Here is a 144,179-nt window from a genome sequence, read left to right on the forward strand (position 1 = left end):
AGTGTATTGGTTTAGCATCGGGTCATTGTCACACTATAGTACCAAACTAGGCAAAATGAATTTTACGACCGACATTTTGTAAATGTAATCATTTTTCGGTGCTATTGAGTAGTATATGCATCAATGTGCTTTTGTACTTACGAACCGTTATTTAAAAAAGAAATATGCCACGGTGCACCATGTTCTATTAGGCATTGATGCATATCTGTATAGTAAAGCACCGGTACGTTTGTGTATTTTAGACACACCGTTAAAAAACCATTCGCTAAAACATATATCTGCCGAACTTCGCCAGTGACCTCCGCTATAAATAGATTTTTGGGTTATTTTTATAGGGGCTTTTGCAAAAACCTCTACTAGAAGGTCTTTTCCTTGTAGTGTTCCATCCTCCATTTATCCTTTTCTTAATTTTATAATTCCACTTGAGCTTGTAAGGATATCGATTCCAAGATATTTCTATGAAGGAACTTCCTCCAAGTTGTTGTAATATTTGAATTATTATATGAGATTTTTTAATATTGCAATCATACCTATCTAAAATCATAAATCTTGGACGATTCTTAGTTGCTTGCCAAGATCATAATGAATCCTCACCAAAGGAAAAATAGCATCAACATAAAGGAGAAAAGTTATGACTATACTAGTAAGTATGGGGCCAACACAACTTGCATCTTCCGAACATTCTTCTAGTTTATCAATGTATATGCCAAAGAGGGTAGGGGACAAGGGGCACCCTTGCTTGACTTCGATATTGCAATTATTTTCTTTTAACCAATACTCATTATTCCTAGACTTGGAAATAACATTCTCATGCAACCTTATCACAACGACCCTCAACTCACAAGGAAGCATTATCTTTTCCATCCTCTTCCATTCAGTTTGTCCTAGGTACAGTGTCAAAATCTTTTCTAAAGTCAATGAAACAACATAAGGGACCAATTATATTATTGCAACACTCCTCTACAATGATCCTGAGAGTAACAAGGTGGTTCATAATTGAATGATATCTACTAAATACAAATTGGCCTTTAGCTATTTTATCATGACTCTTTAGCCATAGGTTAATTTTCCTTTGCAAAATAATTCTATATAACTTTAGCTGAAATGTAGCTAATCATAATGATACTCTAATTAGAGGGAATGGTTTTATCCTCGATTTTTAAGCTAAGAATCATGAATTAAAATAATACTTTATTTTTTTCTTAACCCCACTTAGCATACCAGCATACTTAAAAAAGCTATATTTATATCATTTAATTTAGAGATAATAATACATCATCAGACGGTTATGATAAACTAATAGTGGACCTGGATAAGGCATGCAAGCCTATGATGAGAGATATCATATTCTGATCACAAAAAATACAGAACCTCAACTAGATATAGTAGTATATAATAGAGGCATTTGTATGTAAACGCACTAGTAAGCAGGATGAGAAAACTTCAATTGTTGTGCAGAATAGGAAAATATAAACGGGGTACTTGATACATACCAGAGATGAAGAAAATTGATAAATAGATTAAGTACCCGACAGAATGAAGTCCTAAATATGGTGCCAAACATCTCCCACTGATATGCTATATTCTTTGCTTAAGAAAATTATTATATATATTTAGATCTAATGTTATTTAAGGTCTTTTGTTTTATTATTCCATTATTAAATTAATAGGAAAGAAAGATAAACCATGTTAACATTTGAAGAAATAACACCCAAGTATTGGATCTATTTTACAACTTAGCATTTAGGTGCCATGTCAAATATCGGTTCATTAAGGACTTCATGTCTTATTAGTTCGTTATTTAGGTAGATAAGACGCACAACAAATATGACCCGTATTCAAATTTCTGGAGGCATTACCCATACACCCGTAGTGTAAATAGATACAAGCAATATGAAAGCAAGTCTCATTATCAAACTCCAACCTATAAAATTTTAGTGTTTGAAATTAATTTGCAAATAATCCCATAAGTATTCACGTATTCTCACTTCATGTTACTCTTCCTTCTTGTCTAAATTAAATGAGGGATGATGAATCAATGTGAAAAAACAAGATTGAAAAAGACAATTTATCCCAACATAGTTTCATTAAATCTCCATAAAATAATAAAGAGATCTTCGATTCACTTAATGATAATTATACCCTTTCAAATATAATCATGCAATACATTAGTTCATTATACCTTTGCATTTCATTCCTAATATGTGCTTTTTGAAAAGAGAAAATATGATATATACATTTATTCCCCTTACTAACCCAAAACTATAAGAAAGGTCAAATGTCATGTCCCTTTGTACGACAACAAATTATTAATTAGATGCAACAAATTACTAATTAGAAATTAGATGCAGGGTTTATTTTCTTTGCTAATTAGTAATTGGACAAATTTAAAGTGCACACTAAAGTTATGATAAACAATATTTTTAAATAAATATATCATTTGTTCTTTTGCCCATGGAATAATTGCGCAATCATTGAGATTAACCTGAATGGTACCATCTATGTCCAAACATGTTACTAGATATGTAATTTTTCAATCATGGGTTCAAGACTGCAAATTAACAAATTTATATTCATAATAATATTTCTCAAGTCCCATCTTGTCAATGAAACTACAAGCAAATATTTTAAAAACAAAATAGAATATCTCTTCCGTTAAGATGATTTGAGAAGAATAAAATTAAAAGGATATTTAAATTACTCTACGTGGCAGTAATGAAATAAATTTTAGGCTATGGGCTTGTGGAATAGCAAGCACATGGTCGCCATCATAGCTTTACTGAAATTGGGTGCATGTGCCTCAACTCACTCCAATTTTGACTAATTTTTGTCCCTTTAACCACCCCTGCCCCCAATAATGAGAACTATGAGCATGCAGAATTAATGGGTGGACTAAGACAATTCGGCAGAGCGAAATTGTTTGTTTGCGAAGGTATTTACGTTATTTTTTTTAAGCGGTTACGTTGATTAGCTCACCTTACGTTTTAAGATACATTAGTGTGAGTAAAACTAGGCTAGGAGATTTTGTAGAGAGTAAGTTAATAATTTTTTTATATTTAAATTAAATTAAAAAAAAATGTATGGATAACATTTTATTTTGTATCTCAAAAATTGAAATTGTTTGTTTAATTATTCATTCAATTTTTTTATTTATATATATATATATATGAAATTTGTAGTTTATATTAATTTAATTGGAAAATAGGCTAGTGTGATTACATTCAGATTTATTTATTTATTTATTTTTTCCAACATTCAAAAATTATAAGAAAATAGTCTATTTCTACCATGTTTTTTTCTTGCTATAGTTCGAACTACCTTTATTTTATAGAGCTTTTAGAAAATTCCATTATATTTCACAAACTTACAAAACATATTAAACAAAACGGTTATGGCTAATTGTTGTCTTCCTTCTCATCTAGTGGGCTTCCATCTTGTCTATTATATTTTGCATCCATTTGTTGCGGGAGCATCGAAGCCAAAGTCTAATCCATACGTTCTTCAAGCTGAGGAGCGATCCGCACACTAGGAGAAGAGATTTTGGGGATCCCAAACACTTCTTTAAGAACAACCACAATGGTCGATTTTGCTTTAATTTCAATACCTTCCACTTTTAAGTTCAAATTATCCACCTTGACTGCCAAATTGTCCACTGATAACTAAAGGTGTTTCACATCCTCGAACAACTCTTCCAACTGCCTTGTTATCAGAGAAAAATGGGAGCGAGCTTCCAAAGCTACCTGATCACCAAGCTTGGCTACGAGGGTCGAAAGGTCTGCCAATTTTGCCACCATGCTAGATTCTTCGTAAGCGTCCTTGCTTAATGATGACATACTACAATGCGCTCGAGCTCTAACACAAACCAATGAGAATTCCATGACCACTAAACTCCACTTATATTCCTTGACATGAACTCTTCCCACTCCAACATTAATCTCGTCACCTTGAATGATATTGCTCATCACATTGAATGATATTGCCCCGTCCCTGCACACTCTTATCACTAATTTCCCTCGTTGTATCCTTTGCCCTACTTCCAAGCTCATACAAGTTTAACTGCTCCATAGCTAGTGGAGTACCAGCCTACATTCCCTTGATGTGAAGTATAAATTCCCTTGGAATTATGCTCCACCTATCCTCGAACATGACATTTCTCACTACGCTCTCACAGTTGGATGCTCTTCCACCGTGGCCCAACTTGAAAGGATGTCGTTCAACAGGAACCTTCACTATCATGGGATTAGAACTTTCATTAAGAGGCCTGACAGACCTTGTATCCCATTTAATCATACCCCCGAAGGAGATCAATTGGGGCATGATGATCCCATTCATAAATATATTAAAATTCATGGGATATGAGATAGATATAGATCTCCTTGATCATAGATTATTATCCCTTGCTCTAGATTTGCCCCCCTATTAGCTTGCTCATCAACTCTTTGGTTATTTTCCCTTTTAATGTGAAAGAAGGCAATAGTTTTGAACTTTTGAATTTACAACCAAATTCTGAGAAACATTGGAGGCCAATCATTTTCTATATAATCTTTGACTTTGTGAAATTTTAAAATAATTATCATTGAATCACCAAAAATATTTATTTATCAAATCCCCTTAATTAAACAATCTTAAAAACATTTATATTATTAATGTAAAAGAATCATTTTTTTTTAATTTGCTATCATAAATATTTTACTATGAATGTTATCTATCAACCAAAAGAAACCCGCAACACAATTATGATGATGTTTTATAAAATATATTTAAAAGCATATTGATTTGATTAGATTCTTTAAGTAATTATGATGATGTCTTTAGAATATATTTAAAAGTATCTTGATTTGATTAATTTCTTTTAACTTTATCATTGTTATGCTAGTTTGAAAAAAATTCAATGTTACAGATTTAACACTTTTACAATTTACTTTCATCCCGTATACGGTTGGATTTTCTTTGACCAACTAAAAATATAAATTAATTATCCAACATCTCTTTCACAACGTATATATAAATAAATTGCATATACAAACACGCTTAATTCCCTGGTTTAAATAAAGAAAACATTGTTTAATTTTTTAATTGAAGATGTAGATATGTATTTAATGTTATGGAATATTTTTAAATATAAATATAAGTGTGTTTATTTTGGAATAGAATTTTATAATAATGAACCATAAAATTTTTAATAAATTAGTAAAGTCTTGTGCCAAATATAAAAAACCAATTGATTAGAAATAAAGAAATATAATCTCATCAACCTGCCATTAAAATATAGTTAGTAAGTTTTTTATTTTAGAATTTGTTTTTTAGGGAAGTATTTATGTTAAGGGAACGTTAAACTAAGACCTTAGCTAACTTGCCATAACACAAAATAATTTTAGATAAGATGCTGATTTTAATTTTGAGTTGGATTTCAAGTGATTAAAAAAGTAGATAATGCTACTACTAACAATAATCTGATTTTAAGGCTTTTAGTTTTTTTAAGGAACGATTATGTATTGCATTGTAAAAGTTTGGTTTGAAGGTCAGGGCCTTGTACATCATAATCCAGACATTCTATTGTTGTCCAAAAACTCTATATAAAACTATCACAATTTATCCCTGAGCTACAAATTATTACTAAGAACTGATTTTCTCCATACATTCTCCAAAACCGCCAATACAAACTATATATTTGCATAACATAACAAAAAACTAGAAATTGGATGAGACACTGCATATCCTCCATAGCAAAAGTGACATGGGCTTCGTTTTCTCCCATTTCGAGTTGAGAGGGGGTGGCTTCCTGATTGTCAGCAAGATCAAGGCTACTCTCCTCCTATTGTTTAGAATTCCCGAGCTAATCCGTGTTGTCTTCGGCTACCCTATCACGAACCACAACGACATTCCCTACCTCAGCCTATGCCAAATTTTCCACTCGAAATTCCAGCATTTCATTTGCCAACTGAAGGCGACCCATCTTGATTTCCAGAAGTCCCAGTCTTTGAGTTAGCAGTTTCTTCTGGGCTCGACATTCGACCAAAATCATATCTGCATGCCTAGATATCAAAGAAATGGCGTACTCTAGAGCACCTGCCATTTTGGCAAGCATAAGGTTGAGCTCTTCCTCTATGTCCCCAAAATTACACTCCATAATTTTAAAATTGCACCAAACTTGTTGACAGAGTTGACAAATTAAGTCTCTAATCGCAAATTCTTTGTTTCCATGATCTCATTAATGATCTATAAATACTATCAAACCCAACTTTCTTGAAATGATCCAGCTACATTTTCCATTAATGCCGACTCTGTTCACAGATACCAAATGTGCATAGGCCATAATGGAAAGGTTGCAATCAAAGGCGAATTTCAATGTGAGCATGGAATGCACACATGCAAACTGAATTTCAAATGAAAGGATGAGAACCTCACACATTCGAATGGCTTTAAAAATCACATTGCTCCTTCTCCATCTGTCATTTGCCCAACAAAGTATGATGTTCACTACCAATGGCCACATAAGAACAGCTCTCTAGGATAGCCATAGGCCGCCACAATCTTACAATTAATGAGGTTTCGTGGTATTGTAGTGCCAATTCAAATGATAAGACCTGACTCCTTATTGTATGTATAATGTGCATGAATATCAAAGGCACAAGAAATTTAATTCAAATCACCATCGTATTGCTTTTGTTATTGAACCTCCATTGTCAATCTTTAGCGATCCTTGTTCTAGAAGCACTCCTTGGTTAGCTAAAGAATCAACCACCATGTTAAGATTTCTTTTGACATGAAAAAATTCAATCATATCAAATTTATCCACTACTAATTTGATTTGATGCAATATAGATGTAGGGATATGCTCATCTTCTCCTCTAGTTTTAATTATTTGTTGGATCACAATCTTCTAGTCATCCAAGACCATCAATTAATGAAGTCCCCTAGAGTAAGCCAATTCCAGGCCCTGCCATAACGCATATATTCAGCCTAATTATTTGTTGATATTCCTAATCCCTAGGAAAATTGAATCTCCCTTTCTTTGTTGAGACGAAAGATAACCCCTCCCACTCCTACCTCCCCAATCTAATTTTAAGGTTATTATTAAGTCATACCAAATTGGTTTATGTGACCATTTTGTTTGTGGAACAAGGGATTCCCTCTATGAAATTGGTGAATGAGAACACCTTATTTATGGGATAAGGGACCCTGTTTTGTGTAATTGGTGTATGACACCTCCTTGTTTGTGAGACAAGGGACATGCTTTGCATAGTTGGTGTATGAGACCTCTTGTTTATGGAACAAGGACCCCCTTAGAGCAATTAGTGCATGGGAACCCTTTTTTGTTGGACAAGGGACCCCCTTATTTGCGGACAAGGGACCTTCTTGTTTATGGACAAGGGACATGCTTTGCATAGGTGTGCATGAGACCCCTTATTTATGGAACAAGGAACCCCTTAGTGCAATTAGCATATGGGAACTCTTGTTTGTGAGACAAGGGACATGCTTTGTGTAGTTGGTGCATGGGACCCCTTGTTTATGGAACAAGGAACCCCTAAGTGCAATTAGTGTATGAGAACCCTTATTTATTGGACAAGGGATCTCCTTGTTTGTAAGACAAGGGACATGTTTTGCATAATTGTTTTATGAGACCCTTTGTTTATGGAACAAGGAACCCCTCAATGCAATGAATGTATGGGAACCTTTGTTTGTTGGACAAGGGACCTCCTTGTTTGTGAGACAAGGGACATGATTTGCATGGTTGGTGTATGAGACCCATTTTTTATGGAACAAGGAACCCCTCAGTGCAATTAGTGTATGAGAACCATTGTTTGTTGGACAATGGAACTCCTTGTTTGTGAGATAAAAGGCATGCTTTACATAGTTGGTGTATGAGACCCCTTGTTTATGGAACAAAGAATCCCTTAGTGCAAGTAGTGTATGGGAAACCTTGTTTGTTGGACAAGAAACCTCCTTTGCACAAGAATTTGACTACTAAAGTATACGAAGGTGTACATACTCTACCCCTCTCTGGATTTGAACTTCTAAGCTTTTAAGATGAAACAAATGTTTTTAACGAGCAAACCCTTTTAACCAACAACTAATAAACTTATACCAATTACTTATAAATTATTAAAAGAATTCCTCATTCTACAATCGAGTATGAGGGCAATGTGTGATTTCATCTATGCTCAATGTGAAGTTGACATGTGCCCCCCCCAAAAAAAACAATGTAGAAACAAAATGAATTATTTACCATTTGAAATAAATATTTAATAATTTAAGATTACGAAAATAAAATTTAAAATAATTATTTAATTTTTAATAATTTATTTTCTATAATTAACCATTTGAAATTTACATGATTTTAATTCTTTAAAAACAAGATTATTTTTATTTTATCTTCTATTAGTATTTAATATCCATACTTGTTATGGATCTTAGGCTAGAATATGATCCCTAATTCATGTTATTATTAATCAAATAACATTATCATTAAAAGTTCAAACAATTAACGTTATTATTATTATTATTAATTAAAAATTAATTAAGTAATAATTATTAATTATTAATGTTATTAATAACACTAATTAAGAAAAATAGTTATTATCAAATATTAATTAATTTATAGTAATTAATTACTATTTAATTTATTGTAAATAATTAAAATAAATATTTATTTAATAATATTATTATAAATTATTTAATTTATTACGCATAAGGAGAATGTGATTTGATTCCTTTGTACTTATAATTGTTACACATTATTTCGTTGCATCCAGGCAAACGATGTCAAATTCAGATTTTTTGTTCTGTGAAGAACTATTGTCATCAAACCCTAAAGAAGATGGAAGAGATACCTCTCCATAAAAGATAAGAATCATGGATTACATACCTTAAAAGCCCTCTTTTTGGAGACCATTGCAGGTTGCAACATTTTAACCTGCGACATTGCACCTTGCATAGCTAATTACTGTTTTGCCATCACAATCTTCTTCATCAAAAAGTGTGTCGATCTTTTTACGTGGGTGAAAAAGTCACAAATCTTTCTTTTTGGAAGCCTCGTGAAGGTATCTTATCTATTATGTGTGGATCTATTCCATATGGATATGAACTCACATTTCCGATCCCATCCCTACCATGATGGATCTAATCCCTACCATAATGGATGTCATCCTACATAAATGGATCTCTAGCTTCCATCCTCGGCCTATAAATACAACACGCTCAAAAGGAAAAAGCCATTGGCTTTTAAACTCTTGAAGTATACTTTCACTCTACTAAAGTATCCATTGAAGGCTTTTGAACACAAGGTTTGAATCAAGGACCATTGTGAGGAAGATATTAACATCAAAGCAATGGTTGTAATTGTCTCTTTTCCTTATTAATACAAAATATATTTATTTCCCACATATGTTGTCTCATTGTATGAATGTTCGTAATGGAACTCCTTCATCACCCATTTAGAATATGTTGAGTAATTTATGTATCAAATGCTTTGATTAGTTGTTTGTTAGTGACACTGCGCTTTGGGGATCAAAGGAAAAAAAAGAGCTACAACAAACAAAGGACGAGTGAGGACAAACTTTAGAATACCAGGTATGTCCATGCTTACATTTTTAACAGTGTTCTAGAGAAAGCTTGTATATTTTTGTGCATTTTATTCTAGTATTTGGTTTCTGAACTTAAGGAAATCATTCTTGTCCACACAAGCGATTAGTCCATCAACAATAATAAATACAAGATTAAATAAATCTAGGCTAATAATAACATACAAAAATTAAAAATTAACCAAATCTATAATACTTTTGAGCATATTAACTTAAAAATATTATCCACATATTTTTGGTGTAGATTAGAATGTAATATTTTTGGTGCAAATTAGAATCTAATTATTATTTAGAAGTAATAGTTAAAGAAGTATTCACGAGGCTTAAATCCTTTTTGTAAATTGCAAAACATTTATAGGTTTAAAACTAAAATGCTATGCATAATGGAAATTCCTTAATTTGGTTAGTCACATTATCAATAACTTACTTGATCTAAATGTTCCTTCACCTCCCTTCGAGGAAGGAGAAAGTTGCAATGGTGGTGTCTCCAACGCATAGGCCTAGTGTCTATTATGCAATTTAAATGTTCAAGGATCTTAAAAGGCATGTAACCTTGGTAGTAAGTTGGTTTTGGGTTCTGTTAAAACTCAAGCAACACAAATAAGATATGATATTTGTAGCTTGAAAAATCTTTTAGTAAATCTTTTTGGCGTTCTCAAACATGAATTTCTTATTAAAAAAATTGCTATATTATAATTAAAATAAAAGTTGTTAATATAATAAATTTAGTGTTCTTTAACATAATAAAATTTACATTAACAAAACAATTTAAATTATTAGAAAAACAAAAATTAAGTAAATATATGTAAAGTTAATTTAAATTATTAGAAAAACAAAAATTAAGTAAATATATGTAAAATTAATTTTATCTTTATAAAAAATTAATTATATTAAATAAATAAAATTTATATTTAATAAAATAAGATAACTTATTTTATAAATATTTTTTTCTCGATTTTTTTAAAATAATTTTTTTCGTAAGTTTAGCAAGATTATATCTTCATCATGTTCAATATATCATCTAGTTCAAGGCGGGGAATTGAACCAGTGAATTCACATCAAGGAGTGCCTTAACAAAATATATGATCACCATCTATTAAAGACCCCATAGACTTCAATTAAAACTCTTTATTAATAAAGAGAATTATCATTAAATAGATGTAAAATCTTTCACAAATTTCCAGTATTAAAAAAAACACAATATATATCAGCTATGGGACTTGAAATCAGGGCACAAGCCAATTTATTTATGTTTCTCTTGTATTGGAAATAAACAATTAGAGTAAAAAATTCAGCATATCCAACGGAATCTCCCACAAGGCTAAATTCTTTTGACCCTAGAAAATTGTAATACCTTTAAAATAACGCTAGAGAGGCTCTTCGAGAAGGAGAAAATTACAATTCACAACCTTCATAGTCATGACTTAACACATTTAATTCAATGCGCACTTGCAAAGTGCAAAAGAGAAAAAATTAAGAAGTCTGAAACAAATTGCTTTCCGGTTAATGCTTGGTTTGACGAGGAATGCAAAAGGCAAGGAGAATGTGGAAAGAGTCAAACAATGATAACATAAAGCTCAAAGCTTACAAGCAGTTATTAAGCAAGAAATGTCGATTTCATGGTTTCAAGGAGGGAAGAAGTAATCTTCCTTGGGAAAAAGAATCCCAAATTATTTTGGAAGGAGCTCCAACCGAAAAAGATACAAATTGGAAATAATATTACAGCTTCTAAATGGTTTGACTATGCAAGACAATTCTATGAGCAGGTTCCCAAATTTGACCCTCCCCCCTTGGTCAACACTGATACTAATCTCTTCACGGTACAAGAGGTAGAGATGGGTATCAAGAAGTTGGGTGTTGGAGAAGTAAAAGACTTAGTTGAACTCTAAGCAGAATATCTAAAGTGGGGCTCAAAGATTCTTGCACCTCACATTACAAAAATCCTCAACAACATCATACAACAAGGGCTCCCCACAGATTGGACAACTAGTCTGGCAATACCTCTTTTCAAGAGCGGTGATGTCAATAATCCCTCCAATTATAGGACCATCATGATAAACCCTTTATTTGCAAAGCTATTTGGAAGCATACTGGGAAACAAAATTAGAAAGTGGGCAGAAGAAAGAGATAAGTGTGCTAAAGGGCAAGCAGGTTTTAGACCTAAACATTCCATAGTTGATCATTGTATAACTTTAAGGCACATCATTGAAAAAGTTTGGGAGAAAAAGGAAGAAGTCTTTTGTTGCTTTGTTGACTTCAGAAAAGTGTTTGACTTGGTTCCCAGGGATAAGCTTTGGCACAGAATGGAGGAACTTGGGGTTCCTAAACATTTGAGAGCAAATGTGTGTAGGCTGTATAAAGAGGTGAAAGTCAAAATTAGAACTTTAACAGGCATTTTTGAAAGTTTTAGAAGCGATATCTGTGTCAAGCAAGGTTGCCCACTGTCTCCTACCCTTTTTGGTTTATATATCAACAAGGTTGAGGAGTGATTAAATTCGCAAGGGGGTGATGGTATCTATTTGGGCAAGTTTGTTATAAGGTTCCTTTTGTATGCAGATGACCTTATTCTGATTGCTAAATCAACTCTTGGTTTGCAAGAGCACTTACTATCCCTTGAGCATTTTTGTAGAAGTGTGGGGATGCAAGTCATTATCAACAAAATTAAAGTAGTGGTATTCTCTAAGAAAAGAAAACATAACCAACATACATTCTACTTTCAAGGCAACATTATGGAAGAAGTTGTGGATTACAAATACCTTGAAATTGACTTCAACAAAAATCTAAGTTGGAATGGTTGTAGAAAGAAAAGAACTTTGGGGGGTTGGAAAGCATTTTATGCCTTTCAAAATAGGTGTAGAGAGGCAGAGTTATGGGACTGGAAAACCACTCAAACTCTTTTTGGGCTTCTAGTGATTTCGGTGATTCTCTATGGTTGTGAACTATGGGCCAGTGGCACATCCGATATGCAGTGGAGACAAATTGAGAAAATTCAGAAGCATTTGATTACAAACAAATTTAAGATTAAAAAAATCTTAGCATTTGATATTTGTAGCTTGAAAAATCTTTTAGTAAATATTTTTGGCGTTCTCAAACATGAATTTCTTATAAAAAAAAATTGCTATATTATAATTAAAATAAAAATTGTTAATATAATAAATTTAGTCTTTTTTAACCTAATAAAATTTACATTAACAAAACAATTTAAATTATTAGAAAAACAAAAATTAAGTAAATATATGTAAAATTAATTTTATCTTTATAAAAAATTAATTATATTATATAAATAAAATTTATATTTATTAAAATAAGACAACTTATTTTTTAAATATTTTTTTCTCGATTTTTTTCAAATAATTTTTTTTCGTAAGCTTAGCAAGATTATATCTTCATCATGTTCAATATATCATCTAGTTCAAGGCGGGGAATTGAACCAGTGAATTCACATCAAGGAGTGCCTTAACAAAATTTCTGATCACCATCTATTCAAGGCCCCATAGACTTCAATTAAAACTCTTTATTAATAAAGAAAATTACCATTAAATAGATGTAAAATCTTTCACGAATTTCCAGTATTAAAAAACACAATATATATCAGCTATGGGACTTGAAATCAGGTCACAAGCCAATTTATTTATGTTTCTCTTGGATTGGAAATAAACAATTAGAGTAAAAAATTCAACATATCCAACAAAATCTCCCACAAGGCAGAATTCTTTTGACCCTAGAAAATTGTAATACCTTTAAAATAACGCTAGAGAGGCTCTTTGAGAAGGAGACAATTACAATTCACAACCTTCATAGTCATGACTTAACACATTTAATTCATTGCGCACTCGCAAAGTGCAAAAGAGCAAAAATTAAGAAGTCTGAAACAAATTGCTTTCCGGTTAATGCTTGGTTTGACGAGGAATGCAAAAAGGCAAGGAGAATGTGGAAAGATTCAAACAATGATAACATAAAGCTCAAAGCTTACAAGCAGTTATTAAGCAAGAAAAATGCCGATTTCATGGTTTCAGGAAGAAGTAATCTTCCTTGGGAAAAAGAATCCCAAATTATTTTGGAAAGAGCTCGAACCGAAAAAGATACAAATTGGAAATAATATTACAGCTTCTAAATGGTTTGACTATGCAAGACAACTCTATGAGCAGGTTCCCAAATTTGACCCTCCTCCCTTGGTCAACACTGATACTAATCTCTTCACGGTACAAGAGGTAGAGATGGGTATCAAGAAGTTGGGTGTTGGAAAAGCAAAAGACTTAGTTGAACTCCAAGCAAAATATCTAAAGTGGGGCTCAAAAATTCTTGCACCTCACATTACAAAAATCTTCAACAACATCATACAACAATGGCTCCCCACATATTGGACAACTAGTCTAGCAATACCTCTTTTCAAGAGTTGTGACGTCAATAATCCCTCCAATTATAGGACCATCATGATAAACCCTTTATTTGCAAATTTATTTGGAAGCATACTGGGAAACAAAATTAGAAAGTGGGTAGAAGAAAGAGATAAGCGTGCTAAAGGGCAAGCAGGTTTTAGACCTAAACATTCCATAGTTGATCATTGTATAACTTTAAGGCACATCATTGAAAAAGTTTGGGAGAAAAAGGAAGAAGTTTTTTTTTGCTTTGTTGACTTCAGAAAAGTGTTTGACTCGGTTCCTAGGGATAAGCTTTGGCACAGAATGGAGGAACTTGGGGTTCCTAAACATTTGAGAGCAAATGTGTGTAGGCTGTATGAAGAGGTGAAAGTCAAAATTAGAACTTTAACAGGCATTTTTGAAAGTTTTAGAAGCGATATATGTGTCAAGCAAGGTTGCCCACTGTCTCCTACCCTTTTTGGTTTATATATCGACAAGGTTGAGGAGTGATTAAATTCGCAAGGGGGTGATGGTATCTATTTGGGCAAGTTTGTTATAAGGCTTCTTTTGTATGCAGATGACCTTATTCTGATTGCTAAATCAACTCTTGGTTTGCAAGAGCGCTTACTATCCCTTGAGCATTTTTGTAGAAGTGTGGGGATGCAAATCAATATCAACAAAATGAAAGTAGTGGTCTTATCTAAGAAAAGAAAACATAACCAACATAAATTCTACTTTGAAGGTAACATTATGGAAGAAGTTGTGGATTACAAATACCTCGAAATTGACTTCAACGAAAATCTAAGTTGGAATGGTTGTAGAAAGAAAAGAACTTTGGGGGGTTGGAAAGCATTTTATGCTTTTCAAAATAGGTGTAGAGAGGCAGAGTTATGGGACTAGAAAACCACTCAAACTCTTTTTGGGCTTCTAGTGATTTCGGTGATTCTCTATGGTTGTGAACTATGGGCCAGTGGTACATTCGATATGCAATGGAGACAAATTGAGAAAATTCAGAAGCGTTTGATTACAAACAAATTTAAGATTAAAAGCGCAATTCCGTATGATATCTTGTTAAGTGAAACAGGGACTGCTCCTATTGAAGCAATTTCTATGGTGCGAGTCATAAGGTCTTTAAAAAAAATTGAGCAAATGGAAGAGGGTAGATGGCCTAAGGTTGTCTTTAATGATAGATTGTGCAAGAGCAAAAAAACTTGGATGCAACAAAATAACAAGTGGTTTAGTAAATGGGGTATTTGCTTGAACGCGTGTCCCATAAACAACAAAGAGATAAAAGCTTTTGTTATGAAAAAGTTCCACAAGCGTACTTGGGATAAGGAGCTAGGATGAAAGAAAAATGACTATATTGAAGTGTTTAATCCCACTCATAGTCATCAACCAAAAGCATACATAGAGGCCAATATCTATTGGAGAGCCAAAATTCTTATTGCTCAGTTAAGGACTAATTCTCATCAACTCTGTTGTGAAACAGGGCGCTGGAAAAGGCCAAAGGAAGTGTGGGAGGAAAGAGTATGCATTTTTTGTTCTTTCGGAAAAGTGGAAACAGAAAAACATTTCATTTTAGAATGTGAGGCCTTCAAAGACAACATGGAAAGTTATGTAGATATGCTAGCAACGAGCTCTTGGGATAATCTATTTAGCAAGGGGTTTGTCGAAAAGTTGGGAGCATTTATTTTGAAGCTTCACGGAAAAAAGGCCTAATACATCAAGCACATGAAGAAGCAATCTGTCCTATAGGCTATCTTTAACCTCATCAAAGGCCAAAGGAAGTGTGGGAGGAAAGAGTATGCATTTTTTGTTCTTCCGGAAAAGGGGAAACAAAAAACATTTCATTTTAGAATGCGAGGCCTTCAAAGACAACATGGAAAGTTATGCAGATATGTTGGAAACTAGCTATTGGGATAATCTATTTAGCGAGGGGTTTGTCCAAAAGCGTTTGACTCGGTTCCTAGGGATAAGCTTTGGCACATAATGGAGGAACTTGGGGTTCCTAAACATTTGAGAGCAAATGTGCGTAGGTTGTATGAAGAGGTGAAAGTCAAAATTAGGACTTCAACAGGCATTTCTGAAAGTTTTAGAAGCGATATCGGTGTCAAGCAAGGTTTCCCACTGTCTCCTACCCTTTTTGGTTTATATATCGACAAGGTTGAGGAGTGGTTAAATTCACAAGGGGGTGATGGTATCTATTTGGGCAAGTTTGTTATAAGGCTTCTATTGTATGCATATGACCTTATTCTGATTGCTAAATCAACTCTTGGTTTGCAAGAGCACTTACTATCCCTTGAGCATTTTTGTAGAAGTGTGGGGATGCAAGTCAATATCAACAAAACGAAAGTAGTGGTCTTCTCTAAGAAAAGAAAACATAACCAGCATAAATTCTACTTTGAAGGCAACATTCTGGAAGAAGTTGCGGATTACAAATACCTCGGAATTGACTTCAACAAAAATTTAAGTTGGAATGGTTGTAGAAAGAAAAGAACTTTGGGGGGTTGGAAAGCATTTTATGCTTTTCAAAATAGGTGTAGAGAGGCAGAGTTATGGGATTGGAAAACCACTCAAACTCTTTTTGGGCTTCTAGTGATTTCGGTGATTTTCTATGGTTGTGAACTATGGGCCAGTAGTACATTCGATATGCAGTGGAGACAAATTGAGAAAATTCAGAAGCATTTGATTACAAACAAATTTAAGATTAAAAGTGTAGTTCCTTATGATATCTTGTTAAGTGAAACAGGGACTACTCCTATTGAAGCAATTGCTATGGAGTAGTCATAAGGTATTTAAAAAAAATTGAGCAAATGGAAGAGGGTAGATGGCCTAACGTTGTCTTTAATGATAGATTGTGCAAGAGCAAAAAAACATGGATGCAACAAAATAACAAATGGTTTAGTAAATGGGGTATTTGCTTGAACGCGTGTCCCATAAACAACAAAGAGATAAAAGCTTTTGTTATGGAAAAGTTCCACAAACGTACTTGGGATAAGGAGCTAGGATGAAAGAAAAATTACTATATTGAAGTGTTTAATCCCACTCATAGTCATCAACCAAAAGCATACATAGAGGCCAATATCTCTTGGAGAGCCAAAATTCTTATTGCTCAGTTAAGGACTAATTCTCATCAACTCCGTTGTGAAACAGGGCGCTGGAAAACGCCAAAGGAAGTGTGGGAGGAAAGCATATGCATTTTTTGTTCTTTCGGAAAAGTGGAAACAGAAAAACATTTCATTTTAGAATGTGAGGCCTTCAAAGACAACAGGGAAAGTTATGCAGATATGCTGGCAACTAGCTCTTGGGATAATCTATTTAGCGATGGGTTTGTCCAAAAGTTGAGAGCATTTATTTTGAAGCTTCACAGAAAAAAAGCCGAATACATCAAGCACATGAAAAAGCAATCTGTCCTATAGACTATCTTTACCCTCATAAATGTTAAAATAATTTCTTTCTATATTTTTAAGTACTTCACTATAAAACCACCTTTATTCTAATAATAAAAAATATTTTTAATTACTTTACTCACATATCTATAAAAATTTATTCTACTAATAAAAAAATATTTCCAATCAATTTTACAAAATCTCTCGATTACAGCTTACTGTCACAAAATTTCTTCGTTCATCGAAAAATGTATCTTTAAGTTGCTTACCTTAATTTTTATTTTATAAAATATTAAAAAATATATTAACAAATATCAGTGTCTTTTATATGGAACATTTACAAATAAGTTTATTTTCAACACTATCCTTTATATGGGAAATTTATAGTAAAACACTGAGTTTATTTTCGTCACCGACTTTAGAGACACAGATTTCAATTTTCATAGCCAAGGTCATGTTTTGATATGCAGTATTTAAATAATTAAAAGTAGGAGGAATATTATTATTTTTTAAATAAATTATTTTTAATAAGTAGTCTGATTTATATATGAAATAGTTTTTTATCGGTATTTTGAAATATAATTTTAAGTAAGATTGTTATTTTTTGTTTAAAATGTATTTTTGAATGTAAAATTGGATTTAATACCTTGAAAAATGGTGAGACATTCTATTTTTACAAATTAAACAATTTAAATTTAAATTTAAAATTTTAAAAATATCTAGGTAATTTTAACTAAAATTAACCATAAAAAAATAATTCCATCTATGAATTTAATTTTCAAAATCATTAATAATAACTATTTAATTAAAAATAAAATTAATATTAACAATTTTTTAAAATAAACTATTCTTAAATTATCATGGTGTTAGATACGATAAAACCTTATATTCTTCTTTAGCCTTCTAGGCAGCTGTGGTACAACTTGGACAGTGAGATGCCGTGCAGCGATCTTGGTAACAACTAAATCCGCTCTCCTCGCATTGGGAGATGTAATACCCCACAATATTAAAAAGAAAGAATCTCTTATTTTATTTTATTACCGTGAAAGAAACAAGTACACCAGAATAATTTGCTAATGGTTAATTAAAATAAAAAAATATTTTTTTTCAACTAATCCGGAGCAATGAGAGCAACCTTTATAATGGAGACTTCTTTTAATATCCACCACATGCTTGCCCATCACAACTTTATTAAATCTCGATGCATGTGCCGAAATTCACGCCGAGCTCGATGAACAATGAACACTGAATGGTTGTGATGAGTAGGAAGAATTAAAGGCAGAATTTAAAAGTGACAAAAACCAATAATTCGACCCTAAAAATAGGGAGTATTTATTTGCACATTTTTACTGTTATTACACCGGTTGCTTTGCTCAGCCCATGTTAAGTTTCCGGATATAAATAATTTAATGTGCAAATTAAACTAAGATATTATCATAGCAATTTCTAAAAATCTGAATGTTTTTTTTTTCACAGTCAAAAATTAAGTGAAGTGTTTCGGAAAATACTATTTTTTTTGGGCCAAATTAATCTAAACCTAATCCAGAAAACGTCTAAGGAAATTAAATTTATAACTTCCCAATAAAAAAATGCTTTAGCATGAGAGTGATTTCTTTTATGTCAGGGATATAATTTTTTCTTTTCTACTTTTTATTTATAGTTTTTAATATTATTTTTAAATAAAATTTAGAAATATTTTTAATATTTTAAGTATTTTAAATGTTATTTTGTAAAATAAAAATTTACTGTTTTATATTTTAAAAATAATTTATTAAATAAGTGATAAATCTAAATAGATATTATGATTGAAAACTACCAATTTCGATATGACTCACCATGATTTTTCTAGGTCAATCTATAAATAAAAATTAGATGGCACTTAGGTGGCATCAACAGCACCAACAAATGCGCCACATCAGATTATCTCTAACTTCCAACAAAAATTAAAGACTTTATGCTAAAACTCTAACAAAACGGTATGGTAACGGCCATGTTATGTAACAAAACTTTATATTCTCTTAATATAATCCATGATGTTTTTCTCTCTGAAAAAAAACTTGTAATACATTTTGACTACAAATTGGCATGGCTATGAACTTCCACTTTATTCTAAATCTAGTAAGTAGAATCTATGTTGATGAGATTCATAAAATGCCATCTCATTTATCTTTTACCATGGGGGTGTGAGTTTCGCTGCCTAGAGTATTATGAGAGATCTCAATGTAGAATTTGGTGAAGGGATCTTTGGGTTCCAAGAGGTTTTGTCACCATTTAAGTGTGATATTTTCCAGATGCATAGTTATATGTTGGTTAATTTTTATATAAATTTAATATTTAATGATAAAGATTATAAAAAAAATTGACTATTAAATATATTTCACAATTCAATCGAGGAACTTTATAATATATATATATATATATATATAAATTAATTTTCACATAAATTTAACATTAAACGATTAAAATTAAAAAAAATAATTACTAAATACATCTTATATATAGATATATAATTTATTAATTTTTTGAATTAATTAAATTAACCATTTAAATTTATATTCTTATTTTAATTATTATTAAATATAATTCCCTTTTCAATTTTTATTATTAAAAATATTTAAAATTAAATCTCATTAAAAATATATATTTTAAAATTCTCATATTATTATTCAATTATCTCATCTCCCATAAACTATATACATATGTTATTTAAAGGTAACATAAATTAAATTAAAATGATACTCTTCGTTTTTTTCTATGTATTAAGAAATATTAACATTTATTTTTACTAGGTAGGTAATTTGTTTATTTAAAATAATAATTATATAAAATAAGTTAATAAATAAATAATTTTATTAAAAATATACAAAGATCAAATAATTAAATTAAAAAAATAAATAATCAAAGTTAAAAAAACATTTTAGAAAACAAATTAACTAAACAAATTTAATTTATCTTTTCTTAATATTTATCATTATTATATATTTAAAAAATGATTATATATATATATATATATATATTTATAATTATATATTTAAAAAACATGATTATTTATATATATAGTTTGTTAAGTTGTGTGAGTTTTTAGATCTAAGTTGTCAAAGTCATTTGGGGATTGCATTCTACTTTGACCACACCAACCCTTGACATGCTAGATTTTTGTCCATTGTGTCTCAAACCAATAACTTTCACGTCACTCATCACCACTGATTGACTTTATAGTAGGCCCCATCACCTTCTATTCTAGGCCAGATACATGCTATTTAAATGTTTTTGTTTTATTACATTGTTTAAATATATGACATAAAGTAAAATGGAATTTAATTATTAGATATTTTATTTTTTACTATAATTTAATTTTAATTTTTTTTTGGTAAGATTGTGAATTTTTATTATTTAAAATATATTTTTGAATATTGAAAAGATTTAGCCTTCTCAAAAACTCTTGAAATCTCTAGATTATAAAAAATTTAAAATTCCAAAAAATCTCTTAAAAATAAAAACAAAAAAAAATATAATCATAAGCTTTGTTGGTGTTTTAAGGCTGGTTTTTTTTTTTTTTTTTTGCCCAAAATCGCTGGATGGATTCATGTCACTACAACACTTCACTTTATAAGTGTGGTTTCCTTTGTGGCATGGATCCTCGGATGGTTTTATATTTAGCCAATATATGGTTATGTTTCAATTAGTGATGTTAAGTTTGCTCATGGCGTATATGGATAGCCAATATATGGTTATGTTTCAATTAGTGATGTTAAGTTTGCTCATGGCTATATGGATTGGTTAAGTCATTATTTGTTGGTGTGAGTACCGTTCAAATTGCTTTTTATGCATGATAAAATTCTTGGCCTTTTTGCTTATTGGTTGGGGTTAGCACGATTCAAATTGCCTTCTATGAGTGATAAAGTTATGGGCTTAGAAGTTTTGCTGAATAAGGTACTTTGGATGTGTTGTTCTGTTTTATTTCTATGCGCAGAATGGTTAAGTATTGTATGTGAGGAATATTGGAAGTTATGATGTACTAGAGGTGCCTCTTGTTCTTGGATATGAGGGATATGGACATAACTACCATATTTTCATTTTGGTGCTATCTCATATGGTTGGAAAATTACTGGTGAAGAAACTATATTATTATATTTTACTATCTTGAGAAGCATATTATTGCTCTATCTCTTTATTTTCTATAGATTATCAAGATTGTATTGGAAGATTTGGATATACACATAACGACTATGCAACTTTTTTTTCCTGCTAATAAATATAAAGTATTCCAATTAAAAAATAAAAATAAAATAAAATAATTCAAACCAACACTAACACTCACATTGATCTCTTAATGTGTTTTTGCTTGGCTAAGAACTCGTCTTTCTCAGACTCAAGGAAACAAGTTAATGGCACAAGACCTAGAGACATCTGGCACTAATGAAACCCTATGGGTCATCAAGATTGTATTGGAAGATTTGGATATACACATAACAAATATGCGACTTATAAATATAAAGTATTCCAATTAAAAAATAATAATTCAAACCAACACTAACACTCACATTCACCTTTTAAGGTATTTTTGCTTGGCTAAGAACTCGTTTTCCTTAAACATAAGGAAAAAAGTTAATGACCCAAGACCCAAAAATATTTAACACAAATAAAACCTTACACTTACAAACCACCAAATAATTATTATGATAATTTTTCCATTGTAAAAAAAACAAAAAACCAAACAAAAATTTCAAAAAAAAAAAAAAAAAACAAAATTTCACTTCTGTAAATTCATTGAATACTCCTCAACTAATATTCAAACCAACACTAAAACTTATATTCACTCCAAATATAAGTTCATTGAATGCTACTCGATATCCCTTGTGAGCTCATTCAATAGTATTCAAGATCCCTGGTCAGTGCATTAAATTGACTTATTCTTTTTCCCCTCTTCACTGTTCGGCCAGAAAGAAACGAAAAATAAGAACTTTTAATATTTAAATAAACGTTCGGAATTTTTGTTTTTTTTTTTACATACCATTTTCTATTAATGTAAATCCATTAAATATCATTCCAAATTTATTTTATTAATTTATTATTTTAATATAAATTTATTAAATAAAAAACATAATTCTTATTGAAATTCTTAATAAGTTTATAATTATAATTCTATTAGAATATATATAAATATAAATATATATATATATTTTTCTTTTAAATACAATATAAGAATTTTGGTTATCAAAGTAGTATTGGAACAATTATTATTGGTTATTATTTGTAAATATAAGTTGATTCATCACTTTTATTCAAAGAAACTGTCATAGAATTAACCGTTGGCAATTCATAAAAGACATTCTTTCACTTATTTTAGATGTCTCTGGATTTTGGACCATTAAGATGTTTCCTTATATCCAAGAAATACTAACTCTTACCCAAACAAACATGCTTTCACTCCTCTTAGATGTTTCTAGATGTATGAGAAACACTATCTCTTACCCAAACAAAAACAATTTTAAAACATACCCAGACCTAATCTTTACCATCTTGTTTTATAAATTTATCCATTTCACTTTAATATTTATCTATATTTTTTACTAGTCTTTCATCATCTTTTCTCGTAAATTTGTCCATTTCCCTTTAATATCTATCTATATTTTTTAATAAAATATCTATATATCACATATAATATTTTATTAATTTAAAAATATTTTCCATAATTTTAGCCTAATTTGAGTTTTTTAAATTCAGATTTATCCCCTATTCCATAGTCAACACTTATTTTGTTGTCATATAATAAATACTAAATTGGTCGAAAGATAAAAACATAATAGACATAGGAGACAGGTGAGAAGTACAAACATAATAGACATATGAAGTATACAAGGATAATGAGCCCGACACAGATATTTCTGCTTATCCAAAAATCTAGAGTAAAGCGATAGTTCACCTAAAATAACTTAATGGGGTGGTGGAAAATGTTCCCTTCGTCATGGAGATTAATACCAAATTAAACCACTGCGGAAGCGGGGCAGCATGTGGAATGCGTTGTGGAAAAATCCAAAGAAAATGAATTATAGGATTCGCACATGGGAACTTGGAAGGGGTAGGGGAGCGCACATGGACTTCTCATCACTCAAATTCCGGTCGCCGGTTTCAACGGTATCCGGGCTTCGTCGCCGTTATTTTTACGCGACGGCGGGCTGTTCACCGTTCCACGGTAGTCGGCACTTGGCGTCTACCCTCCGCGCTCCGTTCAGCGGCTAGTCGCGGAGGGCTTTAGAATCCACATGGCTGTCCAGCTTTAATTAAACAGGCAGGCCCACACATTCCAGGGGAGCCACAGAGCAATGGTGTCTGAATATAGGCAGGAAGCACGTGATGTTGATCGGCCATGGGCCCGACCCGTCGTTTGTAGGTGTAAGTACTCTCTAGTGTGCAGGGTAGTGTGAGGTTTGAATGCTTAGCTGGACGAAACCAGCCATCCAGCTGTGCGCCTTGGTGGAAAATCTGGCCGACATTACGGCAGGCAGGCCACTTAGGACTCACTCATAACGTCAGCTCCGCTACTGGACTGGTGTTCGAGGTCGAATCTGCTTGAGCTTGAATAATGAATAATGATGCTGGTAAAGCTTGACCGACGATGAAGCAGGCAGTAAAAGAAGCGTTATGCTGAAATTTTGCTTCATTAATGTTCGCTGAAATAATTTTTGCGGAACGTGTGGTGTTCCATTCTTGCCGAGTACAAGCATTATGAGGAAGAAAATGGGAATGAGGCTAAATATATTTGTGGCTCAAATGTCTGACAAGGCCCGCATTTGGCCATTTAACCTGGCGACCAGCGGGACGGGAGGGTCGAGTCTCTGTACTTCACGCGCTTTCGTTAGGGCCGGTAACTTGTAGCAGCTGTGGATAATTGTTCACTCTTTGCAAACGGAACGCTATTCAGAACAAGAGAAAGGAAGGTTAGGTGTCTAGATATTAAGGAATATTGGTAAGCTTGGAGAGTAGAGAGCTGGATCTGACGAGCAATGGAGTCGAGAATGGAACAGTATGAGATAATGGAACAGATTGGCCGTGGGGCATTCGGTGCAGCGATTCTTGTTCATCACAAAACGGAGAAAAAGAAGTAAGGATTTGTGGCCTTTAAAGATCCCTCGAATTCGAGGAATTTTAGGATTTAATGCTCCAAAGTTTCTATCAATGCACGCTGTGTAGTCTGTTACACTAAAGTTTTGTAGTCATTTGAAGGTGCATGGACATAAGCTTGGAATGTAAGAAGTTCTGGGGCTTAATTCCGCAAAAAAAACTATCTGGCCGTGCTCGGTAGTTGACACACTAAAATCTTTTAGATTTTTCAGGATTCTCGACTTTCGCCTTCTAGAACTTGCCCGTGCTGAAGGAACAGAGGTGTAATTTAGTAAAAACTGAAAAATGAACTTCCAACAGCAGCTAAATTGTTTTCGTCTTGATTTTCAGGTATGTTTTAAAGAAGATCCGTCTTGCTCGACAGACTGACAGATGCCGACGCTCGGCGCATCAGGAGGTATTTTATCTTTACTCCTCTTAGTTGCTTTTCTTGAATATCGACACCGATCCTTCACGCCTGGTCATGTTGAGTCTTTGCCGGTAGATACATTGATCAATTTTAATTTATATTCTATGCATACCGTCCATCTGCAGCATTAATGGAATTCGATAAATTTTGTGTTCGGCATTTTTCTAACCTAGTAAAATCAATTGATCTTCACCGTTGGCTCCAAACTTTGACGCAAATTTGATTTTCTTTCCACTCTGCTATTAGGTGTCCGTTTACTGTCATTACGGTCCAGTATTAGGTGTTCGTTTTCTGTTATTACGGTCCAGTATTCAGTGTTCGTTTTCTGTTATTACTCTCCGGTATTCTCTGTGAATTATCCACATTAATTCATGAATTCGCAGTACGAGCTTGACATTTCAAAAACTTTCCCGATAAATTTTTGATTCAAACATCGTTTCAGGTATTTTCTTACCAAGATAATGCATTGTAATGTCTCCAGATGGCTTTAATTGCGCGTATTAAACATCCTTATATTGTGGAGTATAAAGAAGCTTGGGTGGAAAAGGTGGGTGTGCCTAAACTTCGAATCGAGCTTGTCCACATCAGTAGTGTGCTTCAACAAATATTTTATAGTATCAGTAAATCCCAACTACTTGTGTCTTCATAAAGCTTCTCAACAACTGAATTTTATTTTCCTCTTCTCTGTACTTGCAATGCTATCTGTACTTGCAGTGCTATCTGTGAGAAACTTTATTTGCAAGAATTTATTGTTTTATTATTTGCAAGAATACGGTCCCAACTACTTGTGTCTTCATAGGAAGCTTCTCAACAACTGAATTTTAAGTTCCTCTTCTCTATACTTGGAATGCTTTCTGTGCACACATTTATTGTGTTATTTGCAAGAATCTATTATTTTATCAGTTGCAAGAATACAGTCTTTTGTTTTCCTGCCTTTTTAGCTTGCTTAACACTTGATATTTGCTTGAGCTATATTGCTTGCTCAATTTTTAGTTTAGAATTACCTGTTGCAATTATTTCTGTAATCTCCTTTTGTTTTGTATATTGTTTCAGGGATGCTATGTCTGCATTGTAACGGGATATTGTGAAGGTGGAGACATGTAAGCAAACTTATTATTTTGATTTTAATGCAGCCTGTTCTTGTGATTGTTTTAGGAAATCTGGATGCAGTGCAATCTTATGTCTCCTAACATGCTTTGTAACAAACTTTTACTACCATGCTTGCAAGTGCAGGGCTGAGATGATTAAGAAATCAAATGGGACATTATTTCCGGAGGAGGTTGGTTTTCTCCCAATTAGATTACTCAGGTGTGTTTGTACTTTCCCAGTGTGATGCTGACTGTTATTCTTTGTTGCCTTGTCAGAAACTGTTGAAATGGTTTACACAGATGCTGTTGGCTGTGGAATATCTGCACTCAAATTATGTTCTTCACAGAGATGTGAAGGTGAGCGAATTGTGCTCATGTCATTCCTGATATCTTGTTCACTAAATGTTGTTTTCATTTATGGTTATGCTTTCCTAGCCATCTTAAGTTTTCAAAATGTATAACCTGTACCATCTTACACTGTTTTTTGTAAATATTTTCTCGTTTATGACTAGTTATTGAGGGTTGGTCTGATTTAAATACATTTTGTTTGGTCCAGTGTTCTAACATATTTTTAACCAAGGAGCATGATGTTCGACTTGGTAAGTTGCATATACAAAGATTGCTAGTTTTCTATAACAATCACTCTACACTATCGTGAAGCAACATATACAGCCAGCAGTGCCTGTTTTTTATTTTTTGGATTTCCCTGCATCTTTTTGTAAAGGGATGCAGCTTTCAATTTCCTTTTTGCAATTGAAAAATGAAAGGATATAGTGAACAGTGCTTGTGCTCCTATTATCGTTTAGAGTGAGATGCATCTATGTTGATCTAGCTTTTGAAACGACAACTTTCTTATTACTCAAAAAAGCATATGCAGGTGATTTTGGAGTGGCAAAAACACTCAAGGAAGATGATCTAGCTTCTTCTGTAAGTGATGCATTCCAAATTTCTCGACTTAGATATTCTACTCACCCATTTCAGTTCTTTTGTAGAGAAAATGAAAGCTACACGGAAAATATTACTTTCTGTCTCTCCTGATTTATTAGATTTCTTGTTATTTTGTTCTACCTGAGATGGAACAACTGCAGACAAAGCAGTGCAAGTGTATTATCATTTAAGTAAAAATTGATGCCAATTTGATTTCTGTTATAAGTCCATTCCTGTATCATTTTATCTGTCTTTGCCATTGTCTATTGAGTTGTAGGCAAAGAAACAATAATAGACAAGACAATAATGCTGATATAACTCCTGTTCTGAAATTAAAGTGCATAAATGGCTGCAGCCTCTTTTATTACAATCTCTATCCATTTCCATTTAAAAAATAAAAATAAAGTGCATAAATGGCTGCAGCCTCTTTTATTACAATCTCTATCCATTTCCATTTAACAAATAAAAATAAAGTGCATAAAACCCAGTATTCCCAGGAACAAAAGCATTTGCAAACCTGCTGGCATTCTAATGTAGAAGACGAACAGAAGCATGTAAATCACATATTGGGAGTCCAGCGATAGATATTGCAAGGTTGCTGTTTGGTTGCAATTTGCTGAGAGTGTCTTTTATGACAGTGGAAGGCTAGCAAAGGATGTCAGGTGTGTATGTCATATATAAAAGTTTATTGCTACAAAAGTAATGTGAAGGAATTAGAAAATCACAAAATGCTTCCATCCTTTGGCTATACAGATGTCCAAGGGCTCTCCTGTGAAAGGATCATTTGAAGCCTTTTACAATTTTAATCCAGAGACTTGCATATAGTTTGTACATTTGAATGTTCGCTGGACATTGATTGCTTAACTATCTAGGAAGCCAGAAGCTCCATTCCACCAACAAGATTCCAGAATAATCTGTTATTTCTGTGTGAATATTTATAGCCAGTCTATGGAAGTCACATGCTGGGCAGCTGGCATTTTTAAAATCTTCCATCAGTTTGACATTTGGATCACAGCAGTACTGGTATCTTTGTTTTGATGATTAACTTGTTAACTGTTATGAGTAAATTGCACATGATATGAAGCATAACATTAAGAAGAAGCAGTGTTTAAAAATAAATTCTTTTGAAATGGCTGAACTATACTGCCATTGTAGCTGACGCTGCGGATATTTTATCTCGGATTGGAACCAAAAGCAATAATGAAGGATATGTGGAACATGGACATATTTGCAAGGATGCTTGAATCAAGTTCATGTGGCTTTTTATTCATACTCATATCTCCCTCTTCCCCTGTTATTCGCACTCTCTCTGCCATCTCAAATTAACATGTGCTATAAATGTCCTCCTCCAGGGCAACTGTTAATGTTCCTCATACTTCTTATATTCCTGACTATGTCAATGCCCCTTTCTCTACCCTAGTCTTCCTGTCATCCCCCATGCAACTTTTATTCTTGATGTATCCATCCCTTCACTGTATAAATCCTTATATATACTTCCTCATCAGCATCCTTGTTTTCTTCCCACCCAATTCTTTACCTTACTAATCTGTTACTAACCAGCTGTGGAACTTTTTCTTTCTTGTTACCTCCTTTCCACTCAGCCTGGCTGCCTACCATAACCGAGACATGCTATATTTTCCCCAGCATTTTTCCATTTCTGGTATTCACCACATTTGCATGATTGCCTTATATCTGTCTCCTTATGCTTGTATCATTCTCCTTAATGCCCTAGAAAAACATTTGATCTACTATCACCGTCTTCTCTGGTGGTCTATTTGTCTGTTTTCCTTGCCATGCAGGCATTCTATTTATGTGACCATTCTCCTCTCTCTCTATTCACCCTTTCAGATCTCTTAATTCTGTTTTGGATATATTATTTGATTCTTCATTATTCCCTTCTATTTTTCTTTGCTGTTCCTCTATGGGATTCATATACAAGTCTTCATATCTAGCGCACAGCAGTTGTAAATACGGCCAACATTTTGATTTGTATTCACTAGCATCTATTGTGTTTTGCAATGGTATACCTCTTTCAAAGGCAATGAGTATTGGAAAACAATTTTTTCTTGTTATTAGATGGTTTGTTAGTGACTGAAGGGTTAAAGTTATTGAAGTCAATTATACATAGCAAGGGATATAATTGTGTTCTAAGTTGTCTCCTTTCAATTATTCTTGTACCTAGGGTGTAGAGGCAATTTTCATGGTAAATAAGTTGATATAGAGAGCTAAGTTGAAGATGTTAACTGAGATGTAAATGAGTGTGGTTATAAGCTTTGTTTACTGTTAGATTTTACCTGGTTTAGCTCAGAAAGTCTTCTCCACTGCACCAGGGTGCACACGATCAGCAGGTACAGCAGTAGGAGAAAGAGCGCATTCAGTGCAGGTCCCTGCAGCAGCTGTTTGTGTAGGTTCTTGTGCGCAGCAGCATGAAGGAGGCACAGTTATGTAGGGGAGCAGAGTGTGAGCATGCATACACCAATCTTAGTGTATTTCTAGTTTTTCTGCCGTCAGTTAAACTCAGTTCATCGCTCTTTGAAGGTCTACAATTGCTTTGTAGACTTCCGAAGAGCATTTGACACAATTCCAAGGGAGGCCTTGTTCCAAAGGCTCTGCGACATTGGCAGCCATTATGAGACTGTATGAGTCAGTCTTGGGATGGCTCAAGATGGCAAATGGCCTTTCTGATTTCATCCAAAGTACCATCAGAGTCAAACATGGTTACCCCCTCTTGCCGACCCTCTTCGGGATTTATATTGTCTTCTACACCAAGTGCTGATTTTGCTCCTTTTTGTCGATGACTTGGTCTTGTTGGCTTCTTCTCCTGAGGGATTACAAAGACAGTTCAATGCATTACCTAGATATTGTGATCTTCAATAATTGACAGTCAACTTGGGTAAAACCAAGGTTCTGGTCTTTAATGCATCGAAGAAATCTCTTATAGACTTACATTTCTACTATCGGGGCGTTGATTGAGATCACCATTGCTTACACCTACTTGGGGGTACAATTCACATGACCTTGTTTTGGTATGCGACAGGCACTCCAGCCTCGGCTTAGCAAAGGATATGATTCCCTAGCCTTTAGTGAGAGAGTGTTTTTAAAGTCAGTTTCAAGATATTTCATCCAAACTTATTAGACCCAAAGATTTTTATGGCTTGTAAGTCTAGGGATCGAGCTTGTTGTAGATAGATTGAGGTAGCCCGGAGAGAGTGCAAACCCTGCTTTTTAGATGCATCATCCGTTGTAAGTAGACAATTTCATAAACCATTATTCAGGTAGAGTTCGATATCCACCCATTTCGCCTTGAGATCATTTTCCGTTTGGTTTATTTCCTTCATAGAGTTTTGTCTGTCTCTCAGACATCGGGAGAGAGAAGTACCCCTATCTTGCTCTTTGCTTAACAGAGGCTCTTGCCTCAAATCTCCCCCCTCGTCAGGACAGGCTTGAGGTTGGTTCTCATAGGCTTCTCAACTTCTAGTTGTTGACTATCTCCTTAGAGTGCCTACCCCCATTCAGTTTCTCCCTCGATGTGTTGAGCCACCCCTTACTGACTCAACAGGTACTAAAGCAGGCCATTAGATAGGATATTTACAGATTGTACATTTAGGTCACTTGGACCTCACCTCGAATGAGTTTGAGCTCGAAGATGTCCTTCTACCTAGAGCACTTTATGGAGTTATAGGATGGTATCATAGTCTGCCCCCCTTACACATGTCGACATTGGATGCATTCACTTAGGATCCTGTTGGGACAATTTCGTGTTCGTTCTCATAGACTCCAGATCATAGTTATTAGAACCGGACCAATCATTGAACCGATAGACCCTCGGATTGGGAATCGGTCGGGCTTGTATGGAAATTGGTTAACCAAAAACACATAAAATATTCAAATTTTAAAGAAAAACATATATATTCATGTGCATCCATATGAATCCAAACCAGTGTTGCGAAAATCGTGATAATATCGAAAAATCGCGGTTTTTTGAAAATGGCAATATTATCGCTTGATTATTACGTGATTTTCTTTTTCCGCAAAAAATCGCAAAATAATCGTGATAACTTGAAATTATCACGATTATTACTAAAAAATTGCTATTTTTTGGGAAAAAATCTTGGATTTTTTATTTTATTTTTTTTGTGTGTGTGTGTAATTTTGCCGATTTTTTGATGATGAGGAGGAGGAGGTGACACAACCTACCTAGGCTACCCTTGTCACTAGTAGAGGACGTGGTCTACCTCTTGTAGCTCCTAGTTCTTCAGCTTCTAGGGCACAACTGAGTCCACTGCCAACTCCATTGGCATCTACATCTAGAGGGAAAGCTTTTGCATTTTCTCGCAAGAAGGGTAGAGGAAATCAATGGTATTAGTTATTTGGTTCATTTCATTGTATATGACATTATGACTCATGATATGAGATACATTATTATATTTTTTGTTGATATTTTGAGGCTAAGTTGGGACTCAGGAGTTAGGATTGACTATTCAGGACATGATTCACTGTTATGTGTGATGTAGCACTGGAAATGATATTACACATCTTATATATTAGTTCTTTTATCATATTTATGTGTCAATGTATTTATTTTATGTTGTAGATGCTTTAGATATTAAAAAAATTGAAAAAAATGAATATTTTTGTATTTTACGATTTTTTCCCGATTATTTTCCGATTTTTCCGAATTTTTTTGTTTGTTTGTTTGTTTTAATTTCTCCGATTTTTTCCCTCGCTGATATTACGCCAGTAACGATTACTACAACATTGATCCAAACCATTTATACACAAATAAGCAAAAGTTCTCATTTATATAACATGTAAGGGTGCATATAACCAAAATAGCACCGAGTCCAATCAATATCTAAACCAAAAATACATCAGCAAACAAACTCCACATGGCCTTTCGCATCCAAAAAAATATTACGCTACAACAAATACCTACATATTATCAAAATCATTTCCTATATTGGGATCTTCGTCATCAATATCACCCTCTAAGCGTTAAAATAAGATAGAAAAATCATAGCATGTCAAGTCAAAATTTTGTTTGTGATGGGTTTTTTTTTAGTATGCTCATGAGTCATTACTGAGGAGTTTGACAACCAATGACACTAACATCAAGGTACATAGAGGACTTGGTGCTCTTGATTAAATACTAGTTCCATACCCTCGTACACGAGAAAATTCAATGTAGCGTTGCAATCCCCCCAATCCTCAAATATTGGAAAAGTGTTAAGTCTACTGGATTTTGAGTGAGATCTAAAATTCTATTTTCTCCATATGAAATCCAATGAGGTCAAAACCACTGTCAAATGTCCTGAGTCATTTCATGGTAATGTTAAAAATTTAAGTAAAAGTGACATTCTTCGCTTTTACTTTAAGAATTTAACATTACCACAAAATGCATATTAGACACCTATTCTGGGCTAGTGCCCAACTAGACAAACATTAAAAGGAAAAAAGCTAAGTTATCAGGATCTGGATCCGAATACTGATTCGGATTCGGATACAGATTCGCCAGTTTTTTGAAAAGCCAGGATCTGGACACAACAAGTATAAACAATATAAAATATTTTATAATTTTAAAAATTAAATTTATTTGGAAAAAATATATATTAATTTTTAAATATATAGTTTTTATACATAATACTTATAGAAATATTTGTTAGATGATTAATATCAGAATTAATATATTATTGATAAATATTAATTAACTTTATATAAAATAAAAAATTGTATTTAAAATTTTAAATATAAAACTTCTATATAAATCTTTTAAAATAATTATTAATTTAATAATATTAAAAATAAATTAATAATGTATCATAATATTCAAACATTAATTACTATTGAATTGATTATCACCGATGAGATATACACAACCTGGAGAGAGATCTGACGGGGAATGGAGCTAGGGTTTAGAACAGGGAGCAACAGGAGTGAGCTGGTAACAATGGAGGGGCTAGGAGGAGGGAGTTCCACTCCCTCCTACAGTAACGTCGTATCAAATAGAAGCAGGGAAACGAGTTTGAATGGATTTAGGAAACCCTTGGAGGCCGGAAAAAAGAAGACAGACTCAAAAGAACCGGAAAGCAGCAAAGCTGATGAATAGGAAGAAACTCACGAGGCGGTCAGAAGGGAGGAGAGACCAGAGACGACAGTCAGAAAAATGTGTACAAATCTGCAGCAGGACCCTGTAAGCCCAAGTCAACCATCAAACCCCGGGTGGTTCTGAATGATCCTGCACTGCAGGTGCACAGAGATCACATGGTGACGTATGCTATTATATGCAAGTTTATGGGTATATGGCCCACAGAGAAGAATCTGTACACATGGATAAGAAACAACTGGAAACCAAAGGGAGATATAACTCTGCATCTAGGGTCCAAGGGTTTCTTCACAATGGTTTTCACTAGCCTAGAGGACAAAGACAGAGTGTTTGAAGGAGGACCCTATTTCTATGCTGCAGGACTATATATGCGACCCTGGGTAATGAACTTTGTCCCGGAGCGAGAAACGTTCACATCGGTCCCGGTATGGATAAGACTTTACTCCCTACCTCTAGATTATTGGCTGCCTGAATCCTTAAAAGCTATAGGAAATAAATTAGGACATTTTCTAAAAATATCAGAGGCAACTCTGCGAGGTAAATATACCTCCTTCGCACGAATATGTGTGGAAATGGATCTATCGGGAGCACTCTCGGATGAAGTTGTCATAGAAGTTTATGATGAGGAATGGGTACAGGCGGTGGACTATGAACATGTCCCTTTTAGATGTTGGAAATGTCATGAACATGGGCACCTATTTAGAGACTGCCCACAAAACAAAAGGGAGGATAATCCGAGAACCAACACAGGCAAAGATCCTGAAGGATTCACCAAGATGGGAGGCAGAGGGAAAGGAGGGGGAAGAAAGTACCAGAAGAAACATAGTGAAAACAAGCTATCAAGTCGCAACAGTTTTGAAATTTTAGAAGAAGAAGGGGGGGGATTGGAAAGGTCGTTACAGTAGACAACCATCCTAAAGAGAAGAAAAAGGAGGACAACATGGAAATAATACAGGAAAACAACGAACAACAAGAAACCATACCAAGCAACATGGAACTAAGTAGGGACCAGGAGATGACCCCAAGTGAAGTTGGGACAGAGGACCAAGAACTACATGAGATTCTTGAGAGGGAGAATCTTGATCTAGAAAAATTCTTAAACCAGGGAACCAACAAAGGGATAGACTCCCTACCACAAGAGGAGTTTGACAGAGTACAACAGCTCTTCCTCTGGAGATCTCAGACAAAAGCCTCAGGAATCAAAAGAAGCCATGAAAGCCAAGACCATAGAGGGGTCAAATCAATGGAGGAAATATCAGGACACTCGGCCAAAAACCCAGGCAGGAAAAGAGGAAGAAAAAGACAAAATGAGCTGCTAACAGAGTGTGGAAAGCTCATGATCAACTCAGGTAAGATGAAAGATCTCACCAGTTACTTATTCAAAAACCCATCATTATGATGCTCACAACTTGGAATATCAGGGGTCTAGGAAGTAAAAGGAAACAGAGGAATCTTAGCAACAGATTAAAAGAAGAAAACCCAGATATGGTGTTCATACAGGAAACAAAATGTTCCATAGATAAAGTCCGGAAGATACATAACAAATGGCTTAGTAAATATGAGCACCTAGAAGTCAAAGCCAATAACACAACGGGTGGGATTCTTACTCTTTGGACTCCTTAAAAATTTGGCATTTTGGATACGGAAGCATCTAGGAACTACCTTTCAATGGTTATCCAACCTTTTTGGGTGACAAGGAAATCTATATGGCCACAAATGTCTATGGTCTTCAAAAACCTGAAGACAAACTCAAGCTTCTCACCTCACTAGAGGAGCTAAGGGAGAGACACCCAATAATGCCCTGGATTCTGGGTGGAGATTTCAACATGATCAAATCTCTCACGGAAAAAAAGGAGGAACTAGAGTAATAGGAAGAGACTCTATTGCTTTCCAGAACTTCCTAATCAACTTGAGGCTAGTGGACTTAGAAACAGCAAATGGAACCTTCGCATGGAAAAATAAGAGGGAAGGAGCTTCCCAAGTTGCCTCAAAACTAGATAGATTCATCATCTCGGAGAACCTCTTCCTCTCTGGACCTAACTTGAATGCTTTTATCCTTCCTTTTGGAGGGTCGGACCACTGGCCGATTCAGCTAGAAGCTTCTTTTATTGGCACTCCGAGGAACAGACCTTTTAGGTTTGAAAATGTTTGGCTCACTCACCTTGACTTCATCTCCAATATTGATAAATGGTGGAAGGAAGATTTACCTGTTCAAGGCACGAAAATGTTCCTTCTGCAACAGAGACTTGAACACATTAAGGTCAAACTCAAAGATTGGAACAAAAGTGAGTTTGGCAACATTTTTAAAGCCAAAAGAGAAGTGGAACAAAAGTTACAGAAAATTAACCAAATTCTTATCAAGGAAGGCTTTACTAAGGATAGGAAATTGCAAGCTGACTCTCTCCAACAGGAATGGGACATCAGATGTCAGTAAGAAGAAATCTTCTGGAAGCAGAAATCAAGAGTGCAATGGCTTAAAGAAGGAGAAAGAAATACAACGTTTTTCCACAAATCAACCATGGAACATTGAGCTCATAATTGAATCACAAAGCTCATAGATCCTCAAGGGAAAGAGCTAAGCACACACAAAGATATGGAATCCATTCTGGTACAACATTTTCAAAATATAGCAGAGGAGCCTATCTTAGACATATTGCTAGCTATTAAAAGATTTACGCAACAGACCAGTGACAGAAGAGGAGGTAAAAGAAGTAATAAATGAGATGCACAATGGGAAATCTCCTGGACTGGATGGTTTCAACGTTGACTTCTTCAAGGCAGGCTAGGAAATATTCAAATAGGACATACTGGAGGTGGTGGAGGATTCAAGAATTTCAAGAACAATCCTAAAAGTGCTAAATGCCTCCTTCATAGCCCTAATTCCTAAACTGGATAAAGCAATGACTCCAGATCGATTTAGACCCATAACCCTCTGTAATGTAATATACAAAATCATCTCCAAAGTTATTGCAAACATACTCAAGCCCCTTCTTCCAACTCTCATGTCGGAGGAGCAAACTGGATATGTGGAAGGCAAATTCTCAATAACATCATTCAAGCTCATGAAATAGTGCACACTCTCAAGAATAATAAGCACGCAGGGATGATCATACAACTGGACGTAGCGAAAGCTTATGACAAGCTAAGTTGGTTATACATCAAAGAAGTTCTAAAAGCATATGGCTTTGACCAGAATTGGATAAGATGGGTTATGGCTTTGGTAACATCTGCTAGCTTTTCTATCCTTCTCAATGGTTCTCCTTCCAGATCCTTTCGGCCCTCGAGAGGTCTCAGGTAAGGAGATCCGCTCTCTCCCTTTCTCTTTATCCTTATGATGGAAGGATTAGGCAAAGCGATCATTTCTGCCAAAAGGGAAGGCACAATCCAAGGTCTCAAGCTCACCCAGGAAGGAGACTCTCTGACTCATCAGCAATTTGTAGATGACACCATGTTACAGGGCATACCAACGGTCAAAGAAGCCAAAGCTTACAAACAAATTTTGCAAGATTTTGCTTTGGCAGCTGGTACAAAGGTAAGTCTCACAAAATCAAAAGTATTTTTTTTCAATACAAATATTGCCATTCAGAGAAACCTCTCCAGAATTCTCTACTTTTAGAGAGACCATCTTCCCTCCAAATATCTGGGAATACCTCAATGACAAACCTCTGAGCAAGGAAGTTTGGGAGCCGTTGACTAATAAACTGAAGGACAAAATCAGCAAATGGAAAATTAGATCTTTAAATCTAGCTGGCAGGCTCGTTCTCATAAAGGCGGTCCTGTAATCTATTCCAATCTACATGTTTTCGGCTCTTCCTGTCCCTAGAGGAGTAGCTCAACAAATCAGGAACATGCAAAGAGATTTTCTTTGGGGAAAAGGGGAGGAAAAAAAGAAATGGGCTCTGGTAGCTTGGGACAAACTGTGCAAACCCAAACCTCATGGGGGTCTAGGTCTCCATGACTCGGAAACTCTCAAAAAATTTTTGGGGGCCAAACTTTGGTGGACATGGCTGAAGGAATCAAGCAACCCATGGGCCAAGCTCTGGAAACAGAAATATGCAAAGGACTGGTAAGAATGGGACCTGATCAGAATGACTGGGCATATTCAGGGCTCCCATATTTGGAACAATGCTTGGGAGAACAGAGCTTTAGTTCAGAAACATAGCTTCTGGGAGATTGGAAATGGGAACCTTGCCTGGTTTTGGGAGGATAACTGGCAGTAGGAACCCAACTTAAGTAGAGAAGGATTGGATATTCTCAAAGAGGACACTGTCAACAAAGGACTAAAAAAGGTCAGTGACTTTTGGGATAAGACAAGGAACAATGATAAATGGAGAACATGGAAAGTACCAGTTTATAGTGAAGAGACTCCTCTGAAGACCCAGGCTGAAGCTCTTGCTACAATCCTGGAAAAGAGGAAAATTTTGATCTCTACTTTCACAGATCAACTTAGATGGGGAAGAAGCAGTGAGGGCAACTTCAACCTCAAAGAAGCCAAAGAAATTGCCACTGGTTACAATTTTTCAAACCCGGATAAAATTTGGAAGGACCTATGGAAGCACCCTCACTAGATGAAAATCAAGCTGTTTATGTGGATGGTTCATCACAAAAAGATTCTGACTTGGGAAAATCTTAGAAAGAAAGGTTTTGCGGGACCATCTAGATGCCAGTTATGTGGTATCCAGGAAGAAACGAGGGATCACCTTCTCAACCTCTGTACCTTCACCTCAACCTTATGGAACTGGGTTGCCTCTATTTTCAGGCAAACTGACAAGGATGAAAATGACATCTCCAAAACTTTAAAGAATTGGAGGCAAAAAATTTCTGAGAATGAGACGGTCAACATAGCCTGGACATTGATACTAGGCTTTTTAATCTGGAATGTCTGGAAAGAACGCAATAACAGAATTTTCAATGATAAATCTGGCTCACCCCAAAACATAATAGCTCAGCTCCTAAGGCAACTCAAAGAAACTATAAATACCATTCAGAAGCAACCTCCTGAGAATCCTCCATCACACCAGGAGGCTCGCATTCTTCTGCTTTTGGGCCTACAGAAGCTTGTCCCCCAGGGCACAATCCGGATTGCAACACACTCTACAATGAGGCAGGATTACTGGCAACCACCCCCCCTGGCTACTTGAAATTCAATACAGTGGAGCCTCAAAAGGAAACCCAGGGGTTGCGGGTTATGGAGGAGCTATAAGAGATGACAAGGGGAATATAATAGTCATCTTCCACAGTCATTTAGGGAATGCTACCAACAACATGGCGAAACTAATGGCCATAGAGCAGTTCTTAGAGATTCTAAGAGATCTCAATATGATGAACACTATAATAGAAGCTGACTCTGAATTAACAATTAATTCAATAAAAAAAATAGCAAATGGCTCTGCACCAGAGAAAGTCTCAAACCACTGGCGACTTTTGTAGGTCTATCATCGTATTCAATCACATCTAAGAATCCTGAGAACCCTAAGTTTTGTACATGTGCGCAGAAATGCCAACAGATTAGCGGACCGACTGGCAAATGAAGGGGTGCTCTGTAAAAATGATCACAGTATATACAGGTGGGAGCTAACACCTGCAGGGAATTTGTGAGAGGAATGCCATAGTTCGGCGTGTGCAAACAATGAGCATTATCACAATATGAAGGAGACGCAGCAATTGGGCAATTAAGCGAATGGAGGACCTCAAGCAGAAGACCTCAGCATCGGCGCGACGAAAGATTTCTAATGGACGGAAGGATGCAGAGAAAGAGCGGTTTCCTTTCTCAAAGAAAACAGAGGTCAAGTGGTTTAGTGGTTTATCGGGCGTCCCCAAGATCCCAAGCGATTTTTTATGGTTTGCCTCTGATGCCATTCATCAATCACCACGTGGCGGCGGGCAGAGAGAGAAAACCGCCTATATCGGGCGGGTTTTCCTCGAGCTTCTTCTCCGCCCGATATTCTCCTCAACTGTCGGATTCGGTGGGTGAAGATCTATAGCCACAGTTCATCGAGCTTGTTGGATGCGTTATCCTCCGAGCTTATCGTGATCATTATGGTGGCTCTTGGGTTTCGGATGTCAAAGTAGCACGGGATTTATCTCCCTAGACAGACCCGATTGAACCCTTGAATTGGGTTTAATTTCCTTTCAAGTCTGTGGTTTTTGTCAATTTGTAGGCATTTTGAGTTGCCGTTTTCACCCCCCAACCGTGTGTTCTTCAGATTCAGATCCTACGGCCGTAGGTGTTCACAGAGTTTTGTGGGACTGAGGCCTGATTTTTGAGGCTTGGCGGTCACCAGCTGCTCCCGTTGACTTTTGTGCTGGGACTTGTAACATAGTTTTGTAACTTTTTAGCCATTGAATGAGAAGGAAACACTCTTGCTTTAGCAAAAAAAAAAAGAACATTAATTACTATTATTATATTTAAATTAAATGACCATTAAAGTTATTTTATATTTAAATTAAATGACCATTAACCATTATTATATTTAAATTAAATGATGTTAAATTTGGACAACTAGGTCCAAACTCCATGTTCTGATGCTCAGATTAAGAGGCTAATATTTTTGTTGGATTCCTCTTTCTGAGAGGTGTAAAATCCATATAAAAATAGTCTTAATCCGATGAGCAAAACTTATATTTTGAATTTATTATTCTTAATAAATTATATGTGCAAGGTCAGCCAGTTTTGTAATGTAGGCTCACATGCCCAACAGATGTGTCACACACCCTCATTGATGGATATATATACAGGAAAAGTTGGTGAGAATTTGAACACAACTCAACTCACATCTTCCTCTCTCATCTACTGGTTGGAGGGTTGTTGTGACACATGCTGGGCTGGCTGACCAAAGGAGACTTTGCTGGTTAAAGCATCCTGTTGACCGCCGAAACGAACACATACATTTTTCTTGTTTCTGATTTGTCTTCTGTAAGATCCGCTTATATGTTCTATCTGCATTTTGCTTATCTACATATATGATTGATGTGAGAAAAGTGAAATTGCTCTTAGCATAGAACATCTACAAAACTTTACATGGTATCAGAGCTGAGGTGAAGACAAACTCTATCTATAGCAATCAAGGAACCAACGAAGTCTCTCATGTGAGATATGTGGTCGACAGTTGTCTCTAATACGCTCGAGGAGCAAAGGATTGCGTAGATCGAGGCTTAGAGAACGGACTGAAGACGAGATTCGAGTAAGCAGTTTGGGTATATGATAACGTAGGTTATATGAGCGTTTGAACGCTCGGATAACAGCGCCAGGAGGTTATATATCCTCGGTCAGGTATCTTGGTAATCAGAGTTCGGGCAGCAACTGAACATATATGGTTGCAAAGGTTTATATGAGCGCTGAAGCTCTCGGATAAACGCGCAGGAGGTTACGTATATGCAGCCGGCTGTCGGACGGATTAAACAGGAGGATTGTCACGGTTGAGTTTCGGAATTCGAGCAACAGTCTCGGTGTGTGAATGCGCAGGTTTACAAGGGTATATCGGGCAATACATGCAGGTGCCCGCTCTTGGGTAAACGTGCAGGAAAGCATACGGGGTTCTGAGTTCCGGTAGCAGCGAACGTATAATCGTGGAGAAATATCAGAAGCGTTAAGATAGCCCGTAGGGGTATCAGCTCTCGATAGAGTCTCAAAGATTATACACAGTCGAATCGACTTATTGATTGAGCGGTTTGCTGAAGGTCTGTCACGTAGACAGAATGATATGGTAAGTGCAGATTGGATTGCACAGATATATCAGATTGCTGGCACGTGGACAGTAGCATACGTAATCGTGCAGAACCGAATTGGAAGTCCAAAGAGGATAGCACGTGGACGTAAAAGCGCAGGTTTATGGGTGTTTGGGTGCTCAGGTAATAGCGCTGAGATCTATATGTATTTGGCAAGTTGTCCCGGTCGAAGGAGGCTGTATATGAATGTAGATTATACGGCTGTTCATATCTGAAGCGGGGAGCATGCACAGTCGGTAAAACATCTCACGGGTTGTGGGATGCAGGTCTCGGTGGATAAGCTCAGAATCGGGACAGTAGTTCGATAACCTCAGTGCGTGGACCTGTCGGAGTGGCTGGACTGCACAGGGGTTTTCCAGACTGTTACGTGGCAGCTGGAATATAGGACAGCGGTCGATGTGCCATTGCGCAAGTTTATGAAAGCGTGGAACGCTTGAATAAACGGCGCGAAGATTATATAGCAGATTATCGAAGGATTGTCACGTGGACGGAGGTCTGCAATACAACGCAGAGTTATCAAACGGACTGTCACGTGGACAGAGAACTTCAGAACAACACTGAAGTTTACATACGCAGTGAGCAGTCGGGTTTTGGTAGTGACACGTGGTCAGAGATCTATTGCACAGGTTGCTGGTGGTCTGACGCGTGGGCAGTTATATATATACACGCAGGTTTATATACATACGCTGGGCAGCAACTCATAGAAATGAATACACGCGTTTAGGGTTACGCAAGGCATAAGATATATATGCTGGACATGACGTTGTTCATGGTGAAGCCGCAGATAGAAGGAACCCTGCCATAGTTATATGCAAGGCATAAAGACTCCTCATCTATACACAGGTCATGAGGATGAGACCTTACGTAGAAGATATAGGTAACATTGTTCTGGAAGATACAACACAATCAATGGAGCTATCCAAGACCTCGCTGTTCTTGAAGACTCCTTACCCGTGAAGACACGTACACGCAGTTCTTATACGCTCTCGGATGAAGGAATGGAAGATACGCATTACTATGAGCTAGGGTATCCGCTAACAGCAACTCAAATTCTTTCGTGTGGATATTAGCAGATCCGCACTATATGAAGGTTCATATTAACATGATGGGAGCCGCAGTGAATTAACATAGTGGAACCCACTGAAGCACGCAGGCATGAAAGCACACTCGGCCGCTGTCATATAATAGAGCCGAAATTTCAAGATCCTGTGCACTGGCCGAAATGTATTTATGGACAGAAATATGATGTCTATCACAGGTATGTGCTTGTCTTTTCTAATGATGAATTTGCCAGATATTATGGTCCAGATTAAACAAGTTTGCAATTCTGGTATAATGGGTTGTATGAAGATGCTTGGTAAAGCTCCAAGTATAGTCCCTTGAGAAGGACAACAAGGGCTGTTAAGAGGCAGATGATTTGGAATCATAAAAAAATAAAATAAAAAAAATGGATATATGGAAGAGCTTAAGGGTAGACCTCATCTTCTGTACATATGACAGTGAAATATGGCAATATGACAAAGTTTTTTGACAGTGATCTTCTGCGCTTATTGTAGTGTCACTTACTCTTATGAAAGTTATGCATAGTAGTGATATTGTTCTCTTGACAAGTGATGAATGGAGATAATATATGTCAAAGATATTTGTTCCTATGACAATAATGTTTGGGTAACGACTTTAGTGATATTTGGACAATGTGTCTTGATGTGCTATGAAATGTTGAAAAGAATATCTCTGTATCCTACAACATGATGAATGAGATCATGTGCATAATGATCAAGGGCAACGTGATAATGAACCAGATTATGGTCATGGACAGCATCATGATGGATGTAATAATAAGTAAAGGGCAGCATGATTGGCAATGAGACTACATGCTGATGTATGAGGGCAGCATGATGATGGATAAGATCATGGACATGAGCAACGTGATTAGTGAAGTATGGTGCAGTATGAGTGGTACAGCAAGAGAACCAGATGCAGTGAGACTTCTAAGGCATATAGAGTCTATGTACCTGGTCAAAGGGAAGTAGAGATAAGCCATGATGTCACTTTTGACGAAGATGCTTCCTTGAAGAAAGTAGTAGATCTTCCTAGATCTGAAGAAAACCATGAAGAAAGACCTGGAAATCTGGAAGAACCCCAGGATGAGACTATGCCTGATGTTGAAGGGCCAATGGACCCTATTGATCCTTCCCCTTCTCTAGGAAAGAGGCCATCATGGCTCAGGGACACCCTCGAAGATGCTGAGGGTCATGCTGCCCCAAGGGGAACATTCCGAGAAAGCAAGAAGCCGTGTAGATACCAAGGGTATCTAGCTGCCATGAGTACTATTATACAATCTGAACCTGGATCTTTTGAGGAAGCCATCAAGCATCAAGTCTGGAAGGATGCCATGCATGAAGAATATGAGGCTATTATGAAGAATGATGTCTGGGATGTGGTCCCGAGACCGAAGGACAAATCTGTTGTCACCGCTAAATGGCTCTACAAGATTAAACATGGATCTGATGGGAGTGCTGAAAAGTTTAAGGCAAGATTTGTTGCCCGTGGCTTCTCTCAAAAGGAAGGAATTGACTATGACGATATATTTGCACCTGTGGCTCGATATACCACCATCCGATCCATCATAGCCCTTGCTGCTACGCAAGGGTGGAGTCTTCATCAGATGGATGTCAAGACCGCTTTTCTGCATGGTGCAATAAAGGAAGAGGTGTATGTAGAACAACCTCTGGGATTTGAAGTTCAAGATCGAGACACTTATGTTTGCAGGTTGAAGAAAGCCTATGGGTTAAAGCAAGCACCCAGAGCATGGTATGAGAGGATGGATAGTTACTTGATGAAGCTGGGCTCCACTCGAAGCAATGCTGATCCAAACCTTTACTTTAAGGTTGAGGAAGGAAAGCCTCTCATTCTAGTGCTGTATGTGGACGACCTCTTCCTGACAGGTGATGACCCTCTCATTCATCAATGTAAGAGGGAGCTTGCTGCTGGGTTCGAGATGAAAGACCTAGGACTGATGCACTATTTCCTAGGCCTGGAGGTCTGGCAGAGACCTGGAGAGATTTTCCTTTCTCAAGGAAAGTATATTGTGAAGCTTTTGGAAAGATTTGGGATGGTGGACTGTAAGTCCGTGTCGACACCAATGGAACTCAACTTTAAGAAGTTGAGTGGCAGCGCTGCAGGGCCTATCTTGGCCAATCCTATTGAGTATCGTCAACTCATAGGAGCTTTGATGTTCTTAGTGAACACCCGTCCGGACATATGTTTTGCAGTGAATACTTTGAGTCAACAGATGGTTGAGCCTCATCATTTTCACTGGGTTGGTGCCAAGAATCTTTTGAGATATCTTCGGGGCACGATAAACCATGGGCTGAGATACACTGCCGGGAGTGTGATACTCCGGGGATATACTGATGCCGATTGGGCTGGCAGTGTGGTGGATCGTAAGAGCACATCTGGATGCTGTTTCAATCTTGGTTCTGCTTCGATCTCATGGATGAGCAGGAAGCAGAAGTCGGTGGCTTTGAGCACCGCGGAGGCCGAATACATTGCTGCTAGTATGGCCTGTTGTGAAGCAGTTTGGTTGAGGAAGCTCTTTAGTGAGCTGTTCCAACATGTGCTAGATACCACTGTAATACTCTGTGATAATCAGAGTGGGATTCGTATGACTGAGAATCCTGTGTTCCACTACCGATCCAAGCATATTGATATCAGGTACCACTTTATCCGGGATATGGTACAGCGAGGCGCCGTAAGGCTCGATCATATAGGAACTGATGAGCAGGTCGCGGATATTCTCACTAAGCCCCTGGGGAAGGTCAAGTTCCTAACCTTCCGTGAGAGTCTTGGTGTCGTGGAAAGACCCTATGATGTGGGTCCTGTTGGACGATGAGCTCTGGGAGCTCTGGGGGGCTTTGGGGATAGCTTCTCGGAGCTATAAGCACTCATAATGCTTCTGCCCCATCCTTGTGATTATTGAGCTGGTTCGCCACTCATTTAATCTGTGCCCCGTATGCATCCTACCCATTGAGTTCAGGGCTCATGGGAAGTACCTCTCATTTGGCCAATGAGGTGTGGAAAAGCTAGAGACTATTAGCAAAGACTGATGGACGCATCAGAGATTGCCGTACTCTCTATCTAGGATGGCATGGTCCAACCACTTGATCTGGGATCAAGATTTGTGAGGTCTGGGACCTCTGGACTGATTATGTCAGTCGGGGAATGATGTCTTTGTGACTGACCCACTTCTGTTCTGAAATAAAGAAGCCAGCAAAGCAAGTTTCGGCGGGATGACTCACGATGTTAATTGCACTAATAGATGGAGTTCTCCCTAGTTGAGAGGGAGTGTTAAATTTGGACAACTAGGTCCAAACTCCATGTTCTGATGCTCAGATTAAGAGGCTAATATTTTTGTTGGATTCCTCTTTCTGAGAGGTGTAAAATCCATATAAAAATAGTCTTAATCCGATGAGCAGAACTTATATTTTGAATTTATTATTCTTAATAAATTATATGTGCAAGGTCAGCCAGTTTTGTAATGTAGGCTCACATGCCCAACAGATGTGTCACACACCCTCATTGATGGATATATATATAGGAAAAGTTGGTGAGAATTTGAACACAACTCAACTCACATCTTCCTCTCTCATCTACTGGTTGGAGGGTTGTTGTGACCAGTGTTGCAGGAAGCGCCCCCCCACCCCCGGATCCTAGGCCGGAATCGCGTCCCGTACGGAAGCGTTCCGGAAGCGCCCTAGGAAGCGCGATTCCATTTTTTCCGAAGCGCGATTCCAAAATTTTAATGCGCTTCCTGGTTTTTTTTAACGCCCTGTGACATGATACTAGCCTATTCTCTATGTGAACCTCCTATAGCATTTCATGAACTACCTGTGAGCTCTATGGCAAGGTATCCAAGGAAATCGAAGGGTAAATAAATGAAGACAACCTTCATTCTCCATCTCTTCTAAAACCTTATCTAAGTTCGAATCCTATACTACTCATTAGATCCGAAGAACAAAGTTCAGAGGCTCTAAGGTATGCCCCTTATCCAAATTATTCAGAGAACCTTGCTTGCCTGTGGTCCGAGAAGATCGGAGACTGATATCTGTAATTCGTGCCTTCTCATTCAAAATGATCCAAGTCAGATACCAGGGCTGTTAAAAAGTATACTTCGAAGTTGCCAGATGTTACAGTGAGTATGCTGCTGTAAGATCTGATTTGTTCTGAGGTGACAAATGCTACAATTGCTTGATCCATGCGTTACACAGTTTATATGATCCTGTGACAAAGGTATGTCATATGGAGTGCTCAAATTGCAAAGAGTATATATCGTGTATAGCATGTACAACATAGTATGTATGTGATGCAAGTGGTATGTATATAATCCAAGCCATCTCCCAAGGTATGACTGTATATGATGTGAAGTATGCTGGAGTATGTATGTGAGTATCTTGTAGCACTGTACATGATCTAAAGTTGCTATAACAATTGCTATGTAATGATGCGAGTATATGTACACCCTTATAGTAGGCATGTCATTAATTGTGATTCGTATAGAAGACATGGCAGACAATATATATATATATATGACATGACAGACAACCTTGGCATGCATGACATGGTAAATAGTATGTATGACATAGCAGACAATATGTATGGCATGGCAGACAGTAATATAACTGTGACCTGAGTTTTACCATGTCAACATCCGAGTTTTACCATGTCAACATCCGAGTTTTGAGTATAAATGCAAAAAAATATAAAAAAATATATATATATAGCAGACGCTTCCGCGGACGCTTCGCTTCCTAGATTTTTGGAAAATGACGCTTCCGCGCTCCGCGCTTCCGCTTCGCGCTTCCGCTTCGCGCTTCCGCTTCGCTCCCGCTTCGTGTAACATTGGTTGTGACACATGCTGGGCTGGCTGACCAAAGGAGACTTTGCTGGTTAAAGCATCCTGTTGACCGCCGAAACGAACACATACATTTTTCTTGTTTCTGATTTGTCTTCTGTAAGATCCGCTTATATGTTCTATCTGCATTTTGCTTATCTACATATATGATTGCTGTGAGAAAAGTGAAATTGCTCTTAGCATAGAACATCTACAAAACTTTACAAATGATCATTAAAGTTACTTTATGGAACTTACTTTATGAAACTCACTTTTTTTACACTTTAAATAAAAGTAGAACTTAATTAGAATATCTAAACGGTCATAGCTTATAATTTATAATATGGTCAACCAAAGAAAAAATTAATGAACTATCGCAACCAACTCCCTTGTTAATTATTCGCTACGCTGGTTTTTCCATTATCACGTGATTTGTACGCTGACCTGGAATTTTCTGCTGACGTCGAACAATTTTAGACATGGACAAATGCTGGGCGGATCTAGGCGGATCCGAATCCGAATCCGTCTCCAATACTGGGATCCGTGGATCCAGCCATTGGGGCTGACGGATTCGGTAACATAGAAAAAAAGTAAAACAGGCCCCACTAGCCATGTTCTACAACATTTTATCTTACCGAACCAGACAAAAACAATTGAAGTCACTGGTTCAAACCAGTTTTTGCCTCAAAACGATCGGACTGTTTGAACCGACCGATCCGATTCGGTCCTTATAACACTGCTTTGGATAGAGATGTATCACCATATACCATGATAGGATAGGATTTGCCAACTATGTCATCCGCAGGAGCCAGAGACAGAGACACACCTCATTTTTAAGTTCCCCTTATGCCATGAGATTAGAGGATGCTATCACTATCAATATCGGGATTTAGGAGGCTCCTTCTCTACCTTCTTCAGGTACCAAGACCAATGATCCTTAACTCTCTTCATCAGGGAGATTTTCAGCCACATATCTCAACACCTACACACCATGCCCTACCCTAAGATTACGAGGACAATCACTTTATACTTTCATTTGGATTCGTCAAACTAGGGCCGTAAGCGATAGACAAAGGTTTAGAGCGCTCCAGACAATAAAAGGGGGAGATCCCGGGTCTCTTCTCAACCCTCCCTCGGGGTGATCAATCGATACCATTGAGACCAATATGATAATGTTGAACCGTACATTAGTTCACAGGTTTTTAGAGCACCAGAGAGACTAGCTCCAGACAACTCAAGAGCAGGGTGCCCATGGCACATCCGACTACCTCCCAGTGCTATAGGAGTGGGCAGAGACCTATTAAGAGTTTCTTCTTTCCAAACTTGGATGCTAGGAGTATCCCTCACTCATACACCCCCCTAGGATCATATGGTCGGACCCATTGCTAGCCCTTGGGGACTTTGACAACGAACTTGTACCCAGTTCGCCTCCATTGCCATCAGTCATTAGGCTCAAAAGTCCTTGACATCTCTAGCTCCATTGTGATACCTTACCATCTCATTCACTCATTCCTTTTTAGCAGGCCATTATTATTTTGTATTGTGATGTAGACTATTGAGTATTTTGTATTATACCACCATCTCTTATATGTGTCGTGGCAGCACTACCACTGATTTCTTTCTCTCTATATGTTATTTTTAACATTTTTTTTAGGAGATGCACTTGCACTCCCACATTGTAGTCATATTGACTGTACTCTTCTTCAGTCCCATTGACCTACTATTGTGGTCATCAGTTGGACATTAGTAAATTTACTTACTTAATGCTGTTTCAGATTTCACAAGTTCCAGTTTCAGTCCAGTCCAGTTTCTGTTTCAGTTCTAATTCAGTTCAGTTCAGGTTAGAGTGCATTCATGATCTATTCATGGTCATGGGGCAGATTCCAAAGCTACCTGAGGCACTTGCATGAGAGCTGTCTTTTACGGGACAAGGGTGCATTTTATCTAAGAGGCACCAGTGATTTGCTTGATGTGGTTATCTCCAGAAAGAGGCACACTTCTCTAGGCACTGTTATTCATGCACCCAGGGCACACTAGGTGTTGATGTTAAGGTTAGAGTTTAACAATCATTTCTAATGCTTCTTTCATGTGTCCAGATAGATTGTATCTTCCCTGGTCTCTTATTTATAAAAGAGGTGAAGGGCACACCATTGGGTTGGTTAGCAAGTTAAAGATTTGAGCCTTTTGCTTTGCGATTTTTTTTTTTGCAATTAGGAGAATATAGATGCTCACCCAGGATGAACTCGCAAAACAGCACAACAGGAGTAGGTTTCAGTGACATTGAGTTCAGCAGAGGTGGAGTACATGGTAGCCAACACTGCTAGCTGTGAAACTATTTGGCTTTGCAAGTTGATAGCAGAGTTAACATGTGAGGTGTTGGAGCCTATTGTGGTCTACTATGACATCAGACTTGTATCAAACTCCTTTAGAATCTAGTATTTCCATGACTGCTCCAAGTACATTGACATTAGGGACCACTTTGTCTAGGACACAGTTTAGAAGTTTGTAGTGGATCATGAGTATGTCTAGACAGATTAGCAGGTTGCTAATACCTTGACTAATCCTATGGCAAAGGGGAAGTTTGAGATATTCAGAAAGAGATTGGGATTGGTTGGAGAACACTTTCCTTACCAAGAGGATTTGTTAGATTTTACCCGGTTTAACTCTGACAGTCTTATCCACAGCACCAGGGTGCACACAGTCCACAGTTACAGTAGCAGGTCCATACAATATTACGAGGAAGAGCACATTTAGTGCAGGTCCATACAAGTACAACAATGATTATGGCAGAAGTGTGCCTACCTTCTTGAATGCGACAAAATGTGAGGTAGTTGCAATTATATAGGGGAGTAGAAGGTGCATGCACAGCTTCAGCACTTGCACTAATTTGAGTATGTTTCCAATTTCGCCAGTCAGTTAAAGCTCAGTTCAGTGCTGTTCCAGATTTGGCAAGTTCCAATTTCAGTTTAGTTTCTATTTCGGTTCTAGTTTGGTCTAGATTACATGCACGATCTTTTTGTAGACAGGGTGCAGATTCCAAGGCTATCTGAGGTGCTTGCATAAGAGCTGTCTATTACAGGATGAGGGCACAGATCTCTATGAGGCACCAACAGTTTTTTGCATGATGCAGTTATCTCTAGGAGGAGGTATACCTCTCTACGCACTCCTATCCATGCAGTTAGGTGCATTAGGTGTTCAAATTAGGGTTAGGGTTAGGAGCTGTGCTTGCACTCTAACATTGTATTCATACTGGTTGTATTCTTCAGTCTCATCGACCTACTTTTGTGGTCATTTGTTGAACATTAATAAAATTGTTAATTTATCTTGCATGTGTCTAGATACATTGTATCTTCCCATGCCTCTTCGTTTATAAAACAGACATAGGGTCACATCACTGGGTTCATAAGCCAGTTAGAGATTTTAGCCTTTTGCATTATGATTTTATTCTTTAGAATTAGTAGAATACAGATGCTATTTTGAGAGTTTGGATCTGTGCGTTTGCTGTTCATATTATGAGCAGTATTTGTTTGTAGGCTAACATGGTCAATAGCTGTTATCTTGATTGGTATGTTCAGTTTTAAGGTATCTTGGATTTAGGTTAAATTCCTGATGCACAATCTGCTTACCGTGGTCTGATTTTTGAGAGTGATAAAGCTTGAAACGAATTCTTGTTTACCTAAATTTCTTGGCAGTGCTAGTCTCATGTAAATGTTTTCATTTAATAGTTTGTTTGTGATTGTAGGATTAAAGAATTGAGGTTCAATCATGATTATGCATACAAGGATTAAATGATCTCGTTTCAAGCTAAACCTCCGTTTAACCATCCGTGTTTCCTAGGTCATAGAGGTAAACCTGGTAATGATGGGAACAACACATCTTACTTGGAGATTGAAACAATAATTGAGGAGCAGTGAAATGTAGATAATAGTGAAAGATCCATACAGTTAGATGCAAACAGCTATGGCTAATTTGTTTTGCTGGTAAACCATGGTTAAGGTATTGTTTGTTAGATAAAATTGGCTGTGTTACTGGCCCTTTATGCAAACTCTGAATTTGTGTGAGAAATTATCTTATTTTTTGAAAATCTTTGTTTGCTGTCTTGCCTCCAAATATAGAAGCTCTGCATATAGTTATGTAGATATTGTTGATGAAAATAATTCAATGATAGAAGATTTGTGATCTATAGAAGCATTGAAATCAAATCTGTTTAGGATTTTATTAACCACTGACACTTGGTTAACATGTGCAGGTTGTGGGCACTCCAAACTACATGTGTCCAGAACTTCTAGCAGATATCCCTTATGGTTTCAAATCAGATATCTGGTCCTTAGGTGATAAATTTTAACTTACCATTCCTGAACTTTATGTTTGCTTTTTCCCTATATTTTCAGCAAGCATTAGACAGTCTTGTTGACTGTAATTTTGCAATGTATGAACAGGATGTTGCATGTATGAAATAGCTGCTCATCGATCTGCATTCAAAGCTTTTGTAAGAATTTCTTTGTATTTATTATGTTCAAAGCAACTCTTTATTGGTAGTTAACAGAGATGTACAATATATAGTTCGATTCTGGTATAAAGCCTACTTTAGGATGGGTGAACATGCATACTTGAGGCACATTTTTTCATGTTCATGTTTTAAAGCTTTACAAAAGTATTGAATGCAAAGAGTGTTTGTCCCTCTTAATTAGCTCTAAACACAACCTTTTATTTATAAAACTTTAGCTTATTAAAGGCACCTCATGTTGAAGTTCAAAGCTAGTGCTTTACATCTGTACATATTTGATATTCTTTTCTCAGAGTTCGCTATATTTGTGGTAGCCTTTGTTTACTTGCCCTATTTAGTAGTGACTTACTAAGATGTTCTTCAATATTTTACCTTCATCAACATTTCAAATATTTTTGTTGAAAATAGATTCCATTATCTCAATATAACAGAAGGCTACATTGAACAAGCAAACCAAAGCAAACCAAAGCAAACCACACTAAACCAAGAAAACCATGGAAGTCAAATGTATCTCATGGCATATTAACCTTAATGCTTGCTGCACCTGGTAACAAGCTTCCTTAAACTAACACAAAATAACTCGTTAGGCTTACTGTATATGGAGCACTTGCAGGTCTTACAACTAGAAAACAAGACTGTGAACTTAAAACAAACAAGAGAAAGAGACCCATTAAACCTTTGTTACCAAAGACAACCATAGTCAACATGTTGATGAGGGTCGAGTCTTGACCATGAAAGATAGTAGTACACCCATAATGTAAATTGTATGGTCTGTTCTCTCTCTTGAGTGTGCCCAATATCTAGGGTTAATTTCAAAAACCTTGCAAAAGTAGGGTCTGTATGTAGCCTTTTGATTGACAAGCTTGCATCTACAAAAATGAGAAGCACAAAAGAGTTGAAGAAGATAAGGATAGGATTAGGAGACACGTTCTTCCACTACCTTTGCCTTACAACTAAGTGCCCTCTCTAAATGAAGGCTTTAGGCAAAATGAAGCTCTCATTAGCTGACAAAGTTGCAATCCTAAATGGGTAAGGTGCACCACTACAAATGATTTAGCATGGACTGAAGAGTAAATCCTAATTGCCACCTTAAGGAGGCTCCACAAATTTTGCTCATGGAATCCTATACAGAGTAAAATTTTAGTGTCAAGTTATTTTCCTAAGGCATCAAAACTCACATGAGGTCCCCGCTGTTTCAGATTGTGGAACACTCACACCTTCTCTTGAGGAGGACCTATTACTGCTTGCATTTTGCCTCCCTACATTAGCATGGAAGAAAATCATTGTCTAGGGCTTCCGGTAGCAAGAACCTATTAGAGGCTTGAGACGTAGTTCTTGGACTTTGTTGTACCCACTCTAATTAACACTTTTATAATCAATAATAGCTTTCATTGATTACAAATAATATGCAATAATTACATGCTATAGTTGTCAGACACCACCCATCATAGTTGTCAACCTATGTTGCACGAAATTTCTAGGAACCCGACGTTTCGGGCCGTATCTATACCCAAAACTCGGAAACTCGGTTGAAACTCGACCATCATGTAATCATGTATGAGAGTTAATATAGACTTGGTTTTCCTTCTAAATTGTCATCTATGGGTCTTATTCCCTTTTTTCTTGCAAGATAATGTGTTATTCACTTATTTATAACCCTTTTTTATATATATCTAGACATATATGGCGTTTCAACCAGTGTTTTCAGAAACGGCCGGCTCGGAACCGAATCGGTTGAGTTGCTCTGAGCCAGAGCCTCCCCGAGCAACCCGGCCTATGAAACAGTTTGGCTGGTCGGGTTGTCTAACAACTCTGCCGGCTCGGTATTAACCCGGCCGGCTCGATCGAGTCTGAGCCTACTCGGCCGGATTGGAAACTGCGGCCTGTTAACATCAAGTGTTTCAAAGAGGCCAAAATTTCTGATGGAAGACAACAATTGTTGTAATTTATAAATGAAGAACAATCATCATACCATTCTTAAGTTTTAGCACATACTGCATCGATGTACTCTAAGTTCATATCTTGACTCTTGAGATCGCATTTCAAATCACTGTACCACCCTCGGATTATGTATGTTCTCGAACAAGATTATGTATGTTCTGATCAATAGAGGAATTATCTTCCTAAATATGGTCTTATTTATGAGATTTATGAATTTATATGACTTATGTCAATGATTGTAGTAAAGACAACAGGTCCTTCAGGTTGTCATCTTTGCTTTTTGCATTTCATTACTTCTCCAAGTCCCAACTTAATGTGCTATTAGTTCATAATTCAATCTTCAACCAGACTTTGACTCTTGTTCTCTTGAGTGAATATATGACCAAAATCTTTTGCATATGGAGCTTTAGTATGTTCCTTGATAGACTCATTACCTCATGCCAATAGATGTTATAGGCTATAGCTACCTTCATGTTTGGAAACATGAATGAAAATCTTTAAAATTATGTTTTTTTATAAAAAAGTTAAATATTTAATGTATTTTTTACAATGACCAAGTCATTCAAATCGAGTCGACTGAGTTGATACAGAGACGAAGTCGGAGTCGGAGTCTACCCTCGACCAAGTCGGAGTCGGAGTCGACCCTCAGCCAAGTCGGAATCGGAGTCGGAGTCGGAGTTTTAAAACATTGGTTTCAACTGACGTTTCGGCCGATGTTTCCATTTTTGGGAGGTGACATTTCTAAACGTCCCTGTTTTGGAAACTGTGAAACATTTCGGCGTTTCGTGCAACTTAGTTGTCAAACAAGATCAATAAGTTTAATAGTGAAATGCACCACCTAAGTGCATAGATATCAAAATTGGTGCATTAAAAATCCAAATACTTGTGGTGAAATCCTAGTCATGATTATCGGGACTACAACCATGTTTAGTGTATCCGTTGGGGATTGGGAGATTCCAATCATTGACCTCCATCTTATATTCTAGCCAACCGAAGTGATATGATTGGGTTCACAATAGGGTACTTGTTTTTCGACATGTCTTTCTCAGCCACACTTTGGCTTCTTTGTCTTGGCGTGTACAGGTGGTAAGATCTATTGAGTGTGCCTCATCTCATAGCCTACACACTGCCACTGGGTTGTGGTAAGACTGGTTTCACTTCTTTCCCCTTGTACACACAAAGGCTTTCTGTAGTGACATTTTGCTCATTGTACAAGGCACGTTGCCTCATGGTAATAAGGTTGCACTAGTTCTCTAATTTCATTGCCATTCAATGGGCTTGGATTTGCATCTCCGTGGTAGAATTGGACAAAAAGATGAAAATACTAGTGAGAGAGAGAGACTATCAAATATGGAAACATCCATTTATAGCATGACTTTGTTCCCTCCCCAATAAATATATAGTTTCATTTCTTAACTCTGCCATGTAGTATAGAAATCAGAGAGAAGGGCATAATCTTCTTTAGCTTTATATCAGCAAACAACGGCTATTTCATTTGGGAGTGCACAAATTCTCCACCAACTGCCATGACGCTTTGACTTCTGTAAAAAAGAAAGAACGATGGAAAATTATTTTGTTGTCCTTATTACAAAAAGAAACACAGAGGGAACATTGCCAATCTTGGCTAGTTGAGATTTAGTGGCCAATTCTTGAAAGCTAAGAAAATAATGACTTTCTTGTGCTGGACAGCGGCTTTCCAAAATTTATAAAGTCCAACACACTAAGTAGACAAATTAGAGTTGGTATTCAATTTCTTATTTATGTTCATTGTGGCCCTTGATTGAGGTTGGCATAATCAGACACATCTATAGGTAGCAGAGGGAGAGAATCTTGTGACAGGTGTGGACCAATTCCAACACTGATCTTTCTGTCAATTGGCTTCGAGCTCAAAACATGTTAGGAGCTAGAATATTTTGTTAGAAAAAATATGGAAAGCTATTCATTGCTAATTGCAAAAGGTACAGGGAAGAAGAATGTAGGTGCAGAGATGGCACAAACACACCAACACTATCTCTAATGTGGTTCAGTTTTAGTAGACTAGAAATTGTGGTGGAGTATTTTGGTGGTAGGGTCAATTGGGCATTGGAGCTGACATGATACAGTCTATTCATGTGGAAGTGATTGCGAGACAAAGATTGACTTGGTAAAAAAGACCTTGTCAACTTTGATCACTCATCAGTTGGGTCAGTGCTAGATTTCATGGAGAGGGTATGGAAGATTTGGTCAAACTCGATCACTCCAGAAACAACTTTTTTTTCCATGGAAAAATTTATAATTTATATTCAAGGGTGAGAATGGAAATGACATTCTTTATGTGCTCTAGGCATGTATCGAAAAGAATGTGGAAGTAAAAGGCTCTCTTCTTTACCCACAAAACACATGGATCAAAAGATCATAGCTCGAAGTAATAAGCCCCCCGAACATTCTATTGTGGATATTATCCTCAAAAAATAGACCTTTTAAAGTAAATCTCACGACAGTCTTGAGACAATTACATATTGATTTGAAAATACAAAATAACAAAGATAGAGAGAATGATTCCTCATAACTAGTCTTCAAATCATAATGCTGGGGATCTTGACTGTGTCAAGGTTCCAAAGATGGATTCTTCCAAAGTAGATAGTCTACCTTCAACCTGCCGTCCTTTTGAAACGGTATCAACGAACAAATTGTGTTCATGATATACATGAGTGTATGGTATAGACTCAAACAAGGATGATACCTCTTTTAATTGATTTTCCAAATCTTCCAACTGAACGTAGTGAATTTGAATCTCTCTTTTCAACCATTAGATAACCAAGGAGGAATCCCCATGTATCTACAGTTTCTACAAGCTCCCAACCCCTTTGTACATGGCTATCTTAAAAAAGAAAGATGAAGGGTCATCATTTCAACATAATTGTTTGATGCAGTTCCTAGCCCAGACTTGATCTAATTAAATGCACGTTAGAGAGAAATAAAACATCTCCTACATTGCTAATGTTATCTTGGCTTTGTCTAGCACCATCAAAGAAACCCTAAACAGAGGTTTTTGTTGATACATAAGTGTTAAAGATGGGAAGCTAGGGAAGAATGCCCTAGCCCATTTGATCCAGCATCTAATGGAACAAAATTGGACAAAGAATTATTTCTGGACAAAAGAAATATCAAATTCATCAAGGTCGGCTTCTTGGAGGGAAAATGAAATATTTTAATTTGAATTATTAAAAGTGAAATTTAAGATTGGGTCAAAATTAATGGGTCGGCTCCTATGTCGGATACCCACCTCAAGGGACATGTCCCTTGGCTCTCATCACTATAAATAAGCATCAATTTGTCCTCCAAATGAGAATTCGGTCAAGCACATCTGAGGCCTATCTCTGAGGCTTAGTAACCCGAGTTCTGAGACAAATTATCTGAGATAGGAGGGTCTGGATTTCTGTGAATATCTGAGGCTTCTAAGGATGAATGTTCTGGGCATAACTGAGGCACAACTAATGTGACGTCTGAGGCTAAAAGGAGCCAGCATCTGAGGCTTATGAATACAAGTTTAAGGCTACAGGAGTCCGAGTTGAGGGTCCAAATGACTGAGGAAAAAAGCCACAGGTCTGAAGAGACTAGGCCGTAGGTCTGTGGAGACCTAGGCTGCAAGACTGAAGAGACTAGGCCGCAGGTCTGTGGAGACCTAGGCTGCAGGTCCAGGCTAGACAAAACTGCAGGTCTGAGGTTGCTCAAACTTGAGGAAGATAAGGAGGCCACTATCTGAGGCTTGACCAAGACCAAGGTAAGGCTACAGGCAGAAGACTGAAGGGATGGGTTCTGAGTGCTTTTGTGAGACAGCATGACAATTCCTCTTGTGACAGTTGTGATAACTGCCTTTGTGACTACTCTTGTATGACAGCATATCAGTACCATTATAACAGCTTGTATGACAGCATGTCCATGACTGTATAAAGATGGCAGTAACACTTGTGACAGTATATTGATGATAGTATGATAGTACCTACATGGCTGTTCTGGCATCATGACTTTGACAGTTTGATTATGACAGTGACTTGGCCCAGTGACAGCAGAGTGATATTGATTAGGCTTGCTGGGCAAGCATATGCTGTTAGCCCTAGGTGGCTTGATGTTCTACATCTTATTGTATCTCTTTCTGCTGGACTCTTGATATTAAATAAGAAGAATTGATTTTGGGTTTTCCCCCTTGTGGGGTTTTGCCCTGCTCTCCGATCTAAATACTGGTGTCCTTATTGTATCTGTTTTTCTTCTATGGGTCCTTTCTGTTATACTGCACTATTGTTATATGTTGCTAATAATGATGAAATGGTATTGCTAAATATTCTGTAATGAAGAGAATTTCAAAATGTCTACACCAAACACCATAATTGAATTTGAGACTATCCTTACATTCTTCCCATTGCCAACCTTCCATGTAAGAAAGTTTCCAATGACAAGAATGGTCAGTAACATGGTCTTCTACTGACTTGAAACATTCTGAATGCTTTTCTTAATCCCTATCCAGTCCAGTTAAGAAGTAGGGGCTATGTACTTTTGAAGTATGGTAACTTTCCAAAGACTTTCCTTTATAAAGAGATTCGAAAGACTCTTTACTATTAGAGCCTACCCCAATACGGTATCTACTTCAAATCCCATCCTCCCTTGCTTTTTGGAAGAGCTATGGTCTGCCAACAGGAATACCTCCCCCACCCCCCCCACACACACCATCTTCACCTTTACCACTCCATAATTGTAACAAAGCTTTTGAAATTTTCAAGCATTCGCTTCAGAACCGAAGTTAGTAAATGCCAGTACACTAGTATGGCTTCCAGTACAGCCTTGTCAAGGGTTAATCTGTCCCTCTTGAGAGCCACCCGTTACACCAGAAATGAATCATTTTGTCTATTTTATTTGGCAAACATCCTCAGTCACTTCCTTTGCATCCATTTGGCTTGAGGTTGGAACCTAGGTATTTGAAACCTTCTCATATATCAAAGTGTTTAAAAGGAAACAATACATTCGGGAGTGCTTCAGTCTCTATATTGAAACTGATAACTGACCTTTGAACATTCACCTCCCTACCTATAGCTACACAGTAGAGATTGAGGAGTTCCTGTTTTTTCAGGCTTTCCTCTCTAAACCATTGGAGAACAACAATATATCATTCACTGATAATTAATGTGTCAGAAACACAGAATTACCAATCTTTACCCCTCTTAAGTATTCCAATCATTTTGCTTCCGATATTGCTCAACTGAGCCCTACTGCAACCAGCAAAAATAGAATGTGAAAGTGGACAACCTTGTCTCATATTCCGTATAGGTTTGAAGAATGAGAAGGCCACTCCATTGATGGGAACAACATAAAAGACAGATGTGACACATCCCGTAATGCACATGACCACATGATAACTGAACCCTATGTGTAGTGACATCATTATGAGATATAACTAGTTTGTTTTACATTTTACATGTAAAACAAAACAACATTAGAGCTTCTAAATGGTTCGACTATGCAAAACAACTTTATGAACAAGATCCCAAGGTTGACCCTCCTCCCTTGGTCAACATTGATACAACTCTTCACGGTGCAAGAGGTAGAGATGGGTATCAAGAAGTTGGCTGTTGGAAAAGCAACAGACTTAGCTGAACTCCAAGTAGAGTATTTAAAGTGGGGCCTAAAAATTCTTGCACCTCACATCACAAAAATTTTCAACATCATACAACAGGGGTTCCCCACAAATTAGACAACTAGTCTGGCAATACCTCTTTTCAAGAGTGGTGACGTCAATAATCCCTCCAATTATAGGACCATAATGATAAACCCCTTGTTTGCAAAGTTATTTGGAAGCATGTTAGAAAATAAAATCAGCAAGTGGGCAGAAGAAAGAGATAAACGTGCTAAAGGGCAAGCAGGTTTTAGACCTAAACATTCCATAGTTGATCATGGTATAACTTTAAGGCACATCATTGAAAAAGTTTGGGAGAAAAAGGAAGAATCCTTTTGTTGCTTTGTTGATTTCAGAAAAGCCTTTGACACGGTTCCTAGGGATAAGCTTTGGCACAAAATGGAGGAACTCGGGGTTCCTAGGCATTTGAGAGCAGTTGTGCATAGGCTGTATGAAGAGGTGAAAGTCAAAATTAGAACTTCAACAGACATTTTTGAAAGTTTTAGAAGCGATATCGGGGTCAAGCAAGGTTGCCCATTGTCTCCTACCCTTTTTGGTTTATATATCGAGTCTTGACAAGCTTGAAGAGTGCCTAATTTTTCAAGGGGGTGACGGTATCCATTTAGGAATCTTCGTTATAACGCTTCTTTTGTATGCAGATAACCTTATTCTGATTGCTAAATCTGCTCTTGCTTTGCAAAAGCACTTACTTTGTTATGCAACCAACTCACAAAATAGAAGAAAGAGATAGATCAACAACTTAAAACGTAGCCTCTTCGAGGGGGAAACCTCCTTTACATTACACAAATGAACAATTCTTGGATGATACAAATGACAAGACCTCCTTTCTATATATAGGGGTCTAAGCGTCACAATATAATCAGAGTCGACATAACAATAATAATGTAAGGCACAACAATAACAATATTGGGCTTCTATGGGGCACAAAAATAACAATATGGGGACCACATGGGCACAACAATAACAATAAGGGGTACAATGACAATAATAATAAGGGAATACACTAGTATTATAGGGACCTAACATGCCCCTCTCCTTCAAAAAAGTGTTGTCCTCAACGCTTGAGTAGTTTTGGATGCTTCTGTATAAAATTCTCATCCTCCCATGTAGAATCTTCAGCGGGTAAGTTCTTCCACTTGATGAGATACTCTGAAATTGATCGATTTCGCAACTGTCGAGTTCTTGTTTCTGTGACTGCTTCAGGTTCCAATATGATTTTTCCTTCCTTGTCAAGCTCTGGCAATATTGTTTGAACTGGGAGCTTGTCACCTATAACCTTCTTTAAGAATGAAACATGGAAAACTGGGTGCACTCGGGAAGATGCAGGGAGTTCCAATTTGTATGCCATAGTACCAATCTTTTGCAACACCTTGTACGAACCATAATACTTCGGTGATAATTTATTATCCTTCTTAGCTTGCTTGAGGGACATTTGTTTGTATGGTTGTAGCCGTAGAAATACCTAGTCACCTACATCAAAACGTCTTTCGCTACGATGTTGATCTGCTTGTTGTTTCATTCTATTTTGCACCAAAGTGAGGTTATCCTTTAAGAGTTGGAGAACTTTTTGTTGATGCTCGATGTGATCTTCCACTACTTGAACCTTGGAATTTTCTCTTAAATATGATGTGATGGAGGGTGGATGATATCCATAAAGCGCCATAAATGGGGTCATTTTTGCTGCAGTATGGAATAAAGTGTTATACCACCATTCAGTGAGAGGCAACCATTTGACCCATTGTGTCTGTTTATCAGATACAAAGCAACGGAGATATCCTTCCAAACGTTTGTTCACTATCTCAGTTTGCTCATCAGATTGAGGATGATAAGATGAGCTATGAGCTAATTGAGTACACAGAGAAGAAAATAATTTTGTCCAAAAATTTCCACTGAAAATAGTATCTCTGTTACTTACAATAATCTTTGGGTTTCCATGTAACTTTTGAATTGGTTCCATAAATGCAGTAGAAACTGTATTGGCTTTAAATGGATGAGATAATGTGCAAAAGTGTGCATACTTGGTAAGTCTATCAACTACCACTATGATGACACTCTTTCCTTCGGACTTGGGTAAATCTGTGATAAAATCCATTGAAACCTCCTCCCAACATTGACTTGGAATGGATAAAGGTTGTAATATACCTAGGGTCTTAATTGTCTCAACTTTATTTTGTTGGCAAACCAAACATTCCGCCACAAACTTTTGAATATCGGATTTAATGCCACCCAAAAAAATTCCTTCTTAACCCTGTGGTAAGTTTTTAAAAATCCTGAATGCCCTCTTAAGGGAGATGTGTGCAATTCCCTAGGAATATTTTGTTTGAATTGGGAATTCTTACAGAGGTATAAGCGATCTTTGTACTTTAATGAATCATTTTTCTAGCTAAATGTATCAGATGTACTAGGATCTTGCTGCAACTTTTGAATGAGTGCCCTCACTTCTTCGTCATTCTTCCATTCATCCCTTGCTTCGTTTATCCAATCTGGTTGGATAAGAAATGGCACAAAGCAATGCTTCCACATCTTCATTCTTTCTTGAAAGTGCATCTGCAACAACATTTTGCTTTCCTTTTTTGTAGATGATTTCAAAGTCATAACCCAACATCTTTGTGATCCATTTTTGCTGCTCTTTTGAAGATAATCTTTGTTCTAAAGAGTATTTAATACTATCATGATCTGTTTTTACCTTGAAGTGTTTTCCCATTAGGTAAGGTCGCCATTTCTTAAGTGCATGTAGTATTGCCAACATTTCCTTCTCATAAATAGCTTTGTGTAAATATTTTCCTTTGATTGGACGACTTTTGAAAGCAATGGGTCTTTCTTCTTGCATTAAAACAACACCAATTCCATTTCCCGAGGCATCACATTCCACAATAAAGGTTTTTGTGAAGTCTGGCATAGCTAAGATCGGTGCTTGGCACATTGCCTCTTTAAGATGTTCAAAGGCCTTCGTTGCTTCTGGAGTCCAAGAAAATGAACCTTTCTTCATTAATGTTGTTAGAGGTGCTGCTATTCTCCAATAATTCTTAGCAAACTTGCGATAATAACCTGTCAACCCGAGAAATCCTCGCAGATGCTTTATGGATGTTGGGATTTTCCATTCCTTAATGGCTTTAATTTTTCTAGGGTCTACCTTAACACCTTCATGAGCTACAATATGACCCAAATATTCCACCTCTCGTACTCCAAAGAAACATTTGGAGGTTTTTGCATATAATTGTTTCTCCTCCAATAGTTTGAGCACGCTGTCAACATGTTGAACATGATCCTTCCAAGACTTGCTATAGATTAGTATATCATCAAAAAATACTAACACAAATTTTCTAAGGAAGGGTTTGAAAATGGAATTCATCGAACCTTGAAATGTAGAAGGTGCATTGGTAAGGCCAAAAGGCATGACCAAAAATTCATAATGATCCTCGTGAGTTCTAAACGCTGTTTTCAGAATGTCTCTAGTCTTCATTCTGATTTGATGATATCTTGAACGAAGGTCTAACCTGGTGAAGTAAATTGCTCCATGCAATTCATCCAATAATTCATCAATGACAGGAATGGGGAATTTATCTTTAATAGTGAGCTTGTTGAGCTCCCTATAATCTGGACACATGCGCCATGATCCATCCTTTTTGTGCACCAGTACTACTGGAGCAGAGAACGAACTTTGACTAGGTTGAATTATACCAGCCTCTAGCATTTCTGCAACCATTCGTTCAATTTCACTCTTTTGGGCATAGGGATATCTGTAAGGCCTGATGTTTGGAGGAACACTTCCTAGAATCAAATAAATAACATGATCATGATCACGAATAGGTGGGAGGTCTTTGGGAGTCTCAAATACCCTGGAATGATTGTCGAAGACTTTTTGGAGATATGGAGTAATAGGTGATTCCAATGTGGGAACATCTAGCGAACATAATTGTGCAATTATGCCTTGTTGTTCTTTTTTTAGAAGCTTTGTCATGCCGTTAGTGCTGATTATATTCCCCAGTTTCCCTGTGATACCCCTTAATTCAACTTCCTTTCCTTCTGAAACAAATTTCAAGAAAAGTTCTTGAAAATTAAAAGTTATCATACCCAAAGATTGTAGCCATTAGACTCCTAGTACAACATCAACACCACCCATTGGAATGGAAAGCATTGGACTATTCAACACATATTCTCCCATGGATAGCTTGATATTATGGCACTTTCCAGAGCAATTTATGGTTCTTGCATTTGCAACCATCACTTGACACTTTAGTGCTGGATATAGGAAGAAATTCAATTCCTTGGCTATCTTACAATGAATAAAATTATGGGTACTGCCCAAATCAATCAACACTATTACCTTTTTCTTCTTGATATGTCTTTCTTATCTTGATAGTTTGAGTTGTAATTCCGGCCAATGCATTACAATCTATGGTTGGATTCATTTCTTCTTTCTTTAGGGTATGTTCCTGGTGTGTATCCTCTTCTTTTGATGTTTCTTGTTCCTTTTCTTCCTCTTCTTCACAATCTATGTAAAATAATTTCTTCTCAGCACACTTATGACCTTCAGTGTATTTGCTATCACAACTGGAACAAAGCCCTTTTGCTATTTTTTCTTCCAATTGTTGTGGTGTCAACCTTATAGGTTGTGGAAGGTTAGGGGCAACAACACTTCCATCTTTATAGTTGTGAGTGGTAGGCTTCCTTGTTGCCATAATTTTGCTTTCAAATTTTCTTTCCAACCTGAATGTCGTCTCCAATGAATCAGGTTCCCAAAGGCGAACCTCATGTTGGATGTTATCGTTTAAAGTCCCTATGAACACATCAATCTTATGCTCCTCTGGAATATCTTTTACCCTTATATTCAATTTTTGGAAGTTATCAATATGCTCCACCATTGAACCCTTTTGTTTGAGATTTATCAATTGGCTAAAAAAGGTGTTGCTTTTTGTATCTTCATAAAGTGCTATAATTTCTTCCATAAAAATTTCCGAAGTGACAATTTGTTTACGAGAGCAAAGCCATCGATACCATACAAACTGATTGGGTTCCAAATATAAAGCTTCAATACGTACCTTTTTTGTGCTTTGCATATTATGGAGATTGAAATATTGCTCCATCTGTAGTATCCATGTTACAGGATCCTTGCCATCAAACTTCCTCATATCAATCTTTGGAACATGGTGGTTCTTCAATCCAACGTTAGAGTCTATGAAATCATGACTAACATTTCTTTTGTTCTCATCACGAGTTTCTTCTACTACCCTTCGCCATTAGTAAGCATTTCTTGTAGCAACTTTGTCAAATCCTCCATGTTGCCTTTAAGCTTTTTTTCTATACCATCCATCTTAGATTCCATTCCATTCTTTAAACCATCCATCTTAGCTTTAGTTACTTTTTGTGAGAGCGAAATTTTTGCATTTGGTCTCGTAATTTTGATATATCATGTTGCATTTCTTCCTCTTCTTCATGTGTCATAGTAGAGATTTCAGGTTGCTTACTAGGTGTTTCCATTTTCTTTCTTCGGGTCATCAATGAATGATAATTATGCTTCACAATGCCCTTTGAATCACTTCAAACTACTTTCTCAAACAAGGCTTATGCAAATTAAAAAAAAAAAACTACACACATTTTTTTTTTTTTTTTTGTTTGTTTGTTGTTGTTGTTGTTTTTTTTTTTTTTTTTGTTTTCCGCTTTGTATGAGCTCGATATTGAAATGCCTGTAACTCTGTAATTTCAGATCTCCAAGTTCTGAAATTTTGGCCTGTGATAGCCCTCTGAGTCTTCTTTCCAACCCCACAAGTTTGATCACAATTGGATTCCCGAAGAAAGAGTTATGCCCAATCTCCTGCGATGACCTAATTATAGACTGGTTCAGTAGAGCGAACTTGTACAACATGCCACGTGTCACTGTTTCGACCTTAGGTTTTGAAAATGATACCCAACAAACTACAATCCGTCTGCTTTTTGTCACTTTTTACGAAATTTGAATCAGATGCTTAGAGAGAAAGTTATGACGATTTTCCCAAGGTGACTTGTTTGAGATCTAATTTGGGAGCCTGCAAAAACCCTAACTTCCTCAGTTCATATCTCCGAAAATATAGTGAGACAAGATTTGAAATTCAGTGATGCGATTCATCACGATTTCGTCTCAAATGAGTTTTAATTTCAACTTCTCAAGCTAAGTAGAAAAAAAGTTATAGCGAAAACGCCACGATGACCTGTTTGAAGCAACGAAACCCTATAATCCAAAGTTCTGATACCAATTGTTATGCAACCAACTCACAAAATAGAAGAAAGAGGTAGATCAACGACTTCAAACGTAGCGTCTTCGAAGGGGAAACCTCCTTTACATTACACAAATGAACAATTCTTCGATGATAGAAATGACAAGACCTCCTTTCTATATATAGGGGTCTAAGGATCACAATGTAATCAGAGATGACATAACAATAATAATGTAAGGGTGCAACAATAACAAAAGTGGGCTTCTATGGGGCACAATAATAACAATATGGGGACCACGTGGGCACAACAATAACAATAAGAGGTACAATGACAATAATAATAAGGGAATACACTAGTATTATAGGGACCTAACATACTTTTCCTTGAGCATTTTTGTAGAAGGGTGAGGATGCAAGTCAATATTAGCAAAACGAAAGTAGTGGTTTTCTCTAACAAAAGAAGCATAACCAACATAAGTTCTACTTTGAAGGCAACGTTATGGAAGAAGTCGTGGATTACAAATACCTTGAGTTGATTTCAACAAAAATCTAAGCTGGGATGGCAGTAGAAAGTAAAGAACTTTGGGGGTTGGAAAGAATTTTATGCTTTCCAAAACCGGTGTAGAGAGGCAAAGTTATGGGACTAGAAAACCACTCTAATTCTTTTTGGGCTTTTAGTGATTCTAGTGATTCTCTACGGTTGTGAACTGTGGGCCAGCAGTACATCCGAGATGCAGTGGAAACAAATTGAGAAAATTCAGAAGCGTTTGATTACAAACAAATTCAAAATTAAAAGTGCAATTCCTTATGCTATCTTGTTAAGTGAAATAGGGGCTTCTCCTATTGAAGCAATTGCTATGGTGCGAGTCATAAGGTATTTAAAAATATTGAGCAAATGGAAGAGGGCAAATGGCCTAAGGTTGTGTTTAATGACATATTGTGCAAAAGAAAGAAGACTTGGATGTGACAAAATAACAAATGGTTTAGTAAATGGGGTATTTGCTTGAGCATGTGTCTCACAAACAGTAAAGAGATAAAAACTTTTGTTATGCATAAGTTCCACAAATGTACTTGGGAGGAGTTATGGAGAAAGAAGAAGTACTATATTGAAGAGTTTAATCCCACTCATGATCATCAACAAAAAGTGTACATAGGGGCCAATATTTCTTGGAGAGCCATAATTCTTATTGCTCAATTAAGGACTAATTCTCATCAACTTTGTTGTGCAACAGGGCGCTGGAAAAGGCCAAAAGAAGTGTGGGAGGAAAGAGTACAAATTTTTTTGCTCTTCCGGAAAAGTAGAAACAAAAAAAAAAGCATTTCATTTTAGAATGCGAGGCCTTCAAAGACAGCAGGGAAAGTTATGCAGATATTCTGGGAGCTAGCTCTTGGGATAATGTATTCAGCGAGGGGTTTGTCGAGAAGCTGGGAGCGTTTATTGTGAGTCTTCACATGAAAATGGCCGAATACAAGAATCATATGGAGAAGCAATCTGTCCCATAGGCTATCTTTAGCCTCGTGGACGTTAAAATAATTTCATTTCATCAATGTTGTTACTATTTAAAGGTCTGTTTCTAAAACATTTTTTTCACAGACTTCAAGAGTTATCTAGAAGAAGATTGGGCACCAAACTCCTGAGCCTGTCATTATTGCTGTGTTTAACATCATTTCCTGAAAACATATCGATGCCATAAAGGTCACAATTACTAAGTCTTAAAGGAGCTTTAAATCACCTTAAAACTACGCTTGCTGGAATAATTTTAGGATGAAATGGAATTCTAAATTGTATCTATGGAAACTCATGCAAAGTTTAGAATCCAGATTTGAATTTCATTTCTAGTTGAAGCAACTAATTGAATGGTAAGAAGTTGTAATTGAAATAAACTCACGGCAAATATCTCATTTTTATTTGTTCTGCAGAGAACATTTGACATTGTGTTGATAACAGGATTGAATATATTGAATTGATTGCCAACAGCACCTTAAGTTCCCTTGATCGAATACATTGGCACAGCATAGTCTGGAAATATACACAGTTACAATTGAAATACACAAATTTGGTTGATGACATAATTGCTGGTTACTATGAAGAATTTATGGTATCTCTTGGTTACCCTATTTGCTTAATAGACTGCAGATATGGACAGTTTTGTGGACCTTTTATTCACAGCAGAACAACTCAGATATAAGATTGATACATCTTGTGGATATGAGCTGATTGCTTATTCACAAGTCTAAGTAGCATCCTGTGAATCAAATGAAATGGTCAGATCCAAAATGAGTTTACACATTTTTTTATTGCAGTAATCTATCCATAGCAACACTGATATCATACTCCAAATCTTTCTATGGTGTCAATATTAAGTATTAGATCAGCAGGTACAAGCATTCTTGAAAATCCATCTTAAGCTAACAATCTGGACTAATCGCAACATGTAAATTCATGTTGACCTAAAATAACTTGGGATCTCATTCAATTTTTCCTTGTGAGAGTGCTTTGAATTATCATAGTTCATAATCAATAAACCATAACGATTGGCTGTCCTGAGTACATTATGGCAATATGCAGGGTTATGATACTCTTTCATGAATAAGATATGGGGGTTATTTTAAGTAACTAATCTGCCACAGACAGAGTCACAGACACACACACTCTCATTGGGAGCAAGATATCTTTTGACTTTGAATCTTGATCGAATGTATGGTTATGAATTCATGTCAACGCATTTGATACATATAATTCGGTGTTTCTGGATAACTTACTATGACATTCAGACAGCCCTTTGATTCAGCATTATTTTGTCTCTAAATTGTGAGCAAACCCTTTGACATATTTAACATCATTTGGATACTGCATTAGCTGAAGACATATTCACATTTCCTTCTGGGATTGGTCCAGTAACTCATCTATATGGGTGAGTTGATCTGGTAAAGTAATCAATCTGAGCTAATTTATCTCCCACTCCAACTACAAAAGTTGGCTAGATTGAACTATAGGGATTCCCCCCTAGACTAGGGTAGCTTAGTTTCCTTAGTCTGAAGTGTGGGGCAAGGCTACCGAGGTGACAGTGGGTAGCTTGCCTATGGTGTCTCTAGTCTTTCTCATTGAGGTTAGGACTTTTCCTACTAGGGTAGGGTTTGAGTGATAACACGAAGGTAGAACTAATGATGAAGGTAGGTCAGTTTGGTTCTATCTTGTTCTCTTGTTAGGTGGGAAGAAATATGTATGCATTCGTTTAAGGATTCCCCAAAGTAGATGTCTTAGCATACTTGCTTTAATTTCTGCTTTAATAGAGCTGAAAGGATATCAGATGCTATTGCATATACCTTTCTGCTTTTGTTTTCAGCTTTCTAAATATTTCTATGTTAATATAAAAGGTATTTAAAAAAAGCAATCTCTGTTTCTTTTACAAAAGAAGATTAATCAGGACAGTTGGGAAAGCAACAAAATTATATGGGAAGCAATGCTGGGAACCTTAAAAAACTGAAGCCTTCAAGCTTTCTATGCAGGAAAGGCCTTACACCATGGTTTACAGAATATAAAACAAATGTTTAAAACTGCTTGCTATTGAGGCACACTTATGTCTATTTTTGCTTGTCAACCAAGTCTGACTTCTCCTTTAGATGATACCGACGTGCTGCAACAACACTTTGAGCTTAGCTGACTTCGTAAATTTTCATGTTTGATCTATCAAAGAACTCGGAGATGAAATTATTATGTCCACTTATAGAATTTCCAAACTCTAGAATCTGAGAAATACTAAGCATTTCTTAAGACAATAAAGTGAAGGAACAATAAGCAGTATTTGGTGAGATTTCCCTGGAGATACAGCATTGCCTTAAATCCAATAGTTTTGAAATAAGATGATACCAGCATAGCAGTTCAGATCATTGGAATCCTGTTCTAGAGATAAAATATTGTTTGCCATTGGCAGAACTGATGTTAGTCTTGCTGGGAATCATCTGTTTGGAGCTTCCAAATATGGTATTAAGTGTGAAATATTTCCAAGTTCTATAAGCAGGCATTGTTGTGAGAGGTTAAAGATTTTAAGTAGTGAGGATAATAATTTTTCCTTATTGAAACTTGCTATGAAGTTTCCTAAAGGTAGAAGCCAAATTCTAGTGTAGAACTTATTGACCTGAAAACTCAAGTAGTGGGCCTGTGAAAATACATCTTGACAACTTCAAAGCATTTCAGTTAGTAGCTATCCAAATGCTTCAATGTATATTGCAGTTTACAAAAGGTTATTGCATATGTTATGCTTATGCTGGTTACAATAGGGGAGCTCCCTTGTCAAATATGGCATGACTTCACTATGTACACTAGACAACTAACTGTACTTATAGTTAAATGTTCGTAATGTATCACTCTTGAATTCCTTATTTTTGCATTGGTGCTAGGTTGTTCTTCTGCTGCTTTTTGCATGGAAAGTTAGCAAATAATGTAAGCCAAACTTATGGATTTCTCTAATACCTCTTTTTATTGTTGGATTCAGGATATGGCAGGACTAATAAGTAAGATAAATCGTTCATCTATTGGACCATTACCTACTGTGTACTCCTCTTCTTTGTAAGTGGCATATTTCACTTTGGCTCTTTTTGCCTCTTCAAGACAGGGACTTTGTCATTGTCATTTCATGAATTTGAGCCTTCTATATCTCTAAGTGACAAGATATAAAGTTTTTTCTTACATATTTGACTCAATTTGGTTAAATAAGATAGTTATCATGCATTTGGCATGGCAATTTTTATCAGGAAATAAAGTACATAAATAAAAAGCTTCTTTTAATATTTCAAATCAGGTTCATGGTAAAAGTCAATAGAAGTTAAAGACATTATTAACTAAGAGATCAATTGTAGACATTAAATGTGCAAAAACATGTGATATGTGATATGTCGTAGTTTATTCATCATCCTTGCCACTATTAGGTAAGAACGTTGCATTTCTTATAACGATTTCTTTCCCTTAATGTGGTAATGCACACAAACAGTGTCAAGAAGATACCCTGAAGCATTAGCTTGCAATAACATACAAACAAAGGGACATTAATGTTTTGTTTTCATGTATTTGAATATTTGGAAGTCCAAGTGCAAAGGCCCTGTTACCACAAAATCTAGTAGCCTAGTGCGAAGCCTCACTAATTATTCTCCTGCTGTTTTTGGTTGGACGTTATCCCCACAAGGGAGGCTTCCCCAATACTAAATAGGCCTCATAGATTAAGTAGCCCAAGAAATTCCAGACTAAATACCCTCCTAGGAACCTGTTTATTAAACACCCAAGAATAATTTTCAATAAGGTAGGGCACCAGGTGAAAATAAGGCAGCGGGTTCAAAGAATCTATGGCTAAGTTTAAAGGGCTAAGATAAGTCCTGGAGATGCTCAAATAGATTCCAAATATACACTACCATTCAATTTAAAGATTACTGTTATAAATTAGGGTTTTAGATGAAGACAATTTTACAGCGTGCAAGTTTATAACAGCAATATAAAAACAGCCCATAAAATATGATATGTAATAAATTTTCAAAGGCTATTTAAAGAGTAAATAACGGATGAAATTTTAGCTACTTTCAATTGCTGAAAATGCACAAAACAGCTAGTAAACCCTAGCTAGTAAAATTATGGCTGAAAAATGCATGCAGTTGACATTTCCCCTTTTCCAATTTGTGATATGCAAACCCTAATCCTAGGATTGTAATGTTAGGTAAAATTTAGTTATCAAGTGCAGATTTTGCCAACCCTAACCCTATTTTATTACACAAAAGAAAAAAAAATTAAAGGATTGGCACACAAAGGCTAGTGGCTTATCCAACTTGGGTATATGGAGGGGTGAGGTCAAAGGCGAAGGACCTTGGTTGGAGCAGTTAGAGAGAGTATACTCTTAATCAAACTGGAGATATTTTCAATTTCAATGGAAATTTATGATCAAGTATACAACTCTAGTTTTCCTTGATGAATACCATGTGATAAATTATATAAAGGAAATTTTAAAGCTATTAAATAATCAGCAGAACATGAAAACTTCATAGACACCCTAATTTTACAACTTTGCAAAATGGAAGAAGATACTCACAGTGAACTTGCACAGTTCACCATAGCATCACTCTTCAATTCAAGATAAAATCATTCCAAGCCAAATTTATCCTCCCCAAGACAAGTCACTATCTTTTAGTGATCGTTTGCATCCAAGAAGACAAGACTACTAGTGCACACTCTTCACAAGAGTAAAAATAGGAGTGTGTGTGACAATGATCCTCCTAAGTTCTACTTCCCTCTATTTATGTGAGGGTAACCAAGTTGAATTAGAGTAAAATATACCTAAAACCCCTAAAATAATACTTTTAAGTGTTTAAAAGTTAAGTAGGTCACAAGCCAACCTAAAGATAACTCTCATATTTATAAAACATAAGAATTAGTCTCTTTTAGCTCACATGTGTGAGTAAAATGGCCTCCAAGGGAGACATCACCATCCAAAAGTGAAGATCTCCATCAACAAAGTGCAAAATATGAGCTACATGAGTGGTCCTCACTCAAAACCCCTCATCAATCTAGTGTTCAAAGTTCAAGCGAAACCCTCATCATGAAGATATCTCCATTATCAAGCCTGTGCCATCAATCTAGCCCTCATCATAGTGACGTCACGAGGCTAGGAGGTAAGATCATCATCAAGAAAGGTGCATGATCTCTCTCAAAGAGATCTCAAGTCATCATCATCCATAAACTAGTCCAGGAACAAAGCAATGCCCATTAAGAAGGTGCAAGGCCAGCTTGGGCACTGGGGCACTCATCTTTCTTGGTAATGTCTTGGATTATTTCAGCAGTGTCTCAAGCTCTAGAGCGAGAGGAGAGGGTCATCATCAGTGCTAGATCAATCTAAAGGTCAAAACCCTTGTTTGAGTGGTCAACATCTTGGCTACACTGCCCTAAAGTGGTTATCTAGTGGGCTAGATGTCCTCTCTAAAGTGTTGAGGGAGGAATTGATCAATCCCTCAAGGGAAAGTTGTTGTACCTAGGAGATAACACCTAGACATATCCGCATAATCAAGTGAGATCATCATCATATGTAAAGAAATCATACAAGTATCACAGTGGTCCATGTTTAATGTAAAAGGTACAAGAGTACTTCACACAAGTATTTTCAAAAGTCTTTCTAGCTTAGGGTTTGTAAACAAGCTACCATGCTTAGGTATTGAAGGGTTATCCAGAGGCCTTATTAGGTGCTTTCAACCTCAAGGGGAGAAACAGTTCCTAGGTTGACCCATCAATCAACAAGTGCTAGTGAAATATGGGATGGCGAGGGTTTACTTCATGGAGGATGCCACCATTTGAATATCAATTATGAATTACCATCATTCTTGAGCATTATAATGTGTAGAACAAGCAATCATGGGACTTGAGTTACCCCTTTCCTCGACCTATTTTTACCACCCCTCTTTAATGATTTTCCTTTTCTTGTGTAGCTTGGGCTACAAGCTTGATTTATGCATTTATTACCCTTTAAGATGAAGTAGTTTATCACCCATCAAGGCTGGGATATCAAATTTCCTTCTCGTTTTGATTTTCTCATGCATTATTGAGGAATTGGATGAGGGTTAATGAGGGGAGTAGATCTCACACGTCTTTTTTCCACATACTTTCTTTTATCACATCCAATTTTTTGCATTTATAATCTTTACGACTCATGCTTTTTCTTTTCTTTTTGTTGCATCCACCTCGGAGGGCAAAGTTTCCAAGCCCCACTCAAGAATGAGGAAATAAGAAACCAATATTGGTGATAGATAATAATCAACCCGAAGATTGGCACATGGAGCTAGGGAAAGATAGAAAGTGGTAAGTATGGGTTACCATGGACATGTGTTAAAATTGGCAACTAGGGCCACATTCCACTTTGGATAGTTCATTTGATGGAGATGATTATTGCATTGAATTCCTCTTTTCGAGAGGACCAAAATCGACCTAAAGATCATTAAATTTAGATAAGCAAAGATGTGTTTTTGAATTTATGCCCACACATGTGCATATTGTTAAGGTTAGCCACATCATCATGTAAGCTCATAAAGCCCAAGAGACATGTCTCTTCACCTTCAACGGTGTATAAATATGAGAGACCTCAAACCTCATTTGGCATCATCTCATCACACACATTCTTCTCTCTCCTCATTTGATTGGTTCGTACAACTTATTGGGCATCTCTTTTCCTCGCACGTGTGGCAGCAGAAGGACAAATTACAGGGCCAAAATTTCAGTCTGTTGCAGGTTTGACCAGCATTGACCAGGGGTGTTTTGACCACATTTGACTGTGATTTTTGGGTCAGAATTCGTTTTTGGTAGGCCACTTTTATTGGCACAGAAACTGAGGCATTATGTTGACTTTGACTGCAGACCAATCGCAAGGTTGACCGTAGAAGTTGACAAAGTTTGACCTTTGTTTTTAGGACTGTTTTGGGCTGAATTTGATCGGCTTAGAAGGCTGAGTTTGACTAGGTATGACTGAGCTGCATAAAGGGTGATTTGTTGTTGTGTTGACCTACGTTGACTTTCTGGTTAGGGAAAAATTTGACTGCTGTTGACTGTAGATTTCACAGGGCTATTTTGATTGTGATTTGGCAAGTCAATTTTGACTTTTGTACTCTCTCTCTCTGCTGAACATTTGATATAATAATAAGAAGAATTGATCAAAGGGTTTTCCCCATCTTGGGGTTTTTCCCTGGCATTTGCCAAATATGGTGTCCTCTTGTCTTGGCTTGTCTTCTGCATTTTATTATTCATGTTTTATCTACAGTTACTGTCAATGTGATTGCTATTGGAAATCTAAATTGGAAGTTGTCATTGGGTTGCTTAAAGGACATTGAAGTAATTGTGCTAAGCATGGAACATACCATTGTTAACTAAAATTGGCAACATGCAACATTGATCAATGTCTCCCATTAGTGCCCCTCTTGGGCAGTGGAAAGAATGGCCTCAAAGAAGGGTCACATTGGACTAGGACTAGGGAATAATCACCAAGTTGAAGCATGGGAGCAAGAATACAAATGATAAATGGTCAATCATCTAACTTAACCTTTGATTCATAGTAATATGCTCTAAAGCATTAAATGAAAGCACTTGATGTCAAGCATGATTAAAGTACCTTATAATAGATAATCCATCTTCATCTGATACGTACGCTAGGTGTCTCAAAGAACTGATCGGAACATACGCGGAGGGCCTCTGAGGCCGCCTATTTGTAGATGACATCGGTTGGCTAGAAAGTTGAACAACATGGGAGAAAGTTTTGTCCAAGGGGTCACCCTCTTGGGTGGGTAACATGCCCTATGTTAAAATTGGCAACTAGGGCCACACTCCATGTGGGTCATCTTATTTATGGCAGCTGATATTTTTCTTGGATTCCTCTCGACGAGAGGTGTAGGATTGATCTAACGATCATCCGATTCCGACATGTATTCATGGAGATATGAATTTATTTGTATTTCTTGACAATTTGTTAAGGTCGGCCAACAAGTTATGTTGTGTTGCACACCCCCAACTAACCTCAACGTTGCATATAAAAGGAGACATTATGTCTCATTTCACTCACTCTCATCCTCTCATCTCTTCCTTGTCTCTTGGGTATACACAAGGAAGGAGGACGCAGATCTCTTGGGCAGCTTTGAAGAAGGATGCAGATCTCTAGGGCATCATTGTGAGGACGCAGATTAGGGCAGCGAGGACGCAGGAGGGTACAACCATTTGTTTGGGGTGATTTAGGGCTGCTTTGACCAACGTCTTACCCTCTTTGATTGCGGCTTTACATCGACAACCTCTCCTAAGCATAAATGTACCATAATTTAACATGGTATTAGAGGTGAGGTGAAGACAAAGCCCAAGCAAGAGCAAGAGCAATCACCGAAGACAGTTGGAAAAAGTCAAAAGGCTTCGTGGGTTCCTCATCACACTTCCCCGCCGAAGACAAGCTCCATGAGAAGTCTGACTATCACGGATGGAAGATGTCTCTTGATCTGACATTGGAAGAGTAGGAAGTGTTGGATTATGTGAGAGGCAGAATTACGAAGCCTCCATCAAATACACCGGTTGCTACAAGGTACAAGTACACTAAGGGTGAAGTCAAAGCAAAGAAGATCATCCGAGACTCTATTGACAAGCCTCTGGTGGCCTACGTTTCCGAGTTGAACACCTCCAAGGAGATCTACGATAGACGAGTAAGCTTGTTTAAAGTTAGTGATGCAAATCAAGTTTTGTTCCTAAAAAATAAGCTAAAAGGAGAAATAATTCTGGGTCTAAATTCAAAGGAAAGGTCAGATCGAAGGGTGGAAGAAAGGGAAGATGCTTCGCTTGCAATAAATTTGGCCACTATGCGAGGGAGTGTCCAAATAGGAAGGACACATCTCATGATGATGATCAAAATCACTCTCGGGGCAACTCCAACCACAATCAAAGGAATGGCAGGTTCAATGGCAAAGGAAAGAGGAATGTCGGAAATCAAGGAAGTGGTCAACCCTCCAAGAAAGCAAGGAACTCCAGGTATGAATCAAATGTTGTTAACAATAAGCAAGATGAATATTATCTGATATCGGCCCTCTCCACTACCTCTCCTCCGGACTCGTTGGGAAATTGGCTTATTGATAGTGGTGCCTCAAGGCACTTCACTGGTTACAAGGAAGCTCTCTCTAATCTGATAGAGAAGGAGACAAACTTGGAGATTATTCTTGGAGACAATTCCACATATCTCGTAAAGGGTAGGGAATGTTACTCTTCAATTAAATTAGGGTAACACAATTCATTTGCAAGAAGTCCTATATGTACCTGATCTCAAGAAGAACCTGGTGTCCATTTCGGCAATGGAAGACAAAGGCTACAAGGTGGCCTTCATCGATGGCAAGGTATGTGTGTGGAAAAAGAATTTTAAAGATGCTTTCACTCTTGGGTTTCGAGTTGACTCTTTATATCAAGTTGGAGGAAGTCCGTTGGGAGTCATGTCTTGTGACACATCTCTTCAGTCTGAACTATGGCACTAGAGGTTTGCCCACCTTCATTATAAGGCTCTACCTGATGTGAGACAAATGGTGACAGGGATGCCCGAGTTCAAAATAGAGCATGAAGGTGTATGTCTGGGATGTGCCGAAGGAAAGCTCAAAAGGGGACCATTCCCCTCAAGCCATAGCAAGACCTCCGACATTTTGCAGTTGGTTCACTCTGACATATCTGGTATGATGCCCGTGAACTCTTTGGGAGGATATTTATATTATCTCACTTTTACAGATGACTATTCTCGCAAGACTTGGATATACTTCTTGAAAAAGAAGGATGAAGTGTTCTCTTGGTTCCGTCACTTCAAAGCCTTGATCGAGAATCAAACTGAGAAGAGGATCAAGATCTTAAGGACTGATAATGGGACTGAGTATGAATCCAATGAGTTCCATGACTTTTGCAAAGAGGCTGGCATTAAGAGGGAGACCACAACACCATACACTCTTGAGCAGAATGGTGTGGCGGAAAGGAAGAATCGTATGATTGTGGAAGTTGTTCGTGCCATGCTCCATGATCAAAGGCTTCCAAAGTTTCTATGGGCCGAAGCTGCAAATACCGCCGTATATGTTCAAAACCGATGTCCTCATCAAGCATTGGATTCCAAGACTCCCGAAGAGATGTTCACTGGTAAGAAACCTGATGTCTCTCATTTTAGAATTTTTGGAAGTCCTGTATATTTTCATGTGCCGAAAGAGAAAATGAGCAAATTGGGTGCATCTGGAAAGAAGGGAATTTTCGTGGGCTATAATGAAAATTCTAAGGGCTATATAATCTATGTGGCTGGTCAAAGGGAAGTCAAGATAAGTCATGATGTCACCTTTGACGAAGATATGGCTCTTAGCAAGGTTGACATTCTTCCTATTCTAAGGAAAACTAAAGAAGCTGACACCAGGAAGTGGGATGAGAAGGAAGATGAGACAATGCTTGATGTGGAAGAACCTATGGATCCCATTGATCCCCCTCCGTAAGAGCCTTCCTCTTCTAAGAAGAGGCCCTCATGGCTTATGGGGACACTTGATGATGCCGAAGGACATATTGCACCCAGAGGGGCTTTCCGTGAAAGTAAGAAGCCAACCAGGTATCAGGGATACTTGACCATTATGAGCACCATCATTCAAAATGAGCCTTCATTGTTCGAAGAAGTCGTGAAGCATCAAGTATGGAAGGATGCTATGAATGAGGAATACGAGTCCATAATGAAGAATGATGTTTGGGATGTGTTCCCCAGACCCTAGGACAAAACAGTTGTCACCTCGAAGTGGCTTTACAAAATAAAGCATGGAGCTGATGGGAGTGCTGAAAAGTATAAGGCTCGATTTGTTGCTCGAGGCTTCTCTCAAAAGGAAAGTGTAGATTATGACAATATATTTGCACTTGTTGCCCGATACACCACCATCCGCTTGATCGTAGCCCTTGTTGCTTCGCAAGGATGGAACCTACATTAGATGGATGTCAAGACCGTGTTCTTGCATGGTTCGATTAAAGAGGAAGTCTATGTGAAACAACACGAGGGGTTTGAGATTCATAATCGTGAATCTCACGTATGTAGGTTAAAGAAAGCTCTCTATGGGCTGAAGCAAGCACCTGGAGCTTGGTATGAGAGGATCGATAACTACTTGATGAAGATGGGATTCATTAGGAGTGAAGTCGATCCAAACCTTTACTTTAAGGTTGAGGATGATAATCCTCTCATACTGGTGCCGTATGTTGATGACCTCTTCCTGACCGGTGCAAACCCTCTCATTCACAAATGTAAGAGGGAGTTGGCTTCCGAATTTGAGATGAATGACCTAGGACTGATGCACTATTTCCTAGGGCTGGAGGTCTGGCAGAAGGCAGGAGAAATTTTCCTATCTCAAGGAAAATACGTGGTGAATATTTTGGAGAGATTTGGTATGGTGGACTGCAAGCCCGTGACTACCCCGATGGAGCTTAACTTCAAGAAGTTATGCGGTAGTGCTGCCAGACCTGCTTTGGGAAATGCTTCTGAGTTTCGTCAACTCATAGGAGCATTGATGTTCTTGGTGAACTCCTGTCCGGATATATGTTTTGCAGTCAACATGTTGAGCCAATATATGGTTGAGCCTCATCACTCACATTGGATTGGTGCCAAGAATCTTCTGAGATATCTTCGGGGCACAATCACTCATGGGTTGAGATACACTGCCGGAGATGTGAGGCTACATGGATATTCCGATGCTGATTGGGCAGGTAGTGTGGTGGACTGAAAGAGCACTTCCGGGCTGTTTTTCTTTGGGTTCTGCCTCAATATCCTAGATGAGCAAGAAGCAGAAGTTGGTGGCTTTGAGCACCACTGAGGCAGAGTACATTGCTATGAGTATGGCCTCTTGTGAGACTGTCTGGTTGAGGAAGCTCTTCAGTGAGCTGTTTGGACATACGTTGGATACTACCGTGATCCTATGCGACAACCAGAGTGGAATTCGTTTATCAGAGAATCTCATATTTCATGATCGCTCAAAACACATTGATATCAGGTACCACTTTATCCGGGATATGGTACAACGAGGAGCAATAAGGCTCCATCATATTGGGACAGATGAGCAGGTTGCCGACATTCTGACAAAGCCCCTGGAAAAGGTCAAATTCTTGACTTTCCGAGAACGACTAGGAGTCGTTGAGAGACCCTCTTATGAGGGTCATGTATGATGCATACATTGAGCTCTGGGAGCTTCGGGGGGCTTGGGGTACTTCTTGGAGCGACGAGCAACCATAGGGTGACTCACCCTCCCCTAGTGGTGCGCTGTGTATAGGGTGAATGGTTCAGCCTTCCCCTGTGATACCCTGTGGCGACATGTGGGCAGGATGAGTGGTTCATCCTTCTCCTGTCGAGACATCCTACCCATGCAGTCTGGGACTCATGGGAAGTACCTCTCATCTAGCCAATGAGTAGGGAAATGAGGATAGGGACCATAGTAGTACCGATGGATGCATCGTGTATCTACCGTACTCCCTATGCTAGGATGACATTGATTTGGGATCAATTGGAATTGACTTCGGGTCAATAAGAGTGATATAACTCACTCTCTTTTGGAACTGATCTGGGATCAGTAAGAGTGGTATGACACACTCTCTTCATTGGGACTGACTTCGGGTCAGTAAGAGTGCTATTGGGCACTCTCTTTTATCTGGGACTGACTTCGGGTCAGTAGAGGATGGTATGATACATTCTCGATCATTTCTTCTTCTTCATAGTTCAGCAGAGCAGAGCCGAGCAGTGTAGGGCAGCGCATTTGATGGCAGAGATGGTATCGACCAACAGATGGATTACCAGATGGAGTTCTTCCTAGTTGAGAGGGAGTGTTAAAATTGGAAACTAGGGCAAAACTCCATGTTGGTCATCTTATTTATGGCAACTGATATTTTTCTTGGATTCCTCTCGTTGAGAGGTGTAGGATTGATCTAACGATCATCTGATTTCGACATGTATTCATGGAGATATGGATTTATTTGTATTTCTTGATAATTTGTCAAGGTCGGTCAACAAGTTAAGTTGTGTTGCACACCCCCAACTAACCTCAACGTTGCATATAAAAGGAGACATTGTGTCTCATTTCACTCACTCTCATCCTCTCATCTCTTCCTTGTCTCTTGGGTATACACAAGGAAGGAGGACGCAGATCTCTTGGGCAACTTTGAAGAAGGACGCAAATCTCTAGGGCATCATTGTGAGGATGCAGATTAGGGCAGCAAGGACGCAGGAGGGAACAACCATTTGTTTGGGGTGATTTAGGGCTACTTTGACCAACGCCTTACCCTCTTTGACTGCGGCTTTACATGTGCAGCCTCTCCTAAGCATAGAACATACCATAATTTAACACCCTATTATTTGAGAAATTTTATTTTGATCATGTGGTGCAAAGCATGAAGTATAAAGGGACATATGATATAATGCTTAAATAAAGCTAGAAATCCATATGCATGATAATAAAATAAAGGATAATCCATTGCCCAAGGAAGAGAATGCAGAGTGAGGTGGGGTGGCGGGTGTATGTGTGACAAATGGCAAATCTCTCATGGAATATTCCCTTCATGGAACCCTATTATTGCCTATAAATAACCAAATGAGGGAAGCAAGTACTTACTGTACTTTCATGCTACATTCCTTTCCAAGGGCTTGAGTTGCACGCATAGGGAAAAAAGGAAGCAAAGGCTTTGGTATAGTAGTAGGTTCTATTTTTGATATCTAATAGTCCAACTCTAACATACTTGAGTTGCAAATATCAGGGAAAAATTTGGTTGTCTTGATCCTTGATGTACTAAAAAACAATGTCATAAAAGTTGGACTTGAAATAGGAATTGATTGAGAGTCAACGTAGGCTTGACGATGACTTCGACTGATTTGATTTTAGTGACTTAGTTTATTAAAAAAGATATAAAATATTTAAATTTTAATGAAAAATATATTTTAAAGATTCCAAGCCATTAGAGACAAAACATACGAAGTTTGTTCATGTACCATGTAAGGGTGAATATATCAAAATGGCTCCAAGTGAAATACATATTACCAACAAAATAAATAATCAATGAGGCTTGAAATGGCCTCAACAAAATACATAATCAATGAGGCTTGAAATGGTCTCGAGAGTCCTCTAGAGTTATGTCACATGGTTTGGGTTTGACTATGATTAGGTTTGATTCTAATTAGAATTTTCTAATAAAGCTTGAATGAGGTTCAACATTAAGTTAGAATACATGTTAACATATATTTTATAAAAAAAAGGTTCATATATATTATCATTGTATATTAGTAATAAGTTTATATTAATATAAGCAACATTAAAAATAATATTATATTATATAAAATAATATATGATTTTATGTTCATATAGAGACTTTAATTGATAAATTTTGTATTTATATAATATTGTAGATATGTAATCTTAAGTTTTTCCAAAGAAAAAAACCTGTAATTTCATTCATATAGTATGATTGAAAGTTACATTCTACATATACACATCAAGTGTGTATTCTTTAACCACCCCATAACCGTTAGCATTTTTACATAAAGTGTCGCCTGGAGAAAAGTATAAAATGGCCCATACATTTTGAAGATGCAATCTTAAGTTATTAACATAATCAACAACTTATTCAAATATCTCTTATTAAAATTGCAATCAAGAATTGGTGGCTTGCTTAATAACATAATATAGTGGTCTAGGGGAACCTAAATTAGGTGATTTCTCTTACTTTGATAACTATTTGTGATGTATTTTTAGTTAATTTGGTCAACTTCTTCTTTCACTTGATTATTACTAGTATTCTCTTCAAACAACTACCAAACCATAAAGAAGAATAAGACAAGAGGACACAAGATATAGGTAATCAACTAGAGACAAAACCTCTCCAACTAAGAGGAAAACCCATAAGAATTCTTCTCTTCTTATAGAACTTCAATTGATGAATTCCAAGGCCTATGAACCTTGACCAAGACCCCTCCAAGACCAAGTCAAACCTTTCCTCTTTGATGAGAGTTCCTTCCAGCAACTTGGACCTCAACAACTTCTGCAATTTCAATCCCCAGTAGTTTCTTCGACAACTTCGACTTGCCCAACAAATGCTTCTGGAACTTTGACCCAATAGTTTCTTTTGGAACTTCAACCTAGCAGTTTTTTCCTAGCGCTTCGACTTGCCTAGCAGCACTTTTACTTGTCCAACAACGCTTCGACTTGCCCAAAAGCGCTTCGACTTGCCCAACGACTGTAGAAATCCTAACAGAAGCGAGAGAGAGAGAGAGAGAGAGAGAGAGAGAGAGGCCCAAAACTTCGATCTTGCTCTTCTCCTTTTTTCATCCTTTTCCAACTTCTATCTTGAGGAGATCGAACTTGCTTTAGTGAGAGTGCTAATGAGGTCAAGTTCCTTCTTATTTATAGGGCTTTGAGGGGTACAAATTGCTTCCTTTAGGCCGACTTGATGACAAGGTCTTGGAGGGTATTTTGACTCTATTTTGACTCATATTAAATTTTTCTTTTGAATATAACGTGCCCAAAATGGTCTTTCATACATGACAATGACTCATTTGACTTGTAGACTGAATGACAAGCCCTAGAAGCACTTAATGGGTGCTTGACCTAAAAATAAATTTCCCTTGAGCATGAAACCCATGCCTCAAGAATAACAATAATAAATTTGTTTTTCTCATTACATCAAATACATAAAATCATGATTACATATGTCATTATGAAGACGAACCTAGTTACATATTTCAACAGGGGAAAGATGGTGATTTCGTCCCTCTTATTCCTTCGCTTGAATTGGTTCTTCTTTCTTGGGAAATCGACTTGTAAAGTAGACTCTTTGGTGCCCTAACTCGTCTTCTTTCTGCAATTCAGTTTTGTTGTAGTAATGTTGCCCTAATATTCGCACATGTGAGGAGAAGATAGCCCAAAAACAATACTCAAAGATTCATTCCTTTCCTTCTTCTAGTCCTCTTCTTCTTCGCTCTTTTAGGTCTCTTTCTCTTCCTTGATCGAACTTCTTGTGTGTTGAGTGATTGATCTTCAAGTGAGGTCAATGTTTCTTATATATAGGCTTCTTTGAAGGTCAAATTGTTGTCCATGAGGCTGACTTGATCATTCTTGTAGGCCGAATTGTTTGACAAGGTCTTGGAGGGTCTTTGTGACACTTTGGACTTTACAAATTTTTTTCTTTACAATATACAACATGCCCAAAGGGGTCTTACATGTATGACAATGACTCTTTTGACTTCATATCTCTATGACAAACCTAGAAGCACACAATGGGTGCTTGACCTATAATTAAACTTATCTTGAGCATGAAACCCATGCATCAAGAATAACAATAATAAATTTCTTTTCTCTTTAATATCAAATATGTAAAATCATGATTACAATAGACATTATGAAGACCAAACCTAGTTACACATTTCAACATGGGACTCCAACTTGTATTAGGGTCATAGATTGTAAACTAGTACTTAGAAAATTTAAATATTAAAAATAATTAATTATAATTTATAATGAATTCAAAAGTTTAATTCAATTTTTTTTACCTGTTGTGCTTTTTGTTGTGTATTTTGTCAAATACACTCCATTTGCGTTCACATCTAGAGGAACTGCATGTTTGGCTGAGCACTCGAATGGCAAGCTTTTGGAGATGGGGTACTCTGCCACCATAACTTGTCCACCAAGCATCTACAAGTTAAAAGGAAAAAGAGAAACATAAAAAAAAGAAAGTTAAAACATTGAAATTCTAAACTTGAAGCAAATTATGAAGAGACAATGAATTATGAAATTGGAAAGTTGAAACAAAACGAAGATTACCAGGCATTTTGGTTGTCCTATTCTTAATAACCATGGTAAAACCAAATGTGCCACCTGCCATCCTATATACCTCCATTTCTTTAGGAGTTTCTTCACATTCTTGCTCAGATGACACCATCCTCTCAACATAAGTGAGGAATCCATCCATCACCTCGACATCGAATTTGAAACCACAGGGGTAAGAAAATGTGGGGTTGAGGTAGAGACTTGCAACATGAATGGGGCCATGGAGGGTATTGTTCCATCGCTCATTAATCACTCTCCATACCGACCTTTGTTTGTCAAACCCCTCATCCCCCTTATCTTCATAATAGGCACAAATGGCTTCTTTGGCCCTATCCATGGCCTCGTACAAGTAGCCCATTGCGGGCTTGTCTCCACAACCAACCGAAGAACCTTTACCAGAGGTTCCGAAATGGCACACACCTCCTCCACTCCTGCCCAAAAGCTTTGATTATATGAAACTAGTTAGCATACACCCTCTCCCTCTGGGTTGCAGCTAATAGATAAAGCATGCCAATCTTGTGAAAAAAACATGGTCTTCACATCCCATATAGACTCCGATAGAGACTGAAGAGATATGAAACTAGTGGCAAATCGTGCAATCACAGGACACACCAACTCTTTGTTGCTGGTAAATCTTCTCATCAAGTGAAGAACAAATGCATGATCATATATAAATTTTGTTATGCTCTTGGATGATTCTACAATATCCCTCACAAAAGAATCTTCCCTATATCCTCTAGCATCAAGTCAATACAATGTGCACAAGGTGTTTAAAACAAGTTAGGATACCTCTCCATAAGCAACCTGCCAGCAGCAACATAATTTGCAGCATTGTCTATTATGACTTGGACAACATTTTGTGGACCTACTTCTTAAATGAAGGTGTCCAACAACTCACGTAATAGATGTGTATCTTTAATTTGTGCAGATGTATCAACAAATCTCATAAACATTGCCCCCTTGGGACAACTAACCAAGAAGTTAAGAAGGGTTCTACCCTTCTATTTAGTCCAACCATCTGACATGACTGTGCATCCAGTGTGTTCCATAGTTTTAAAAACTAGAACTGGTGACTGAACTGGTCCACCTAATAAACCGGGTTTTAAACCGAAACCGATCAAACTGAGACTGGTTAGATCTCAATGAACCGATTTTTAAAAAACACATGAAATAATTATTTTTTAATGAAAAAACTATTTTTAAGATTTAAAACCATGATTCCAAACCAATAGACACAAAATATGCAAAGTTTGCTCATATATATACCCATGTAAAGGTGAATATATCAAAATGGTATAGGTGCAATACATATCAACAACAAAATATATAATCAATGAGGCTCTAAATGGCCTCTAGAGTTCAAAAACAAAGCCTACAAACTATGGGGCCACTGGCCTACTACAAGTCTACATATATGATATTAGTGATCAAGATTCAACACTGTCACTTGAAACTTCTCATCATGATCAAACTTAGTTGGTTGAGTCTCGATTCCCAAACTTTGCAACTGCTCGAGTCACAAACTTCTCCACTGGTTTAGTGACTTGAGTCTCAAACTTCTGAAGGTATTCTGCCCTAATATGCCCTATTACTTCATTTGGTGCTCCACATGGCTTTACATGGCCTACTATCCCAACCAAGTGTTGCTTGAACCTGTTAATACCCCCTCCTTCAATAGATTTTTGGTAATATTTGCAGATCATTTTGCCATCAATCATATCAAAATGAGCCCATACAGTATCCTTGGCTTTTGGAGGCATGATGGCTACTACTTAGCTCAAACTCTCTGTTGTTCTACTATTCCAACAAAAACTCAACATTCTCCAAGCTCCCAATCAAACTCACAAAAAATCCAAATGAGATGAGTGAGGCAAATGAGGGGGGGTGAACTCCTTTTAAAGGCTTGGAGAGGGTGTTTATGGAGGGAAACAAATCTTACAAATCTTACTTTCCCTCCAGAACACCCAAGAAGCTTCCAAAAAGACTCTGTGTGGGTATATCGTGGCCTTGGCAATGAATCGGCCAATTTATGACAGAACCGGCCGGTTCCATCATAAACCGGCCGGTTTGGTCTAGTTTTTGTGTTTTTTTGGCTAAGTTGGCCCTTAAACTAGGTTTCTTGCCCGATTTGACCTGATTTCCTAATGAACCGCTCGGTTTGACCGGTTTCCGGTTCATCCCAACCGGTTTTTAAAACTACGGTGTGTTCCCATGATGCCCTAAACTCCTCCAATCTAGCAGTGCACTCAACCTTTTCATTTTGAAGAAGAGGCCCTCTCAACTCTGCAAAGGTAGGGGCTTTGTACCCGGGGCTAACAACAACACCAACATCAAACATAGGCTGGTAGAATGGGTTGGTCTTGGCAATGTTGAAAGGAACATCACTCCATAAAAGACACTTACTGACCATCTTGTCAGCGTCCTCTTTCTTTTTTTGAAGTGCCAATTTGATCCCAAGTTGTGCACCAGGTGTGGTTCTAGGAATAAAAAAGGATGAGAAAATTGAGGGATTGGGCCATGTGGGTGTGGAATGTGATGCTGAAGAACCACTCTAACTTCCTTCCACTCCTGAGGCCCCAACAATTTGACTTTTTACCACTGCCTTGTTGTCTTTGGCATTATCTTTATCATGCAGTGATTTAATGGCCTTCCAGATGATTTCTGGAGGTACATCTGCGCAAAGTTCTATATTTTGCCCCGAAATTTGCCCAGATGGAATTTTAATTTGTTGACACCCCTTGACATACACTTGCCACACAACTTGCAAATCAAATATTGTTTATTGACCCCCCCAAGTACAGGATCAGGGTCACTATATTCCCACATATTGTCCAAATTCCTCGACATTTTGTTGGAAACTTTGAACTTGAATTTGAACCTAGGGCACAATTTAAAAAAATAAATTAAAATTGCCCATCACATAAGCAAACATAATTGTAATTGTTAATTTAAAATTTTAAATGCCTCTTATCACTCACTGAAGTTAACAATCAACACACTCTGATTCACTAAACAAGGGTTTGAATTTTTGAAACATGTAAACAATCTAAACGTTTTGATTCAATCTAAACAATGTTTTGATTCAAATTTCAAAGCAACTGTTATCACTTAAGAATTCTAATGCCAAAATTTCTCATACTAGTTTGATGATAAAGGTCGGTGCTAGTCTAAGTTTGGTTTTGTTTTTCCTTAGAGTCTGAGTCTTAGGGGGTCTTGAGTCAAATATGCATTCTCATTCATCACCGGTCTCATAGCCATGTGTCAGTTTGGTTTAAAAATTACTATGTGCCACAAAGCCTTTTAGGTGATTTCGTAGCGCATGTAACCATTTTGAAGTGTTTTCGCAGCGCATAAATCCTTTTTAGCAGTTTCGCAGCACAAAAGTCCTTTAGGTGATTTCGCAGCGCGATGTGTTTTAGGTGATTTCGCAGCGCGACACGTCTTAGGTGATTTCGTAGCGCACAATTCAAAATTTACACTGACCGCGCTGCGAAATCGGAGATTCGTGCATTCCGCAACGAATCTTTCCCAATTGTCAAATCTATCAAGTTAAGTTATAGTTGCGTCATTCATTGTCAGTTTATGCACTCCACATATCATGTCCAACCGCTTATCTCCATTATTACAGCCACTAGGTACATTGGTACACACGGATTGCAAGTTCCAAGAAAAGCCAGGTATCCACAGTCTTAATGATGATTGTATTCGTTGCATGAGGAACAAGTCTGCAAGTTTTCAATTTGAATACATTGTTATCAAGCGAGGCAGCCATTCAAACAAGGCAGAGATTGAAATTTGAGCAGCGATAGTGTTTCAAACCTTCATGGAGGGATCGGCAGAAAGGAAAGACCACAGATCAGGCAAATGTTTGAGAAACGAACCTGAAGGTTTAGACATAACCTTGAAGAACAGAGAAGTTGAGCATGCGTTTAAACAAGCTGGATGTTGGATTTTTTGCAAAAAGCTCCAGGAAGGTCATGCACAAATTACTAAGGAATTTGCCCTGAATTTCACAGGACTAAACTCAAAGGTTGGTATGCTGGAATTGCAGGTCTCACCAGACATGATATCCACAGTTACGGAGATTCCAAGAGGGCAAGAAAGTTGGTTTAAGAATTTCAAATTTGATATGACACCATGCAAAGAATTTCTAAAGCAGGAGTTCATTAACTCAGATTTAAGCAAGTCTGTTCCTAGAAGTTATGTCAAAGAGTCATATGCCAATTTGCTTACTTGTATACAGAAGTACCTTACCTGTGAAGGGAGATATAACAAGGTGTATTCATATCATTTTAAACTTCTGTTGCATTTCACAGGAAAGACATCTATTGATCTACCTTTTTACTTATTCCGCAGCTTAAGCAAAATGTGTGACAAGGTGCAGCTAAGAAAAGAAGCCTGTGAGACTTCATTGTTCCACCATGGCTTGGTTAAGTTGATTGTTCTGCATGAACTCCAGAGGGTAGGTAGGGACTGGGACACATTCATATTCATGTTTGGTTTCAAGAACAAGACCGGTCTCAGCCCTCAAGCTGCAAAAGATCTTTCAACAACAATTGGTCATCGGGCAGAAACAAGATCCAAGAGGTTTTCAAAGTTAAAGGCAAGGAAACAAGTAAGAGAATCCACCAGGCCACTGACTATCCAGGATACACCCCAGCAGTCCCTTAAAGAGAAAACTCAGGTCAAAGAAATTGCACATGAATCAAGCACAGGTGAAGGAGTTCAAAGAAGAAGGACTAGGAGCCAGGTGGCTAAAGAAAAAGGTAAGTCAGTGAGTATTGAAGAAAGCCCTGTTTCAAAGGGAGACTTAAATGACTTATTGCAAGCCATTGACATTGAAGAGTCTCCACTAGTTCAAGCAGATTTGATAGAGTCAGGAAAAGACAAGGCTAAGAGAGTCAAAGCCTCGAAAAAACTCAAGTTTGATGATCAGGTTGAGCAATTCGTTTTTAAGCCCAGGAGACCCATAACGAGGAAGTTTAAACAAGTACAGGAGGTACTGCCAAGAGCAGATGAAACAGGGGAGGTGACACGACATCATGAAAGAAAGGATAAAGGCAAAGCAGTTGCCATTCAAGAAGAAGATAGTGTGGAAAACTTGAAAAGGAGATTGGAATCGGCCAACTTTGAAATTGCCAGATTGAAGAAAGCTGCCAGGAAATTTGCAGTTAAGGAGGCTTATTTTAACCAAATGCAAGCTCGGTGGGAGGACCAAACATTTCAAATTCCTGAAGTGGTTGATTTTAGTGTTCAATTCCGTAGCTGGACTGTTCCTGCAATAAAGGAAGCTCAATTTATCAGAAAGGTCAATACAAACCTCAGATCTGGGATCAAGGTCATGAAGAAACAAATTGAAGACTTAAAGATACAGTTAAGCCAGCTGAAAGAATCTCCTTAAAGAAATCTCACTTCAAGTAAGGCTATGTTTCAAATTTTGATGGTTTTGCTTGGTATAATCTTTCTTGAAGAATCATACATTTCCATTCAGTTTTGAAAGGCCTTGGAGCAGTTGAAAGAATGTTTAAATAGCAAAAGGCTCAAAATGGCAAAATTTTGGTTGAAACTGTGTTTTTTGGAATAACAAAACTGCTGAAAATGATGACTAACGCTCAGCAGTTTCGTAGCGCGCTACGAAACTGCTGAAGCTACACAATCTAATCTCAGTCAACCAGTTTTGAAATACAAGCGGAAATTTTGAAAAGGGAATATCTTCAAGGGGTCATCTGAAGCTATTAACTTTCAACAAGGTCAAGACAGGTGGAGGAAACATGTATCCGAATCCAACTCTAAACTTTTTGTCATAAAGTGAGCACATTTACTACAGTCCAAGATATGTCAGACAGCTTGGAAGAGCTTTTGCCTTCACACATGGAAAAGGTTGATAGCACATCAAGGACGTGGCAATCTGATATATTTTGGATAATCAAAGGTGAAGGGCATGGTTCTTTGGATTCGAACATTTTGAGGCAAACCAAAGACCGATAAATAGGGGTAGTTTCCTATGTTTCAGGGGCAATGGAGAAGATGTGACATTGAAGACCAGCATGGAGCTTTGAACATCCACCACAACCAAACTAAAAAGGGACCAGATGTCAAAGAACGAGAATGATTGTAATCAAGGCTATTATTAGCATAATATGGAGTTAGACTCCTACTTGATTTAGATCTCTAGGAAGTCTAGTTGCAGTTTGTTACATTTAATAAGCAGTTAAAAGTTGAACAGGTGTCATTAGAAGTAGATTTCGAGTTCCCCTCATGTTTGAGGAGGAATCTCAGTCAGGTAGAAGAACTCTATATATAGGAGAAAGGGAAATGTAATAAGGGTTGGAAATTTATGTAAAAAAGCTCTGTTATTAAGCTTATGTAAAGACTCTGTTTCTTTTGGTAATATAGTACTGGCTTTTGCTGCTCAAGAATCATAGAGAGTTCAATGTATGAGTTCCTTTTGTTGTCTTTTCATGTTGTCTATAGTATTATGAGTATTTGATTACTTAGAAATCACTTGCAGTGTTCTAATTTCCTTCATATACTCGTAAACTGTCCTTTTTGTGTTTGGTGTACTCTACCTATATTGAAATCTGAATGCCTTGATTTTATTGCAAAACCAATTCTACTGTTAATGCTAAATGACATATGACTCCATAAGCCCAATGGATGCTTGCTAATTTTGATTCCACCAGCTTCATTCCTATTTGTTTCACAAAGAGTTAGCCATCTTAATCATAATCAAAAGAACTTTAATCCTTTGAGAGAGCCCTCTCAGGCTAAGGAGGCTAAGCCTTAGCTAAAAGATTGGTTTGAAACAATTACTTGAAGTCTCCCTGGTCTGCAGCCTTCCAGGGCCTGATTTTGAGATAACAGCAACAACAAACTAAAAACAAACTGATAGACATATTTAAAAATCCATTTGTGTTACAAACACTGAGAGAGAAATTAACATAGTAACACGGGTACTGCTCCCAAGCATTGGAGAGCACGTACCCCACGCTCCCACGCTCTTGGGAGCTTGGGACGGTTCCCAAGCATTGGAGAGCACATACCCCACGCTCCTGCGCTCCTGCACTCCTGCACTCCTGGGAGCTTCAGAGCCGGTAGGAAACGTTCCAAAATTGCTGATAGCTTCAACGGGTACTTTGGAGCTTTTCGGGAACTTCACTACAACAATTTTGATGTCTTGGGTACCTTTTTTGAGCAGTTTCACCTTTTGGGTACCTATTTTGCGCAAAGAAGGTACCATTTGTTTATTTTCTAAGTGATACATGTTAGGTTAGGGGGTGGGCTGCCTGGGCTTTGTAAAGTGATAGAGACAGTGGAGATGTAGCAAACGTTTAAACAAAATATAGACAGTTGCCAGTCATTCCTTGGTAGCTTCTATTGCAAATATTGAAGTTCAACAATTGCAAATAAGTTTACTTTCTTGAAGTCTATCTTGAAGCTTTAATGATAAGATTCAACAAATTACAGCGATGGTCCGAAAGAGAAAGAGTAGCATGTTAGTCAATTTCATTTTATAAATTTCAAAACTTGAATTTCGAAGTTGAATATAATATAGTGTTGCATGAAATCACATAATAATCAAGTAATAATAGCCTTTTTCCCGGTTTGGGAGTTCTGCCTGTTTCTTTGCTGGCAAGGAATTTTATTCACTAATGGTTGATGGATTAATATTTTGACTTTTTTGGTAGTGTTTCAAAGTTCAATCTTTTACATATTTCATTGCAAGATGGAATTTGATTGACAAGTTTTGGATGGAAATAAATAAATTATTTTATTTTTATTTTTAATATATATTAAATTTTAATATATTATATTATTGCTGCTCCCAACTTGATGTTTCCTGTAAATTTGGGCAAAGCTTTTAGCCGTGCTGAATACTTGTTCCCCTGTACCCGAAGTACCCGTGTACTGCAAACTTGTGCAACATAGGAAATTAAAATACATATCTGGCAGTAGCAAATCGACACCCTGAGTCTCTCACATTAAGCAGTGAACAAATCCACGCCACAAACTGGTAAATCTCCTACTCTTGGGTAGTGGCAAACACCTCTCTCCACAAGGACGAATGGTAGAAGTTAAAGTGAAAAATGACTGAAAATTTCACCCTTTTCCTCACTTATGCACAAGCCAGATAGAATACACGATTTTTTGCATCGACTCTTGATTTTATCAGGACTTTTACGATAAAATTGCGAGTTTTTCAATTTTCAAAAAGTTGGCTGATAACATCGGCCATCTCAAAAACTCGGGTTTTGCTGATTTTATCGCGACTTTTTCTACATTGCTTTTTTGGGTGGATGTCCCGTCTTCTTCTAGGTACTTTCCATCTCATGGCTGCTACTATCATATGCCCATTTTTTATTTTGCGACATGTTTTTGGTGGTTACTCCTATAGGTGGTGATTCCCTTTTTGCATTCCCTGATTGAGGGGTAGAGAGAGTTGGCTAAGCTATCTCCGGTGTTGATTTTGGTGGATCTTCTCTCCTTATTCCTCATTTAGTTTTCCTTCTTTAGATCCTTCTAAAATTTCTTCCTCATTTTGATCTCCCATTTTCTACTCTGGGTTGGACGGATCTTGATCATGTTCAGAGGGATTTTGCAAGGCGTTAAACGGATTTGATGAAGTGGAAGCTCCATTCTTGTTCTGCCCATGTTGTTGCTCTGGCTGTTGCCTATTCCCATTGTCTTTATTTCTGTTCCCTCCTCTTTTTTGTGTCTGTCATTGTCCCCTTTGATCTACTGCTGTTGCAGATTCCTTGCTTGGGTCCTTCTTGCAATCCTTTAAAAAGTGGCCATACTCATGGCAATAACGACACTTAAAGGGGATTTACTCATAATCTAGGGTTTGACGGTGAGTCCAACCTCCTAGTGTGAGATTGATTTTTGAAGGCAATCCCTTCTCTAGATCTACTTCTACACATCTTGGCACATGCAAATTGCTATCCTTTTGGTTTTGCTCGATCCCAATATCACCCTACATCATTTCCAATGGCTCTGAAGTAGTCATCACTCCAGTAAGATAGAGGAAGCCAAGGTAATTTTATCCACATAGGTATCACTGTAGGAATATCTTCATTTGGGTTAAATCTAACGTCCATTGATTCAAATACATACCTCTAGATTCGAAAAAATACAGCTCGTTTATGTAAATTACATCCTTGTCCTCAAGTTCAAATAAAAAAGCAAAGAATCCATTGGCGCATGCATATAGCCTGATATCTCCTTTCATCTTCGATCTGTAGGTTGATCAATCCACATATCCATTGAGCTAGGGGATGGCCACATCCCTATAAATTTTCCGATGACAGCGCATTCAACGAAAGATAAGGTCGTTCTCTTAGCCCCTGCGGGAAGTGCTGCCAAAAGGTATTGAATCGACCTTTTTGACAAACTTGGTCTGCGACTCTTTACTTCTGGGCCGCTTTGAGAGGGCATCCAACATTGCTTGAAATGTCTTTCATCAGAGGGTGGAGGAGGGGGAGGAGCCCCTCCGAGGACGCCATTGTAGGCTGAGATTAGAGCAGAGGGAGAAACTAGGGTTTAGTAGAGCCGCGCGAGCAATATTTGATAACATTTTAAACATATAGGTCATGTTATACAAAAAAGATAGATCTTAAAGGCAACCTCCACAAGCTAAAAATCTAGGCGTCCAAAGATTAAAATTGCCCCATGTAATTATCTCGATTCCTTACCCATATGCATATCTTGGTAATTTAGATCAGGGAAGTATCTTGACTATACTAGGTACTTTGGTCGTTGTATGTGGTACTTAGGGATGTCCTAAACTCCAATCTAGGATATTCTCCAATGTTCATAAGTCCCAAGGGCTGACATTCTCCAACATCCTTGAGCTCTTGGGACACTGGAAAAGCATGGGGAAAATGTGCTCAATCCCTACACATCATTTTGTAGCATAGATAAGAAAATATAATTTTACTAATGTCCAACAAATGATCTCAAAGAGGTCAATGAGACTGCTTTTTCCAAAATATGATTTTTTTTTCTTTTTTTTACTAGTGATACTGGATTGGACTACTTAATCCATCAACCATATTGTTTTCTTATTTGCTTAACTACTTAAAATGCCACTGTTGTTACAAAATGGTTTGTAGTGTGCACTACTATTCTAGAGAAAAGCTTTCTACAGGGTTTATTAAGAGCAATTAGCTTGAGCTTTGTTAGTGAAATTTTGTATCTATCGCACAATGCACAGTGTAATATATGTGTCTACTTGATACACAATGCATGCATACATTTGCCCATCCCAGATTTTAAAGATACTGAATGTGTCCTATGTACCCGCGACATGCACTAAAGATGGAAAATAATCCAGTTTATGTACATTTTGTATCATATCATTTACTTGAGACAGACTCATTTTAGTCATTAATAATCTAAACATCTTATAGTTTGTAAAGAGTACTGGTCAAGGTTACTTGGGAGCAGGAGAGGGGAGTGACATTTTCAAAAGCTCCCAAGTCAGGAGCGAATTTTTATATAATATATATTTTTATATATTTTGATGCATATATGTCAACAAAAGCATGTAGAGTGATGAATTAGATATAAAAAGCATAAAAACATAGATTAAACCATATAACATCAATCATCTATAAGTTATAATTTTCATCAACCACGTCCACAAGTGACAAGTTCTCATTCATATAGCATGTCAGGGTGCACATAACCAAAATAGCATTGATTGCAATCCATCTTTGAACCGAAAATACATCAACAAATAGGCTCTAGATGGCCTCTAGCTTCCGAAAAAATCATGCTATAACAAATAGCTACATATCATCAAATCATTGTCTATCTTGGGATCTTTGTCATTAATATCTCCCTCTAAGCAATTAACATAAGATAGAAAAAATGTAGCATGTCAAGTCAAGATTTTGTTTGAGTGATGGGTACATTTTTAGTAGGTTCATGATAGAGGAGTTCGACAATCAATGTCACTAACATCAAGGTACATAGAGGGCTTTGTGCTCTTGATTAAATACGAGTATCATACCTTAGTACATGACAAAATCCAATGGAAACATTGCAATCCCCCCAATCCTGAAAAGCTAATAAGTTTGTTGGATTTTGAGGGAGATCTAAAATTCTACTTTCTCCATATGAAATCCAAGGAGGTCGAAACCACTCTCAAACATCCTGAGCCATTACATGTTAATGTTAAAAATTTAAGTAAAAGTGACATTCTACTTTCTCCAGATGAAATCCAATGAGGTTGAAACCACTCTCAAACATCCTGAGCCATTACATGGTAATGTTAAAAATTTAAGTAAAAGTGACATTCTCCTTGTGATGAAAGATAAAGGAGAATGCCACTTTTACTTTAAGAATTTAACATTACCATGAATGATGGACTTGAATATTAGGCTGCCCTACTCTAAAACTCTTGTTTCTTTGAAAAAAATTGCGTTTGGAACATCTTTGTGACAAAAAAATATTGTGAAAAAACTAGGGAGTGATTTTTTTTTTGCAGGAGTGCGATCTGCAAGAGCGAATTCGGGGGCGCACTCCCAGATCGCTCCTGCTCGGAGCGCGCTCCGGGAGCGCACTCCCAGATCGCTCCTGCTCGGAGCGCTCCGGGAGCAATTCCCCACAACCATGGGACTGATTAGAAACATATTTTGATGAATGATAGAAGCCTTTGTGAAATACAGTTGTTTGTCCCAAAGGTTATTGTTAGCGGCTGATCTAAAATTCATAGGCACTTTTGGGAAGAGTATTTTCGTCAAATGTGCACATTGAACTAATCAATGTACACATCTTACTTTTCCCAAACCGAAAGGCAACTTAAAGTCATCAGTGGATGCCTCAAAGTATTTGTGAAGTTTTGCTTTGGATAAGAGGACTCATTGGCTTAAGTGGCTACATTCTGGCGAAAGGTGGTAGAACACATATTACACATAGCAAATGGAAACCCACTTTACAACTTTTTCAGAGTCATGAGTCAACCAAACTCGAGGATTTTCTGGCATTTTATGTCAAGGTCATAATACTAACATACCATCTATTAACATAACATCTAAAGCAATCTGATAAAATCATTGAAATTTTAAAAGAGACTTAAAATAATGCCAGTCAAAATCTTAAAAAGAGCCTCAGATATCGCAAGAAACTTAATGAAATCATAAGCGCATCGAGATTGGTTAGAAAGACAATTTCAATTAGATGATTGGGTAACTCATTTGTCTTTAAATGGAGAGAATTCCAAGTAGAATATTGGTTTTTTTTGTTTATAAAACTTTCCCATGAACCAAGGACAAAGCATCTTATTTAACCAGTGTAAATCTATCTTAACTCGGTATTTACCAACTCTTTTTAGTAAAAAAATTGAAGGTTTGCATCTTGAGAGATTTCATTTTTCTCCGCTTTTAGTAAATATTTTGTTAAAATAAATCAATGCTAGGCCCATACCCTAGTACATGACAAAATCTAATGGAAACATTGCAATCCCCCAATCCTGAAAAACTGATAAGTCTGCTGGATTTTGAGTGAGATCTAAAATTCTACTTTTTCCATATGAAATCCAATGAGGTTGAAACCACTCTCAAACATCCCGAGTAACTACATGGTAATGTTAAAAATTTAAGTAAAAGTGACATTCTCCTCGTGATAAAAGATAAAGGAGAATGTCACTTTTACTTTAAGAATTTAACATTACCATGAATGATAGACTTGAATATTAGGCTGCCCTACTTTAAAACTCTTGTTTCTTTGAAAAAAATTTGCGTTTGGAACATCTTTGTGACAAAAAAATTGTGAAAAAACTAGGGAGTGATTTTTTTGCAGGAGCGCGATCTGTGAGAGCGAATTTCGGGAGCGCGCTCCCGGATCGCTCCTGCTCGGAGGGCACTCTAGGAGCGGTTCCCCACAACCATGGTACTGATAAAAAACATAAAAAACATATTTAGATGAATGATAGAAGCCTTTATGAAATACAATTGTTTGTCCCAAGGTTATTGTTAGCGGCTGATCTAAAATTCATATCACTTTTGGGAAGAGTATTTTCGTCAAATGTACTCATTGAACTGATCAATGAACACATCTTACTTTTCCAAACCGAAAGGCAACTTAAATTGTTTGTCCCAAGGTTATTGTTAGCGGCTGATCTAAAATTCATAGCACTTTTGGGAAGAGTATTTTCGTCAAATGTGCTCATTGAACTGATCAATTAACACATCTTACTTTTCCCAAACCTAAAGGCAACTTAAAGTCATCAGTGGATGGCTCAAAGTATTTGTGAAGTTTTGCTTTGGATAAGAGGACTCATTGGCATAAGTGGCTACATTTTGGCGAAAGGTGGTAGAACACATATTACACATGGCAAATGGAAACCCACTTTACAACTTTTTTAGAGTTAGGAGTCAACCAAACTCTAGGATTTTCTGGCATTTTATGTCAAGCTTATAATACTAACATACTGTCTAAATATTAACATATCTAAAGCAATCTGATAAAATCATTGTAATTTTAAAAGAGACTTAGATAAGGAGTTGTTTTTAGTGCGACTTTTTGGACTTTCTGTTGCTGGAATCTGGTGGAAACATTTGAGGTGAAAAATCCTTAGGGCGCTTGGATTGTGCAGGGGTTACCCATCAAACTTGTGATTTCAATAAATTCCAGCCGGATTTTAGAGAAATTAGACCGGAAAAACCCACTGGAAAAACTTAGAAATTAGACAACTTGCATAGATAATGCAAATCAAAATCTTAGAAAGAGCCTTTGTTATTGCAAGAAACTTAATGAAACCATAAGTGCATTGAGAGATTGGTCAGAAAGATAATTTCAAGTAGATGATTGGGTAACTCGTTTGCCTTTAAATAGAAAGAATTCCAAGTAGAATATTGGTTTTTATTTTTACTTTTATAAAACTTTCCCATGAACCAAGGACAAAAACATCTTATTTAACCAGTATAGATGTATACTAACTCAGTATTTACCAACTCTTTGTAGTAAAAAAATTGAATGTTTGCATCTTGGAAGATTTCATTTTTCTCCGCTTTTGGTAAATACATAGTTAAAATAAATCTATGCTAGTTTTGAGAAACACTTTAATAAAATCCACCCTCTCCGCCCAACAATAACTCAACGATTGAATCACCACGTCACACTAACTCAACGCCCAACAGTAACTCAACGATTGAATCGTGACGTCACGGTTGTAACTCCATGGGATTCACTAAAATTTGATCGCAAGGCGTTTGGACTATCTTTACATGTGCATTTCTAAGTTAATCATCTCCGTGAGGAATTCATATCATTTAAGCAATTTAAGTTGTATATTAAAAGAAAGAAACGGAAAATATATGAAACAGTAACCCAGAAGAGAATATTAATTCCTGGTATGTATATATAGGCAGGGACACGCGAGACCCTTTAAGTGACCGTTGCCCCTTGTCATAGCTTCAACTGGTCCAAAAACTCCGTCTCTAGTTTCATGTTAATTTGAACTTTGAATAATTGCGAATAATTTGAAAATAATTGTCCCTGTCAGATTGTTTGAGAGCATATTTTATGCTTTGGTGGCCGGGTAACAACATATATACATCGACATGAATGGGACGAGGTGAGAAAATGGAAATCTTTAATTACAGTAAAGGAAGCGGGGCTTGTTGAAGACAGTAAATATGTCAAGAAAGAGGCGTATACATAAATGTTGATGGCATTTAAGTTGTGGAACAGTCCATTACATACAAATGACAGCATTACGTAACTGTGACGTCTCAAAAGAGGATCTGGTTACATTTATTTTTCCACGTAAGTGACTTATAACACATACAATGGTACAAAACAGACCAAATCACAAGTGTACTTAATATCACAAATAGATATCCTACTCTGTCCTGAGACCTAGATCAAGTGCTCAACAATTGTACCTAATGATCTACTGTGCATCCATTTTAGGAACAAATTGGATGCATTTTGAACTTAAATTTTAAAATTACTCCACAACTTGTTGCTATTTGGCAGATATGGTTGAATTGTGCTTTGCACCGTTGACACGGATAATATAAATTACCACTAGAACATCTTCACACCTGGCATTTAGAAAGGAGATTGTAACTTGACATCTTCATGTCAGAGGAAGTTTTACATATGTTAAACTGATTGTTCAGATGAGATTTTTGAGATGCTAGAATAAATGGGTTAACAATAATTGAATTATGGGTAAACACTACTTGATTTTTTTTTGAATCATGGACGTGTGATGGCTGCAGGAGAAGTCTTATTAAAAGCATGCTGAGGAAAAATCCAGAACACAGGCCCACGGTAAACGTATTCGGGAAAATGCATAATGTTTGTGCTGTCCTACTAATTTATAATTTTGCATGGTAACACTTCCAACTGATCTTGGTAGTGCTTGTAGGCTGCTGAAATTTTAAGGCATCCTCATCTACAACCTTATGTGGCTCAATGTTCTGCTCAAGCTGGATTCGTAGTTTGTACAACACCTGATAGACCAATTCGTAAGGCTCGCCGTATTCAGGAAAACATGGAGGAAAGCCAGAGCAGTAGCCATTCCAACAGTGACAGGGATAGCTTCAGTGCAAATGGGAAAAACACTACAGATGTGGCCTGTGAGTGCGAAGCCAATAATGACTTTGCACTTCCAAGTGGCGATTTAAATGATTCCAGTGAGGCTGATGGCCAACTCTGGCAATTTTCTAGTTTAGAAAATAAAGCAGATGGGGCATACATCCAAACTTCTTCTACCACCAATATACCTGAAGAAGATGAAACCAAACTGTCGCAGATACCACAAAGGGAACATAGACCTAAATTTGATGCCAAACAGCTGAAACCTGCGAAAAGTCCAGTAGTGAATTTGAAAGAAGAAGCAAAAGTTCCAACAAATGGCTCTCCACTAAGAAGCAATCGTGTAAGCCGAACAGTGGCTTCTGCTATACCCAGGTTCAATTCAGACAAACCTGGGGCTTTGCCAAAAGCAAATGTAGATTCTTCTAAGAAGGCACAGCCAACATCTCTTTTGAAGCATGTGGTAAGTCAGTACGCGTTTTATTTATTTATATTGAAGGAATACGAAATGCAATATCTTTGTCACTTTTAAGAATTGGTTATAAGTTTTTCGCATTCATTTTAACTGCCCCTCATTGCTATTTTCTGGTATAGCTGCCTATTGCAGAGTCCACCCCAAGGAGTAAGCCTAGACAGGAAACAAGTCAACATGCATCCCCTTTGCAGCAGGCTAAAGATGAAAGAGCAGTTGCTGGAAAGACAAGGCAGCGTCCTCCACCCTCTGCCACTCCAGCCCGAAGGTCTTCGTTTCCAGTTTCCTCTAAACCTGTGGGTCCTGTAAGGGCTTCATCTCCAAACACTCGTGGTTCTCGCCCACAAAATGAAATTAAGGGAGCATCTGACAAAGCTGAAGTCTTGAATGAAGAAATACTTTGTGATTCCCTTGCTGAAGCCAGAAATGTGTCTAGACAATCATGTCCAAAACGTCCAAGTTTAGATGTTCAAGTAGTTACTGATGTTCAAAGGGTGCTGTGTATGGATGGAAGTGTGAAGCGGGATCAAGAAATTAAATTTTGCTCCCCGTTTTCTCAAAAAGTGACAAAACAGAATAGTCCTCCTGTTGACACTGCTGCTACCTTTGAAATTCCTGATCATCAGAGTACAATTTCTTGGGCCAACTCTGCTCCCAGATTACCTCAGGAAACATTCATGTCCAGAGTGTCAGAAACTGATCCACAGCTTTCAAACAACCATGAAGTCTTGAGGGAAACATACCCTGTATCCACCACTGTAAATGTCCATGAAATGCTTGATTTACAAAGAATGATACCTAATGATGTTCCTGCACAAGAAAAAGAAGACATTTCCATGCATCTTTCTGAATCTCAATCAGCGTCTAATAGTTTGAGTATTAAAGCTCTCTCTGCAAATGTCGATGTTATTTCTTGTGTACAGAGTCAAAGCGAATCTGGGCAGCCTTATCCTCTTGTCACCAGTACAACTGTTCAAGCAGTACCCATTGCACAAGGAGTGATATGTAATGATGTCTATGTTACGGCAGAGGAAGAATATGTTCATCCTGAACATCAACAATTGTCATATCAGCAATGTTCAACACTAGCGAATGGAAAGGTCCATTATGTTTCTGATGCTGAGAAAACGAAATTGACTGGTGAGTTCTTGCAATCAGGAGAAGAATGCAACATACAATTGCATCCAAATCAAAGTGTTGCCAGGCAATATCTCCCTGTAAAAGATTATGTATGTTCAGAGGCAGTCCCTGGTTTGTCAAGGACATCTGATGATTTATCAATGCAACTGGAGGAAAATGACTCAATTCCTCATTCTCAGAAGATGAGACAGTTTTTTACTTCCGGTAACAATACAACAGATGAAACTGTCTCTGTCATGCAAAATCTGTCAGATCTGCACATACAAGAAGAGGAAGATTGCAACCCACACCCTGAAACCTGTATATCGTATCAACAATCTTGTCTTCCTGTTAGCTCTGCAAATTTATTTATGACTTCCAACGCTTCAGGATGTGCACCAACCAATATCTTTGATGAAGGGGTGCAGAAAGATAGTCAGATGCCTTCTGAGACTTTGAGTGATCCATTACAGTTGTGCTCATTTTCCACTGTTACAACTTTTCAAGGGAATTCTGATTTGGAGGAGGTAACTAGTGTTACTTCTGTCAAGATAGGGCAAGAGAATAATCTAAGTGTTAGCGAAGTACAGAGTGCAAATTCCTTTGTATTTCCTACCACTTGTAATGTTAAAGTACCTCCTGATGTACAAACAAAGCCATCCAATAGTATTTCTGTTAGAACAGAACAGGAAACCTGTACAAGCAATGGTGATGGTGTGGTGTCAACAAGACCCTCATATATGTTGAACAATAAGCAAGATTCATGTCCTGAATCAGTTCAGCCTGTGACAATTAACGATCAATCTCCTGATGTGTCTGTAAATGCTCCTAGGTTGGATTTTATGCCAGAATTCAACATTTCTTCGTCGTCATTTTGTGAATCCAAAGCATTGGATCATGTCAAGTTTCCTGTCAAGGAAGTGCCTGGATCAAAGTCAAAAGCAATCACAGAATTCCACAGCTGTTCTCCATCTGCCAGTGGAAGAGACGAGTCCTGTTCATCGTGTTTAGCCAGGCAAGATTGTTATTCTGCTACTTGCTCAACGCCTACCAGCCATGGTAAGCAGCCGAGAACATTATATCAGGAAAACGAGGAAGATTATGGCAGAACTCAGGAGAAGGGAACGATTCAGACCAATGAGAAGCCACCTGTACATGTGCGCCCTGCCTTTAATGATGTTATACATGTGATTAGGCACAGCACTTTTAGGATTGGTGGGGAGCAGCCAGCAGTGGATGGTGTAGAGATGGATGTACCCACCTCATTGCCAGACTTGAAAAGGGATGATACAGAGGTAAAGAATGCACCATCAGGCACTAATGTATCAAGCCATTCCATATCACAACCTTCACAGAATGTTCCCCACAAAGAAGAAGAATATCAGGGGAAGGGACTTGATGTACGATCATATCGTCAACGAGCAGATGCTCTTGAAGGTCTGTTAGAGCTGTCTGCACAGCTTCTGCAGCAGCATAGACTTGAAGAACTTGCTGTTGTGCTCAAGCCTTTTGGAAAGGATATAGTTTCGTCAAGAGAGACTGCTATCTGGTTGACTCAGAGCTTAAAAAGAATTAAGGACGAAGAACAATAGAGTGGATCCAATGCCAGGGGATAGCATGCAGACTCTATATGAAGCTTCTATTACTGGCTTGGTAATTACACTCTTCTATTAAACAATTTACATCCTGAATTCAGTGTACCTTTAGTTTACTCTCTTCTTTCAGGGGATACATTTGTTGTATTCTCTATCCACTCATATTTCTGAGCTGCGAGAATAATATGTATTCCTGAAATCATTGATATTTTGCATTGTGGGTTTGCTTTGCCTACTTTTCAAGCCATTGTTGTACAAACTGTGACAGTAATGTGAGACTAGAGTAGAAAAAATGGGTAAAAATTGGAAAAAAAATTCTAAATTTTTTGTCCTCTGCAACTAATCACAAGGGAAAAATTACATCTTTTATTTGGAAAAATCATGTATTTTTCCTGAAATTCTTCACAAAAAAAATCCTAACAAATTTCCATCAATATCCCACAAGACCTAAAGATACTCTAAAACCCTTGATGTTCTTGGGAATTAGCTACTCTATTATAGACCTAATTTTTTGAGGATCAGACGCAAGCTCTTCCTGTAAAACAATATAACCCTAGTATTCCATCTCTTATTTACTACGATTACATTTGTACCCTTTATAAGTTGATTGTGCTCGATGTGTTGTAGGTGTCCTTTTCGTGTCTTCCTATAGATGAGTTTATCATTAAAGAAAACAAGCACAAACTTTTTAAGAGGGTCTAAAATTCTTGTCCATGAGCCTTTGGAAAGTAGATGGAGCATGGGTGAACTCAAAAGGCAGGAGTAAAACATCATTATGTCCTCCATATGTCCAAAAAGTCAACTTTGTAAAGTAGGTTTCCCATGAAGCTCATAATTTTTTTTTGGGAAATTTATCATTAATGGTGATTCTATTTAAATATCTATAATCCAAGAATATCCTCGAATTATCTTTTCTTGTTACCACCACTACTATTGGAGTTGTCGACACTTGGTCCAATGACACCGAAAACCAATATGTCTTATCCAAGTTTTTCAATCTCGGTTTTTTGATGGTACATAAATATGTAAGGTCTTGTGTTGGGAGGTGTATTCCCGGGTATGAGCTCAATTTGGTACTCATAATCTCTAGGGGGTATTTTTGAAAAGAATATGTGTTTCCAAGGTATGTAGCAAGTCTGATGAATAATTTCAACTTCATGCTGGACTTTGATAGAATAAAACCTTAGCTATAACTCTACAAGTACTTCTTTTGGATCCTTTCCATTCCATGTGAGCTTATTACTTGGGCGGGAGGTGACTTGAGGTCATTGAGTTGATATTCTTGTCCCTCCCAAAGAACCTCATAAGTAATTCATTGTAGTTCACGAGAATCACACTTAGAGGTTTAAGCCATTACACCACTAGAACCACATCTACCCCTCCAATAAGAATGGCGTAGAGGAGGTTGATAAGTTATAATCTCCCATGCTAAGCTTGGTGTTGTGGCATTTTCTGCTTGAGATAAGCTATTCATTCACCACCATCTCTCTTGGAAGTTTGGCACTAGGTACACGACAATTGAGACTGTTAATTTCTTATTGATGAAGTTTTGAGTGCTACTGAAGTCTACAAGGACAATTAACTTTTGATTGTGAATGTATCCAACAATCTTAAGGGCTTGCAAGGTGGAGATCCCTACCAAGGCACGTAATAATATGGTGCCCACTTTTTTTCGCGATAAGGGTTATTCAATTACTTCTTCAATCTCTTTTTGAGGTCCCTCGTCTTCTTTCTTGATTTCTAATATGAACAATCTTATTTCTAGGCTTCGTGTTGTGACGCATTTTTGCTTGAGATAATTCATTCATTCACCACCATCTCTTGGAAGTTTGGCACTAGGTACACAGCAATTGAGACGATATGTTAATTTCTCATTGATGAAGTTTTGGGTACTACTCAAGTTTATTAGGATAAATAACCTTTGATTTTTAATGTATGTAACAATCATAAGGGTTTGCAGGGTGGAGATCCCTACCAAGGCATGTAATAATATGGTGCCCATTTTTTCTCGCATGGATGGTTATTCAGTTACTTCATTCTCTTTTAAGGTCCCTCGCCTTCCTTCTTGTTTTCTAATATGAACAATCTTATTTCTTGGCACTTATAATGCCCTTTGGAATATTTGTTTTCACATCTAAAGCAACATCCTTTAGCTCACTTCTCTTATACTTCCTTGGGTAAGAGATTAATTTGTTGATATGTGGTTCGACCTTATTTGGAATGTTCTTGTCCTTGTTACTTGACACAGATCCTAGTTCTTAGGCATCTAGGTCTTGGCCATTACATTGCTATAATTATATTATTGTTGTTGTTAGTAGACAACTCATTATTTGGAATTGTACCATTCTCTCTCTCTCATACACACACCTCAAGGAGGTCTAGTTTTAAGGATCATCAAGAGATATTTGTATGTAATGTGTAATTGAAGTTGTTCTCTCGAAGTGGCATTGCAATTAATTTACCTTTTTAATTATTCTCAAGGTCTGACATATTATTTCTAATTTTATGTTATTTGAATTATTTAGACCTTAACATTTCATAGTAGAGCAAATGATGCTTGGTTTAGCTCCTTTAGAAAAGGCATCTTATTCTTTTCACTCAAACTCTTTTGGGGAAAATTGGAATTGGATGATAATTTTGTAATTGACGGAGGAAAGAATGAAGTGCATTGCATAAATCTTTCAGATCTGGCTTGCCATATTTTTGAAGTTACACCCTATACAAGCTGGGATTTTTCTCTAGTCCTCAAACAGGGCTTAAATAGGTTGTTTCATTAGAATAACCCGATTTGAATATTTAACAGTGCAAATTGAGTACTACCTATGGAATTTGAAAGAAGAAACATCCAAGTATCTCTAGTAATAAATTTAGGCTCGGGGATACCATAATTTTCATAATACAAGGTATATAAGTTAGGATTTTTTCGTAGTGTTGAAACCTTGCTTAACACACGGTCTACCAAAAAGATCAAATTTGGAGATTAAGAGGTTCAATTGAACTAAGCCTAGTGCTAATGGAAGGAGGACATTTACAAGTATTACATGTTGAAATTTCATATCTTGAGGTACTACACATGAGGAGTGAAGTTGTATGAGTTTGACTCTTGAAATAAGGAAAAAACAAGTTTTGGTAATCCAAACATTCTGTAAAGATTTCATCACCATTGGAATTGGAGTAGTTCTAATAGGAAAAAGGTTGCCCAGTGTTGTAGGCCTCAAAACAAAGCCTTAGAAGGTTTGTCAACTAAAAAATTATAACTCTCAATTGAAAGCTCATGTTGACGGTGCTGGACCCGTCAGCATGTTAGGGGATTTCCCCTGTAAGAAGTCCAACCTAGACCTTAGCTCGTTTGGAGTAGGAGTTCCAACAATGGGTAGTAAAGCTATGCCTTAACTGCGATAGCGCGTAGAGGTAAGCATGATATCTTTGTCGGAAACAAGGGTGTGACCTTGCATCGAGTCAAGAGAGAGATGCATGGGGAGGTTCTAACACACGGAAAAGAAAGTGTGCCCCTTAAAAGCCTGAAATAATATACAGCCTGAAAGGAACACACGAGTTGAATGACATCACACACTGGAAAGCATAATAATTGACAATCCAAAGTGATGAGTTAAATCAACAACACGCTTCAATGAGATTCATACAATTACATACGAAATAGTCCATACATCAATGCCTAAGTTAAAACTACATACATTGCTAAAGTAACCAAAATAGTCGAACTATAGTAACAACGTATGCATGAAATGTGCTGGCTCTGTTATATTATATAAAGTGAGAGTTCCATCCATACATACAACCATGACAACCACTAGCCCCAATAGTGGAACGTTACAGTCAACACCGCCTGCTCCTCCAAAGAGATGTACTCGCTGTGCACTGTGGAGAAGCCAAGGCTTGTCAAAATACTCTCCAAGCCCTTTTTAAGCAATTCCTAGCAAAAACTTGACTCCCAAAAAGCCCCTTCTATGAGTTATGAGGTTCTATTTATAACAAAGGGTGGGGTGACCCTTGACATTCCCCTTTGTGACTCTTGGACTATTGGAAAATACTGAGGGGGGGGGGGGGGGGGTTGAATTATTCTTAGTAATTGGCACTTTTAAATCTTTTCAGAGCATTAGTTAATCTTCAATTATCATTAATGTTTATGTAGTAACAACAGTGAATAAAAGAACACAGGAGGCACACAAATTTTAGGTGGAAAACCCCCTCCAAGTCAAAAACCACCGAACGCTTTTCTAATAATCTTTAATATTCAACTCTAATTGAAAGGAAAGCTCCAACTTCCTAGAATCTAGAAAAACATTCTTCTCTAGCTCCCACTGGATGGATGCTCCAACGCCCGAGATTCTTTAGTAGTCAATTGAACGGATGCCCCAACACCCAATGAGCTACAACTCATCCTAGCACCACCCTACCACCCTGAGGTTTTCACAGGCTTGAACCTGTTGGTGACTTCATGCACCAACCTAGCACCCTATAGAAGAATAAAAGAAGAATTGACTCTCGTACCAGGGAAAATGGTCCACTTTACAATGATATAGAATGATGTAGACGAAGATGACACACTAGACCATAACCCCAACTATGACACAACCACCTAATGATGATCCTAGACTTCCCGACATTGCCTCTTCAACTCTTGGCAGATAAACACTTGTACAACTTTACAAAGATGCTTTTACAATGACTCTGTACAATGATTGATCTGATAATCACCCTATGAGTGACCTCAGTTGAAGATTTATTAAACAAAAAGGTATTACAAACCCATGTGCTGGTGTGTGTGTTTTGTGTTATTGAAACAACGGATCGATCAGATTGCCAATACATAGAAAATAAGTGGAAAGACAGCAGAGAAATACAGTAAGCAACACAAAGACACAAACAACTTTTAATAAGGAGTTCACCCTATTCTTCAGGGCTACATCTCCGGTCCAGCTTCAGTGGTGGCCTTGTTTTATTGTGTCTTACAGCAGAGAAATTACAATACAGGGACTCAATGTGAGTTCTCCTGAAGCAGATTTTGCTTGGCAGGGTGGTTCTTGGATTCCCCAAGCCACTCGGAGTTCACAGACTCTTTTCCTTCCTACCAGCTCTGTGACCCTCGGTCTACAGTGGAAAGAGCCAACTGTGATGCTCAATCCGGACAGATTCCTCTATGGGAAGGCTTGAATCTTCAAGCTCTCTGGTGCTCGATGCTGCCTGTGGTCAGCTCGGCCCTCTGTCTCCTCTGCTTGGCTTTACTGCTCTCTGTGCTCAGTCCTCCTCTCAGGGTTCACTGTTCACTGTCTCTCTTGGTCGCTTGGACTCCTCTCTATTCCTCCTCTCTCAATCTCCATTCGACTGTCTCTGTTCATGGCTTTAGCCATTTGATCTCCATGCCTGTTCGGTTCCTCTCTCGCCTACATCGATTCACCTACTGCCTGTGTGCTTGGAGTTCCCTGTTCGGCGTCAGCATGAATGCTTGGGAAGTAGCCACGCGTCCCCATCGGAACAACGCCAACCTGCTCGTCGATTCGTTTCTTCGGTTATGTCGTGGATACGTTCTTTCTCCACCGTGGCGGTCAACGGATTCCAAATCCCCTTAAATCGCGGCTTAATTCCCTGTCGATTTTGCTTCTGTCTATCGGGCGCAATCTCAGCCGTCTGATCTGGGCTCCTCAAGATCCGACATCATACGCACGTCGAGCGCGGTTGACTTGCTCGACCGATAACGTGCGATTAACGACGGTTTTTCTTTCACCTCTGCTGCCAAGCGTCGATCGTTGAATGGGATCGCTCCGCTCTCCTCCAAAACCTCTTACCGTTCAAGGGTGCCCCGATCAAAACCGCCGGTTTCCAGGTCGTGGGTCCCACCTTCGTACGTTGGCGCTTTTCGTTTCTCCGCCCGCGGTTCTCCGGCTCCCAACGTGACCAAGGGCTTAAGGCCCCTCCATTTTGGATCAACTCCTTTTCCCGTTCTGGGACTCCTAGGGGCTACATCGACCTCCTGCGCAGTCTCCATGGGCTTCGGTCAGCGCGCTTTAACCGAGGTCCTCGTCGTTCCGCGCCCGCTGCCATGGCCATTGGTTCAGGGTGTTTCCGATCGCTGTTTTGGATTCGTCAAGGATTTGTTTCGTCCCGATACAGTCAGGGTTCTTTGACAATCATTTATGGATCCGATTTCGATCACGACCTCCCTACTGAAAAGCTTTTGGACCACCAAAAGTTGGTTTTCTTCAAGCATCAACTAAGTGAGGAAACTGCTGTCTCACTTGTCCAGTCTCAATCCACTTCACACTGCTCGGCTTCGAACCTTTAAGCCCAATCCTGAGGTATTCCACCTGTCCACTGCGCGTCGTCCTTACCTTCCTGTCCAGCGCTGTATCTTCCTGCAACTCATTAAGATATTCAGGTAGCATGTCATCTACAGAAGGCAATTGACTTTGCTCTTCAGGGTCCTCAATCATTGAAGGTTCAAACAACCTCAAGCAATCTGCGTTCACGACTGAGTAGATGTGCATGTAAGCTTGCAGATCAAGGCGAAAAGCATTTTCACCAATCTTCTCAAGTATCTTGAAGGGTCCATAGTTGATAGGTTTGAGCTTCTTACCTTCACCTTGCATCTTGTCCTTGCTGATATACAGCCAGACTTGGTCTCCAACTTGAAAACTATGCTCCATCCGATGCTTATCATGCCTAGCCTTGTACTTGGCCTGGCTCTTTTCCAGCTGTTCTTGTACTTCCTGGTGGATCTCCTGGATCTGTTCAATGAACCTAGTTGCCCTGTCCACATCACTGTGTCTATCAACCATGGTATCTTTACCAAAGACAAAATCCAAGGGAGACCTTGGTATGAAACCAAAGCAGGTCTCAAAAGGAGATCTCTGGGTAGAAGAGTGTTTGGCTCTATTGTAAGCATGCTGCACATAACACAAGTGTTCATCCCAAAGCTTAGGGTGTTTGCTGCAATATCCTCTCAGTAACTGGATCATTGTCCTGTTAACTACTTCTGTCTGGCCATCTGTTTGTGGATGAAAAGCTGTGCTTTTCTTTAATTTGGTGTCCATTAGTTCCCACAGACTGGACCAAAACTTTCCCACAAATCGGGTGTCTCGATCAGATATAATAGAAGTGGGTAATCCAAAATGAACCCATACATGTTCAAAGAATAATTTTGCAGTTTGTTCAGCTGTAATCTATTTACTACAGGGTATCAAAATACACATTTTGCTGAACCTATCCACAACAACATATAGATAATCATGACCTTTCCTAGATTTAGGCCGTCCTCCCACGAAATCCATGGAAATGCTTTCCCAAGGGTGAGAAGGAACTGGCAAGGGAGTGTATAAGCCTAGTTTTCTGTTCCTGGGCTTGCTTTTAGCACACATAGCACACCCCTTTACATATCTAGAAACTGTCTCACTCATTCTTGGCCAATAGCAGAACCTTTGCAGTGGTGCAACTGTTTTACTTACCCCAAAGTGACCTGATATCAGAGAAGTGTGTGCTTCCCTAATTATTTTTGCTCTCTCAGTTTGTGGAATGCAGAGTTTCCCCCAATGATATAAGAGTCGGTCCTTCACATGATAGTCCAATTCTTCTACTCTTTTGCCTTGACTCAAAGTTGCATATACATCTTTAAAGTCCATGTCCTGAGCATACTGTTCTATGTAGCTTTCATGCAGCACAAAATTATGCTTAAGTATGGTAGATGTTTATAATGGGTTTAGATAACATGTCTGCAACCTTGTTATGTATGCCCTTTTTATATCTAATGACTAAATGAAACTGTTGTAGAAAACCCATCCATCTATAATGTCTTGACTGCTGCAACTTAGTTTGGGAGTGTAGATATTGAAGTGGCTGATGATCAGTATGTATTACTGTTTCTTTGCCCATTAAGTAATGTTTCCATTTTTTCACACTCTGAACTAATGCATACAATTCCTTATCATATGTAGGATAGTTGACTACTGCAGAATTAAAAGCCTCAGAATGATAACATATGGGTTTACCGTGCTGTGTCAACACTGCTCCCATGGCATAGTCACTGGCATCAGTTTGGATCTCAAATGGTCTTTGTAGATCTGGCAGTGCTAGTACAGGTGCTGTACTAATTTTTTCTTTCAAGGTGTCGAAGGCTTTCTGCTGTTTGCCTCCCCACTGAAGCACCTTGTTCAATCCCGTCAAAGCATGTAAGGGAGCTGCAATTGAGGAAAAATTTGAAATAAACTTCCTTCAATACTGTGCTGCTCCTAAGAAGCTTCTCACTTCTGTAGCAGACTTGGGTTTAGGCCAGTTTACAATCACTGCCATTTTAGAGTGATCTATTTTCAATTCACCTCCCCCTACTATATGACCAAAATAATTTAGAGAGGTTTTGCCAAATTCACATTTGGAGAGTTTAACAGAAAGTTTTTCTCTTTTCAAAACATCTAATGTCTACTTAACATGCTTTAAATGTTCTTCCCACATTTTACTAAAAATCAGAATGTCATCCATATACACAATAACAAAATCATCAAGAAAAGGTCTGAGTACATCATTCATTAATATCATGAAAGTAGCAGGGGCATTGGTCAAGCCAAAAGGCATAACCAACCATTCATACAATCCATGCTTTGTTTTGAAAGCAGTGTTCCATGCATTTTGCTCTGCAACTCTGACCTAATGGTATCCACTGTGCAAATCCAGCTTGGTGAAATAAATAACTTCCTTTAGTTGATCTAAAAGATCATCTATGCGAGGAAGGGGATAACGATTTTTGATTGTTATTTTATTCAGTGCTCGGTAATCAATGCACATTCTCCACGAGCCATCTTTCTTTCTCACCAAAACGATTGGTGACCCACATGGTGATGTGCTAGGCTTGATGAACCCTTTCTCGAGCAACTCCTGCACCTGCTTCTTGATTTCAACATTCTCTAAAGCAGATAACCTGTACATCCCAATGTTACGCAAATGAACATCTTGCTGCAAAATAATATCATGTACTATTCGCTTTTTGGGTGGCAGACCTTGAAGTTCTTGAAACAAGACATCATACTCTGAAACAATCTTTTCTATATCAGCTTGCTGATCAGAATTACAGCGCTCAAATACATTGGTTTTATCAGTTTTCTTTTCCTTTACAACCATTAGCAAGAACTGTTTGCAGGAATTTATCATTCTTTTCATTTGTCCTGAGTTTATGAGAATATAATTATTCTTGAGCTTATGAGTTCTTACAAAGTTTTTGATTCTATCTTTAACAAGTAGATATTTGTTCTCGGCTCTATAGAAAATAGCCTTTCTATCATACAAGTAAGGACTTCCTAAAACAATTCCACATATATCCAAAGGAATTATATCTAACTCAACCTCATCTACAAATGTTGACCCAAAATAAAACTTGAGTTTGCACTGTCTAGTCACTTGTAGTTGTGCTTTATCATTCAACCATCTTAATGGGTATGGCTTCTTCTGAGGTGTAGTTGCTAGTCCCAATTTCTTTACAATTGCTTCATAAATCAGATTTACTTGTGAGCCACTATCAAACAAAGTATCAATCTTTTGATTTTTGGAAACAACTTGAATATGGAAAAGCTCATGTCTTTTTCTCTCATGTTCTTCATCAATAACAGATTGAGCAGAATTACTAGTAGATGCTTTAGAATTCTTACCTTTTATACCTGTGGCTGCAATGATTGTTTCATCTCCCGAGTCTGACCCCAAATATTTCTGAATAGCTGCAGTAGTCTTCTTCTTCTTGCCCTCGGACTTCTTAGGTCTCAGCTCTGGATGCAGAATCCAACAGTGCTCATCATCATGCCCCTCCTTTTTACAGTGAGTGCATGAAGCTTTGCCTTTCTGTGCAGTGTTAGCCTTCCTTGCTTTCCACTTTTGCTTTATTTTCTCCTTGCTCTTGCTTACAGTGGGTTGGGATGGTCCCCCAACTTCTGGATTTCCATTCTTTCCTCTAGCTTCTAGATGAGTAGCTTGTACAGATACCTCATTTATACTTGTGGGATTAAACATGAGGATGGTATGCCTCATGTAGCTGTGTAGACCACTAATGTACTTCAAAACAGTTTCTGGTGAGTCTAATGAGATACCCAACATCAATGCTCTCTTTCGGAACTCTTGAGTATATCCTTGTACACTTTGCCCTTTCAACTGCCGAAGAGTTTGCCAACTCATCATGGCTTGTTGCATGTAGGCCAATGGATAGAACTGCTTTTTGATTGCAGTAACAAATTCACTCCAGACATAGATCGTCTTACCATGCTTCCTCATATCAGCTTGGGTTCTGCCTTCCCACCAAACCAAGGCAGTGCCCCCTAGGTGAAGGCTTGGCAGCTGAATCTTGCTTTTGTCTGAGTCTATATTTTGTACTCTGCAATACACTAGTTTGTCTAATCCAATTTTCAGCATTTAGCTCTCCATCATATATAGACAAATCAATTCTAACATCTAACTTAATCAAAGATGCCTTCTTATTATGCACAGGGCTACTAGGAGGTGTAGGGAAGCTTTCCTATTTCCCCTTTCCTTTGGAGTGGTCATGGGAATGAGATTCATCTTTTTCTTTATCTTGCTTAGAGCCTGATGAATCTTCACCCTTATGCTTTCTAAAGTCCCTATATATTTCTTCTACCATAGACTTTATAGCTAGGAAACTTTCTATGAATTGAGGGTCTGGCCCTATCGAACCTTCCTCTGACATTGTCTTCCGAGAATAGACTCCCCCAATTTCAGGATTAGTTTCCACCAACTCTCCTTCTCCTAATTTGAGCTTTGATCTAGTGAGCATTCACAGCTAAACCAACACAAGCTTGTCTAACCTTACAGCCTAGAGCTTTGATACCACTTGATCTGATAATCACCCTATGAGTGACCTCAGTTGAAGATTTATTAAACAAAAAGGTATTACAGACCCATGTGCTGGTGTGTGTGTTCTGTGTTATTGAAACAACGAATTGATCAGAGTGCCAATACACAGAAAATAAGTGGAAAGACAACAGAGAAATACAGTAAGCAACACAAAGACGCAAACAACTTTTAATAAGGAGTTCACCCTATTCTCCAGGGTTACGTCTCTGGTCCAGCTTCAGTGGTGGCCTTGTTTTATTGTGTCTTACAGCAGAGAAATTACAATACAGGGACTCAATGTGAGTTCTCTTGAAGCAGATTTTGCTTGGCAGGGTGGTTCTTGGATTCCCCAAGCCACTCGGAGCTCACAGACTCTTTTCCTTCCTACCAGCTCTGTGACCCTCGGTCTATAGTGGAAAGAACCAAGTGTGATGTTCAATCCAGACAGATTCCTCTATGGGAAGGCTTGATTCTTCAAGCTCTCTAGTGCTCGATGCTGCCTGTGGTTAGCCCGACCCTCTGTCTCCTCTGCTTGGCTTTACTACTCTCTGTGCTCAGTCCTCCTCTCAGGGTTCACTATTCACTATCTCTCTTGGTCGCTTGGACTCCTTTCTATTCCTCCTCTCTCAATCTCCATTCGACTGTCTCTGTTCATGGCTTTAGCCATTCGATCTCCATAACTGTTCAGTTCCTCTCCCGCCTACGTCGATTCGCCTACCGCCTGCGTGCTTGGAGTTCCCTGTTCGGCGTCAGCATGAACGCTCGGGAAGTAGCCACGCGTCCCCATCGGAACAGCGCCAGCCTGCTCGTCGATTCGTTTCTTCGGTTATGTCGTGGATACATTCTTTCTCCACCGTGGCGGTCAACGGACTCCAAACCCCTTTAAATCACGGCTTAATTCCCTGTCGATTCCGCTTCTGTCTATCGGGCGCAATCTCAGCCGTCCGATCTGGGCTCCTCAAGATCCGACATCATACGCACGTCGAGCATGGTTGACTTGCTCGACTGATAACGCGCGATCAACGGTGGTTTTTCTCTCACCTCTGCTGCCACGCATCGATCGTTGAGTGGGATTGCTCCGCTCTCCTCCAAAACCTCTTACCGTTCAAGGGCGCCCCGATCAAAACCGTCGGTTTCCAGGTCGTGGGTCCCACCTTCGTACGTTGGCGCTTTTCGTTTCTCCGCCCACGGTTCTCCGGCTCCCAACGTGACCAAGGGCTTAAGGCCCCTCCATTTCGGCCCTGTTTGCCCAGCTAATCGCGCATCAAAAATCAGCTCCTTTTCCCATTCCGGGGCTCCCAGGGGCTACATCGACCTCCTGCGCAGTCTCCATGGGCCTCGGTCAGCACACTTTGACCGAGGTCCTCGTCGTTCCGCGCCGGCTGCCATGGCCACTGGTTCAGGGTGTTTCCGATTGCTGTTTTGGATTCTTCAAGGATTTGTTTCGTCCCGATACAGTTAGGGTTCTTTGACAGTCGTTTATGGATCCGATTTGGATCAATGATATTTTTACAATGTCTGTATGCAACGCTGCCCACTTGAAGACTTCATTTGGTGAACTTCTTGCTGTTGTTTTGCACCTTGATTGCTGCTCTTGTCATGCTACCCTTTCTCATTCTTCAGAACATTAGATTATGCATTGAGTCTTCTCTTGATGAATATATAATACCTGCAAAAAGTCTTCAAGGAAAAACCCATGACATGATAATTGCAGAGGTTACCCCATCCTACAGAGCATATGTCAGTGTTACAAAAACAACAAATTAGAATACAAAGAACCTAATGCAATTAAGAGATGAACATGCATATATAGAAGATACTTACATGTAGCTTACCTTTGTTGCATCATTTTGCTGCCCTAGAAAGTCTGGTCCTTTGCACCCCTTGACAACACTTGATCTAGTTTTTTTTTCCTTCTAGGAGCACGATATTTAATCTGATGTATCTCTGCGATTTCAGATCCTCAACATGTGATCTTCGGTCCTGTAGAATCCCTCTGAGTCTTCTTTCCAATGCCATAGGTCTGACCCAATTTGGACTCTTCAAGACAAAGTTATGCCCACTCTCTCACAATGACCTAATTAGACCAATTCAGTAGAGCGAACTTGTATGACGTGCCATGTGTCATTGTTTCCTCCTTCGACTCTGAAATTGATACACAGAAAACTAAAGTCCGTGCAATATCCGCCCCTTTTTACAAAATTCCAATCCTCTTCTCAGAGAGAGAGTTATGACGCCAAGGTCACTTTTTTGAGATGAAATTCAACAGCGTGCAAAAACCCTAACTTCCACAGATCATATCTACGAAAATATAGCGAACCAAGATCTGAATTTCGGTCACGACGTTCATCAGGATTGCGAATCAAATGGGTTTTCATTTCAGAATCTAAGACTTCGCAAAAATGAAGTTATAGCGAAAATGCCACGATCACTACATTTGAAGGATATATGAGATTTCTTTTTATAGAGTTGACAGGGGTTTCTATAGAGAATGTTGGAGGGATTTTAGGAGCTTAAAAAATTATTAATTAATGACTATTCAATGACCAAAACCAATTATGAGTGCCATGCCACAACCCCATAGGGTTTTAGCCCACTAACTGGGGTTACTAACTTCAAACATGAATATCTCTCAAACCGTGAAGAATTACTTGGCATGCCATATATCAACGGAAACATCTTGACGAGTAGAATTTATCTAGAAGATCCTTGACTCAAAATAGAGTAAGTTGTCAAATCAAAATTCCCTTGCAAGATCAGGGTAGTCTCTGGCGCTGCTTGGGTTGACATCAATGACAACCTCATATCATCTTTAGATCAACAATCTCCCCCTTTGGCATTGTTGGCAACACAAATACTCCCGTTGCGATCAAGGCACCTCTTCCTATTGTCTTCTCTCTCCCTTTGAAATCAATGGCAAAGGGTAACTCCCCCTGACACACAACCATCCTGCGGACCTGTACACACTTCCATTCCCCCTTTATTTTATGAATAAGGAAAATCTAATGAGAACTTGGGAGACGCTGATGGCACTGGTGTTATCACAGAAGATGGGAATAGGTTCACTGAATTGTACTTGAAGATCTTGCAAAGTTTGTTTCATCCAAAGGACTTGAGTACAACAATCTGCCGCTGCAATGTATTCTGCTTCCGTTGTAGATAACGAGATTGAGGTTTTCTTTTTGCTCAATCATGATACGAAACAACCACCTAGATAGAATGCTACTCCACTAGTACTCTTATGATCATCAATGTTTCCTGCCCAATTTGCATCTGTAAAGGCTTGAATAATGAGATTGTTGCCCTTGGGATACCACAAGCCATATTCTATTGTGCCCTTTAGATATCGAAGAATTCTTTTGATGACAATAATATGTGATTCTTTTGGTGCTGCTTGGAATCTTGCTACTTGTCCAACTGCTTGCATAACATCTGGTTGGGAGGCTGTTACATATAGAAGACTACCAATCATAGATCTGTACAACCTCTGATCCACATCCTTAGATTAGTCGTCTATGCCCAATTTGCAACCTGTTAAAATCGGAGTAAGGACGGGTTTGCAATCTTCCATTTTGAATTTTTTGAGCATTTCCTTGATGTACTTGGGTTGACATAAATATTCCTTTCTCTTGCTAAGATATTTGAAGCCCTAAGAAGTATGTCAACTCACCAAGTAAAGACATCTTGAACTCACTTTGCATATTTGTAGCAATGTTCTTACTTAGTCGATCATCATTGCTACCAAAGATTATATCATCCACATATACCTCAACGATTGTTAAATTATCCTTATCTATTTGTACGTAAAGATTGCTATCAGCGGTACCTTTCTTGAACCTTTGTTGACGTAGATATCCATCAAGACGAGCATACCATGCTCTGGGACCCTGCTTGAGACCATACAGGGCCTTCTTTAACCTGCAAACAGTCTTCTTTTTTTGATAGTAGAAAACCTTCAGGTTGTTCGATGTAAACTTCTTCTTCTAATTCTCCATTCAGAAATGTTGACTTAACATCCATTTGGTAGACTTTTATTTTTCTTGAACATGCATAGGCGAGAAACATCCGGATGGCTTCCATTCTGGCAACTGGTGAAAATGTTTCATCGAAATCAATTCCTTCCACTTGTGCATATCCTTTGCAGAGTAATCTTGTCTTGTTCTTGGTAACCTGTAATCCTTCAACTGTTTTGCTCCCCCTGAACCTTTAATGAAACTACCATCTTGTTCAAACTACCTTCTTGTCAATCATAGACTTGTGCCATATATTGCTGCATAGACTCCTCTTGTACAAACATTAAGGAGTCAACAAGTCAGATTGTTCAAAATAGTGAGTCACCTAACGGGCCATCTTAATTTGAGTCATTATCTGAAGCAACTGCTAATTCCTCATGACCTTTTGCTTTTACAAATCTTGAAAGCATAATCGCTGAAACCTTGTTATTTGCTTTGTCTTCCTTTACCTGTTTCCTTTTCCAGACCTTATTCCTACAATCTTGAGCCATGTGCCCATAGTTATGACACTTGAAGCATTCAATGTTGTCCATAGGCGATTCCATCTGATATCTGCAACCACGAGCGCTATGGCCATAGTTATGGCATTTGAAACATTTAATATTTGGCTCATCTAGCATGTATTCTCTTCTGACAAAATCATCGTAGAACCTGTCTCGTGATCCTGTAAACTTGCTTTTAGGGTTTTGCAGATAATGATTGTACCTGTCAAAAACTTCACAATCCCTAGCCATATGTCCATCGTTAGCACATAAAAATCAATAACCATTAAATAAACGAACATGCTTGGAAGATTTTTCATTCTTCTTTGGAGGCGGTGTTGTAGTTTCTTGTGGTCCTTTGTTCTTGATTGCTTTGGTCTTGTTCTTTGGAGTTGCAACATTTTTCTTTGGCTTTTCACTTTGATCAACTTCCTTCTTAGAATCATCTTGCGAAGCTATGGAGCTTGTACCTTCAACAACTGGAGCTTTACCATCTTTAATTGCCTTCATTTTCGCTTCTTCATCTGTCTTATCTTGTAAGTATTCTTTTTGCAATCCCTTGAGTTTGTTGATCTCATCACGAGTTGCATCAAGTTCTTCTTGCTTTTGAGAAAGATCTTCTTGAAACCATCTTTTCAAGATCTTCCTTCTTTTTTCTGCCTCCTCAACTTGTAGCTTGAGAAGAGTGGTCTTCTCTACTTCTTTGTTGAGAACCTGTATCTGTTCCTTCTGCTTCTTATTTTCAATCCTGAGCCTGTTTATTTCTATTGAAGATGTTTCTAATTCCTTTTGCTTTTGGTCAACGACGGATATGTATCTTTGATCAGATTCCTTCCTTTCAATTTCTGCTTCCTGCATCTGTTGTGTGATCCTACTAATCTCTGCAAATGCTGTGTCGAGTTCTTGTTGCTTCTGTTGGACTTCTCTCTTGAGGTATCGTGTCGCTGTATTATTGATTTCTTCCAACTTCTTTTGAAGTGACTCTTCAATACATTTGTGTTCTTCAATTTCAATTTTGAGACTTTGAACTTGTTCTTCAAGAGTATTGGAACAAATCTTCTCAACCTTGAGCTCTTTTATAAGCTTGATTGCCTCCTTAGAAAATTCTTCTATGGTCAACCCTTCTTCATCATACTCAGAAGGATCTGAGTTTTCAATAACATCTTGACCTGATTTCTTTGTTGAATAGAGATTATGAAGCTTTTCCCAAAGAGCTTTAGTTGTTGAACATTGACCAACTTTTGTTTTCATAGAATTTGGCAAAACATTCAAAATTACATTCATGGCCTTTGAATTGTACCTTTTAGCTTCGTCGGTAGATGTGTCTCCAGAAACAATTGATTCCCATACTCCATGTGCCTGCAAAGATACTTCCATCCTAGATTCCCATATCCAGTAATTATCTGCATCAAAATCAGGGGTTGGTACACAATACTCGCTTTTTTGAGATTTTGTTGTACATCTACCTTCCTGTGAAATCCTTGTAACCTGCTTCTTTGACTTTCCCATCTCTATGCTCTGAAAAATGATATCCAGCGGTTAATTTGTTACTGAAGGAACCAAGCTTTGATACCAATTGTTGGAAAACACTGGGGGGGGGGTTGGGGGTGAATCAGTATTTCTTAGCAATTAGCACTTTTAAATCTTTTCAGAGCATTAGTTAATCTTCAATTATCATTAATGTTTATGCAGTAACAACAGTGAATAAAAGAACACATGAGGCACACAAATTTTAGGTGGAAAACCCCCTCCAGGTCAAAAACCACCGAATGCTTTTCTAATAATTCTTTAATCTTCAACTCCAATTGAAAAGAAAGCTCCAACTTCCTAGAATCTAGAAAAACATTCTTCTCCAGCTCCCACTGGATGGACGCTCCAACGCCCGAGATTCTTCAGTAGTCAACTGAACGGATGCCCCAACACCCAATGAGCTACAACTCACCCTAGCACCACCTTACCACCCTGAAGTTTTCACAGGCTTGAACCTGTTGGTGACTTCATGCACCAACCTAACACCACCCTACCACCTTATATAAGAATAAAAGAAGAATGGACTCCCGTACCAGGGAAAATGGTTCACTTTACAATGATATAGAATGATGTAGAAGAAGACGACACACTAGACCATAACCCCAACTATGACACAACCACCTAATGATGATCCTAGACCTCCCAACACTGCCTCTTCAACTCTTGGTAGATAGAAACTTGTACAACGTTTAAAAAGATGCTTTTACAATGACTCTGTACAATGATACTTTTACAATGTCTGTATGCAATGCTTCCCACTTGAAGACTTCATGTGGTGCAATTCTTGTTGCTGTTCTGCACCTTGATTGCTGCTCTTGTCATGTTACCCTTTCTCATTCTTCAGAACATTAGATTATGCATTGAGTTTTCTGTTGATGAATATATAATACATGCAAAAAGTCTTCAAGGAAATACCCATGACATGATAATAGCAAAATTTACCTCATCCTGCAGAGCATATGTTAGTGCTAAAAAAAAACAACAAATTAAAATAAAAAGAACCTAATGCAATTAAGAGATGAACATGCATATACAGAAGATACTTACTTGTAGCTTACTTATGCTGCATCATTTTGCTGCGCCTTTCTCTTTGTTGCCCTAGAAAGTCTAGTCCTTCGCACCCTTTGACAACACTTGATCTAGGTTTTCTTGCCTTCTAGGAGCATGATATTTAATCTAATGTATCTCTGTGATTTCAGAGCCCCAACATGTGATCTTCAGTCCTGCAGAAGCCCTCTGAGTCTTCTTTCCAATGCCACAGGTCTCACCTGATTTGGACTCTTCAAGTCAAAGTTATGCCCATACTCTCACAATGACCTAATTATGGAGTAGTTTAGCAGAGAAAACTTGTACGACGTGCCATGTGTCACTATTTCCTCCTTCGGCTTTGAAATTGATACACAAAAAACTAAAGTCCGTACATTATCCGCCACTTTTTACAGAATTCTAATCCTCTTCTTAGAGAGAGAGTTATGACGATTTTCCCAAGGTCACTTCTTTGAGATGAAACGCGATAGCCTGCAAAAACCCTAACTTCCACAGATCATATCTCCGAAAATATAGCAAACCAAGATCTAAAATTCGGTCGTGACGTTCATTAGGATTGTGAATCAAATGGATTTTCATTTCAGAATCTAAGACTTCACAGAAATGAAGTTATAGCGAAAATGCCACCATCACTACATTTGGAGGATATATGAGATTTCTTTTTATAGAGTTGAGAGGGGCTTCTATAGAGAATGTTGGAGGGATTTTAGGAGCTTAAAAAATTATTAATTAATGACTATTCAACAACCAAAACTAATTATGATTGTCATGCCACAACCCCATAGGGTTTTAGCCCACTAACTGGTGTTACTAACTTCAAACATGAATATCTCTCAAATCGTGAAGAATTACTTGGCGTGCCATATATCAACAGAAACATCTCGACGAGTAAAATCTATCTAGAATATCCTTGACTCAAAATAGAGTAAGTTGTCAAGTCAAAATTCCTTTGCAAGATCAAGGTAGCCCCTGGTGCGGCTTGGGTTGACATCAATGACAACCTTAGATCATCTTTAGATCAACATTGGACTACCCTCATGACTCTTCAACTTCATTACATAACTCTTTACATTACATATGATTGTTTGCATTCAACTAATGACACTTGGAATTTTCCATTTACATCATGTTTACAAAAATGATACATTTTCCACATATACCCATGTGGGAGAAAATTGGCTTGAGTTAGCCATATAGGACAACACTAACACTCAAATGACTGTGGAAAGACCAACGCATCAACCTCCTCTCCGTGATCCTCGATGACGAATTGATGCCATGCTTGGTAGTGCGCAATGGTGTTCACGTACTCTTTGATGATGTCCTTTTGGAAGCAAACTCTTGCCTCCATGACTTTTGGGTACACTTATTTGGAACCTCTATCCAACTCGTTCTGTAACATGCGCAGCTTAGTCTTGAGCAAGGCCGGACTGACGATGTACATCTACATGTTATCTGCGCTGACTTGCAACTCTACGTTGGTGGCTGTGAACATCAACTGATCAAAGTATGCATCGAGCTCCACTCTATCTTGGTTCTTCTCTTTGGTCTTGGTGAGCGTACCAATCGACGGGGTGCCATACTTTCTTACCACAACATCCAAACTCCAGTACAATCGTGTGTACAAAGCCTCAACACTAGTGATGAGCGGCGGGAGTTCCTCATAGTTCCGGATCAGACTTCAGATGCGTGCTTTGTCTAACTCTACCTGTGGCTTCATCATCTTGTGGAAGTGAAATGGGGCTCCGTTGTACCTCATTATCCATGTCTGTACACGATCAACTGTAGCATGTATGTTTGTGAGTGTTTGCGCTATCTTGGTGCAACATTGTTGATGACCATGTAGATGGACAACTGCCTTGTGCACGATGACGAACCTATCATATAGTCTCTGCGTGATTGTCTCAAGAGCCGATACTTCAGCAAGTATGGCTTTCTTCATCTCTGCTCTGGCGGATCCTGTGGATTGTTGCTCTTTCTGCATGGTTGCTTGCAACTCCTTAGCTATGCACTCGTTTTCTGCTATCAATAACTTAACACTCAAGTTCGTGGCTTCGGCATAATCCTTTGTAGCGTCAGCGAAGGCAGTTGGATGTCTTCGTACATCTGACACAATCACCCGTTCTTCAAAGTGTGCAGGGGATGTATGTTCATTCGAGGTGTGCGCTCTACGTGCTTGTACAACTCTGTGTTGTGACTCATCAGAGGCTATGCTGTACACATCTACTCCCAAATTGTCCTCAAGGAGAATGGTATCCCCTTGCTCACTCAGGACTTGCTCTGTTGTTGGAGCTGGTGAAGCCTATGGAGTGGCCTCGGTTGCTTTTGGCATGAGGTTGGTATCCTGACCTTGTTCTGACGGCTCCATCTCCATGCCCATCTGTTCTACTATTGGTTCATCCTGCAGAGCAAGTTCCTGTTCCTACGGTTGCTCACCATGTTCCTCACATGCTGTTGGTTCAGAGACTTAAACCTGTATCGATGCAGTTTACGCTGTCTGTCCACCTTGCACTTCCTCCTGTTCTCTTTCTTGTTCCTTTTCATGCTCGTGCTGCACTTCCTTCTCTCTTCTACGCAGCTCTTGTTCTTCTTTGAGCTTCTACTGGACATCCTGCAACTTCCTTTCCGCGTCTTCCAATCTTTGCTTCTCCCTCTTTCTTTGTGCTATCCCACTGTTGTGTTGTCTCCTCTTTGCATCTATCTCCAAAGATACCTTTTCCACAAGTGGGTCTTCCTCAAACTTGTAGCTTTGCTTCGTCTCTGTGCTTTCAACAATCTTCCTCTTGCCTTTGTCTTGCACAAGTTTGCTGCTTGCTACTGTTGTTGTTGCTGCTACATGTGGTGTTGCTGCCTTGAGTGCTACTAGCCACTCTACTGCCATGTTGGCCGGTTCATTGAGCCTAGAGGAGTTATAACAATATCTCCATGGGCCTTCCTCTGGCCAATAACACGTCCCGTGGATCCAAGAATAGTACACTCTTGTACAATGGTCCCTGCATAAACCATGTGAATCGTATGGATTGAAACTCTTGGTGTCGAACTTAAACTTCTTGAAGTCTTTGACCTCGACATCCGCTTCTTTAAAACTCCCGATCGTGTACAACCCAATTCGCACAGGAAGCGTAGGCCATGGTGCCTTATTCTTCCTATGCAATCTAGCTGATAACCCTGTCGAGATGTGGTATGCAACCTCCTGCATGACCATCTTGTCCATGGCAAACCTCGACAACACATGCAGAGCTTTCTCCGCGCTGTACATCCTAATGAAGGTGCCCTTGGGTGAGGCGTACCAATTTGCAATGTTCAACAATGCCTCCATTGCTGCCTGGGACATGCAGGGCGAATCTTGTTCAAAGATCATCGTGTACAGAGGGGTGATGAAATGGTCAGATATTCTAGCCATGATTCCTCGGTAACTGCAATTTGAGAGCAACTTGCAATATACGTTCAAAGCACTCTCTGAAGGTGTCGATGCCCAACCCATGCCAGGAAACTGTTGATGGACACATATTGCATTGTGTAGGTAGGAAGACATGAAGAATCTTGCTTGCTAATCCTTGGGCGAATTTCGGGGATTGGATACATGCAATTTCAGCGAGAGAGCCAACATGTCGGACTAGTTGAAAGGTTTTCCTTCACTTGCCAGTGGATCCAATATAACAACCCAACTCTGCGGGAAGGTCTCTATACTCCCTTAGCCATACAAGCAACATGTGAAGATGACTAAGAATTGGTATGCCTCCCTGAGTGTCTTCGTCCTGTATATCTGGTTGGGTGTCGTCCCAAACTTTTCTAGCTCCCTTACCCAATGCTTCAAGATGTCTCTTGTATTCATGTTGCTGTTGGGAGTGTAGAATGGTGCATCCATCCTGCTCACTGGCAGTGGTAAATGATACATCTGCTGATAATATTTCGTCCTGAAGGAAGCAAGATTTGCTCCACTGATGCTACTCAGTATCATTGTCTCAGGATCAGTGTGTGTGACAATCCAGTGGATCACATCTGCGCATGGGAACATAGGAATGTTTACATAGACTTGTCAGTCCTCCAGATTCTCCTCAAAGATGTTTGAGAAAATAGTGTTGATGACTTGCCATGTGATCTTGATGTCTTTCTCAATGAACATGTGTGTGTTTGTGTACACGGACAAGCTCATAGACCCCTGTTCAACCACATCCCCAGTACTGCTTTCAAATGTGTCTTTTGATCCAGCTCTCTTGGAGGCCATGATACCTGTACTGCTGAGAAGCTGCTCAAAAACCTGTGGTACTTGGAGATAGAGAAGCACTCACGGTGAGACAATGTTAGTTAAAAACATCAAGCAACTCGAGAAATTCAGACAACAAACTGATGATCGCTGGGTAAGATTGCGCAACATTGACTCCAGGAAGCTAGGACAGTCAGTTAGAACTACGCATTGCGCAGTCCCAACTACCAGTGAGGCTCACTGCTGGCTGGATCTGCACAATGCGCAGTGCAGTGAGGCTAACTGCTGACTGAAACTGCGCAAGGCACAAAACAGTGAGGCTAGGTTGCTGGATGGAACTACGCATTTCGTAGTTCCAGTGGGCAGGACTGGGAACTACCTCTCAGGGTTGCACAGAGCACAATTGGGAGCTAGTGTGGGTAGCCCTTGCGCATTTCCTGGAGGCAAGGTAAAGCCTTGACTGCCAGGAATGCGCAGAGCATGCTTGGGGACACAAGATTGGGGCCAAGACAGTTCAGATCTGCCCAATGGCAACTTGAGAACGCGAAGCACTGAGTGTGTGTGCAAAGTTGGTGCATATCTGAGTGAAATAGACATGCATGGAATTCAAGCAAGTGCATAAATTAGTCAAACAGAAAAACCAAGAAGCTCATGAAGTGAGTCGCCACAACGACAACTGTGAGCGCAGAAACAATGTTATGCATGCGAAACTAAGGAAAGGTAATGCAAAACATGAAACAACACTTCTACAAGCTAAAACACATTGAAATGCCAACGATTGTTCAATAAAACCAAGGAAACAACACTCATACAAGTCGAAAACTAAAAAGAGACATAAAAAGCGGCAAAAGGCATGAGAAAAAAAACTTACCCGAAAAAGATGTGCTGATTGTGTCGAAGGTTCCTAGATGCCTTGGAAATGCCATAGCTCCAAGATCGAATAAGCTCTGAGACGTCGTTTAAATAGATTTGGTGAAATTAGGGTTAATGACGTGCACGCCACAAATCTAGGAAAAAGTGACACTTGGTGGGAAGTTTCTAAAATCGACTTTGCATCTAACTCCTACTGCTAAAAATAGATCCCTAAAATCTAGGGATGTTTTTTTTGCTTTTTGCTTTTTTGGGAAACGCTGCCCGACATGCAAGGAAGGATTGCATAGCGTTGGAGGGAACTCGACAACCTACCTACACATGTGACGGACAACCACTTAGGGAAAACTTCTGCGCTGTTTCTGGGCTGAGTGGCCCTCGTTGGCTAGCCAGTGATGCACAATATTTCGGAGCAGTGATGCTAGGTTTCTCTGCGCATTTCTGGAGAGCAGTGCAGCGAGCCAGTTCTGCACAATTCTAGAGAACAATGCAGTTGGATTGGGCTGCTCTGCGCATTTATGGAAAGCAGTGTAGATGGCCAGTTCTGCGCATTTTTGGAGGGAAGTGCAACAGGCCTGGCCTACTCTGCGCAATTCTGGAGAGAAGTGCCAACTGGTTGCAAGTGCGCATTTCTGGAGAGTAGTGTCGGCTGGCCTGCTTTGCGCAATTTCCAGAACAAGGCTAGCTAGCCTGCTCTGTGCAATTTCTGAGTGCAGGGTAGTTTCTGGGTTGCTCTGCGCAATTCCTGAGGGGAAGACAAGTTGCCCTCTAGGATGGCATAGTTTTTCCGGCAACCAGTCGATCGGATATGAACCAAGTGCTGGATGCGTTCGTGGTCAATCGACAGGACAAGTGAGTGAACACAAGTTGTTAAACGACAAATGAAAACAAATAAACACAATTACCTGATCAGTGCGGGATATCTGCAATGATTTCAAGGAGGGAGCTCTAAAATGAAGCAAAGCAAAATTTTGGAGGGTGGTTATAGCTGCTACAAAAGCTCAATTTATGTTGATTGATTTAAAGGGCGTTAGGAGGTACTCGAAGAGAATATATAGGTAGAAATTTTGCTCTCGTTTGAGGACAAGTCCTTGAAAAACAACCATTGTCATGGGGAGAAACAATACCATGCTTGTAGGAGCAACAAAAGAGGAAGATACTGCTAAGTGGAAGAACATGTCATGAGGGTTAAATAACTAGAAAAATATGAGATTTTAGGTCTATAATTTTTGTTTTGAGGTCATGATTCTCATCAAGTTGGTAACTTTATTAAATGTAATATATGTGCAAAATATCTAAAGGGACAATGTTGAATTTTGTAGCTATGGTTGGTCTTCATAACTTATATTTTAGCCCTTGAAATACATATAATGATTAATGTAAGACATGTTCTTCATGTCCACTTTAAAAGAGAAATTTTGAATTTTAAAATTTGAGTCTTTGGCTCCTATAAGGTCAAATCGGCTCCAGTCAAAGAAGCACCCATTTGGCTACCCAATCTTCTATATATATGAGGCATTTGACCTCATCCTCAAGCAAGCAATTCAGGCCATATGAAGCAAGAAAACAAGATGAATCTGAGGCAAAGAATAGGATGAATCTGAGGTAGAGTGTTGGACGAATATGAGGCAAAGCAAGGACAAATCGAAGGAATAATTTTTTGGGCGTCTCAGGGCAGTAGGTCTGAGTTTTACTGGTGCAAAAGAAGGGTTGAAATTCAGCCCTAGCAGATTAGAGCAGACAACTCTTATTAGGAAGATGTTTGACTTGAAAAGGAGGCAGTTCGACCAAGAGTGCCTAGGGCTAAGTTTCTAGTCAGTTTCACTTCATGTTTCCCCCACGTAGGTTTTCCCAAGGTAAATGCTTGTGTCTCTTGTTTGGCTCTCTTTATGATTATACTATTATACTATCGAAGATATTTTGTGTAATTCCTTAATGATAAATGTGAATACAAGTGAACTTAAATGAATATCATTAGAAGTAATTATCAGTTAAGAAAACTATGAAAAATCAACATGGTCATGGGGATAGGATGATATTATATAATGAGATAAGTAGTCCTACATGATGTCAACATTCATGGATATAAAACCCAATACATGCCTTACAATAAAAAAAATTATTTATTATTAATGAATATATTGTATAAGATTACATGTTGGAAATGGAGTAGTGGGTGATAAGTCATATTCCTGGCAAAGAGTATTATTAATGATTACATAATAATTGCCTTAGAACTAAGAATACATGATTTTTACTTATTACATAGTAATTAATTATTATGTAATACTATATAATATTCCTGTTGAGTCTTCAAGTGCAATAGAGACAAGCACTAATTTCAAAAATACTGATAATTACTTCAAATTATATGGATCTTGTTTTAACAATTCTAGTTTATCTTTAAACAATTACAATTTAGAATTTCAACCATAAAACCATAAGGACAATAAAGATCACAATGCACAAAGAGAACACGAGATTTACCCTGGGAAAACCCACTTGGGGGAAAAACCCAACAACATGTTTCTTAGAGAACTTCTTCAGTGCAACAAAAGATACATCTAATGTAGCTAGTCAACTATGAGGTCAAACATACCAACATTGCTTATGGTCAAACTTGGTCAACAACCCTCAAGTCAAGCCTCCCAATCTACCCAACAACTTGCTCTGATCTGATCCACTCTAGGTCGAATTTCAACCTTTAGAATATGCCTAGAAACTCGACCTTCCAAGAATTTCGGCCCGTCCAGAATATGTTGCCTAGAAAATTGCACAAAAACACATGTGCGAGCTAGGAGAGAGAGATATGAGTTAGAGAGAGAAAGAAATATGATCTCCATCCTTCTTGTTCTTCGCTTGGATGCCTAGAAACTGTCTTATTTGTGTGAAGTCGAATGGTGTCTTTTTGGAGGAGGTAAAATTCCTTTATATAGTGATTTTTTTGTCCATAATGGGTTTGTCTCTTCACAAGGCAGACTTGACTTGAGGGAGGGCCAACTTAACTATTTTGGAGCTAAAAATTCAAAATTTAAATTTCAAAAATTTCTCTTCTAAATCCAACATGAAGAACATGTCTTGTAATAATTCTTTTAAGTGCTAAATAATCAAAATGACATGAAGAACATGTCTTACAAATTCTTTATTCATTACAAGGGCTAAAATATGAATTATGACGTCTGACCATAGCTACAAAATTCAACGCTCTCTCTTAGCTAGGGAGGTATTCATAATGACTAAACAAATGTTCTTTTAGTTGAACAAATTTCTCTAAGAAAATGTTATAACAAATCATCACCATAATCGGGTCACAATTGTGACACATGGTAATCCAATAACATCAACCATTTACCATAATTCGGGTCAACACTTTAGACCTATGGTACAACTCACCATAATTTGGGCCAATACTTCAAACACATGGTAAATCAATTGCATCAACTAATCACCATCATTCGGGTCAATGCTTTAGACCTATGGCATATCCTTACCATAATTCGGGTCAATACTTCAGACGCACGAGATATCATTTAGCATCAGCTAGTCACCATTATTTGGGTCGGTATCTTACACATGGCAACCCGACTAGTCTTGGTTCACCATCACTCGGGTCAATGACACATGGTGAATCACCAAAGGCCAAACTCTAATTACACAATCCAATTCATGATGCTAATTGAATCTTATGCTCTAGGACCATTGTTCCTTATTCAGATCAACATACTAGACACAAGAAGAATAATTGTCCTCTGCCGGACCATTCTCCCTAATTTGGGTCAATATACTTAACATAGGGTGTATGTCAATCCTGATGCTATCTCATCAACACTCCCTCTAAATGAGAGAGGCATTCTCAACAAGTTCAAGCTTGTCCCCGAAGTATACAAACATTGGTCTGGACAAAGGATTTGTGAAAATATCAACAATATGCTCATCAATGGAGACATGTTGGAGCTTCACTGCTCCCTTTTGCACCATGTCACAAACGAAGTGATACTTGATCTCGATGTGCTTCAACCTGTCATGAAAAAATGGATTCTCTGTCAGTGTCAAACAACTTTGATTATCACAAAATATCACGGTTGGCTCTAGCACATGATCAAATATATCCATGAGTAACTTCCAAAGCCACACTGCTTCACAACTTGCTAAGCTAGCTGCAATATATTCTTCCTCAACAATATTGAGTGCAACATATGTTTGCTTCCTATTCATCCATGAAATCATAGCGGAAGCCAAATTGAAACAACCTTTGGATGTACTATTTTTGTCTTCAACACTCCCTGCCCAATCTGCATCTGTATAGCCCTGCAACTGTATATCACCGTTTGAGACATATCTCAAACCATAGTCAATTGTACCACACAAATATATCAATATATTCTTTGCTTCATTCCAATTATCATGTCTCAGTTCCACTGGGACTGGCTCAAAGTGTTCACTGCAAAGAAAATGTTTTGCCTGGTATTAACTAAATACATTAGCAATCCAATCAACTTTTGATACATGGATGGATCTATTAAAGCTGACTATGAGTTTCTCAACTTTCTTAGATTTGTGACCATGGGAGTTTCCATCGATTTACATTCCACCATTCCAAATTCTGCAGGATCTTGGTAATATATTTTCCTTGACCAATAAAGATTTCGCTAGGCTTCTACCATAGTTCTAGTCCCAGATAGAAGTGCATCAATCCAAGATCCTTCATATCAAATTCAGAGGTCAACTCCCTCTTACTTCGAATAACGATAGGCTCTATAATTGTTAAAAATAATTCATCTACATATAAAATCACAGTTTCATTCTTCTCGACTTTGAAATACAGGTTTGGATCAACATCATTTTTGGAGAAACCAAGTCTTGTCAAATAACTGTCAATTCGTGTATACCAAGATCTCGGTGCTTAAGTCCATACAAGGCTTTCTTCAATCTGCAAACGTGAGACACTCTTCCATGGACCTCAAAACCTTGAGGTTGCTCTATGTATACTTCTTCCTCAATCACGCCATTAAGAAAATAAGTTTTTATATCCATTTGATGTAAATTCCAACCCATAGAGGAGGTAATATAAATAATAGATCTGATGGTAGCGTACCTGGTAACTTGAACAAAAGTCTCATCGTAATCCTCTCCCTCTTTCTGGGAGAATCCTCTAGCCACATATCTTGCCCTCTAGTTGTCGACACTGCCATCGACTGCATGTTTGATCTTGAATACCCTATTTCCCTTCAGGTCTAGGCACAATCTCCCTTACTTCATTCTTCATAACCAATTGTTATTCTTCTAACATAGCATCCTTCCATGCTTATTGGCTAGCTACTTCTTCAAAGGTGGAAGGTTTTGAATCAATAAGATTTTTCATCAACGTTGCATATTCAAAATACCTATTAGGTCTCTTGCTTTCCCTGAAGGTGCCATGTGGTGTTACATGTCCTTCTGCTTCCTGCAAGGTAGATCTAAGCCAAGTTGACCTCTTCTTGATTTTAGGAACAACAATTGGATCCACTAATTCGCTAGGCCCTTCTAGCTCTTCTTGATGATCTAAGGGATGTTCTAAAAGATTAGATGGCCCTGAAGCTTCTTCCTTGGGAGCTTCACGTTCTTTGCCATTATCAAAGTCCATGGATACTTCTTTAGATTTCCAATAGGCAACATTTTCATCAAAGGGCACATCTCTGCTAACTTCAACATGTCTTTGATCTAGAACATAAATTCTATAGGCCTTTGATGACTCATTTTATCCAACAAATATTTTTTTCTTTCTTGAAGGCTCTAGCTTCCTTCTCTTATCTTTTGGTATATGGATATAAACAAGACAACCAACTTGAGGTTTCTATTCGGTGAATGCTTCTTCAGGAGTCTTATTTTCCAGAATTCAATGAAGACTTCTATTTTGAATGTAGACAGTTGTCATAGATGCTTCACTCCACAAAAACATAGGTAAGTCTTGGTCGTGCATCATTGTCTTGACGGATTCTTCGATGGTTCTATTCTTTCTTTCAACAACTCTATTTTGTTGTGGATTATAAGGAACTATAAACTCCCTCCTAGTCCCAATTTCTTTGCAAAAGGCAATGAGATCCTTAGAGGTATATTATCCATTATCAGATCTTAGGATCTTGATCTTCTTTCCCTTCAATTTTTCAACTTCAACCTTGAATTCCCAAAACTTGTTAAATACTTCATCTTTCGTCTTCATGAAGTAAATCCAAGTCTTGCCAGAGAAATCATCAATGAATGTTACATAGTATAGAGAGCCTCCAAGAGATTTCACTGGCATTGGACTACATGCATCAGAATGGACTAGGTCCAAAATTTCCTTGGATCTAATTTCGCTACTTGGAGAAGGCTTCTTGACATTCTTTCCAAGCACATAATCTTTACATACTTCTTCATGCTCCACTTGCAATTCTGGAACCCTTGAAACCATCTATTTTAAAGCAAGAAAAGCTCTATAGTGAAGGTGAGCATATCTTCTATGCCAAAGCTCATATGGATTAATATCATTATGCACAAATACTTGAGCAGGGTATTTCAAGGGTTTATATAACCTTCCTTCATGAATTCCAATTAGTCTAGCAGAATCTATACTAGATCCCTTTGGCCATACAATAAATGTTCCATCAACAAATGCTACTCTATCTCCCTTAATTTCCAAACATGAAATAGAAACCAAATTCTTTTTCAAACCTAGTACATATAGTATGTTGCTTAGATGAACGTTTTCACCTAATTCCAGCTCAATAGAATTCTTCCCAATTCCTTTAACTGCATAATTGTTGTTGTCTCCAAGCTCTACCTTTTGAGATAAACCTATTTCCATTAAGCTTGTGAAGTTTTCACGATCTCGTCATGTGCCTTGAGGCACCACTATCTAATAGCCATAAATCATCGTTATTGGCAATAGAACCTGTAAGAGAAGAAAAGTAAAAGAAGTATTTGTCACTTGAATCTTCATTCTTGGGTCTCTTTGGAAGTTCATCGATGTTTGTTGTGGTCACATGTTGCTTTCCCTTTCTCTTTCTATTGTTCAATCTTTTATGACAATTATGTCCTTAATGACTAAATTTGTGACAATGATAGTGTAGGAATTTACAGGGTAAGTTCCTCAGAAAGAACACCAAAAGGACACCGCTCACAACCAGATCTCAAATCAATACACCAGTATTTTTGACGTGGTTAAAACCCTCAAAGTGCAAGGAGGGAAACAGTCCACGGCCTGTCCCAACGTGGGTACTACAGGCAATTTATTAATCAAAGAATGAAAATTTACATAAGCTTCTCTCATGCACGGATTACCCGAACAATGACCCTCCATGCGCTTTAAATAGAACTCATGGACCAATCGGGTGTCAAGCCACGGATCAAGTGTCGGTAATACCGAGGTGAGAGTGAACCGTCGGATCACTACATATCGTGACCGTCGGATTGTAAGTTACAAAATGTACAACGGTAAAGAAACACACTTTACCTAACTCTAACCTAACTCTATACTAGACCAAGTTGAACTTAACTATATCCTATGTGTCGGAATATCCTAACATCCCCCCTTAAGAACAACTTGGGATAGGATTGAAGGATTTACAAATATGACACAATAGGAGAAGGAAGGAGGCACTAGAGCCTATCCCCCCTTAGTGACAACTTCCTGAACTCCAAGCATATATCGAAGTTTAGTGAACTTTGCCTCTGTGAGAGCCTTTGTGAAGATGTCTGCAACCTGATCATCTGTTGGACAATATTGCACTTCAAGAACATGGTCATGAATGAGCTTTCTGATGAAGTGCATGTGTAGTTCAATGTGTTTGCTGTGCTGATGCTGGACTGGATCTTTGCATAGCTGAATGGCACTTTGATTATCACACCAAAGTGTGGTTGAATGCTGCTGTTCAAAGCCAAACTCTGATAGGATCTGACGAAGCCACAAGGCTTCCTTACTAGCTTCCATGGCACCATGATACTCTGCTTCTGCTGACGAAAGAGAAATGGCAGCCTGTTTCTTACAAGCCCATGTAATAGGTCCTGAACCAAGAGTGAAGACATAACCGGCAGTAGACTTCCGATCATCAGGGTCACCAGCCCAATCAGAATCAGTGAAACCAACTAACAGAGGAGCTGCTTTGGCACTGTAATGAATCCCAAACTGTACTGTACCTCAAACATAACGAAGTATTCTTTTAGCTGCTTTCCAATGACTTTCACGGGGGTTTTGCATAAAACGAGCAACAAGGCCAACAGCAAAGGAAAGATCAGGACGAGTATGGGTTAAATACAAGAGTTTTCCGACAAGTTGACGGTATAAGGTAGCATCAACTTCAGGAGAAGTACAAGAGACTGAAAGTTTGACTCCAGACTGAAAGGGAGAAGGAGCTGGCTTACAGTCTTCCATGTGAAAATGACGAAGAATATCACAAGCATACTTGGATTGGGAAAGGAAAATACCCTCCTGGGATTGCAAGACTTGAAGACCGAGAAAATAGTGTAAGTGTCCTAAGTCTGTCATTTCAAATTTCTTTTTAAGGCTGGACTTCACATGGTTTATAAGGTTGGGATCACTACCAGTAAGAATAAGATCATCAACATAAAGAACAAGGATGATAAGAGAGTTGCCCACTTTCTTGGTGTAGACAGTATTGTCAGAATGACACCTAGAAAAGCCAGATTCTAAAAGAAAGCTATCCATTTTGGCATACCAAGCCCGAGGAGCTTGCTTGAGGCCATAAAGGGATTTCTTAAGTCGACAAACAAGGCTGGAGTCTGTTTGTATGAAGCCAATGGGTTGTTCCATATAGATTTCTTCCTGCAAGTCCCCATGCAAGAAGGCAGATTTAACATCCATCTGATGGACTTCCCATTTTAAAGAGGCAGCAAGGGAAAGAACAAGGCGGATAGAGTTCATTTTGGCAACAGGGGAGAAGGTTTCAGTGTAGTCAATGCCTTCAACCTGTGAAAAGCCCTTAGCAACGAGACGAGCTTTATGTTTATCAACTTTCCCATCTGGTCCATACTTGGTTCTGTAAACCCATTTACATCTAACAAGTTTGCGTCCCTTTGGTAGAGGAACAAGATCCCATGTATCATTTGTCATCAATGAATGATATTCTTCATTCATAGCTGCTTCCCAATGTGGATGGCCTGAAGCTTTTGCAAAAGTGTCAGGATCATGATTTACTGGAGCTTAAGCCAGTAAAGAAGAGGCTCTTTCAAACTGAGAACGTGTATGTCGCTGATCTGTAGGATCACCGGCAAAATCACCTGCTGCATCCCGAGTAGCACGGACTCATCGTGGAAGTTGAGGATCCTGAGAAGGTGGGGGAGGATTATCATCCTCGCTTTCATCATCTGAAGAAGAAATGTTTTCAAAAGTAGAAGAGATAGGAAGAGGTGGCACATCCGCTAGACTAGGCTCGCAGGCCGATTTATTTTCATCAAACTTTACATCTCTTCTAATGATAACATGTTTGGACTTAAATGGAATAAGTCTATAACCTTTTACATCTTCAGAATATCCAACAAAAGTACATTTCTCACTCTTAGGTTCTAAAGCTTTATGCTTTTCATCTGGAATATGGGCCCATGCTTCACTTCCAAACACACGAAAGTGACTTACATCTGGTTTAATGGAACTCCAAGCTTCTTCTGGAGTGATATTCTCTAGAACCTTAGTAGGAGTGCGATTGATTATATAATTTGCACAATTAATTGCTTCGGCCCAAAAACTAAGACTGATTCCTTTAGATTGCAGCATACAATTAGCCATTTCCTTTAAGGTGCGATTTTTCCTTTCAGCTACACCATTTTGTTGTGGAGTGTATGGAACAATATGTTGCATTTGAATTCCATTTTCGGTGCAAAAGTTGATGAATGTGTTTTTAACATATTCTCCACCATTATCAGTTCTTAGCTTAAGAATTTGATGTCCAGATTGTTTTTCAACAAAGGCTTTGAAGGCCAAAAAGGTGTTAAATACTTCGCTCTTGAGTTTTAAGAAGTATACCCAAGTGCGTCTGGAGAAATCATCAATGAAAGTTAAGAAGTACTTGCAGCCAGAGAATGAAGCAACAGGAAGAGGACCACATAAATCACTATGCACAAGCTGTAAAGGGGCTGAGGTGTGCCAAGAGGCACGTTTGTCAAAACTGTCCCGATGATGTTTTCCGAGTACACATCCGGAACAAACACCATCTCTGCAAGATACCATAGGAAGACCTGTCACCATATTTTCTTTACATAGATGCTGAAGGGAGCGATAGTTTAAGTGACCAAATCGCTCATGCCAAAGTTTGCTCACTTCATCATTATGAGCAATAAATACTGAGGGAAGATTTGATGACCCAAAGTTGTGAAACTTATACAACCTTTTGGAATCATCAGCAAGACCAGTAGCTAGAATCTGTTTAGGATCTTTTAGATCCTTGATTACAACATCATGAGGTGAAAATTCAACAATTTTACCTTCACCTGAATGAGTTATCTGATAGACAGATAGAAGGTTGCAGGATAAGGTTGGAACACATAATACATCATTAAACTGACCATTGTCTAGATGAACAGTTCCAGTCCCAACAACATTAAGAGATCTATCATCACCAACATATATATTTTTGGTGTTACAATCATTTAAAGAAGAAAACATGGCTTGGTTTTTGGCCATGTGACAACAGGCTCCAGAATCAATGAGCCACTCATGAGAATGAGAAGAAGAAGAAGATACATTTAATGCATAACCAGACTGAGATGATTGACAATGACATGCAGAAAGTGCCATTCCGGAAGTTGAAGTTGAAGTAGGCTCCACATGGATGTTATGCTTCTTCATTGCGGCTTCCAAGGCTTCCATCTTCTTAAAGCATTTAGATTCTAAGTGGCCATCTCGATTACAAAAGTTACAATGTCTATCAGTCTTCTTCCATTTGTTTTTATTGGTCTTATCATTTTGCTGAAATGATCTTTCATTTTGAGGCTGAGATGGTTTAGGACCATTCTTTTGAGGATATGACTTCTTAGGATTCTTTGAATTTGGTTGCTGCTGGGCGGCTAACGCTTTCGTGGAAGAGTTTCCAAGATTAAGAAGACCAAGGTGTAAGAGTTTTTCTTGTTCTCTTATTAAGGAATCACAAAAGGAGTCAAAGGAAGGGGCCTTGTAGTCTTTTCCTTGACAAATGAAAGCTTCCCTTGTAGAATGGAAAGTGGAAACAAATACAGAGTAGGCTGGTCCCAACTTAGTAAGGATGGAATAAATAAGATTACCATCTTCTTTCTTAACTTTAACACCTTCCAAGAGATATCTAAGGGTCTTGAATTTGGACAAGAAATCTTCAATGCAAGAAAAATTATTAGGATCCAAAGTAAGCAGCTCATTTTCAAGTTGATGGGCTCTAATTTCATTTTTAATCCCAAAAACTTTAGCGAGTTTTTCTAATGCTTCATGAGGAGTCTCAAGTTCTGCAATGTGGAATCTAAGATCAGGAGAAATAGACATCCCTATCAAACCACGTGCTTGATCTTGTCTATTTTCCCATTTTGCAGCCTTGTCTTCATCTTTTGGTTTCTTCTCTTGGTCTGTGGCTATTCTGAAGAGACCTTTACTTCTAAGTAAATCTTCCATGTAGGCTACCCATTGGAAGTAGTTAGTTCTGTCAAGAATGACTTGGCATGGACTTTCCATTTTAAAAAAAACTGAAGCTGAAGATGCTGAAAGTAAGTGTTCCAATGGATAGATCTCGAAAAAATAGGCGGTTTTAAAAAAAACGGCTCTGAAAAAGGCTTCCTGATGAAGAAGTTATGGCTTTTTAAACAAAATTGTTGACGTTGCCGGCAAAGTGCGCGAATGTGCGGGAATGAAAAAAAATCCGCCCCCACAAAATGGAGACTTGAATCCAAGACCTCTACTCTCTTAAAATAGCTTTGAACCAATTGATCTATACAAAAAATTTGAGAGAGAGAGAGAGAGAGAGAGGGGGGGGGCTTGGTTTGCGTGCTTGCCTTGAGAAAGCTCTTTTTCCCTACAAAACACAAAACACAAAACCCAACACGAATATGCAAAGAAAAACGAACCTTGCGGCTCGAAGTTAGCTTTAGCCAAAAAACTAGAAATTTAAAAAAAAATCTCAAAGTTAGCTTTAGCCGAAAAACTAAATATTTTTCTCAATGTTTCTGATTTTCCGAGATCACACTAAGGTGCAGGGAAAAGAGCATACGCATGAGAAAAATCCTTCCTTTCTGTTTCTGATTTGCCCAGATCGCACAGAGTCACAGGGCAAAGAGCATACGCAGAAATGAAAGGTATATATCTGGTTAAAAAAAAAGGTTAAATAAACTGAGACCGAAATAAGCAGAGAGAAAATAACAGTAAACTGCAAAAAAAACACTGTATACCTCCTGATCTGAAAAATGACGCAGCTAGGGCTACCGGAAACTTTTTCGCGTGAAACGAAAGGGGTTCCTCACTGGAACAGATGCTCCGAACGCAACAGAGCAGTCCTCTCGGCCCGAAAGCAGTCAGAAACAACAGATCTAGGAAACGACAGCCGCATGCAGTTCTACCGGCTTCAGATTTGGATCACCAACGGACGCGGCCCTCAAATAGCTCTGATACCATGTAGGAATTTACAGGGTAAGTTCCTCAGAAAGAACACCAAAAGGACACCGCTCACAACCAGATCTCAAATCAATACACCAGTATTTTTGACGTGGTTAAAACCCTCAAAGTGCAAGGAGGGAAACAGTCCACGGCCTGTCCCAACGTGGGTACTACAGGCAATTTATTAATCAAAGAATGAAATTTACATAAGCTTCTCTCATGCACGGATTACCCGAACAATGACCCTCCATGCGCTTTAAATAGAACTCATGGACCAATCGGGTGTCAAGCCACGGATCAAGTGTCGGTAATACCGAGGTGAGAGTGAACCATCGGATCACTACATATCGTGACCGTCGGATTGTAAGTTACAAAATGTACAATGGTAAAGAAACACACTTTACCTAACTCTAACCTAACTCTATACTAGACCAAGTTGAACTTAACTATATCCTATGTGTCGGAATATCCTAACAGATAGCATTGGACATTTGACATATATCTCTTTCCTTGAGGAGAATATGTTCTTTCTTCCTCCACTTTTCATGAAACATGTTGCATATGCTTGAGAGTCACCTTCTTCAGATCTATGAATCTTTCCTCTTGTCACGAGCCTTGATTCTTCTTGAGTACATGCAGTTCATAGTTCATCATGTTGAAAATGTAACTAGGTTTGGTCTTCATAATTATCTATGTACTTGTATCAATATGTAAAAAGAAAAAAGAAGAAAAAGGAATTTAGTCAAAGCATGTTCTTCATGCTTGTTGGTTATTTGAGTCAAATAATTTATTCTTAAATCAAAAGAATGTATTTGAGTCAAAGTGCCATTTGGACTTCTTGGAATAAAAAGAAGAAAATTTTTGTTTTGAGTAAAAAAGAGTCAAAAAGTCAATTTTGTCCTCCACAAGACCAAGTTGGCCCTCTTGGACAAGTCTGCTTAGAAGTGGTACCTATTCGACCTCCTGGGAAGTATCTAAATACAAGAGAAGTTCGACCTCAATTGGGTTCCATCATCACTTTGATTTATGTGCAAGAAGAAGAGGAGTTTCATCAAAAAGTCAATGGAAACAAAGAGAGCGAAGTCATTGGAGAAAGAAACCGATTTTTTTTGCTATCTTCTATTCACACATGCACATTTCTCTACAATTTTTACAAGGTCGATATTTCAGGGATTGGCCATAATTCATTTGTTTGACCAGTGTTGACTTGGACCTATAAGAATAAGGATTGAAGGAGGGATGACTTGGGACATTTGTGGAGATTTTGGTCTTGGTCTTGGATATCTCACTTCAATATGATTCGATAAGAAGAAGAATTTTCTAGGTTTTCCCCCTTGTGGGGTTTTGGCCCTAGCATGGAGAGCCTGCATCTTTGTGTTTTTTTGTCTTGTTGCAATATTCATGTTTCATGTATTTTGGTAATTGCTTGATGAAGAAGAACATGAAATTAATAAAAATTCAACAAACACTCACAATTAATTATCATGAAAGAGAAATCAACCCTAATCTACAAGCCTATATATTTCTCAACATGGTCTTAGAGCTAAGGTAAAGGGAAGGAAGATTGAAGGTCACACGTTGTTGTCTTATTCAAAGATATCATTATAGCAGTGTGAGGCAACAACAATCATTCAAAGCTAAAGGATAAGGTTTGAAGCAACAACCGTCACTCATTTTTGAAGAAGATTATAGTGCCATCTCTCTCTTGACTTTATTGAAGGCATTTATTCTCATCAACACTCAAAATCAACAAGACACTCTCATGATAACCTCTCTCCTTTGACGTTATATAATTTCAGAAATTGGAAGAAATATTTTGGACATACATTAGCAAAACAAAGAGATTTGAACCCACCATTTTGTGATGACATTCAAATTTTATATGGCACTGTGGTACATGAAATTATGAGCAATCCAAATTCTGAGGCATTGTAGGACAATATGAGCTAATTACTATGAGATTCAAGATGCATTTATTAATAAATTGATCCAAGTGACACCAAGGACATAATAGAGTTTACAAGAAACATATGCAAAAAACAAAAGAACTGATAATCCTATGTATTAAATCACCTCTGGGGAAATTAATAACTTTAAAGTATAAAATTCATATAGAGAAGTCTAGCATCTATATAATGATACAAATCTATCATGATGCGAGTCTCAAGGAAGCTACAAAACCAAGAAATCTTGATGCCCGAGCCTTCTACAACACTATAATTCTTTGCTAAGGATCCGAAATGATGAAGAATGCAAACTTTGAGGCATTAAGAAATGTTTAGAGAGAACAAATCTGTGAAAGTATTTATGTGTAATGTGAACTTATGGTAGTGTTTGAATTTGGAAGGAATGCGAAGCACACTGTGGCATATATCTATTACATTATTTTTCTTGGATCGAGATCTATGAGGTAATACAAGTTAAGAGCCAAGCATATGAACCTATGACAATGGCCTAAACCTATGGACCAATCAAAGACATTGGATTACGATGACACTAAAACTTTTGTGGCACTATAATATTCTAAGGTTCTACATCTTAGGAACAAAAGACATAATGTATTGTGATCTGAAGTGAACGGAATCAAAAGATATACAATAAAAGCATTGAACTCTATGGAATCTCTGAAGACTGAAAGATTGAGGTATATAGAAGTGGATCAAACTCATCAATAGAAGTCGAGAACTCTGTAAAAGAGTCATGACAAGTCATGGAAGGTGTTATGATGAGAAAGCAACTATGTTACCTCCCTCCCCATACATAATATAAAAATTAAGATCTACTATGAAGTCTACCTATCTAAGATGACAAGACATTGCCAACAACTAAAAAGGAATATGACATCGTGAAGACTGATTCATCTATGTGGTTTGTAGCCTAGATTGAAAAACAACATACTGAGATCAATGTGGAGATCATATAAAGTCCTGGTTGTAGAGGCATATGGAGAGAATTAAATAAGATGTTTGAATGTGTCTTTGAAGCAACCCCTAGTAATATAGTATCATACTCAAAAGCAATCATGGAGATTAGGTAACATTAAAAAGAGGTACACAAAAACCATGTTCATTTGCAGTGAATGTAGTGATGCTAAGATAATGATCTCTTGAAAAATTAGTAATGCATCATAGAGAGGGTTTGTGTAGATATATCATTAGCATTTGAAGTTTTTCTTTGCATATAAGAACTAGGAATGAAATGAATTCTATATAGATAGCTTGCTAATGATATTTTTAGGTTTTGTACATTGCATTTTGTAAACTGAAAGGTCTTGAAGACTTTTGGCATTTTGGGTTTGTGAACCCTAGCATAGCTTGGATCAAGAAGAACCCTAAGAACAAAACCTTATCTAATCATGTCCATTGTTAGAGGTAGATCTAACCCTTGATGTTTAATGTGAGAACAAGGTTGGTGAACATGTCCAAGATTAAGAGGGAGCTAATCCTTCTCAAAAGATAAGTACTCCATATCTCCTTGTTTATTATCTTTGTGCTTTGTCCTTTGTGGTCTTCTAATATAGGTTGCAAGTAAGGGCAAGATCTATCTAAAGATTGACTAGAAGATGAAAGATTTGAAAGAATGTGGCAAAGCATGAAGATTATGAAGGAGGGAGCAATTTGAAGTATGCATCAAAGAAGTTAATTAGATGGCAAGTTCACTTACCTCAAATGGAAAGAGGAAGATGTAAAACATCTTGGATGAAAACAATAGTAATTAAATTTTGGAAGAAAGTCTAGAGAATTTTGTGATCAAAAGAAATATGATTGATCTAGGGCAATGTCCTTAACCAAGAAGTTGAAGAGTTCTTATATCATTGTACCAGCAATTGATTGGTTTGTTCTGGGAACACATTGATTGACAACATTGATACTGATAGAGATACTATTAATTATTGGAAGCTAAAAAACATAAAGCAAAAATCTGATAGACCATGGAAAGGAAAGTTGACCTCAAAGGGAGAAAGCAACAATAATTCGATATGAAAAATCCCACACCATGACTAGAGGCTATTGTGATTTGGCAACTCTGATAATGATGTTTTCTTTAGGATATGGTTTGGCTTCGTAGATGGAAACAACGTAAGCTTTCAAACGAGAATTGATACGATTACCTGTTTTTTTTAGGAAGCAAAAAAGTCATCTGATTTTGAAAATGCTGATTTTGAATATACTCTTTTTTTTATTGTTATGATCTCGGAGCATATTTTTGACACTTTAAATTTTTTTATGTATCAAATATAAATATTTGTTTTTAAATGTTAGTGATTTTCATGTTGATTTTGAAATGTGTTGATGCGACATCAACCCTTTTTTTTAGAGGGCTTATTTTTGACACTTTAAATTTTCTAATGTATTAAGTGTGGATATTTTTTTTAAATGTTACATTTTTTGACACTTAATTTTTTTTTTTGTATGTTGAATTGTTTTTTAAATGTTGATTATTAATTTTTTTTTCTAGTTGTCTTATTGCTCTTTTTTTAAATGTTGATTACTTAAAAAAATAAATAAATAATATATAAATATATAAATATATATATATATATATAAAAGACAAAAAAACATTAAAAAATGTAAAAAAATAAAAATTATCTTGTAAAAGATACAAAATTGAAAAACTAAAATTAAAAAAAACTATAAAAATAAATAAATAAAAATACAAAAATTTAAAAAAGCTATTAAAAAAAAACTAAAACTAAAAAGAAAAAAATAAAAACAAACTTGATTTAAAAAAAGAAAAAACTAGAAAATTAACCAAAAAAAAAAAATGATTTTAAATAATTTAAAAACAAAATTAAAATCAAACAAAAAAAATTAAATAACTACAGAAAAAAATAACATTGATATTAAAATCTTAAAAAATAAATTATTAACAAAAACTTAAAAAAAATAAAAAAATTGGAGGGCTTGGAAGAACATGAGTACATAATTCTGTAAAAGATAGAAGACATGTTGATCCAGGTGGATATTGGTGGCCACCTGCCTATTCCACTTGGACCCCCAACATTGTTTCCTTTCGGTTTTCTTAATTCTAGCACAACTTTCTATTTTTGACAATATTTCGGGTCCTATACTTCCAGTGCTATTTTGAGGCCCTAAACGACATTTTTGTTTGGAAAACGTGCCAAGAACATAACCCAAAGGGCAGGGGCTTGCCAGGAAATTTTTTTGTTGGATAATCTTTCTAATGAGGTATCGTGTGCGTCAAATGGAGATCATATGCCAAAATTACGATCCCAAGAAGTTGGCATTCCAACTAATCCCAACGAGGCCCACAAATTTTTGGCGCTTCATCTCCTAGGGTTAGGTTTTTGGATGCTTAGGGTCCATTCTGTATGTAAACAATTTTTAGTATTTGTTATTAATTAATTGTAGTTTAGGTTTCACTGTAGCTCCGTTTATATTTAAATTTGTATATGTATAAATATGGATCATTGGTATCAGAGTTATTTTCTCTTTCTCTATTTTTCTATGCATCCCTAACGAGGTCCGAGTATAAGGAGTTGGGACTTGAACTGGTTGATCCCTTGCAAGACTAGTTTTGCTGACCTCGATGGTCTCCCATGGCGAAAAGAAAAAAAGACAGGGAGGAGGAGATCCTTTCAAACTATTTCTCGAAGAAGCGCTCAAGCGATAAAGGAACGTGGTGATGAATATTTTTTCCCAGATCCTTCAGCTGTTACCAATGGGCAAAGCATCTTCATCTGATAGTCACTTCGGAGTCGCCACCCCTTTAATGTACAAGTTAACTTTGACATCCCTATATTTGAAGGCTAGATAGGTGCAAATGTCATAGATAGATGATTAAATTTGCTGGAAGGATATTTTTTGGTCCATAATTTTTCCAATGGGGAAAATATTACTTTTGCACTCCTCAAAGTCGTCCCCTACATCAAGGATTGGTAGGAAACCTACTGTGAGAAGAGGGATGAGAAGGAACCCTCATTATTTTTCAGTCACACCCACTCGTAATTCTTTCTGAGATGTCGTTAAGGAACAATATTACCCTGTTGGGAGCTATGAAAATAAGTACATAAAATGGACCACAGTATGGCAAAGAAGGGACCAAGTCATGCTAGAGTTCACACATATTTTTCATACCCTACACTAGAAGTTGGGTATCAAGGACTTTGAGTGACATCTGGGACTCAAGTACCGTGGTTGTCTGCACTGATACATCCAAGTATAAATGGAGTTCCTGGACATCTCCTTGCTTGGTGCGGCGTAACGATATATTGTTAAGAACGAGTAGAAAATTAAACAAAAGAAGTGGGATTTCGAATCTATGAATCCAAAGCAGGGCAAAAGCACTTCCAAGCCGCAAAAAAAATGATTGAGATAAGAAGGATCGGCTGAGGACAACCTATCAAAGAAACAATCAAAGAAAAAATATGAGAAGACGAAGTGGTGTGAGTATATAAGAGCCCCACCGAAAACACAAATGAGTGTCGCACAAAGCAGTCACTGGATGATCTGACAATCACCCTATGAGTGACCTCAGTTGAAGATTTATTAAACAAAAGGTCTTACAAACCCATGTGCTGGTGTGTGTGTTCTGTGTTATTGAAACAACGGATTGATCAGATTGACAATACACAGAAAATAAATGGAAAGACGGCA

The 144,179-nt window shown here is 37.9% G+C and overlaps 1 protein-coding gene across 3 annotated transcripts; it reads left to right on the forward strand.

Moving 5' to 3' along the window:
* The first annotated feature begins 23,759 nt into the window (after positions 1–23,759).
* LOC149218983 (uncharacterized) lies at positions 23,760–102,234 on the forward strand. Of its 3 annotated transcripts, none has more exons than XM_089384190.1 (14): positions 23,762–24,439; positions 24,790–24,856; positions 25,350–25,415; positions 25,922–25,968; positions 26,102–26,147; positions 26,233–26,313; positions 26,513–26,555; positions 26,825–26,883; positions 50,857–50,938; positions 51,047–51,096; positions 69,414–69,487; positions 98,487–98,538; positions 98,636–99,268; positions 99,400–102,234. In XM_089384190.1, the coding sequence occupies exons 1-14, from the start codon at positions 24,342–24,344 to the stop codon at positions 101,986–101,988; spliced, it is 3,987 nt and encodes a 1,328-aa protein (XP_089240316.1). In that variant the 5' UTR covers positions 23,762–24,341; the 3' UTR covers positions 101,989–102,234. The 3 variants fall into 3 exon arrangements, with proteins under 3 accessions (XP_089240319.1, XP_089240316.1, XP_089240317.1); XM_089384191.1 differs by having other exon boundaries at positions 26,834–26,883; XM_089384193.1 differs by lacking the exon at positions 25,350–25,415 and having other exon boundaries at positions 23,760–24,439.
* The last annotated feature ends 41,945 nt before the right edge of the window (positions 102,235–144,179 follow it).

The sequence above is a fragment of the Pinus tabuliformis genome, chromosome Q (assembly GCF_031772625.1).
Source record: "Pinus tabuliformis cultivar Carrire ecotype Pingquan chromosome Q, CPIR1, whole genome shotgun sequence".
In the NCBI taxonomy this organism is placed as follows: Eukaryota; Viridiplantae; Streptophyta; class Pinopsida; order Pinales; family Pinaceae; genus Pinus; species Pinus tabuliformis.

Excerpts from the sequence above, each read along its gene's own strand:
- LOC149218983 (XM_089384190.1), top strand. The coding sequence starts at position 24,342 with ATGGAGTCGAGAATGGAACAGTATGAGATAATGGAACAGATTGGCCGT. Across the intron at positions 25,416-25,921 it reads AAGAAGCTTGGGTGGAAAAG|GGATGCTATGTCTGCATTGT; the intron begins GTGGGTGTGCCT and ends ATATTGTTTCAG. Across the intron at positions 26,314-26,512 it reads TTCTTCACAGAGATGTGAAG|TGTTCTAACATATTTTTAAC; the intron begins GTGAGCGAATTG and ends TGTTTGGTCCAG.